The sequence below is a fragment of the Lytechinus pictus genome, chromosome 5 (genome assembly GCF_037042905.1).
Source record: "Lytechinus pictus isolate F3 Inbred chromosome 5, Lp3.0, whole genome shotgun sequence".
Classification (NCBI taxonomy): domain Eukaryota; kingdom Metazoa; phylum Echinodermata; class Echinoidea; order Temnopleuroida; family Toxopneustidae; genus Lytechinus; species Lytechinus pictus.
Window position 1 is genome coordinate 26,457,883 of NC_087249.1, and position 144,179 is coordinate 26,602,061.

The window sequence follows — 144,179 nt, forward strand, 5'->3', positions numbered from 1 at the left end:
TTTACCCCCCATCTCTCCCACTCCCAATACAGTACTAACTCAGTCTAGGGGATCCCACATCTTGAATAAGTTTACAAATGAAATTACATGATTTATAAATATCTTCAACAATTTTGTGTATTAAACAGAAGATTGGTTTCTATTATTATCTTCCTTGATTATCATGTTTGTTTTGTTATTTCATCCGAAGGGACAACTGCACCTGGTACATGTAAATCAGGTGGAAATCATTAATACAATTTAAATACTGCTCTATAAACAAAACCTTTTTTTAATCATATTTTTTGTGTTTTCTACAAAAGAAAGGTTTGTCCCATTAAATGATACTTAAATGTGGACTTCCTAGCTATGGGGTGAACCCTGTAATTAGTGATTCCACGCCAGGAGAGGCGCTCTCAAAGAGTTCCCAAGTCAAGCTCTGCTTCATCTCAATGGTGCATCACTCCTGGAGCATACACCGCACACATGCAAAATCTATATGGACTAGCTGGTTGCCATCATAAAAACAATTGCAAAGTAATTTTTGAATATCAACCTGATCACATTGTGAATGACAATGGATGACTATTCATCCATGACTGGGAAATTTGTAACAGAGGGGTGGGGAAGTTTGAGTACAAACATAGATTGATGAAATAATAGGCTGGTTTATTGAATTGGTTTGGATGATCAATATACATGTAGCAGCTCTGATTGAATTGGATAATGTTGGTTAACCCCAAACGGATGTTAAAAGTAAGCCTAAATTTAATGCATTAAACTGTATAAAACTCCTTTGAGGCCAACTCTCAACAATTTATTAATGAAAATTTATAGGTTTATCTATAAGACAATAATTGAAAATTGGAACATATTTGTATATCAAACCCACACATGTACATGTAGCTCTGCACATGTACATGGTCATTACTACATGTATACACAATTAAATGCGTCTTTATGACAGTGTACATGGTGTTTCTTCACAAAGGTTCTTATTTTGTGTCTAACAGTTTTCAAAAAATCAAAACGAACCCGGGATCATTGCATCGTAATATGTTCATACAATGCATAAAGGAGGTTCTTTATCCTGTACTTGCCAGGTACTGTTTATATCTAATCATCAAATTCTTCCTTCCTCTACCAACTTCCGTAATGTTTTTTTTTTCACATGGTAAGCATACCATTTCCAGTCTTAATTTTGGAGGTGCATAGACCTACATGTATGTGGACAGAGTTTTGGTGTAATAATGCACCAGCAAACATACATGTAATACTTTCATTTTGGAGGTTTCTCACTTTTGTTTTACTTTACCCCCATAAAACTACTATTTTCTTGGTAAAATTTTTTTTTCATAACTTGCATACATGTATTTAACAGATGGCCAAGAAAGGAGGAATGTTTCATTTTAAACAAGTGGAATGCCTCTGGCCGTCTCACCTGCATCACGCGATTCAATATAGCAGCAGTGCTGATTTTGAAAACTACTATAACTCGCACAAGATGTTCAGTGATACTTGGTTACTCTTATTTCCACGTTTTATGAACTAGACCAATACACTTATAGAGATATGATGGCAATTCAACAAATACCCCCAACGTGGCCAAAGTTCTTTGACCTTACATGACCTTTGACCTTGATCATGTGACCTGAAACTCGCACAGGATGTTCAGTGATACTTGATTACTATTATGTCCAAGTTTTATGAACTAGACCAACACACTTTCAAATTTATGGCTGTAATTCAACAAATACCCCAATTTGGCCAAAGTTCATTGACCCTAAATGACCTTTGACCTTGATCATGTGACCTGAAACTTGCACAGGATGTTCAGTAATACTTGATAACTATTATGTCCAAGTTTCATGAATCAGATCCATAAACTTTCAAAGTTATGATGGTAATTCAACAGATACCCCCAATTCGGCCAAAGTTCATTGACCCTAAATGACCTTTGACCTTGGTCATGTGACGTGAAACTCATGCAGGATGTTTAGTGATACTTGATTAACCTTATGTATAAGTTTCATGAACTAGGTCCATATATTTTCTAAGTTATGATGACATTTCAAAAACTTAACCTTAGGTTAAGATTTTGATGTTGATTCCCCCAACATGGTCTAAGTTCATTGACCCTAAATGACCTTTGACCTTGGTCATGTGACATGAAACTCAGGCAGGATGTTCAGTAATACTTGATTAACCTTATGGCCAAGTTTCATGAACTAGGTCCATATACTTTCTAAGTTATGCTGTCATTTCAAAAACTTAACCTCAGGTTAAGATTTGGTGTTGACGCCGCCGTCGCCGTCGCCGTCGGAAAAGCGGCGCCTATAGTCTCACTCTGCTATGCAGGTGAGACAAAAATGTTCATAAATGTTAACATCAATGGTATAAAGACATAAGATTTGGTGGCTAGCGTTCCAGCTCCATGTATTCAAACCATCCCTCTCCATTTCCACCTTGATATGAAGTTGGCTAAAGGCCAGCTTTTCATACTTTACTGTTTCATACCCTATAAATCAGAGTCCGTCCACGAAGATTGTATAAATTTCATGAAAAAGAAAATAAACAAATGGAAGTGAACAAAAAGCAAGTAGAGGAGGGCGCAATGAGGATTTGTGTTCAGATTAGATCATCAGAGATTTATGATAATATACCAACAGTTGTGTGGTACATAATCGCAATCTATGAAAAAGAAGTACTATAAAGGGCAGTTCACACAAAACCATTTTAGCTCTACAAGCTGAGGGAAATTTCATATTGTATAAACCCTACCCTCATACAACCCTATTACAGTTATAAATCACGCACTTGGCTTTATACGAACACCCTCTCAGACCACGTCTGATTCGTTTCTTTGGGGTTTCTTTTAGTTCAAAACTGAGAAACATCCAAGACACTGAGCCTGTGGTCTCCAATTTTAGAACCCCATGATAATTTTGATGATTACAGTTACAACCACAATCTCAACTCAAAATGGACAAACTCTCACATGAACCTACTTCTGGAACTCTAGATCCAACCCCAGATCTTCGAAGATCTTTCCCATGATGCATCCTCAAGGGTTGACTCTTTTCATGGGTATTGTCCCTGTTCTCATCAAATTTTGATCAATTTGTTACAGCTACGGGCTATATAATATGTTCTATGGCAGAAAAACTACCAACAGATTGCCAAAACTGATTGAAAAGGCTGACTTTCCACTAACCTTGTGACCCACCAAGGTGTGTTCAACTCGAAAGCAGTTGCTGAACTTTATCAATACACTTTGAAAAAGATCAGATTGTAGGATATTACAAATGGGGCTTTCAATGCATGTCAACTAGAGTGATGGATCAGTGCTGTAAACACAACTTAAGAGAGATTAATAACTGCAGAATTTGGCAGCTGATATAAATCTATCTCTCATATTTTCAAATGATATATGGCTTGAGGAACTATGATTTTGCATTGTATTTTTATTTCATATTGACATGAGGTACAGGCCTACATGTACATGCTTCTCAGAAAATAATGAATTTCATGATTTCATTTCAATGAAATCATGAAAAATTCTTTGATGAATACTTTGATGAAGAGTCTCATTACATTACTTGAAACTAGGTCAGCAATTAAGCACTGAGCTCCAATATGTACACTAATCAGGGAAGTGATCAAGCCTTCTACAAAAACATGTAAGAGAGAATCATCATCCTCAAACTAAATAATTCCATTGCCACAAAACCTCATCTTCTTGCGGAAACCGCCCCAGTCTACGTTAACTCAGGAGCATCTACCGTGAGCACGTGCGTCACGATTCAGAGGGCAATTACAGGATTAAAGTCATGAAACGGGGCAGAAGAGGTGAGTGGATGCGATACCGCTAATTATGCGGCCCTCGTCCAATTTCATCTGCGGCCAATGCGCAGAATGGTTCATCGGTAAGCTTTGGGACATGGATACTGGAGGTGATGGATAAGTGTTATCATAGTACTTTGACTGAGGAGTGGCATTGCAGTATCATTACAGTTTCTCTGTCTCTTTAGTCTAGACAAATAGCACATCTCATACAGGAAGAAACCTCTGGCTTGAGATCTGTCAATGATTTCAATAATTCTCCAGAGTTTGAATAAAATTAATCGTCATGCTAGGAACTCCTCCATCAAGCCATGAGTAGGTCCATGATCAACCATTCACCATCTGATCATTCATCACTCCTTTGCAAAAGAAAATATTGCTTTCCACTATTAAAACGCTGAACACAGCCACAATTCAGAATTAAGAACCAAACATTTCTGTTCATAAGAATCTTTTAGTCAATTCTTCTTTACATTGGTGTACCAGATAAAAATAAGAAAAGCAGACCAAATCAACCACTTCCATATTTCCTTTTTGGATTAAGGCAAGAAAAATACATGTATGTATGATAACATAATATTTTCAATGACTAGCCCCAGGTAATCCAACAATCATACTTGGAAGCATTAATAATGCCTGACATCCACAATCGACAAAGAAAATTCAGCCCGTTTCCTATTAAGAAGTTGATTTAATGCTGTGAGAGAAGATCCCTTTTTTCTCCTTTTCAATTGAACATTGAAAATGAGTACAATAAAAATAGGAATGGAAAACCCAATTACCTTTCTTCTTTTTTTCCTCCATGAGAACTCATTTCATATTCCATTTGTGAGATCACAATAGCAGTATGAGTCATAAGAAGAAGCTAGCTCAATATGCAATGGACCTTTCCAACATGGACATTCACAAAGAATTTGCAACCTTGGTATAGAATTCAAATTATGGCAATTTGGTACCTTACGAATATAAAATGACTTTAATAATACTTGATGAAATAAAATATCTCAATGGTTTATTCAATCAATTTTAAGGGAAAATAAGATGAACTTAATATCCTATATTCAATGATTAATAATCATGCAGACAATAAATCATCCTTTCAATTGCAGTTTAATTCAGCTTTTTACTTTTAACTTTAATTTTACAATGTGCATTTAATAGTACTCTTGTTTTGGGTTTGGGCCCCCCCCCCCTTATTTTTTTTTGCTTGATTCAATATTTGTGTACTGTATTTATGCATTCCGAGTATGTATGTTTATGACTTGGGTCATATAAAAAATGGCAATAATAAGAGGGTTTCCGGTTTGAATTTTCAGCTCAAGGTAAAGGCTTACAGAACGTCATATTTGAACAAGGGTACACACCACATTTGAACTTGGAATGACAGATAAGAGAAAACATTTCTAACATGAAAATATGTGGACATAGGTTTTATTTATTTATTTAGACACTAAGCCTAGAGTCTGAATATGTTTTTGTTTTAATGTGGTTTATAAAACTCTAAAAACCCAGCTGTTTTCATGAATAATAAAGGCTGTTGTCCCCCTTCAAACCTGAGGCAAATAGATGGTAGAACCCAAATTACGAAGGAAATTGAATAGCCCAAAATAATAACGGAGAGGATGGTAATTTGATACCATATTTATCAATACCAGACAAAGAAGAATACAGAAAGCCACTAGAATGAGGTCCCTCAAACATGATACTGATCTCCTCAAAAACATGTCATTTGGAGCAGAAAAAAATGGTGCCCCGAAGCCAGTTTGCATCAGGCAAAAGCCGATTTTACATGTAGAACATCTTGGAGATGAGATAATCTCAGTCTGCCAACACTGTCGCATCGCACTCGTCGTTTTCTCTCCCTCACTGACTCATGTGTATGTGTGAATTTGACTAGTTCCAGATATATGTTTTTATATTCCGTCGTGGGCTACCGCATCTCTCATGCGTAAACAGAATACAATTTGCCGACCGGGCATGACTTTCATTAAAAAGCAGGGGCAGTTGCTGGTGGGCACAATTTTTATTTGTGCTATAAAAGCTCCATGCTTTTATGAGTAATCATATTCCTGGTAGCAAATTTTTGCCTCCCTTGCTTCACGAGAAAAAGAAAATTAATTTTATTATTGTCGCAGGACAGATCATCTGTTCATCCCGTTTGTTACAAATTTCAGGATGTATACATGTAGTTCCCACATGTACATCCTTGACCATTGGAAACCAAAAAGTGACATTTACTTTCTTAATGACCGCTAATAATTACCTAAATTGGCAATATGGAAATCCGTAATTCTTCGCTGCATGAGTTTTTAATGAATTATGGGAAAATGTGTAAAGTTTATGAGTTGAGGTTTTTTTTTTTCTTTATTCTAATATCAAAATATCACTCACACCATTGATTTTATGGATATCATAAAATAAATTTAATACACTTTTATTCATGAACTGCATTCTAACAAATAGCATATTAGATTGTTGTCAATCCATAGGCAACTTGCAAGTACAATGACTTTTTATAATACAAAGTAATGTTCCATGCCTTTCCAAAAATAAACTTGGCAATACCTTGCAGAAAAGGCCCTACAGTGTATAATTTACATCAACAATTGATTTATTTAATTAGAATATAGGCCATTTCAGACATTTACAATCTAAAACATATAATTATTTGTGAACTTCTTGGCAAGATTGGTAATATTTTTTCTGGCATTTTCCACTGGTCATCTGATATTCTTGGGGTACTTGTTCATGATGCAACAGCTGTTTCAATTTGTATATTCTACAAACAAGATTAAATAGGAATCAGATTGGAGTTTATCTGTACTTGAACTGTAAATGTCTGATAAAGACATACATGTATACCAAAGGCACAGGAAGAGTAGAGATCTATTCAGTATTATTACCTCAGTCACATTTCCCCAATGGCAGCCATACTGCGAGTCGAAAAGGCCATTATAACATTTGTTTGTACCAGATGCATTATATACATGTAGGTGGTTTGAATGAAAATTAATTAAATGACTGTTTTTAACTCGCCATAAGGCCACCGTAGGCGGAATGTGACTGAGGTATTAATGCCAAATGTTCAGGACAGGTACATGTGTTAGAGTACAGTAATGAAGAACATGTGTACTGTATGAAGGTATTATGTGCGCATATTAAGAGTAAGGAATACTAAGGATGGTGTTGTGGGGTACAAGTATGCAACAGTCATCAATTAATTAATTTCAATGAATAAAAATAAATTATAATAACAATAATAACAGTAATAATAATAATGACAATAAATAATTTTAATAACAATAACAATGCTAAATGCATCTATCAAAATAGTTATTATTGAGTACTGAGCTCTTCATAGGTCTAGATCTAATAAAAAAATACAAAGTCTTCTGTATTAGAGGACATGTGAGGTTTGGGAACTGAGCACAGTGGGATTAACAAAGGGAGTTGATCACTGAAAAATATACCGGTACATCATGTAGTTCTTTTTTTACAGTTTCAGTACTTCCACTGTACCTCAATAACAAAGAATTTGAAAATAAGAATTATTCTCATCAGACAAATATTTTGTCTGCTATAATGATAGCAAAAATGAATTTAAAAGCTAACCTACTGAGTTTCATTACTGAAGTGGTTGCTGCACCAAGTTTTGAAACTGTGCACAAACTATATAAAAAAATGTCTTAATCATTCAGACCAAAAATTGAAAGTCTTACTACTGTAATAGGAGCATGGGGTAATTTGAAAGCAAGCCTACTGGGATAAAGAATTGATGCCATCAATGGGACCTGGTTTCGGAACTATTTTTGGTCCTGAGGTTCTAGCTTATTACGCAGCAGGCAGTCTTTTCATGGCTTGATGAGGCTTGGTGAATGGCATAAAGCATTAGGTTACCACGAGGTGTGATACCAAAAAAGACAGGTGTTTCTTGTTGGAAGCATTGGTATGGTAGAGGTTACAGAGTTAAGGTCAATATCATCTGACCATATCTTAAAGGAACCACAACAGAGCAGGACAATTTGGAGCTTTAATTTAATCATGAAGTACCAAAGATTGCACAGAATATACATGTAAAAAATACAAATGATGGAGGCAGTTTTGTTTTGTCTAATTTCACTGTCATTTAATGTGATCAATGGTGCATTTTTAGTTCCTACATATATTGTACAGGTACATGAAGAACAACAGCATCACTGACTAGCAGACGGTTTTCTTTATGTGCACACTTAAACATGCTTAGAAAACGTGCAAGGAATAAAAGAAATCAAGATGTTATTTTCTGTCTGGTACACTGTTTACATTTTCTGATGACTCTATCCTGGTTTTATGCCAATGGGGTCAACTTTGTTTATTAGCAGATTTCTGAGCCTCCAGTAGTCAAGAGCTAACCATGCGTAAATGTACATGTAATATGTACACGTATTAGAGTCATTCCCATTTACTTGGACAATATCTGGCCTATGTGTAGAAAACTTAAAATTCACCCATTAATATTAATAGTGCACATGTGCAAGATTTTACATGAACATATATTATGCTATGATGATTTGTATGGAAATGTGCAAACAAATTGAGCAAAATAATGCAATGGTAATCCATTGCTGCCAACTGACATAGCTCAAAATTATGGGGTCCTTTCCTTTCCTCTACTCCACCCAGGGTTTAACAAAATATCAACACAGACTTTCCATGACACAGGCCTAAAAGATAGTCCAAACCTCATTACAAAAGAGGAAAATATTGCTGTTCCATTTTATCAAAAGCATTGACATTCAGAAATCAAGATGAAGTTCATACAGTGTACTTGAACTCCATCAATCTATAGACGAAAGCTTAACGAGTGAGGAGGTGTAACACCCTTTAATCACAATCACGGCAATGATGGCTATCAATTTGCAAAAGGTTATTAAATCCCATGATGACCTACGCCTTTCTTGCACTTAAAGGTCAAGTCCACCCCAGAAAAATGTTGATTTGAATAAATAGAGAAAAATATAACACGCACAACACTGAAAACTTCATCAAAATCGGATGTAAAATAAGAAAGTTATGACATTTTAAAGTTTTGCATATTTTTCTCAAAACAGTTATATGCACAATACAGTGATATGCAAATGCGAGAGTCTATGATGTCCATCACTCACTATTTCTTTTGTTTTTTATTGTTTGAATTATACAATATTTCAATTTATACAGAATTGACAATAATGTAAAACTTGACTGAACTACATAATGTTAAACAATGTTAATTCCACAAGTTCAGGGAGGAATAAAGCTCGATTTCAAATGACATGGGTGAGAAAATCAGAATATTTCATATTTCAGATAATAAAATACAAAAGAAATAGTGAGTGCGTGATGTCATTAGTCCCCTCATTTGCATACCGACCAGGATGTGCATATAACTGTTTTGTGAAATTAAGCGAAACTTTAAAAATCCATAACTTTCTTATTTTACATCCGATTTTGATGAAATTTTCAGCATTATGCTAGTTTGATTTTTCTCTATTTATTCAAATCAACTTTTTCCTGGGGTGGACTTGACCTTTAAGGCTCGAAAGCAAGCTGTGCCTGTACTGGGTCAATTTCACCAGGTGCCTCCGGCCACTTTCATCTCAAACGTAATAGATACGGGCCTACTAGTATTTTCGCTATACAACGATGAAAGCTTTTTGAAAATCACAATGAATCTCCATTTTCATTGGTCAATCTTGATTTGTTGGAGGGGTCACAGGAGGGAAGTAAATTTCTCACAGTGATAATTTGACATTCAGACAGACAAGGCCTTCTTGGGCTAGATGGAATGCTTGGTAAAATTCACAGAATACACAAACCAAAGTGAAGTTCGAAATGATTCTCATTAATATAATTCAAGAAAAAAACATTAATCAATTCAAAGAAAAAATGAGCCTACAGTGTATGTATTCATCCAATGATTTATTCTAAAAACAAATTGTTTCATACAAAATTTTATAAAACGTGTACGATTTGAACCTATACAGTGCACACAATCACAGAACTTGCAAGAGATGACAAATCTGACTTTTAAACAATGAATGTGGTTGCCATGGATATGATGTTGACATGAAGGCTCTGTATAATGTCAACAGCATGAAATTGCTGGTGGAGACAACAACGTAATCCAACAAATATGCACATGGAATTAATGAGATGGTGAGAGGCAATGGTCTACACCTACATTACTTGTAGTTGTAGGAATACACATATGGATATGAATGAAGAATTCCTATGGATGTTGACATTATTTACAATTTGGACTCAAAGAAGATCATTGCTCTTGACTAGTATGCAGGCACAGAACTTAGACCCTTGGTTTTCACAATTCACACAGTGCAAAAACAAAGTATTGTCTGTAGGAGTGAGACTACACTTACATGTAGATGCACTATATACTGTGTATGGCTCTCATTTGACACAGAGTCTTCGGCATCTAGTCTTAACTCCAGACCTTTTATTGGCTAAAGTGTAAAATACGAATCTTCCTCAAAAGGATGGTCTATATTATTTCACTTTCATACTTGACCAACTTTTATCACTAGAAGTTAGATGAAACTGAAGTATTGTGAGCAAATTGACTACCAGTATTGTTTTTACATGTAGACAAAGTATAGGCCTACTTCTAAATTGATTCATTATTATTTTCCAGTCCCTATATGATCCAGTGCATCCAAATACATCGACATGACTACAACATGTACATCATCAATATACTGAAGAAAAAAATATTACTTTCACCGAAAGGATCAATCTGCTGTCATCAAACTCTTTAAAAAATATTTGCCTCCCTACAGAAAAATTAATTGGTCAAGTACAAGAACATGTACATATGTACATGTAGGCTACATGTACAGTTATCTGGGTCTATATTATTAAAATCAATAAGACACAATGGTCATGTACATGTAGGTCTACCAGTGACTGTAAATTATAATTGACCATCACTGATAACATGAGTCATGTAGGCACATTAATCAACATATTTTCAGTGCAATCCATCTAATTGCAAGGATGATCCATCTAATTATACGGCCAAGAGTATAGGCATGCTGGGTGGATGAAGATCTTTACTCACACCACCAACACACCATCCAAGTGATACACCATTTTGTGTAAATAATACCAAAGGTTAGACAAATGGACCCAATGAGTCACTGATTAACCACTTGGGAGATGGGGGAGAGTTGATCACAGAATATCTCCTTGTACAGCATTTGTTTGATTAACAATGTCCAGCACTGGACTGCTAATCTATAGTAACTACATGTGTTCAGTAGGCTTCAAAGTATGGCGTGGGTTGCATTGGTCATTAGATCACTGTCAGCCTACATACAGGCCTACATTGTACATGTACATGTTGAGAAACAGAAAAGAAGGCACAGAATATCTGTACAATCTAGACCAAGATTATTGACGCTTGGGTGATAAAAGCTAGGCCTTCAAGTAAACGTACAAGCATAAGATAAGGAAATTTTAAATAAATTTAGATTTCACACTTTTGTTCAGCTTTAAAAATTAACTACTTTTATAATCAAATATTGATTCTTAAAAAGGCAGCCTTTGAGTTGACTATCAATTGACTACATGGGTACTTTCAATAAAGAAGATCTTGTCACACTAATCCTTCCTTTATCTCATAATAAGCGTCCTTTTCAATATGCTGGTACTTGTATGTTAACTTTTTACATACTGCCTTTAAAGCAATGATAGGCCTACATGTGATATAGTTGAGGAAATGATTTTTTTTTTCATTTCATTCACTGGTCTTTCTTCTTTTTTTTTGTTTTGGAGCATGTACTGTATCCTGCAGGCGCAGAAATTGTGGTGAACCAAAGTGCTCACAAGCACCCGCAATAATAATTATCATGCGGAATTATGACCTGGGTTTTAAAAGGATGCTCTGTTAAAGGGGAATCCAGCCTTGGCCATAAAATGTTATGTTGGGAAGGAGAAAAATAAATTGAACAGAATGGTGAAAGTTTGAAAGAAATCGGACAAGCAATAAGAAAGTTATAGCTGCTTTAAAATTGAGATCACTAATACTATGTAGATTTCAAATTGGCAACTGAGTAAGTAAATTATGACAAGGGGCAAGGACAACTTTCCCATAGGCCATGTACTTTATTATCAGGGATTTGTGGTTTTCTCCTAAGTACCCATTCCCCTGGGGCAGTAATCTAAATAAAACCCAGGTAGTATATTGTTTTATGTCCTCATGAAAGAAAAAAATAATTTGAAATAAAACTTTTGGGAAAAGTGACATTTTAGCCATAATATGTAGTGGAGTACATGGAAGAGTAGTCCATGCCTTACATCACTATGACATCCCAAATGCGGCCAATTTGAAGTCTCAATGGGTATAGTGATTACTAATATTTACAACTTTAAAAATTCATAACTTTCTTGTTGTTTGTCCAATATTGTTCAAACTTTCGCCCATCAACTTGTCTGATTTATCTTTTCCTTTTAAAAACAAGTTTTTATTTGGGTTGGATTCCCCTTTAAAGGACAAGTCCACCCCAATAAAAAGTTGATTTGAATAAAAAGAGAAAAATCCAACAAGCATAACACTGAAAATTTCATCAAAATCGGATGAAAAATAAGAAAGTTATGACATTTTAAAGTTTCGCTTAAGTTCACAAAACAGTTATATGCACATCCTGATTGGTATGCAAATGAGGAGACTATGACGTCATCCACTCACTATTTCTTTTGTATTTTATTATATGAAATATACTAATTTTCTCCTCATTGTCAAGTAATACAACAATTAATCCCTCCCTGAACATGTGGAATTAGCATTGTTTAATACTATATGGTTCAGTCAAGTTGGTCCTTATTGTCAAATCTATAAAAAAATGAAATATTTTATAATTCAAACAATAAAAAACAAAAGAAATAGTGAGTGATGGACATCATCGACTGACTCACCTAGTCGTGCATATCACTGTTTTGTGAAAAATAAGCGAAACTTTAAAATGTCATAACTTTCTTATTTTACATCCCATTTTGATGAAATTTTCAGCACTGTGCTAGTTTGATTTTTCTTTATTTATTCAAGTCAGCATTTTTCTGGGGTGGACTTGACCTTTAAACATACAAAAGAAGGTATTTCCTATATATACTCCACATTGATGAGATTTGATTGCCATTGGAGTAGCACAGGAGAATGAAAGTGAAGTGGGTCCTTTTTCACAAAACCAACCATCAGTCCACAAGCTACTCGTATTGAAGTTCCATTTCATACAAACACACATTTCCTTGGATTATCTTTATATTGAGAGTTGAGAGGGACCTAATGTGTTGGAAATATTTTTCGAAGTGTATGTATGTGAAAGAAGGGTAACCAACCAAGCAAATCATCCCTATATCAATCATGTTATTGAGAAACCAGTATGGATTAATATATTTTGTCCTTACTCATACAGTATGCCTTAATAAAGAAGTGATTCTCAGAATTTGACACCCCCCAAATCCTCTTTTTATCACACTCAAATTTATAGTTTGCAGGTAACTAGGCTACATAAATATAGGCCTTTATTCAGTTTTACAGGAAGTTTGCTTGAGTGGAGATTATACCCCCAAAAAAAAATATGTGTATATATATATATATATATATATATATATATATATACCAACCAAAAAATTACTTTTTTTCTTTCCAGGGCTCTTTTGGGAGAAACTTAAAAATTTTCCAGGGCTACTTTTTCATTTTCCAGGGCTCTTTTTCCACTTTCCAGGGCTACAATTTCTGGAGCTATTTCGCGGCTTTTTTGCGTTTGTGTGTGTGTATGGGTGTGTGTGTATATATATACACGGTAGTTGGCATATACGGTGTAATCATACGCGTGTACTGTACATGCGATCGCGACGAAGCTTCGAAGCAGCGCGGCGCGAGCTAGCGAGAAGTGCGTAACGGTACCATCTCGAATTCATAGGCACATGTACCACATGCACTATTCACGCCCGTAAACAGAGATTCACAGGTAAGTTCTCTTAGCTGACACGATCCTATGATGGACTCGCGTGCGCTGAAATGAGCAATGTTATTGTGCCACTGTATCTTGTATTTGCTTGTGTGACTCTGCGGGCAGCTCCGCGGTGATTTACGTACATATATACGTGATGTTCGCAACTGCAGTCGGGCAATGAGTTTGGGATTTTGTAGCACAATTGGTGTGCGCGTAGGAAACAGCTCAAGATTGTAATATAAGCGGTCACACGCAAATGCAAACAAGTACACATTTAAATGCAATATAATGTATAATGTATAATTTAAATGCAATCACGTACGTATGCATGAAATGCTACATAAATATACAGTGTTGACGGGGGCGATTATGAGTTTTGCAGTCGCCCTCGTGTGAATGTTTTTAGCCCTTTTCCGGGGCTCTTTTTGGACTTTCCGGGGCGAATTCGCCCGCCGCCCCCGTGTAATTTTTTGGTTGATATATACATGTATATCTGTATCCATAAATGTAAATGTAGATCGTCAACAAAAACTCTTTGATGTGTTTATATTGAGAATAAAGTTGTAAGACTCAAAGTGACAGAGGCACTTACTGTTTTTTTTCCTATTATTTAAATGTTAATCTAAGTGTTCAAAAATCATGCGATGTAATGAAAGTCTTGTGGAATGTCATGTCATGAATATGGCATCAAATATATTTTCAGTGTTGTACTGTACATACGTCAATTCAGTATTGGAAATGAAACCGGATCCATTTTTCTCCTTGTAACTATCACAACAACAGACCTCACATAAAACTTAATGTTTCTAGATCAAAATAATAAGTTATTGGATTGAAGGTTAACATGATAACAATTTACTTAAAGGAGAATGAAACCCTTGAAACCAGCTGAATCCATATCAAAGAGAAAAATCAAAGAAACATATTGTTGAAAGTTTGAGGAAGATTGAATGAATAATAAGAAAGTTATGAGCATTCGAATATTGAGATCACTAGTGCCATGTAGATCCTCCCAACGGCAATGCGACCAAGATCTGTGATATCACACACGTACAACTCCCTCATTACTTTAGTACTTATTTCACTTATATTCTCACTTTTATAGAGTCTATCACAAGGTGAGGTGTTTTCTTTATGAGATGACAAGTACAGAGGTTTCACAACATTATATCATTGATGAATCGTTTGTCATATGATTAGAATGAGCAAAAAGAGATGTTTTGGGGTATATTTTCAGTGTCCAAATGGGAGAGTTGTACGTGTGTGACATCACAGATCTTGGTCGCATTGCCAATGGGAGGATCTCCATAGCATTAGTGATCTCGACATTCAAATGCTCATAACTCTTTTATTGCTAGTCGTATTTTACTCAAAGTTTTGTAGATCTTATTCTTTGATTTTGCTGCTTTCACAAAAGCTAACTTGCTCCAAGAGTTTCATTCTCCTTTAAGAGCCTTTTTTACCCCCCCCCCTCTCTCTCTCTCTCTCTTTCTCTTTCTCCCTCTCTCTCTCTTTCTCATCCACATTGATAATCAATTTTTAATGAAACATTGTTTGGTACATGTACATGACAGCAGTACCATGTCTCTACCTGCATGTTTATTTTAAAGCATATTGTTTTACAAAGATAAAATCAAGCACTTGTTTATTTCCCTTTAATAGTTTATGTAATGTAGGAAAGTGAAAGGAAACACATGCACACACAACATACAGTACCTGAATGTCAATAAATGGAAAAGGTAGAGTACATGTATAGCCCACTTTCAAAAAGCAACAATCGTAATATTTTCCTGATTTGGCAAGCAGGGATGCCATTAAAAAGATGATTTACAAACCACTAGGCCTATAGAATGAATAAAATATGATCTTAATTAATACTTTTAAAATGGAATCATTGGTTCTGTAAACATCAAATGTCAACAAAGCGCAAAACATCTTACCTCGCTATCCTGTAAGTCATCACATGAGAAACCCACAGCATACTTTGGAACCACAATTTCTCTGATCTGTAAATGAGAAATAAAGTACAAGTATGTACATGTACATTGCAAACCTATGGATGTCAATATATCGCATTAAATCACAAATTACAAAACAAACAAGTGGAATGCCTCTCGCGGTCTCATCTGCATCACGCGATTCAATATAGCAGCAGTGCTGACTTTGAAAACTACTATAAAATAATTATTCACAAAAAAACATCATTCATATAATGATACAATACTACATTCATTGACATTTGACCTTGATCATGTGACCTAAAACTTGTCAGTGATACTTGATTACCCCTATATCCACATTTTATGCACTATAAACTTTGAAAGTTATGACAGCAATCTAATAATTACCTCTAAAATGGCCAAAGTTAATTGACCTTACATGACCTTTGACCTTGATCATGTGAACTGAAACTCGCACAGTATGTTCAGTGATACTTGATTACTCTTATGTCCAAGTTTCACGAGTCAGATCCATAAACTTTCAAAGTTATGATGGTAATTCTACAGATACCCCCATTATGGCCAAAGTTCATTGACCTTTGACCTTGGTCATGTGACCTGAAATGCGCACATGATGTTCAGTGATACTTGATTACTCTTATGTCCCACGTTTTATGAACTAGACCAATATACTTTCAAAGTTATGATGGTAATTCAACAAATACGCCCAATTTGGCCAAAGTTCATTGACCCTAAATGACCTTTGACCTTAATCATGTGACCTGAAACTTGCACAGGATGTTCAGTGATACTGTACTTGATTACTATTATGTTTAAGTTTCATGAATCAGATCCATAAACTTTCAAAGTTATGATGGTACTTCAACAGATACCCCCAATTTGGCCAAAGTTCATTGACCCTAAATGACCTTGGTCATGTGACGTGAAACTCATGCAGGATCAGTCAGACGGCAGGTCCCAAGAAAGTGGCTTCTTTCATCCAAGTGATATTCATGACTTGAGATGTTTTGCATATTTAATGAGCCTGATGCGGACCAAAACACCTCTTTTCATTCGGTCATTGCTGCTCTAATTGTGCATCGAATTTCATGAATTTGGTGTCATTGTAAAGAAGAAGAATCATTCTTTCAGGTCATGTGTTTGAATTTATTCAAAGATTTTGTAATATAGGTTAAAATTTTGATCTAAAATATGCTACAAAATAATTATTTTCACCTGACAAAAGCTGCTATTTTCACACTTTATTTTTGTTTGAGCCCAAATGATTTTTAGATCATGATAAAGCTGAATATGTATGCTTTAAAATGATATAGGTTTCAAAATAAGAATTGGTTTAATCGGGTCAAGATCACACTTTTCATTTGCCAAGTACATAAAGCAGCTTGAAAACAAGAATACTGCACTCTGATTGGTCAAAGAGACCACACAGTGGCAAATTCCAACGGTTCCAGTGCCTGTGTTCATGGGAAGGTCACACTTCCCATGTGGTAATCTCCTCAAATACTCCGCGCCTGTTGTTCTGTGAACCTTATCCAGCCAATCAGAACTCTAGATTTCATGCAAGTACAAAATTTCAGAAATCTCGTCTTGTACCTTGGTGGGAAAAGTGTGATCTTGACCCGATTAAAAGGTGCCGCATATCAAGAGTGGCATTGTGAGAAAGTACAGAAGTTCAGCTTTATGGTGATATAGATATCATTGAGGCTCAAAATAAAAAGTTTTGCACAATTTGCAAAAGAAAACAGAGGAAGAAAATTCAGTTTTGAGGCACATTTTCAGGCCAGAAATTTACTTATTTAACGAAATATTGTATACAAAATAAATGACCAATATGAAAGAGTAACATTTACTCTATCTGATGGTGCAATAATATTTCATTTAACTTGAGGTTAAAACAGGTAAATTCTTAGAGAAAGAAAATCTCACGAATCGCGAGATTTTGCAAGGAGGAGGATTCAGCCACGAGATGATTTGGATGAATCTGGCCTTTTTGCTCATTAGCATAGGGACCTGCGGTCTGACTGGGATGTTCAGTGATACTTGATTAACCTTATGTCCAAGTTTCATGAACTAGGTCCATATACTTTCTAAGTTATGATGACATTTCCAAAACTTAACCTTAGGTTTAGATGTTGATGTTGATTCCCCCAACATGGTCTAAGTTCATTGACCCTAAATGACCTTTGACCTTGGTCATGTGACATGGAACTCAGGCAGGATGTTCAGTAATACTTGATTAACCTTATGGCCAAGTTTCATGAACTAGGTCCATATACTTTCTAAGTTATGCTGTCATTTCAAAAACTTAACCTTAGGTTTAGATTTTGATGTTGATTCCCCAACATGGTCTAAGTTCATTGACCCTAAATGAACTTTGACCTTGGTCATGTGACATGGAACTCAGGCAGGATGTTCAATAATACTTGATTAACTTTATGGCCAAGTTTCATGAACTAGGTCCATATACATTCTAAGTTATGCTGTCATTTCAAAAACTTAACCTTCGGTTAAGATTTGGTGTTGACACCGCCGCCGCCGTCGGAAAAGCGGCGCCTACTGTATAGTCTCACTCTGCTATGCAGGTGAGACAAAAAATGGTAGTTCTGTCTGTCTAGGGGAAAAGGACAGTGCCTAAAAGGTGCAAATATATTTAAACATTTCATACACTTTGCAGAACAAAAAAATCTTCTATGGCCATCTAATTTCATTATGATATTCAATTCAATTTGCAATAAAAATAAAAATGGTTCATCAAAACATGCATTGATGAACCAACAAGTGCAACAAATGACATTTCTAATGAACTGCCAATTCGTATTAAAGAGAGATGGGGGGGGGGGGTATTAGGACATAAGAAAATCAGACCAAAAAAAACATCACCTGCTCAGTCTACCCATCACAACAAAACACCCCCTTGAGACATTAATCAATAGTGCGCAATGCAATAAAGTGTCTGCCACAGAAAACATACTATTCCGGTCTGCGAGCATTTGAGGGATCGCACCTCTGACATATTCCATGCCGGCAGGGCAAAATAGGTTTTCTAAAAGGTCACTGATTATTGCAGCTGCAGACAGACAATCATGAAGTTATTGAAAACGATAAAAACTTCAGCTTATCTTGGAGCAAAATGTTTTTCATTATATCTATCAAAAGGGCATACACGTATGTGAACGAGCTCAATCTTCAATTATTTGCCTTCTGAACCTTAAATCCAAGGATGGGAAGTTTATTTTGCCTTTTTTTATAAAACATGATCAGAAGTGATTTTTGTTGCTGTTCAGTATTATTTTTTCCAGCCAAATATGCATTACCTGGGAAATGCAGTGAAAAAAAGAAGACTTTGCCTCCAAAGTAAAATCAAATTGTTACTTTTGTACATGGTTCGCTATAAAATAATGTGCAATTCTAATTTTAATTCTGAATTCTAAATTTTTCATGTAACAGGGCCCTAAAGTTATCACTATGCAGAATGTTTTGTTAAAGGAGAATGAAACTCTTGGAGCAAGTTAGCTTTTGTGAAAGCAGAAAAATCAAAGAATAAGATCAACAAAAGTTTGAGTAAAATAGGACTAGCAATAGAAGAGTTATGAGCATTTGAATGTCAAGATCACTAATGCTATGGAGATCCTCCCATTGGCAATGCGACCAAGATCTATGATGTCACAGATGAACAACTCTCCCCTTTTGGACACTGAAAATATACCCCAAAACATCTCTTTTTGCTCATTCTAATCATATGACAAACGATTCATCAATGATATAATGTTGTGAAACCTCTGTACTTGTCCTCTCATAAAGAGAACACCTCACCTTGTGATAGACTCTATAAAAGTGAAAATATAAGTGAAATAAGTACTAATGTAATGAGGGAGTTGTACGTGTGTGACATCACAGATCTTGGTCGCATTGCCAATGGGAGGAACTACATGGCATTGGTGATCTCAATATTCAAATGCTCATAACTCTCTTATTATTCATTCAATCTTCCTCAAACTTTCAACAATATGTTTCTTTGATATGGATTCAGCTGGTTTCAAGGGTTTCATTCTCCTTTAACTTTAATACATACAATGGAGCTGAATAATTAAACACTATTAAAAGAGTAACACTTTTTTTTATAAAGAAAGCAACTTACCAGTGAAAGAGAGTCTAGGCGGAGTTCCAAAAGAACATTTTTACCCCCAACAAACATGTGACTCCCGTTTCCTCGATTATCATGAAACTCTAGTAATCTATAGAAGGACGGTGTGACTGCTGCCCCCGAACCAGGATAGAATTTACTATTTGGCACATCTGTAAATAAAGAAAGACACGCATATTTAAGAGACATGGGAGTGGATGGAAAATGACATGATTAAAGGTCAGGTCCATCCAAGCAACAAGCTATTTGAATGAATTTCATAAAAATCTCTGCGACTCATGATTACCTAGAATACTGTATTATGCAGCAAATGATGTAACTTACATGTACATACTATATCCATCCTACATTTACACATACATCATGTAGACCTACATGTACATCAAGAAAATAACATTTTCATTATTCTTGGAATACAATTTTCCAATTATAATGTACACTCTACGATTTTACCAATGTTTAATGGCAGGCGCAGATCTACTACGTACATGTACATGTTGAGTCGGAGTTTCATAGGGTGTGACCTTGTCTGAAAAATTTGACAAGCGAAAAAAAAGTGCCTATTAAAAAAGTTAAAATGAAGGGCATTGCCCATTTTACGGGGTGCGCAATGAAGGCTATGGGGTGCACCTCTATATGTTTTTAATTTTACATCTTTGTAACTGGTGTTCCCAGTCTTGATATCATGTCCTTAAAGTGCTCAGTGTTGCTGTAAAGTATAGGAACATACATGTGTATTATATGTACATGTAAGCTTTTTTTGTTACCAATTACGGTGATCCCTCTCACCCAAACACCATTTACAAGTCATTACTTATGCAAACCTGAGCAATCTGTGTATAAAGGACAACAAAGACCCCTCTCCTGGCATTGGCTGAGTAGAAACCCCTTTATAGAGGACTGCTAAAATTTACCCTACATGTGTCCAGCATAATAGCATCTCCCTTGGCAGGTCTATTGTGGGAGTAATCTTGAGGACAAAAAAGGCCACAACCCTTATTCAATTAGTCCCAACCCTGGGCACTATTGAAAGGAGAATTCCTTTGAATTCAGCCATTCAGGCCCTGGTCCTTGTGTCTTTGTGGGTCTTTCTTTCAAGAGGCCAAAGCAACACAAACATGATCAATTTCCTTTTAAAATGGCTTCTCAAATTTATATGCTGATGTTGGCAAACATGTCTGCATGTTGATTCTAAAGACCTGCATCAGTACAGAGGTACAGGTACCGGTACATAAATTTCTCTTCATCCTTATCTCATCAAGTGAAGCCCCTCTTGGCAAAGAAACCCTTCTTTGACAAAAAATATCACCAAGTTTATGATGTACATCTACTGTACATAGCTCAATACTGAAATCTGACAGACTACATGTATCTACATGTACATGTACTGTACAGATGTATCAGTTGCCAGGCCTACCTCACTACTGGTTGAAAAATAAGCCAACTCACTTTTTTATGTGTAAGTGCACAAACTTGAGTCTTAGTTTCTAAAAAAATAATCAGAGCTACATGTAAATTTTTAAGAAAGAAAAGTTGTCTACATTGTTAATTTTAACCTTCTTTATTAATGTGTAATTTATAATAATGATAATCACTTTAACATCAGAACGTGTCTATTCGCTTTACAGATATACATTTATTACCCCAGCCATTGGATTCAATCAGTCATTCCCGCACACAATGTACGCACACCCTCCACTCCCTGGGGAGTATTCCATTCAGTCGCCGTTGAAGCGCACACAGTACTGATACAAGCTATAATGACTTTCACGTCCTACCGGATACCATTTGCTATACAGTTTTGGACAAGGATAAACTACGATGTGCAGCAATATCTAGTAGGCCTGTGTACCAGTATGCCTACAGGTAAATGCATATGTAACTGGTGTGAGAGTAGTAATTCTCGAATTAGGCTACAATTCCAGATGAAATAAAGGGGCAAGGATGGAGACAAGAGCAAAAGATGACATGTTGATCTCCTAAACAAAAACAGATATCCTTGAATTGTCCTTGAAAGACAAACACTTCAGAATATCAGTTCTTCTATTGTACTCAACTCTATTGAGTTGTTCTATTGCAACTGAATATGGATTCACGGATAGCTCAATAGTTGGGAATGGACATCTGGAACCACTTTATAAAGCTACATGTACATCGGTAAAAATAATCAAAATTTGGTAGTAGTTGATTTTTAAGCATTTTTCTAAGACCAGCAAAATAAAAATCAGAGATACATGTACATGTAGGAGGAATCAAAAAGGCCTTATTGATCAATGATCATTTGAGGAAAAAAAGAATGATAGCACTTTCACTTCAATGAAGTTCAATCACAAAAAACATTTACAGAACTGATGGCCACATGTAGCAAATTATAAAAAAAAGCAAAAAAAAAAAAAAATATTAACACCCACCATGATTTAACATGATGTAGGCCTCTACATTTGGGCATGTTTCAAAATTGGTAACCATCAGGCTCAATTTTTAAACTTTTCATGCACATGTAGGCCTTGTAAGTTTCAATATTCCACAATGTTTCAGCCTCATCAACTGCATCATATTAGACTTGACTACGATACAATTAACCTTGATTTTAAGCTCTCTCCAAATTATATGTAGGCCAGGCTGTAGTTCAAATTGAGTGTGTAACATGAGTTTCGCCTTTAAAGTAGGCATACATGTATGTAAGTATGAGCTGTACATGTACATGTACATACATGTAAAACAACTTCAAGAGCCAAGTTTCTTCAAAATTTTCTTTTCGAGATGTGCCTGGTTTCCCTGAAAACCCCATAAATCACAGCTGTGCTACAGTACACATTGTGGAGCTCACAAATCATGATTCTTGATGGGGGTCAAAACCATAATCCATGGAGCTTCATGGAGTTGTCAGCAAACCAAACATCTGCTGTCTGTCAGCAAAGAGTATAAATCAGAACGCACCTTGACACCATTATAACTCAAGATGTTTGAAGGATGTAGATGAATATGGAAAATATACATGTTCACTGAATGAAACATAAATGTTCTTATTTGCAAGGGGAAAATCTAATAATTTGCAGGTACATTTATCAGATTTTTTTTTCTTCACTGGGACAGTGGAAAAAGGGATGCATACTAGGAGAAAAATGATAGAGGCAAATCTACAAAATCTTTTGGTGAGGTTTTCAAATTTATGAATGTTTGATTATGATTGTTGAATGTGTAATGACAGTGACTTTCGTGTATCAATACTCAATGACATGTGTTTATTAAAAGTGTATAAAGTTGGCATCAACAAGAAAAGAACCTAATTGTGGAAAGCTACAAGCAAAGAGGGAAACTGGATACCCTTGAACAAAATTATGCCATGAATACATATTCTATTTACATTTTGAAAGTAAAGCATGATCCATGTATGATGTGTGTACTAAAACTGTGTACTCTGCACATTTGAATAAACACTGTTTTTTTTTCAACAACCTCCCATATCAATAAGAGTGTACTTTGGTCACTGACCTAGAATACAATGGGATTCATCACAATTCAAAGACACATACACATAGATATCAATTTAGGCCTACTATGTAAACATTAAAACCAAACACAGTCAGCGTCATTTTTATTGTACTGAAGCTTCATGCAAAATTTCTGATTTACCTGAAATCTATCCATTGATCTTTTATGCTGTAGGATTGTACACTGTTGGTCATGTACATGTACATGTAGTACTCTAAAAATTTTACAACAGAAGAATGGAGGATCCCCCACAAAAAATAATTCATCTGAAGCTTTCACATGAATAGAAATGGCAGTCTAAACACATTTGGTCAATTGGTATCTGATTATGATATGAATTAAGCTCCTACATGTACATGTACATAGTACAATTGTGGTTGTCATAATGTATTGTATCTTAATAATAATTGTACATTTATGTTGCGCAATTTCTACATGTGTACATGTATATACTCAACTGCGCATTACAATAATATTATTACCCCCGCTATTATAGCTGTGCTGCCTACAGGCGCTCTGGCATTCGAGGAATTTCTTCCTGCCGGGTACCCATTCACCTCACCTGGGTTGAGAGCAGCACAATGTGGGTAAATTTCTTGCTGAAGGAAAACACACCATGGCTGGGAATCAAACCCACGTCCCTCAGATTGAAAGACGAGAGTCATGACTACTCGACCACAACGCCCCTCTATCTTCGATAGAGTACAGTGTACACTGTACATGTACACATGTTTCCTTGACACTATTGTAATGCAGATCATGAGGTATTCAAAAGAATAAAAGAGCTAATATCCAGCAAGATGAAAGTTTAATAGTGCAGTTGGGCTATTGGGATCGTTGAGTTGTCACCCTGAATTTGTGCATCTAGGCCTATTGAATCTTAGATTAGTTGAGCTCAGGGGTAAAGTTAAAGACTTAAATACTGATTACACTCATGCCGAAATCCTTGTTCTGAGCATGGACCTATTCTGAGCATCCCTTGATTTAGAACTTAGAGATCAATGACCTTTAGTTTTTGGCCTTGCACATAGGCCAATGTACTTTTTGGCCATGCACATAGGCCAATGTAAATCGATTAAAACAAATGCTTAGACATATTTTCATATAATTTTCATATAAACAAAGCCATGTCCAGATACACATGGGAACAATTATTGTCAACAAATGTTTAAAAAAAATATTTTTAAAACAACATTGTACATTCTACATTTAGGCTATGCACATCGGCTTTAACTTTCCTTATTTTTTTTCTAAACATTAGGCCATTTCTTAGAGAAAAAAATTGAGAACATCCATTCTCAATAAATGCAAATCAATATCTATTCATAATGTTGTTTGTGTTATAACTTTAAATTTTTCAGTTTTTTATGTATCAGATAATAATAATTTAACATTTACAGTATAGCACAGGTAAAGGAGATATTTTCTGCAAGAAAGAAGGAGAGAGAAAATTATAAGGCCATATCAAATTATCAACTGCAAAAATTTTACTTTTGGGTGTGTATTTTTTATTTATCTGAATAATATATTCAGAACCAGGGAATAATTTTTCTTTACAAATTTGGATTTAGCATTTTTTGGTCATAAGAGAAAAGCTCTCAACTAAGTAATGTACAGTCCTATGTAAAAATATGCTATACAAAAGACTTAATGCATAGCAGTCTTTCAAAAATGTGGAGCAAATTGTGATGCGATACAGGAAAATCATTCCCTGAGAACTAAATAAATTCATACCTTCAAGCATCCATTTAAAGTATTTCACATGGCACCTACTGTGACTGATACAAAAAAAAACATACAACACGAACTTGCATGTACATGTATAGCACATTTTTCTGTCAAGTTGAAACAGATATCCTGTACAACTGAAACAACGAAAAGTCAATGCATCATAGACCTAATTAAATGTTGATATTACACAAACCTACCTGCAACACTCAAACTCCTTTCCCGAACAATAACTGTCTCTCTTGCCAAGCTAATATGATCCACTAACAGCAAAGTCACTATAATGCAAATTGCAGCAATTCGATGTAGTCGGAAGCTCCTCATGACTTTGGTATTCCTGGTGATTTTGTCCTTTGAAGATGCCATTGTCATAAGCTCCAGTACAAATTCATCTGCTACAGAGGAATTTCAGAAGGTACAGGTACTGATAAACTGTGGTGCAGTCAGATAAATCCTGAAAAGTACATAAAAGTGAAAATTCAAAAGGGAAACTTGATCACTAAAATAACATGATTAATAATAACAATGGGGTCTGGGGATATGATACAATGAAATTTGTAAATAGATTTTATGAGATTTTCTCATTTATTGATTTTTAATCACAAAAATATTAGAGTTCAACATTGAATAGAGGGGTTTGAGACTCCCTTAGAATATTAGATTTCTTTTTCAACTTTGAGGGTGTTCCCTCAAGCCCAATTAATGAATTATGTTAAATGCCTGAAATTTTATGAGAAGAACCCCCCCCCTTCAATTGATCAAGAATGTATGGAAATTATCTCTGAATGAAAGTGATCCCTCCAATACAATGGAGCCCGCAAGAACTAGCAATTAGCATTGAGTATTGTAATTATTTTCATCAATACAACACTCCATTTCATTTCATAGATTTTAACACATTCAATCATTCCAAAGGGAAGGGTATACTAGTATTAGTAAGGACAGTTTCGACATGCATGATCTATTCCCCTTTCTGAGTACATACATCACAGGCAAGTTTTATCGGGATTTAAGTCTTGAAGAGTGGAATTCATTGCACTCACTGACTGACTCCAGAGGCCGAGGCAGAGCGCGACCGATAATACACCGAGGCCAAACAATAAATAAACGACCGAGGTACAACGGGCGCGTTTCTCACCACCACCACCACGACACCACTCACCAGCAAGCGAAGCCACTCTCATTTAATGATGATTCCGATCTTACTATAGAGAAAAAAAAATAATGGGAAGAGACGGGAACTTACCTGAGTAGCCTAATTTTTGCAGATACTACTTGTGTGAACAGTGGTACCAATGAAAATCCTGATTACTCCAGTGTTTAGAAATAAATGAGGATTTTTGACGTGACGAGAGAGCCGCAAATTAAAGATACAGCGTTTCAATTTCAAACATATTGCATTGGGGGCGCTCTATCCAAAGTAAGAAAAGTCGTCACAGATTATTGATTCTATGTACCGGTACTTTACTTTCACTTTACTCCACGTCCACCGACATGGAGGAAAGCCTGTTAAAAGTAGACATGTCCATTGCTGCTCTCCTTCAGACAAAATTGAAAAATTGTACCCTGAACCAATCTTTGTTCACAAGGATCTTTTTATGAAGGAGAGAGTTAATGAGAGATCTGGTAGAAATCAACAAAACTCCATACAAACTAAATTAAAAGTGAGTATTGAGTATGAAAAAAACATATTGAAATCTAAAATCTAAAGTTTGATGGGCCAGTCCACGTTTCACACACATTCAAGATCTTTGACGCGTTTCATTTGGGTGTTAAAAACGCAATAAAACTAAAGAAAAGAAGTTGCCCTACATATATATGTTTCTGAACATTGAAGAAAAAACGTTCAATTATTTTTTAAAGTATCACATTGCGATCCCCCCCCAAAAAAAAAAATTGAATGTTCGTGTGACTATAAAAAAAAATATAGGATTAGCAAAGAATCTAAACCAAAATTTAAACAGCAAGGCGAGCAGAAAGACTGCCCTTCCCCCTATCTGTGCATGGCGCCAGAACAGGGGATGGGGGGAGAGAAAATTAGACGTAGAGAAGCCGCATATAAAGGAAAGGAGGAGCAAGAAAAATATAAAAGGATAAAGATAAGTGAAGAAAATACGGGGAAGGGAAAATTTTCGAATAGCAGATATTCCAAGCCTCTAAAAAGAAATAATGCTTAGTGAAATTCGTATCATACGATCATTTATTTTTAAAGAAATTCATGTCTTAATATAAAAAAAATGTTTAGTGATATCCTTTTCATGCCTAAAAACATGCCGTTAAAATACAAATACAAAATAATTTCAGCTCGCTTGTCGTGAAGTTGGAGCGAAGTTGAAAGTGGGGAGGGGACACAGGGAAAAGGGGTATTTTTTCTTTCGAAAACAAAGGGGAAAATTATTTATCTACCCCACTCACATATTCTTACAAGTTTTTCTTTCATAAGTAGTAACATAGGCCTATAAAAATGAGAATATTGTTTTCTTGTTTCTTACCAATGATGATGTTTCTTTATAAGAATTTGTCAAGTATTCATTGCTAACGCTGGCCGTTTATGTGAAATTCATCAATTTGAAATATTTGTCCGGAATCATATAATAGAAACACTGGTTCTAAAGGAAAATGGACGCCATCAGAACATTAACAGACTAAACATTTTGAACAAACTTGAAAAGAAAAGGGGAATTTATCAAAATTAAATAATGGCATATTAAAATAGGGCATTTAATCAGAGGGTAAAGGGATGAATTTTATAATCAAAAGAAAATGAATTAGCGAAAGGGGCAAATCATATTTTGAAAGGGATTATGCGATTAAAGGATGCACTTGCAGAAGGAAGCAGAACGCTATAAAAAGAAACCGGGCGCTCACCGGGCACGAAAAGAGTGGGTTTTAAGGGAAATTTATCTGGTATAAAGATCAGGCACCTATAAGAAGGCAAGGGACACTTTCTTATGGCATAAAACGGGTCCTTCTCAGGTATGAAAGGGGCACAAAGCACTTTTCTTGGGTAAAAGGGGGCACTTGCTAAAAAATAAAACGGGTCCTTCTTAGGTGAAAGGGGCATGCACAGAAAACATTCGAGAGGGGGCATTTTTTGTAAAATTGGCACTTTAAGTGCTTCAAAAAGTGGGTGTGGCATGCACTGTGCCCCCCTCCCAGGATTGCCGCCCCTGATTCTTTAGTTAGAAAGACATAATATTCAGGGCCATACCTATCATGTTCCTGATTACAAAAAGTGCTTAGAACTATCGTTTTCAGATCTAAATATAACAAAGATAGCAGCTCGTGCTTCGTGCTCGAAAATATTTGTTTTTATGAGGTATATATTTATTCATGAATTGCATTATGAGGGATAATGTTGATGACAATTTTTTTTTTCAGTCCTAATATTTTGGCTGGGTTCGGCCCTGTAGCTCCTTATGTCAAAGATTTCAAGACCGTTCCGACCCTCTATAACCCCCATCCCTTGACAACCTAATCCAACCTTCAGACTGGAGTTTGGTGTAGATACGAAGTCGGATCCCATGATCCGTCGGGTGTTGTGTTCGAATATCCGCGGGTTTAATCGTTGCTCAATAGTAATCAATACTGATCAATTCCACAGGCTGTATGATGTAGAGCATATTCATGTTTCAAACTTCTTAGTTCGATATAACTGGCAATATTTACCCCCCCCCCCCTAATTTCTGTCTCTCCCTCTTTTTTCTGAAGGGAAACTTTGAGACAATACAGTAATAAAACAATCGATTAAGTCACCAGTCCAAAGTACATAATAACAAAGTACACTTTTTAACAAACACATTGGTTGTTTTGTCATTAGGCTGATTGCATTGATTCCCATGTAATTCATCCAAGTTTGACTGTTTTTTTTCTACTGCATGTAGACTTAAATTTAGGGGGAAAATCCCAACGTGTAATTTTCATTGCGAATGAATGTAATTTTCATCGTTTTCAGTGCAGTTGTGATTTTTTTTCTGTGGACAATAGAAAAGGTGAGTTGTTATCTTTTATCTATATCGTTGCACAATATAGTGGACAAAAACGAGGAATATTATCATTGTCATAATAATTATGTGAACACCCTCATCCCCATGGTTGCACGACAGGGACGTATCAAATAATGGTCAATAAGAAATATGGATTTCAATCTCCCGTATTTTAAACAATTTAAATGCAAAGAACATGCACCCAAACAAGAAATTCATTTCATTTTTTTTCCAAAATAGTCAAAATCGGATAAGAAATTTGTGACATTTCTAAGATTTGCTTATTGTCACAAAAGAGTTATAATATATAGAAGTCCTTGACTGATAAACTTAATGGTGATGACTATAGTTTCATAACCAAACCTAGTTATTTTAATATTTGATGAAACTTTGAAATATTATTCAAGATTTCAAATAATAAAATACCAAGATGTGTGACTCGACTCCAACCTACCGCCAAATATGATGCATAATTGTTTTTTTTTATTCACTTCCAAAATGAGATCAAATCTCTTCCAAAAGAGGGATGTGACTCTCGTCTATGCGTCTATAGCATAAAACCCAATTTCCAGTGGGTGCTGAAGCAAACCAGCACATCCACTTCCTATAGGACCACGCTATTATTGTATTTGATAACAATTTATTGTACTTTATCAAAGTTAACTGAAACAAAGTTATCGTTACAATGATGATATACAGTAGATGGCACTCGACAACACATTCATTATTGACATTGACAACAAACTGATTCCTGGGTATCACATGCATTGAGAAAATGTGTTGAGTTTTTCCTTTACTGTGCATTTAATTTCGTATTTTTTGGTTCATGAAATTTGATTTACAAACTTAAAAAAAAATACTAGTAGCTGTTTATTTCTCCCTATTCGATATCACATTCTGTACCCCTCCTCTGTCCCTTCTACCAAGTTCAAGTTCAGGTTAAATTTTATTGTTACTCATTGCTACTCATTCCCACCAATACAGGCCAACGTTTTTCGTCAATTCATCTGTGTGAAAAAAGGAGAAGAAAAAGAACAAAAAAGACTCAGTTACATCATCAAAGAAACCTCTGAATAATGAGGTGTGTATCTTGAATGCCATTGAAACGCATCTTGTTATTACTCTGGACAGCATAAGATGAAAATGGCATCCAAAAATCCAAAAATTACAGGGCATACTGACAGTCTAGAAATCTACTCTAATGGACTTGTTCTGGCATTCCTCTCGGGCTTTGCAGTGTCAATCTCATCACTCATGACAAAGCTAGCAAGAGACTCTACATTTCTACAAATAACTTTTCTACGCACGAGTCTGATTTGTTGCTCCACCCTAATGATGGGAATACTGAGCGGTAATTGGTCAAAGTTTCGTGACGCAATACTTGAATCACCAATAGGAACAATCGGATGGCTCCTTGTTCGATCTTTTTCATCTTTCATGGCGATGACAACGGCCTATTCAGTTTATCAGCGGATACCTATGGGTACGGGTATGAATATTTGGGATTATTTTTATTTAGGTAATTTTGTTGATTTGAAGTAATTAAACTCCCTATAAAACGTATTATTAAGAAATACAGTCATCGTCGGGTGATGATGATGCCATATTGTCGATGATCTGCGGTGTAACCTAATTTAATGGGGCTACAGTGTTGGATGAGATCATACACGATTCCGAAGGGAGGAATGGCAATCGAAGAAAACGGACCAAAATGTAATTAAAAAAACACATTCATTTCTTAATGACCGATTATTTCTGAAGTCATTTATTTAGCTATTCTATTCTTTCTTATTAAAGAACAAAGCTGACACCAGTAAGATTAATAAAAGTACCCAATACGTGAAATAATTATTAAAGGAAGAGTATCAGCAAAATGACAACGAAAGGAGCTTTTAAAAGGAGCTTCACATTCGTCTAATTAATAAAGCATTATAAGAAATGAAATTCAAGAAGATACCAACAATATTTCCGTATATCCATTCACGTTGGACTATACTAAAAAAAATGTGACAACTATTCCCGGGCACCAATTTAAAAATCAAATTATTACATGACTCTCTACCAATTTCCACTGGAATATGCAGGTGACGCCTCAGCTATCTTCGGAGTCACCCCGGTATTCACTGGTATAATGGGCGTGGTCTTGCTAGGAGAGGCGTGGCAACAGAAACACGTGTACCTCACCTTCCTCGCGTGGACTGGTGTGGCTCTCATCTACAAGCCGACCTTCCTTTCCCGCGTCATCCCATCCCACTACAGGGATAATTTGAAAATAGGAGTTCACTCCGATGAAAAGTTTTACCTGGGCGTGGCTATTCTTGTACCACTTGCTGCTTCGCTCTCGTTTGTTTTGTCGAGGAAACTCTCCAAGACAATACCCCCAACGTCGATTGTCTGCATCACGAGTTTTGGGATTATGGTGTACTCTTGCGTTGCCATGGCAATCATTGAAACAGTGCGACTCCCTCCTTTAGCTGACTGGAAATATTTGATTCCAGAAGTCATTGCTGGTAATAACCTCTTGACTCCAACATTTTCGTATTGCAATTTTTAAAGGAGGTTCCAAATACCCATAAACACTATAAAAAAAAAAACATTAAAAAAAACACCGTTTGATATAATTACATTTTATACAAGAAAATTTTCCCTTTTTCATATAAATTATACGAAGTTCTCTTTTGATAAAACAATATATATTTGTATTTGAATAGATTGTTTTATAGAGTTTAATGGTCCGTAAAGAAGATGAACAAAAGTAGGCATACGAAAATTGGGAACCACCCATTCACATACCCTTATCGATGTATAGCTAATTTTAATTTGATTTCAAAGATAAAATAGTCTATTCATAACATTTTATTTAAACCAAAACGGAACATGACGAATATGGGAGGGGTTTAAGAAGGCATAAACAAGCAACTGTGACCAGTGATAAACGTTTTTTAAGGAAATTTCTGAAACTAAGATAGTGAATAATATCAGTTCCGCCAACCTATATACTTAGTATAGGCGTATCCTATATAAGAATGTAAATGCATTATTGAATTCAATTTTCATACACGGCGTCACCACATTGATTTTCATTATGTTAACTCTCCTTTTATGCTATGTTTATTATTACAGGACTGACATCACAAACACTGTTTGGCAAGGCTCTACAACTTGAGCGTGCAGCTCCCGTTACACTAATGAGAAACTCATCTATCTTCTTCTCTTTCGTCTTTCAATTTATCCTTTTCGGCACAATACCGAGCTGGGTCAGTGTCCTGGGGGCTTCCTTGGTCATCGTCTCAACGGCCATACTCGGAACATTAAGATAGACTGATTTATGTATTTTAATTTTAACAGGGTGACCATTTCATTTAAGAAAACTCCTTGATTAAGGTGCCGTATGTAAACAACAATCAAATATAATCAACATCGATACGTAAATTACATTTACCAATTATCATACGCGTAGTATGATACTGAAACTATAGAGTGAGAAAAAAAGAAAATGTGTTTTAATGACTCAAGTGAATTTAAGCAAAGAAAAGGGGATAATGCATCCAAATACAGTAGCCTTTATAGCAGAACCACTCTTATAAAGTATTTGGTTTGGATTTTATTTTCAATAAAGAGATGACAGGTTTCTATATCTAGCATGAAAGTCTGATGGCTAACAATATCCTGAAATTTAGGATGTAAAAACCGCCGAACAATAAAACATCGAATACTCGGAACCATAAGTGTTTTGTTTTTAGGAGCCGATCCGCCAGGATTTTCCAAGGGGGGCACATTTTCCGAGATTTTTTTTGGGTTAACCAAATATTAAGGAAATTTCGTCCACAAAAAAGTTTGACAAGCAAAAAAAAAGGTCTTCACTTTCAAGGGGGGGGCAGTGGCGTACCTAGGATTTTCCACAGGGGGGGCAAAATCGGCCGCCAAAAAATTTGACAAGCAAAAAAAAAAAAAAAAAAAAAAAAAAGGTCTTCAAGCTCATCAAGGGGGGCAATAAAGGTCTTAAAGCTCGTCAGGGGGGGGGCAATAAATGTCTTCAAGCTCGTCAGGGGGGGCAAAAAAGGGGCAGGTATATGTCTTTTGTATGGGTTGTGGCTCGTCAGGGGAGTGCCCCCCTGCCCCCCCCCCCCGTAGGGACGCTAGTGGGGGGGGGGGCACACATCTATTTAAACAGCATTTTTACATTTAACTTTTTTTATTGTGCCTCTCAAATGGGGGGGGGGGGGGTGGGCACTGGCCGGCTTTGCCCCCCCCCCCCCTGGATCCGCCAGTGCCTGTTGTTCATTAACTTTTTTGAATCCATATTCTCAATTCGTTCTGTACCATATATACTCCCCGGATATACTCTTTCTCCACGCAGGATCGTTTTTAGATTTTGTCATTCATCCAGATTATATTATATTAGATTATATTAGATTATATCACATTATATTATATTAGAAACACCCCAGTCACAAGATATTTAGCAAATCGTTGAAACTAATGCTATTGAAAGATCATAATTAATTTGGTATGGTAAATACTGCCTGAAAACAAATTATTCTGTACAAAGATTTTGTGAATAATTAAGATATTTTTTCTTGTAAATAGTGTAAATATGTTCACTAAAAATGATTGCAATTTTCTGCAACAGTAATAAGTAGAACCAGTACTGAATTTGATGTACAATATTGAGATTTAGTTAAAATTATTGTTTAAACTATGATAATGACATTATTTAGGGCTAACCTCGATTAGCATCTTGCTATTATGTTAGCTCCAATTACCAAATGTTTTGTTTGTATGTGATGTACTATTACATAAATTGTACCTGACAATGATATTTGGTAATAAATTCAATATTTTATTGAACAGCCCTACAAAGGATCCGATCACAGGCCTAGACAATACGCGATAACATTAAACTCTCACAGAACGCATTTCAAAATTCTTTTTGGCAATTAACCCCCTTCCCCAAACAGCAAACTGAAAACTAAGGTTAGTCTGATTTCTGCCATTGACTTTAACCCCGGGGGGGCCACTTCCATTCACGAGTGGATACCATGCGCGACCATGGGGTCTCGAAAAGCACCCTAAACACGTAATTTCCATATTCTGAAAATGCACCCCTTAACAAGTATTGGCGTGTGAAACTCTACCCATAACAAGTATTGGAAACAAAACGATACTCTTGGCAAATATTCCCTGAAATGAACCCCTAAACAAGTACAGGAATGTTTTATTGTTACTATAAATGTTACGGCCATACGGGTCCTTCGGTCGTCGTCTTTACTTTATTTGGTTTAGTACGACCCCACCTTCTACACCTCGCGCAAATCGGACTCTAAACACGAAGTGTAGGGGCAAAATGGACACCCTTTATAAAACATTTTTATTTTGTTTTATCATTCCCGCAAATTCGACCCTAAACACGTAATTTTCCAAGCGAAATAGACACCCTTTTTTCATTATTTTTGTGTTTTTGACACCCTTATCACGTTACGTACGTAACGTGCCCTATCGTGAAAAGGACATCCTTTTTACGTGTTTTTTTGGTCGCGCATGGTATCCACTCGTCAATGTAAGTGGCCCCCCCGGGACTTTAACACAGGGCAAAAACTCCGGTAAAAACAACCTGAGTTTTCTCAGTAAAAAGTTTTAATGCAACGGGCCAAACGTGAAAAGAAGCACGATATGAATAAGTCATGGTTGGCCGGCTAAAAAAAGAAAGAAAGAAATCAAAGAATGAACAGATGGTCTAGGATAGATGCATGTGCCGCGGAACTGGGGGGGGGGGGTGGGGCGCTAGGGGAGCTTCAGTCCTCCTTTTTTCGATACAAAAACGGAAAAAATGCAAGGTACCCCTCCCCAAGCCCATTTCGAAAACCGTTCCGCGGCCCCTGGGATGAATGAGTGAGTGAATGAATGAATGAAGCAAGCCCGCCCGGGCCCGGATCTTCGAAGCTATGTTATTCGGATTTTCAACAGCGCCATCTGGATTTGTTGTCAGTGACTCCCAACGACGCCAATCAGCTCATATCGATCTCATTTTCGGTTTGCCAAAATAATGAAAACATGACTGAATCACCATCGCCATTTAACAAAGAGCTCCTCAACAGACTCACGACGGGTATAAGCAAAAGTTTAGGTAATTATTGTTTAATTTTTTGTGTAATTTTAATGCCAACTATAATGGAGAATATTTTTAGCAAAAAAGTTAAATCTTCAGTCCCGTTCGTTAGTTTTGATGTCTGTTATTTTTTAACCCTCATTTGTGCTTGGTGCATGGTGCTTAGTAACCCAGGGAGCTCCTAGCCAGGCGGCTTCTAGAGAGTAAAAATCATTTACTAACGTAAGGTTACTAACGTAAGGTCTTATTGTACTTCCCCAACGTTATGCGACGCTCGCGTCCGTAACGTTGGGGAAGTACAATAAGAAACAAGATGGCGGCGTAAACATCAGGCAAGTCTCTTCCGTCTTTTCACAATATCTTTTCATTTTTTTGATGAATTCTTGTTTTAAAAATAACAACGAGAGCGTAGAAATGTCGGAAATGAAGTTTTATCCCATGTACATGATTGAGAGCTAGATCTTTTAGAAGGAAAGTAGAAATCTCGGGGGTGAAAGTTTCAGGTTTTGGCTTCCTTTGTGTGGGTCTATGATAGTATGAGATAGAAGGCCTGGCTTCGTATGAGAGTAACCTTACGTTAGTAAATTATTTTTACTCTCTAGAAGCCGCCTGGCTACTCCCGCCCGCGCAGCGGGTGGGAGCCCAGGGGCTTACCGTGTATTTTACCATACTCACGGGACTAGCACTCATTCAATGAACAAGGTTATGATATAACCTTGTTCTCAGTTATATCTCCATGTGTGGCAAAATAAGGATGGCAATGTTTGGCTTATTTTCTCTTTTTCTTTGGGACAAATGCTTGATTTTTTTACGCTGACAGTTTCCATTACACCTATACGTCATAAAAATTGGCCCGTAAGTAAATTTTATTCTTTCAATTATTTTTTCTTAAGTAAAAATAGGGATTAAAAAAAAGAAAATTTTCTTGCCATATTATTTTCCACCAATAGAGGGCGTACACAAAAGTATGCCCAAAATTCAAGTTTTTGAGCGCTCTAGTAAATAAAAAAATTATTCCCAACTTACTAAAGAAAATAAATTGCAACGGTACGGAAATTAGTAATTTTGGTCACAAAAGTGATATTTTAATCATTTTTTAAAGTGTGTGCTCTGTACAGCATTTTCGTTTTTTTGAGGTTCCAGTTTGTGCCCAGATGTCAGGAAACTGCCACTCGTTAGACCTTCATCCATATAATTGTGGTAAGTGCATAATTTCTGTTTTCACAATTCATTTGGAGAAATATTTAGACCATAAATCACCCTAGTCCCGTGAGTATGGTAAAATACACGGTAAGCCCCTGGGCGGGAGCTCCCTGGGTTAGGTGCTTAGCAGTAGCACTCACACGTATTGCGAGGTTAGTATTAGTATGGGTGCTTAGTTATGCTTCAATAATATGCCCACTCCTTTTCCGATTATAGCAAGACTTCCATATGTACCTCCCACTAAAATTGAAAAAAAAAAATATGGAGAAGGTTAAAAATAATGATGGGAGAGTGGAATGCATACCGGGGGGGGGGGGGGGGGGGGGGTAGCCAGGCGGCTTCTTGAGAGTAAAAATAATTTACTAATGTAGGCTTACTCTCAATGAAGCCAGGGAGTCCTTCCTATTCATCTACGTGTACCGCAAAAAAACCTGAAACTTTCGCCCCCGAGATTTCTACTTTCCTTCTAAAACATCTAGCCATAAATCATGTACGTTACGGACGCGAGCGTCGCGTAACGTTGGGGAAGTACAATAAGAAACAAGATGGCAGCGTAAACATTGGGCAAGTCTCTTCCGTCTTTTCACAATATTTTTTCATTTTTTTGATGAATTCTTGTTTAAAAATAACAACGAGAGCGTAGAAATGTCGGAAATGAAGTTTTATCCCATGTACATGATTTAGAGCTAGATCTTTTAGAAGGAAAGTAGAAATCTCGGGGGTGAAAGTTTCAGGTTATGGGGTCCTTCGTGTAGGTGAATAGGAAGGACTCCCTGGCTTCATTGAGAGTAAGCCTACGTTAGTAAATGATTTTTACTCTGAAGAAGCCGCCTGGCTAGGGGGGGGGGGGGGTACTCGACCAAAAAAGTGGTGGGTATGTGCAATTTTCTTGCAACTTTACTTTCCACCAATAGAGGGCGTGCATAAATATATGCCCAAAATTTAAGTTTTTGAGCGCTCTGGTGAATACAAAAATTTAATATGAAAAATAAATTGCAACTGTATGGAAATGAGTATTTTGGTCACAAAAGTGATATTTTAATGAAATTCTTAAATGTGTGCTGTGTACTGCATGGGCATACCATAGTCCTCAGGGAATAATTTTGCTTTACAAATTTGAAAAGCATTTTTGGTCATAAGAGAAAAGCTCTCAACTAAGTAATGTACCTGTAGTCGTATGTAAAAATATGCTATACAAAAGAATTTATGCATAGCAGTCTTTCAAAAATGTGGAGCAGATTGTGATGCAATACCAGGAAAATTATTCCCTGGTGCTACATGTAGTTTCCCTACATGCAGGGTGGTTGCAGCGAGCAAGTGGACTTTGCCTTGGGTTTGCTTGGCTTTACCGCTGCAATGAAGTTAGCGACCAAAATATCTGCCTGTGGCAGGGTACATTGCCAATTCGTCTACTGCCAACTCGTCCACTCACCACATGGTCTACTTTCATTTAGTCTAATGTCAATAACCATTTGGTCCAATCATTTCGTCTAATCACCATTTCGTCTATGACCATTTTGTCTCATAACCAGCAGAAATCTAGGATACCGTAGTTCATTCATCTGTCAAGTGCTGACACCAATTAAGCGCGCTAGTCAATGTAAACATATCAGGTTTCATAACAAGATTATTGGAAGACGGCAAGTCGTGATAAATAGACTGTGAACTAGGGGGAATTGAGGTCACTGAATCTATTTTAGCACTCTCAATCCCCGAAATTGCTGTCTCTGTCCCGCAGGGGTAAGTGAAAAATAAATGTCCACATAAACAAGGACAGTCTCAATTTATCAAGACATGGTTTGTCTTGGTTTACGAGGATATCCTTGTTTTCTGGGACAATCCCAATTTTTAGACCAGCACCGCTATCGATAACCAGTTGGTCGAATATCCATTTAATTTTCATTCATTATGCACAATTAACACTTAGTCTAATTAGACCAAATGATATATGGACTAATTAGCTATTGGACCAACTGGTTATTAGATGAAATGGTGAGTGGACGAATTGGCAATTAGACCATGTGGATAGTGGATGAACTGATGGTAGACGAGTTGGCAATTGGATGAATTGGCATTAGACCAATTGGAAATAAACCCTCACCCGTTTGTTTGCCGCATGTTCACATAATATCGGTCACTATAACATCAGCATTTTGACTTAACTATTAATTACTGGTATTACCATATTCCTTTTTTTTGTTAGAACTAAAGTTAGTCCTATTATAAGATTTGATGTTATTCAATGGTTACCCTATTATCTTTTATTCATGTTTGTAGAAAAGAGGCCAGGAGTATGTGACATCATACTAACTGAGAAACCACAAGCCCATCGTCATCAACTCACATCTTGGGAACAACGGAATTCCTGCCTCTTGCCAGAAGACTTTAAAAATCTCTATCAGATGACAGATGGCTTGCTGCTGCAGTGGAGTGTTAAATTAGATGGTAATAACTGTGTGAAATAATGAGAATTAGCAGAGAAACACAAATTCTCAGCTGAAAGCTAAGCTGCATTGAATCATTTCATTGAATTTACGAATTCTGTAACCCTGACTTTGTAGAACTGTGGCTGGCATGAAAATCAGATACGAAAAAACTCAAGATGAGACATTTTCTCCATAAAAATCTTGGTATTACTTTTCTCAAGATAACTTTAACAGTTATGTATTTTCAGTGTTTCCTTTAATCAGGAATTTGCACAGTGATTTGGTATTGTATCTCATTGAATTGAAAAAAAATTAGATGAAGAATAATGATCAGCAAAGAAGTAAAATGTTGGTAGTACAACTGATTGACATCTTGATCTTTGTAATGTTTGTTTCACAAGACTTTGTCTTCAGACATTCATAAATTGTGTGAAGGTTTAATTCAGAATTGATCCTATTTCACTCATTACTAATTAGTATAAATGAAATGAATTTGTATTCTGCTTGATAACTCTTTTATTATTACTGTTTCCCTGTAATCTGTTTTCATTTATTGAATAGAATTTTCATACTTTAGATATTAGTTTTAACAATGCATAACAAGAGTTGATCAATTACCTAAACTTTAAAATATCTTGATTTTCAGGGGACAATGTTGAGCCTCTTGGGAGGATGGAGCTCAACTCAATCTCTGATGTAACAAAGATTGCCGGTGAAAAGATAACGAGAAGAAATAATCCTACCATTGCTGATCTTGAGGAGGACTCTGATGGAGAACACGAGATGGGTAAAGCCCTTGAACACTTTTCATAATTAAATTTGATTGCAGCTTAACTTGCTGTTTGAAATGGCATGGATGAAATTCTCTTTTATTGTTGCACTGTGAGAATAATTGGCAGTGAGACAGTTTATTTTTTAATTATTTAATTCCAATGAGATTGAGATTAAGAAATTAGCCCCTATTTGGTCAGGGCTGGAGTATTCTTAATATTTGGCTATTGGATAATCTTGTTATGGCAAGAGATCATCCCTTATGAATAATTGTCAAATTTATGCATTCTATGTTTTGTTCAGCTTAGACCAGTTTACTGACCTGTATCTGCTGCACAGAAACATTAGCGCTAACAGAGCACTAACGGTAGGCCCAGTCACATCTATCGGATTGCGATGTCAAACGTTGATCCAAGATGTAAATAACAAGCTGCTGTTACATTAGGCATCGCTGCAACATTACCAGTTGTAACAATGCCTCTGGCACATTGTTAATGCTAACAATGTTTCTGTGCAGCCGTTACCGATGTATTGTATTGAGAATAGTTTGTTGTATATTGTTGATGCCATTATTACTCATTTACCATGTTAAAGTGAATAAGAGTAAATGGGATAATGTCTGGGCTGTATGACACTTCCAGTGATTTATTACAGATTGGGACAGGTTTTGTTTTCTGAAACATATTATCCTTTGCTTTTATATGATTCTCATGAGTGATCAATAATATGAAGTTTTTGAAAATATAATTTTTTTTCTCAGTCTAATCATTATCAGCGTTGAATTATTTATTCTGTGAATTTATGAAGAGTTTATTGCACTATGCGTGTATTTATATCAATACCCATCTACAACTTTTTTGGGGGGTTTATCATTGATTTGTATTTCTTTATTTCTGATGTTGAAAATTGAAACAGAAAATGAAATAAACCAATAAATTCAAATAAATACTTTTGTAAGTAAAAACAGTCATAAATAAGAATAACAATAGTGTCAGTAATTTATTCGTCTCAACTCGTATTCATTCTAAAACTTTTCAGATGAGACACCAAGCTTTGGACCAAGCAGTAGGGTCTTTGAGTTGGATCCTTGCCAAGGTTGTGGGAAGGTGTGCCTTGTCTACAGGAATACAAAACCAGGTAAAGTAGATGATCTTAACCTGAACTGTGGTTTTGTTGAACCTTAAAAATGATTGAATTTTTGTAGTCGATTATGTTTGATTGTTTAGTCAATTATGTTTTGTGCATGGATCTCGGGAATACTACCCGATTTGATTGACTTTATTGATTGATATTTCAATGTAATTTTGATGTTTGTGACTCCCTTGAACATTTTATGTGGTTATTTATAAAATATAGTTACTAAAGAAATATGATGAATATAATAGCTGAGGTCAGTCTGCTCATCCATGTAAAAAAAAGGGACATACTGTACAAAGCAAATGCTGAAAGTTTGTTACAGGGTTGAATACAAGATATAGTTTGGAATGGACAGCTCTAGCAGGACAAATATCCCCGGTCTCATTTTCCCTGAAGAGAATGATTTAATTTCTTTCTCTCTTTATTTAAGGCACACCAGCTGAAGTTGCAGAAATCTGGTTTCTAGACACTGCCCTCCGGTGGCACTTCCTCACCAGTACCTTCGCTCAGTACTTCCGTCTCATGATGGTTCATTTAGGGCTCCCTCAGTGGCAGTATGCTTTCACGGATGTTGGCCTCAGTCCTTCTGCTCGGGTAAGAAAAAGCATTTAAAAGAAAGGTATTCCTGATTCTTCTTGGAGATGTAGCAAAGAAGTATGCTTAATTATAATTATGTACATATGATCGTGTAATGAATGCTGCTTTTGTGTATTGATGATATATTATGTGAACAAATAAGTAAGTTTGATTATAATATGCTTCATGGTCATAATTTAATCAGAATTTTAAATTTCAGGTACCAGATTGAGTACATCCATTGTAAAAGAGGGAAGCAATATATCTGCATAAGGGTCATTCCATCTGGATTCACCCAGTGGTTGCACCCGACCGTCTCAGAATTCGTTGTAATTTGGTACACATAAAATTCACCATGGCCCACGTACAAAACAAAAAAAATAAGTCCAATTGGTCCATCGGTTCTTGCGCTACGGCCCGCCCTTTTCTCCTTGTTTTGACAAAAATGGGCGTGACCTTCAACTTTCAATGGCCACTGCGTCGTAATGTGTTGACCAATTTTCATGAAACTGGTACCATTTATTAGGAAATTCAGAGAGGAATCCAAAACATGCATCAAATAATGTATTGGAGCGATTTATAAGGTCGTGACCTTTGATCTTTACTTTGACCTTGAATTTGACCCCCGGACAAATAATTTTTTAACTTGATTTTCGTGTATGTTAATTATTTGTATGATATTGACAAAATATGTTAAAACCAATGATGATATTTTATTTCTTCACCTTTAAAAACTCTTCCAAAGATACCATGAAATTTCACTCTAGTCCCACATACTAATATTCATGTTAGTAAAAGTGTTTACCAGTTACATGATTTCTTCCAATCTTAAGTTACAGTATGCAAACACATGAAAAGAAATTAAGCTCATCAGTTCACAAATGAAACATTAAACATTTATGCTCATGAATAGGTATCTGTTTAGGCATTTTGATGTTCAGCAATATATATCATATATATATATTCTTGTTAGTAAAGTGTTTACTTTTATCATCAAATTGTTGAGTATATGCCTATTTACTAACAAGAAGATATATATATATATATATATATATATATATTATATGTGATATATATTGCTGAACATCAAAATGCCTAAACAGATACCTATTCATGAGCATAAATGTTTAATGTTTCATTTGTGAACTGATGAGCTTGATTTCTTTTCATGTGCATACATACTGTAACTTAAGATTGGAAGAAATCATGTAACTGGTAAACACTTTACTAACATGAATATTAGTGTGTAGGACTAGAGTGAAATTTCATGGTATCTTTGGAAGAGTTTTAAAAGGTGAAGAAATAAAATATCATCATTGATTTTAACATATTTTGTCAATATCATACTAATGATTAACATACACGAAAATCAAGTTAAAAACTTATTTGTCCGGTGGTCAAATTCAAGGTCAAAGTAAAGGTAAAAGGTCATGACCTTATAAATCGCTCCAATACATCATTTGATGCATGTTTTGGATTCCTCTCTGAATTTCCTAATAAATGGTACAAATTTCATGGAAATTGGTCAACACGTTATGACGCAGTGGCCATTGAAAGTTGAAGGTCACGCCCATTTTTGTCAAAACAAGGAGAAAAGGGCGGGCCGTAGCACGAGAACCGACGGACCAATTGGACTTATCTTTTTTGTTTTGTGCGTGGGCTATGGTGAATTTTATGTGTACCAATTTACAACGAATTCCGAGAGGGTCGGGTGCAAAATTGCACATCCATTGGGTGAATTGGCATGGAATGACCCATAAGCCAATTTTTTTTCTGACTGCAATTTTAGCAGTCATCTATTCATTGATATATAAGTGCGTGTACTGGAGACGAAATGTTTCTAATTATATCTAGTAATGCTCATTCAAAGATTCTTTGATATTTTGACCACTTGTCAGGGCAGAGAAAGTGAGAAAATGACTTTACCACAAGGCAATTGGTAAAATTTTCAGTGGCATTGCATCAACATCTGCTGGTCATAAATGTTGTCCCACTTTGGGTTTATTCAGATCAGCTTCTACGGGTTAAGCATCTGAATCGTGTCAAAATCCCCTTGAGAACTTATGACAATGTGCATTTAAAGAATCTTCTCTCTGTTTGGTTGGCATAAATTTTTGTTTCGTACCTTAAGTTTTACCTGCCTGATATTTCTTTTCCTTTTACAGCAATGGTTTAATCTGTATGGTCCTTACCGGCTGCAAGTTGACTCTATACTGACTGAGATGTTTGGGCCTGAGGAGAAAGAGGTAGATGAAACCATACCTGAAGGTGTATCGATACAGAAGCTTGATGTTACCAAAGTATTCAAAGGGAAATCAGATAAGAAGTAAGTCATCTGGTCTCCATAATATAAACATTTGCAATGAGTCACTAAATGCCAATGATCAATCAAAATCATCGTCGCATGCACACTTTGTTCAAAACACTGACCACTGTCCAGTCAGAGGGATTCTTTCATATTTGCATTTCATGACAAAACTTTAAGTTACAGGGCTCCTGTCTTTGGCCTGGAAGTGTAAAACTTAATATTTAATAGATATTTGCCATGGTAACAATACTCAATAGCCAACACGCAACTGCCAATAAAATAAAATTTTCCTATGGAGTTACCAGAATACTGAGTTTTCAATTTTCAGGGCCCAGTATGTAGCCATTGATAGTTGTCATTAAATTGATTTTGAAAATAGTTGCTTTCATCAGTTTATTAGTCTTTATTTATGCAGTCTATGTAATTATAAAGGTGAAATAGATGGGGGTGGGTGTGGGGATAATGTCAACGTTCAGAAAAAGAGGAATAAGGAGAAATAGATGAAAGAATAAGAGAGAGGGAGAGAGAAGGAAGATTGCACCAGAACAGATGGATGAAAAGTGGAGAATAGGACCTACTTTCTAGGATCATATTTGATGTAGAAGATAATATGATATGTCATAAGCTGTGGTCATACATGGAGCCCCATACATCTTATGAAGAATAGTAGATCAAGTAATTATATTATGTCATCAGTCAAATATGATATGATGTTACAGCTTGTCATCTCCTAGCCTTTTATGACTGTTTAAACACATTTCATTCGTGTAAGTACATGTTTTCTTTAAATGCATTACCATCTCTTATTCATCTCTTATTATCTTTACAGAAGTAAAACATCCTCTGGTCAACAGAAAAAGAAGACATCAGTTCACAAGTAAGCATCCAATGGACAACTGAAGTTTATACTTTTCCTTTTCAATTGTTAAAAGTTTCTACTTTTCCTTTTCAAGTGTAAAATGCAAATTTTGTGCTCTATTATGGTTTTAAACTCCATATACCTTGTTTTTTGAGGACTTAGATCACACTAATAAAGCAATTATGAAAGATAAAATGGATGTCTGCAATGAATGAATTCAGATGTCCATGAAGCCATAATCCTGCATGAATGGCTGTAAACTTCATTGCAAAATACCTTCTCAATTTAATTAAAATGACAATTGATGCTGATAAGTGTTTATTTCAATTGGGAAGCTATTTTTGCAATGAATTTACCACAACTTTGTAGGTAATGGATTAATTGCATTAATTCATCAAATTGGAGACAGACCTTATTTGGCTTAGATCAAAACTTACACAACACCAAAAAGTTCCTCCTTATTTATTGAAGAGTAAACACATCCCTTGTGAAAATGGCAGTGAATCGTTTGGGAGATAATCTTAAGTAATAATTATGTTTTCTAATAAATTTTCATTAAGTTAACAATTTTTTGAGGTGTAAAGTTTTTTCTGACTCACTCAGTGTGATTGCTTGAAAAGTATTTTTGAAAATTTTATACTATTACTTAATGAATTCTTTCATCAACTACAGGCCAATGTCTGGTGGGCTGAGTGGAAGATCAACACAATTTCAGGGCAACAGTCGATTTAGATGATTCTTGTTCTTGAAGGTGTCATTTCCTTCCAAGGCCTTTCTGGATGTCTTGAAAAATTGATTGGGCACTTACTCATGAAAGACAAGAACAGACTTATTATAGAGCCCAATGGCTGGACGCCGGTGGACTGATTGGGATGTTCTACATACTTTAAGGGCAGCAGTTGATTTAGATGATCCTAGTTCTTAAAGATGTCAATTTCTTCAAGGCCTTGACTGTTCATGACTGAGGGATGTCTTTCGAGAATCATTAAACACTTCAAGAAAAAAATCTGTGCATGGACGATATGAGTGCCACTCTGTAGTGATCCAAGTGGACAGAGGTTTGAAGGCAACAGTTACTATCCTGGGGAAGCCTTAACCATTCCAGACTGAGTTGTGCCTTTGATGATATCAGCAAGGTACTTCTTGATGAAAGACTTTGCTTTTGCACTACAGTAAGGAGCAGGGGTGTCGATCCATATTTCGGATTGGGGGGGCTAAATCATGAATCAACGTTCCAAAGGCACTCGATCGTACAAAACACCCCCCCCCACACACACACACACATAGGCATATTATATATATGTATATATATATATATATATATATATACATATGTATATATGACTCATGAGATACAGACATGTATCTCACCAACAAATTAATGCGAGCGCGAAGCGCGAGCTGAAATTTGTTGGTATACTGACCTTAAAACAGGAAAAGCGTACCTGTTTAGGACTGTTTGTAAAGTAACTCATGAGGAGGATACATATCTCACTACACAGATAATGCGAGTGCCGAGAGCGAGCTTTAATTTCTTTATATTCTGACCTGAAAGCTTGATATTCTAAGCATTTTTGGTACCAATGATTAAGATTGGTATCTAAAAGAACAAATCTCTCTCTCTAAAAGCTCGCATATTTCGATCTAAAAAAAATGACAGATTAATGGACTTTTTTTTATAAAGAACAAGATATATATCCAACAAAATATTATTGCAAATCGAAGCGGGAGTTATTTTGAGGGTTAGAACTGAAAACGGGACATTCTATTCACCTATTTAATCATGAAAAGTATGGGTTTTTGCTACAGAAATGATGCGAGCGCGAAGCGCGAGCTGAAAATTTTTGTATTCCAATCTGAAAAGCGGACATTTTGAGCATGATTTGCAATAGAGAACGAGTTGTGTATCTCAATCTCGCTTGCTGAACATTACACCCTTTTTTTTTTTTTTGCACAACTGGAATTATTGGGGGGGGGGGGGCAAAACGATATGTTTGCCCCCCCCAATATTTTCATTGGTGGGGCGATCGCCCCCCCAGGATCGACGCCTCTGGTAAGGAGGGCTAATCCGGTGAAAAAACAAGATATTTGATCAGATTACTTGAACCTGAATTGATGTTTTCTGAACAATTTCATTTGCAACAAGGAGGCAGCTTTCTTTGGTAATGCTATAAATATTAAGTATTTATTTGCTCATTCCTATAGCTTTTAATTTCCTCTGAATAGTAAATTTAACATTTTCCTGCTTGCTGTAATGATACCAGGGCATGCTGTAACAATTTTTTTTAATCTATCGCAAATTTAGGACCATGATGTTGATTGGATTATGGCCATAATAACGATTGATCATTGTTACTTTTAAGTCAAAATTTCATGTTATAGCTCCAAATTTGCAGTTATCAGAAAACCACTTTCATATCATAAAATGTTGTTCTCATGAATTCTGTTCATGTCTATACCCACTGCAAGCATTATTTTTTCTATCTTTTGTCTGTTACGGTCTTGTTTTGGTTATTATGATGATAATAATTAATACATGACTTGGGTCATGTATGCTTAAAAGAGTGATGATGAATTGATTACTAGTAGATTTTTAGTATCAAGGTTAAAGGTGCACACAGGTCATTATGCCTCTTAAGCTCTCTCTCGTTCTTCCAAGAACTAAAGAACCATCTGGGGTATCCACTTCATTAATAGGCTCATATTTGCACATTCGTGTGACAATGATCTGGTTAAGTTTTGTGGAAAGATGATATTGACTGTGCACGCAAATGTTCGCAATCAGTTATTATTTTCATCAAAGGACAATAACTTGTGTTTCATGATGTTTGTACATATAATGGACATATGCATACTCTTGAATAATGATAGACTTGTATTCCTATTGGATTTTGATTGTGCAATAAAGATTTCACCCTTTATCTTACATGAACAATGTTTTAGAACTCTTCTTTCTTTTTTTTACCTATTCTAAGTATTTTTATTTTTTTACAGCATGAAATAAATGCTAATAATGTTTTCCCAAATGGAGGGGGAAGGGAAGATCAGTGGTGGAAACACTACTATTGATTCTGCCACTGATTCAATATATCCAGAAGCTATATGAATATTTTCATTGGGAGGAGCAGTACTAAATGCTCAAATATTTGACCACCATAACATAAATCAACATCTGCAAGAATCTTAAGAAGGGAAGGAGGCAGTTTATAGAGAAGAAGATGAAGAGGGGGGGGGGGGGGGCGGGAAATGAATGAAACGTATATGATCAGTAAGGAAAAGATAAGATGCATAGTAAGGATGATGGTGATGATAATGCTTTACTCTTATTTGGGTGTTCAGAAATGTGCCGCTCTAATTTGCATGACTTTTTTTAAAGAAAAAAACCTGAACAGGGGGTGTGGTTTTGTAAGATTAAATGTGAAAGTAGATATTTCTTTCCTAGATTAAGTATGCCAAAAGAGTAATTTTTCCAATGAGAACTGATTATGATCATTACAAAGAGGATCTCCATTAATATGATGCAGGTAATAATGTTGCCGTGCATATCACTGTTTTGTGCAGTAGGCCTATGCCTAACCTCAAATGGTCATGAATTTCTAATCTCATATTGGATTACAAAAAGTAAACAATTTTTGTGAGTTGATGTGATTTTCCGAAGTTAGTTGTATTTGGTTGCCCTAGGAACGCCCTCCCAGCTATGATAACAACCAAATCTAATAACAATGGTACAAATCATGATACACAATTGCAATTGCATGGTGCATTGGTAACACATGGATATTCATGAGACATAGTAAATATGAAGATAACTGTATAAGAGCGACAAAATACACAATTTAAGAAAAATACAGTCATTCCTCTGAGAGAGAGATACAAGGAAAAGAGATATATGTGTGTGTTTGTGAGAAAAAAAAAGCGTCATACTGCATAAGAATTAGACAAAAGGAAGGAAAAAAGTCGAGTGGAGGGGGGGGGGCGGGGGGTGCCTACATTATATGCCCTCAAATTCAGTTTTAAATACACAGCTATAGGGTACCCGGTGACACGTTTTCCTTCTGTTGTGTTCTCTTCTCTTCCCCCCCCCCCCCCCATTTGATGGTACGTTTTCAAGCCCCCATCTGTATGCAAGGGGCCGATTGCACGAAAGGGTCTTTGCAAGGACCATCTTTCGTGTCGCCCATTTTTTATGATGCGCCATGTGAAACGCATTTCAAATAAATTATCTGCAAACATATTGGGTGATTTCAAGTACGGTGTTCGGAGTTGGTGTTGGTGTTGAGAGCGTGAAAAGGCTGCTGAACCGAGCTCCAACACCGAGCTGAGTTCAGAGGAGCGATACCGATCGCGTTATCGATAACCTATGACGTCACGCTTCTGTGTTGCGCTGCTGATCATCTCAACTTTACGCAAGAAATTCTCGACGACGATAGTGAAATCGGGAATAAACTGCAATAAAATCTTATCGTACAGAATGCAAAGGTTAAAATCACTGCAATAATCAGAAAGCATAAATATTATCTTTCACTTAAATGTGTAAAACTCTAATGATTTTCGCTCATCTTATCTGTAAAAGATAATTTTACGGAGATGTTTCATCGTGTTCGCTGCCTGTTCGTGAGCTACAGTTCATCAACACCAACACCAACACCGAACTTAAAATCACGATTTTCCCAATCCCTGGGGGTTGGTGTTGGTGAATGGGGAAATTGCACGTAGATCGTCAACACCAGCCGCAGTGCTTGGTTCAGCAGACGACATTCAACACCAGCCTTCAACACGAACTGCCGGAAATACGTCATATTTTCCGAGGTCAATCCCCGGGGGGGCCACTTCCATTGACGAGTGGATACCATGCGCGACCACGGGGTCTTGAAAAGCACCCTAAACACGTATTTTCCATATTCTGAAAATGCACCCCTTAACAAGTATTGGCGTGTGAAACCTTACCCTTAACAAGTATTGGAAACAAATACTATTGGCAGGTATTCCCAGAAAAGAACCCCTAAACAAGTACAGAGATATTTTACTGTTATGTCACGCGTCCGTCGGTTTTACCTTTAGACACAGTATTTTGGTTTAGTACGGCCCCACCTTCCACACCTCGTGCAAATCGGACTCTAAACACGTAGTGTTGGGGCAAAAAGGACATCCTTTATAAAACATTTTGTTTTTGTTTGATCATCCCCGCATATAGTTTTACCCTAAACACGTATATTTTTCCGAGCGAAATAGATACCCTTTTTTCAATATTTTTGTGTTTTTGACACCCTTATCACGTTACGTACGTATTTGCCCTATCTTGAAAAAGACATCCTTTTTACGTGTTTTTTTGGTCGCGCATGGTATCCACTCGTCAATGTAAGTGGCCCCCCCGGGGGTCAATCCCAACACCAGCCTGATTTCAAGTACGGTGTTGTGGCTGGTGTTGGTGTTGTCACAACACCAACACCAGATTTCAACACCGTACTTGAAATCACCGATTGTATTCGTCAGTTAAAATAAACAAAATATTTATTTATTAAATGATGTGATATCTCATGAAATTGTATAAAATTTGATTTAAAAGCAAGCTTACGAATTTTATTTGTTTATCATAAATTTCAGAAACACACCGCTTATAGCGCATCATAAAAGACGGGCGACACGAAAGACGGTCCTTGGAAAGACCCTTTCGTGCAATCGGCCCCAGGGCTTTAGGGGGTGAGAAAATCACTGTTTACCAAAATTGCTGTTCAAAAAGCTGGGGATGAGATGCTGTATAGACTGAAGTTTAAGTACCTTTTTTTTTTACAAACAAAATAATAAGGTGTATCTCATGAGACCTTGATAATGCAAGCGCGAAGCCCGAGCTTAAAATTTTGCACGTCATGGCTTTTACCTAAATTTTTTTAAATATCTGAACCATATAACTTTTTTAATATTCATTATAATCTATAATTTTCCTTGGATTTTATCCCGATTTCCTTGAATATTCTTAAATATCTTTTGATTTTGTTTTCATTTTCTTTGTAATTCCTTGATTTTTCAAAATTCGTTGAAAAATTCCTTCTTTCGTCAAAAATTCCTTAAAATTCCACAAAACAAGGAAAATTCCTTGAATGTGGAATTAGCGTTTAGCTTTCCATACATCTAAAGCAACGCTACTGCAACAGCATGGCGTCAAAAGATGGTCATTTAAATGGTGCTTTACACAAGTTCGAAAAATCTACGAAGAATCCAGAAAGATATATTAGGTTTGTATAGTGATTTTGTAGTGATATTTATAGTTTCATTTAATTTGAATTCCTTATTGTGCTTTAATTTGCAGCTTATCTTTACGATATTTTGTGTTCAGTCCCACCCATGTAGTTTTGAGTTTGTTGAGAAGATTTTAGCTAACTCAACCAGGCCAGGTACACGAACGGGGAAAAATCAAATTAGATTTGTCTTCCTATTGTGTTTATTGAATTGTTTGTCTATTTTGTGTGTGTGTGTGTTATTGAGTTTTACAGACATCAATTTGCCATAATAATCACTTTGATTTTGGCTTTTGGGCAGCCAACGCACGCCCGGAATTCGGAAAGAGAAACCACTCTGGGGCTACACCGCTATTCCAACGCGTGTTGGAAAAGTCGACGCCAGACGGGTACGTTTTGGCCTTGAATTTCCAGCAAATTAATCAAAATTACGGCCTAAATTTAGGTCTATGTTATCAATTATATACTAATTTCATAATTATAATGTAAAACGGGTACTCACGGGTTCTTTTCTTTCCAAATTTTGTGTTTTCATCGCCTCTTCTGGCCAACTCTTGCGATGGATTTTGTCGCCATAGGATCCTGTACGTGCAAATCCAGGGCGAGTTGTCACATGACGCTCGCGAGTCTCTAGGGGTAATGGCCTTTAATCAAGGCGTTCTTTTTGCTATAATTTTATAATGACGCTTAAATATCGAAATCAATGTAGACGAGTCTGTGCAGGGGCATAACAGGGGTATATAAGAGGGGGCATAGTACATGTCGCATGTGGAAGATAAAAGTTACGTAATGTAAGTCCCGAGCACTAGCGTACCTAGGGGGGGGGGCAGTCTGCCCCCCCCCCCCCCCCGATGAGTCACAAACCCATGCAAATTACATATCTCTGCCCCCCGGCCCCCCTGACGAGCTTGAAAACCTATTTTGCCCCCCCCCCCCGACGAGCTTGAATACCTATTTTGCCCCCCCCCTGGCGAGCTTGAAGACTTTTTTTTTTGCTTGTCAAATTTTTTCTGGTACGATTGAAGACCTTTTTCATTGAAGAGCCTTTTTTTCCTTTTTTTTTGCTTGTCAAATTTTTTGGCGGCCGATTTTGCCCCCCTGTGGAAAATCCTAGGTACGCCATGCACTGCCCGCGCTACATGTATGTTGGTAGCCCTGGGACCTCTGGATATTAACTAATCCAATTTAATTACAGATGGCAGATTTTTTTATTATCTGAGTAGCCCCCCCCCCCCCGGATTATTTGTTCTCACATTACTTTCCTTTTTAAATTTCCTTTCGTTCTTTCTTTCATTTTTCTTTCTTTCTTCCTTCCGTTGCTCCTATGTTTTTTTTTCAGGTGAAATCCACTCGGGGGATGGCCAGCCATGCCCCCATCTGTTTATGCCTCTGAGATGTAGGCTATACTCATGATCTTAATCTTCGATTTTCCAAAGTAGGGGGGTGCAATTTCTCAAGTAAAATTTGACAACCCCCCCAAAAAGGTTATCACAGAAAAATTGTCATTTTGTCTCGCGTAAGATTTGACAAGTAAAAAGAAAAGATGGTTACTAAAAATAAAAGACTCATTTTGTCCGTGTAATATTTGGCAAGCCTCCCCCCCCCCCCCCAAGTTTAACATATCGGAGGCGCGATGGCTCAGTCGGTAGAGCAGGGGTTTCGGATTCCGGTGACCCGGGTTCGATTCCCAAGTGGTGCGCTAGTGCCCTTAAGGCTTATCCTCATTACCAGGTCCCTCGGAGAGGACCTTAAGCCGTTGGTCCCCTGGTTGCTTGCTCACAGGCATTCGTGCTTTTTTAGCAGTCAGGTAAAAAATCTCGATATAACATAACATTTAAAAAAAGTGAAGGTCATTTTGTCCTGCGTGAAATTTTAAAAGTAATAAAAAGATGGTCACTAAAATTGAAGTTCATTTTGTTTGTGAAATATTTGGCAAGCCCCCCTCCCAAAAAAAGGTTTTAACTAAAAATGATTGAAGGCCATTTTGTTCCTCTTAAAATTTGTCAAGTATAAAAAAAAAAATCACTAAAAAATGAAGGTCATTTGTCCCACGTAAAATTTGACAAGCCCCCCCCCCCTAAAAAAAAATGAAAGGTAGCTGATAATGATTGAAGATCATTTTTTCTTGCATAACATTTTACAAAAAAAAGTGTGTCACTATTTGGCGAGCCCCCTACCCTCCAAAAAAAAGGTTTAATTAATAATGATCGAAGGTCATTTTGTCTCTCGTAAAATTTGACAAATAAAAAAAAAGTTGTCACTAAAAAAAGAAGGTCATCTTGTCGCGCGTTATATTTGGCAAGCCCCCACCCCCCTAAAAAAGTTTGTCATTAAATATAGAAAGTCATATGTTCAAAGTAAAATAAATTTGGGAAGCAAAAAAGAAAAGGACAAAAAAGAGCAAAGAATATGAACAAAATATCCCCATTACAAATATTGCTGTGATTCTCATAAGGAGGTGGGGGGGGGGGGGGGACTTAACTTTGTACGAACGACATTTTTTTTTTACATCCAAAATATTGACTATGAATCTCAAAAGGTGGAACGGGCCAGAAATGCTCAACCCCCCCCCCCCCCCGATCTGCCATTGATTCCAATCGATAATGACTTTTCCCTGCAATACTGATGCTTGAAATCAAGATACTGAAGATTGATATATTGTAATATAAATTATGAACGTCTGACAAAAAGATAACCAACCGATCACCTGACCGATCAGCTGACCAGTACGTGAATCACATCGTAGTTGATCAGTCCCCACAGCGTTTGGAACGCTCACCAAGAATTCAAGAAAAAAGACTGAAAATGTAAGTTTAACCTCAATCCATTAAATTTCAAATGTCGTAGAAGTTTCCTAAATTGTTACCATCCACTATGTATTAAGGCGTACATTTGCCAAAGTTCTTGGGTGCAAATAGAAACGGCAATGTCTAACCGGTTTTATCACTGATGTCGCCTATGAGGTCCATACATGTAATGTTTGGACCTCATTGGTACTAGGAGTGAGAGAAACTAAATTCAAGTTAACATGGAAAACTAATTTCACAAGCCAGCGCTGCACCACTGACACTAATACGAGGTTAGTATATATACTAACCTCGTACAAGGGACCGTGTTTGACCCTGGATTTCGAAGTAGTTGGCAAACATCGCTTCATTGCTGAAGTAATATTTGCCGAAACTCCTTCTCGCTAGACGCTACGCACCGGGGCTCTTTCCGGTAAGTAGCAATAGGCCTAGGCCCTACATAAAAAATTGATTTGTAAATAATTTCATTACAAAAAGAGCAAATTTCGCTTACCTCGGCCAGCAAGTGACTTCGTTTGTCTACGGAAATACAAGGAAGCCCGTTGGTGGCGCTAATAAATTTCACAACCTTAGGCTTGATTCAGCTCCTCGGTAATTTTATAACTGTGTCTAAATTCTTTGAATGCGCAATTCTTATGATTAATTTACTAATTATGGGCACCAATAAATGAAATACCTTCAAAAACATAATTCAAGATTACTATTGGCGATGATAACACTTTTTTGCAATTAATTTAAAACGATGACTAATAAAAAAAAAATTGAAAAAAATACACATGCCTGGAACGAAACCAGCAGTACAAGCTTTAACGAAATTCAATAATACGGTATACCAAAGTCTATACAATGAAAAGATTGGACACTTCACAGACTTTGCGTAATGCCTTGCGTCGATTTGCGTGTAAAATAGTGTAGGTGCCTAGTCTTTCCCTTGTCGTGTCTTTGACATGAATATAAATCGTGTGCCCTCTTTAGGCAAAAATTGATATCCACGCTGACCAATTTTTGTCTCCGTGAAATCTTCACTAATGATCAAGAAAATATACATATTTTTAAAAAGAAACTTCAAGGAGAAGTCACGGAAGAATCTAAATGATTCGGTAAGTGTCATAGCAGAATGTGAAATACCAGATTATGCGTGATATTTTATGTGGGCAAAAGCCCAGTATATTTTGGATGTGTCGTGTGTGTCGCGTGCATATGACCGATATTCCTTCGCCCGCGAGACGATATGAACCCATGGGTGGCGCTGCACTGCAGTTGTCAATCACCACAACACACAGCAAACACATAACTTATATACACAGGCACTATCACTTACCACATGGTAACCCCGATTTCAACTCCAAAATCCCTAGGGCCTAGGCTTAGTATAGTAAGGCCTTACTTAGATAAAGTAAAATTTTGCCCTTAAAATGCGAAATATTCACCATAAATTTCAGAGCACGCGGCAGCCTTAGGCTTAGCTCCTTAGCTCAGCTTTAAGAAGCGGGGTAGTCGAAACATGCGCTTAAAAAGTTAAAATGAACAAATCTGTGGTTTTGTTCCCAGTTCGCAAACTTAAGATCGTATCTTCAAAATGGCACATCAAAAAGAAAAATCTGAAAAACTCTACTGCATTGAATTTGCACAGAAAGCAAGTCAACGGCATGCTAAAGGCAGGCTTTCATTCTACATGGGGCCAGGGTCCGAGCGTAATACGGGAGCAAATGACGGCTGCAACTTCCAGGTTGCATGCGGTGTGCAATTCAGTGGCGTTTGCACGCATTGACTTTTGAAGGCGCGTTGTGCCGAACAAAAGGCAGGGGCTGTTGAACTGTGGTCACAATATACGGTGATGCATTTCAAGATTTTATGAAAATTTGAGATAGAAGTTAAAAATAAACATTGCAATTAAAAATAAACAAATATATTTAACAAACATTGATTCAAATTTCATTTTGTGAAAAAACATTTTAGAACAAAAAATATTACAGAAAATCTTAACATGTAAAATTTCGGGCAGGCTGCTCTAACGCCAATATGGCCAATGGTTAATGTAGGCACTTACTGCAATTTCAGGAACTGAGAGTGCTAAAAATAGATTCTGTAACCTCAATTCCTCCCAGTTTACCATTTTATGACTTACCGTCTTCTAACAATTGTGTTATGAACCTGATATATTTACATTAACTAGCACACTGATTGGTGTTGGCCAACTGCACTTGACAGGTGAATGAACTTTCCTAGATTTCTTGTGTAGAGAATTTATTATAAATGAAGATAATCCCAATACAGGGATGATCCTAATTTTCAGTCTGATGTCTCTACTGACAAGACAAGAAAATAATAATGGCATCCAGTATGTCTAATGGTGATACAAAAAGTAAATTGAAAATGGCGACATTGTTGATGTTTTTGACAGAGCACACACATGAGTTGAACCCAACATGGTGTTTCTTGTTTGTATTTTATGAATATGCATGAAAAAGCTAGGATTCCACATCTCATATTCAGCACCCTGAGCTAATGAAATGATTTTCTTATGTTTTTGTGTGTCACTGAACTTGCAGTGATTTAAGATTTGGTTAACTCAAGGGGTTCCACCAGCAAACCTCCCTTGTGAACATGGTGCAGACTGTAAGGGGTAACCATCCCTAAGTTTTATCTTAAAATATCTTCAGTACCAGACATCCTTTCTTTATTCCTTCATTGTGAAAACTTGACCCATTAATTCTTTGTAGTTTCATGATGGTGTTGTATTGGTTGCCAGGAACTAATTACTTAAATTTATTTCTTACATTACAGTTCCCAACCAGCTCATGTAAATGCTCTGACATCATGCACCCAGACTTTGTTTGGACTGGCAGCGAGTCATGCAGAGGCAAATCTCAACTCTTCAAATCCGCTATCGGAGCTTATCACTGAAGGATTCGATGAGGAACAGATATGGCAGGAGCTCGAACTGCAGAATCAGCCTGGTCTTCGCACCCTTGTGAAGCATGTTTCTAAAGCAATTGCTGTAAGAAATAGATTTCATCTCCAAGTCCCCAATGTAAAAAACACTCTTGGAGATGAGGATGGAGATCAAGATGAGGAGAGTTCTGATGGTGACGATGAGCAAGATGATGAAGAAGATGATGAAGGTGAAGAAGATGAAGGGGATGCAGATGAGATGATTGATAGTGAGGATGAGGAAGAAAAGCTTAGTTTATCAAGAACAAGAAAACCAAAGAAAGCTAGCAAAGATTCTGATGACAGTGAAGAGTCTGATACAAATTTTGACATTGACGAGTTGCACTCCAGAACTAAACCAAGAAAGAAAACTTCCAAGGCAAATGTTTTGATGGAGGACAAAGGTAAGAAGGCTAAAGTATCAGTCGTTGATGATCAGTTTTTCAGACTTGAAGATATGGAGAAGTTTTTAGAGATGGAGGATGCAAAGGAAGCAAAGCGTGTGAGACGAATGGAAAGAAAAGATGGAAGTGATGATGAAGACAATGAAGAAGATGAGGAGGAGGATGATGATGAGGAACCGGTGGACTTCTTTGAAGATGCTTCATCTGATGATGGGGGATTTGACAATGAGGATGATGAAGATGATGATGAAGATGACAACATTACACACAAACAGGTAACTGAATGAAACCTTTGCAGCAAGTTGACTTGTGTGAATTGAAAAAAAATCAAAGAACAATATCAATGAAAGTTTGAAAGAACTGGACAAACAAGAAATTAAGCTTTGGTTTCAAGGGTTTTGTTGTACTTTGATCAAAGGGTGGAGGTCAAATGTGATTTTTGTTATAATTAGAAAAAATGTAACACCTGTAAATATTGTTTAGAAGTCTATAGAAATCTTACATTTTTTTACTTAGACAAGAATGTATTACAAATACATTTAGGCCTGTTCATCGATGATTCAAGGAAAATAGCTAGTGATAGGCAAGAAAGGGCAGTTACCAATTTTAAAATTCATTTTGCCCCATATAGTCTCCCTAATTTTATGCACAAAAAAGTAAAGTCATTTTTTTATCTATGATGCATATTTTTTCTCATGGAAGTGCAATATCTGCATGACTTATCTTCTCTTCATTTTAATGTGAGATACGTCTATCGGATAAGGGCTTACCAATCTTGATGGTATCTCATCAAAGTAGATTGAAGATCAGATGGATCTTTATTTTTACTCATTATTTGGATGAATTGTTACCCATCCATCAAAATAATCAGTATACAGAAAGTGATATCAGTGATCAATCGCATAATTGGTACGATCATGAACAGTTCTTTAGCAAACCAAATATTCCTGATTTTTGTGTTTCTTGAATCTTAAGCAGTTTTTATTTCTTCTTTTTGGATAGGATAAGAAGAGCACACGTGACATGATGTATGGGGACTTCTTTCCTGAGCCTGGCACAGAGATGGCAACAAAATTCTCTAAGAAGAGGAAAGTACATTTTGAAAGGGAAGATGAAGAAGAAGAAGAGATTGAAGAAGATGGGAATGGAAAGAACTTTGAAGAAGAGAGGTAAGTGTTGAGGCATGGTGCTTAAGAAATTCTTGAAAGACAGCATTTTCTTTTTTATCTGTTGAGCAACAAATTCTTCAGTGAAGATAAGACTTTAAACAACCTACTCAAGGTTAGTATACTTAACTTCAGTTCGTTTACGAAAGTGCTACACCAGATATTTTATCTCATTTGCATTATGAACACTTAATCACAGATATATATTAAATATTTTGCGACATAATTTTGCAATAATTGCATGCACTGGTTTACGGTCAAGAAATTCTGATTGCCTAAGCAATTGAAATTTAATTGGTCGGGAAATCTATCATTAGTAATTTCATCCACTTGATCATTATGTCGTGTTTGTTGATTCCTATAAACTTCAGTTTTGAAGAGGCAGACTTTGAAGACGCCGATGATGAGCTGCTTGCTGACCTCCGGAAGGCATCAGGAACCAGGAATAAGGATGATCTACTCCTGAGCGGCAGTGAGAGTGAAGGAGAGGATATCTCGGACATCCTTGGTGGTCAGAGAAAGAAGGGAGAGGACAAGTCGTCTTTCGAGAAGCGCCAGGAAAAGGTGACAGTTTGGATTTATCCATTCATATTTGATAAATATGGAAGGATAAAATATGTCTGAATTAACTGGAAGGAACTGGGCATCTGGGAGGATGATTTGAATAGTAATGTCTTCTGACTTCATCTTAATGTTTACGCTGTGCCTTGAAAGAGCAGAAATTAAGGTCAGAAATACTGCTAAAATTAGAAAATTCTATACATGATGTAAAGAATATATTTTCCTTCCAGATTCAGAAGAGGTGGTCTTGTGGAAAATCACAAAATTTGAACCAATTATTTTTTATCAATCCCTGTATATCCCATTCCATGATACACAAATGGAAGATTGCATAGAATGTATTAGGCCTACTTATTTGATATTGACTATAAGGCCCATTTACAAATGATTCATTATCTGCTTACTTTCAAAGTTAAATGTTGTAGGTGACAACCTGAAAGCCTACCGATATGTTTGACAGATGTAGCAAAAAGCGATGTATGCAAAATGGATTCTGTGTATTAAGACCGTTCTTTGATAATAATGGTGATGTATATACTTGGACACTTTGTTCCCCAGGAAGGAAACTTCCATGATTTGAATAATATAGTAAAATGTTTTATAGGACAGCATGAGTTGTCTTTGTATTCCATTCATATTTGAATGATGCAAAATAATATTATGATAATGTCTTTTCAATTAATTTACAGCTCCGTAGCAAGATTAAGGACTTGGAACAGTCTAATTTGGCAAAGAAATCTTGGCAGCTGACTGGAGAGGTTGCTGGGATCAAACGACCTGAGAACAGTCTCCTTGAAGAAAACCTGGAATTTGACGTCAGAACAAGACCAGGTATGCATTTATTCATGTTAACGCTAACTTCAAGGTGGATTGGCAGAGGCTATAGAAAATTGCAAGGGCATTCATCAGCTCTCACAATAGCATTAGCACGAGTATGTGATATGGTTGCAATATTTTTGTAATGCTTTCTCAAACAAGGTATTGTGTTTATTAGACTAATATACCAAGGGAGACTAGAAGTGAAATTTTAATTGCATATGGTCTTGATATTTGTCCACATTTAAGCATCTCTGTTCAGATTAATTCCTGTCCCATCATACCACTAACCCTGTTCACAAATGACTCCCTCCCCAGCTCCTGTAATCACCGAGGAGACCACTAAGAATTTAGAGTCTTTGATCCAGCAACGCATCCTAGACCAGGCCTGGGATGATGTCCAGAGGAAGGCCAAGCCTAAAGAGGAGGTCAAGGAATTCAAGAAGAGGGTGACCTTAGACCAGGAGAAGAGCAAGATGAGCCTCGGAGAGATCTATGAACAGGAATACATCAAACAGACTCAGGTATTTTGGTTTTTCTATTATTATTACAAGTTCATGGGGGTGGGAGGGATAAGAATGGGAAAGATATTAAGTATGGCTCGATTCCTAGAGATACAAAGTGCAGTAGCAGTGGAGATATTACAACCTCCATCTTCAATTAACTTCCTTCTCCTCTTCTCCACTCTCATATTCCTTTCCACCTCTTTATTCTTCATCTCTCTTTTTCCTGACCCATCCTCTTGGTTTCCTCCCCACCCCGTCTCCTTTCCTTTCTTCTCTACTCCCCTATCTTTGTTCCCTCTCGCCTTTCATTTCTCCTTCCATTCTCATCTCTATTTTCTAATTATAGCCTTCTCTACCTCCTGCTCCTCTTCCTCCTTCTCATTACACCTTCTTCGTATGTTACCATGAAAGATGTGAAAGTGAATTGATAATCCTTGTTAATATGTAATATCTCTTAATTCAATTTAAATATATTTGACCCATTTACCACAATTCATCTTTCTTGTGTCTAATTTTTCAATAATTAGCAAGAAGCTGAAGAGGAAAAGGAAGATCCATTGCACAAGGAGATCAAGGAATCCATGGATTCACTCTTCATCAAGCTAGATGCCCTTTCAAACTTCCACTTTGCTCCTAAACCAATCGGTCCTGAGGTCAAGATCATCTCCAACACTCCAGCCATCTCCATGGAGGAGGTCGCACCAATCAGTGTCGCTGATTCATCCATGCTGGCTCCAGAAGAGATCAAGGTTAGTTGTCGATAGACCACTGAACCCTTGTATCTCAAAATTTACTAAAACAAAAGCTCAGAACAAGCTCTTATGTAAAGTTATGACATAAATGGCAACCTTATTTGCCTGGAGAGATCTCTACTGGAATTAAGAGACCATTTTCAAATGATATGAGGTTGCCACTATTGCCATTATTCTAAATACAGGTTTTCCATGCTTTCCTTTTTCTAAATTTTGAGATGTGAGGTTTTAACAGTCCACCAATGTTACATGTATGTGTGTAATTACATAGGCTCATTAATGTTTTTTTGCATTATGTGTATCCATAATGAGGGTACAATCAGTTGGAGCAATTACAAAACAAAAGATGAAATTCTTGGGAGATCTTCCACCTATCTCCACCACTGTAATTAAACGTAAATATGGTTTGCTGGTCACCGTTTCCGTAGTGAGAAAGAAGTTATTTCTGATGTACTTTTGTTTGCGCCCCCTCATAAAACCAGAGGATGGAAACCTTTAAATTTTGTTGATTTCATATGTAGGAATACAAACAATTTGTTACATGATTTACCAACCTTCATGTGAGATCGCAAAGCCTGGCGTAGCATTTGTTGATTCATTCTCGGATGTGTCAATAGTAGCAATATCCATATGTGTACATGATTTTTAAAGTATGTGGGTGGGGCTAAAGAGATTAGATTGGTGGTTAGCTGATGATCTACCATTTTTTGCTTTTCAAGTAAAACTAATACATGACGGCGAATTGATGATAAGTTTTATCTTTACATATCATAGGACAAGGAGAAGGGCGAGTTGAAGGGTAAGACAGAGAGAACCACAGAGGATCGGAACAGAGATCTACGTAAGAAGAAGCAGAGGCAGCGAGCCAGGGCCAAGGACAAGGAAAGGAAGGAGAAGCTGGTTGAGAAATTAAATCCAGGGCTTGGTAACAAGTACAGCAAGAAGGCTGCAATGGAAAGATTGGAAAAGAGTAGCAAAGCACCATCTAGTACCACTACAATTGTAAAGGTCTGTATTTCTCCTTATCATGAACATTAAATAGCATTGATTTACTTTTAGGCTTATGATTTTTCGGAAAATTGTACAAAATCGACAGTGATTGAAAAATGTATATTTGGAAAGAGGATAGCGTCATGTTCATTCATGCAATTTTACTCTGACAAGTGCATGTTGAAAAGCTTCAGATTTTAATGCCATTTTCCAATGATTATTGATTGTTGGTAAGAAATACAGGTAGAAATCTCAGAGTCCTGAAATCAATTATCACAATATACAGTCCGACCTCTCTTATACGGACACGTTGGGACCAGCACCAATCCGGATAAGGGATTTATCCGGATCTGGGAGACCCAATATTAAATACACGCAGCTGCCTCTCCAACGGCGGTGGCTACACGTAATCTATTGTAGTGGGCATACAGACAGTATTCACTGCAGTGTCAGTGCAAATTATAGGCAGTATTTTTACGGAAATGAAATCGATCGATGGCCAATACTGTTGGATAATTTACCTGCTAAAATGATTGAGGTATACATCGAGCATACCTCGACAGAAAGAGAATGACTCGATGAAACTAAGTTTTACAATTAGATCATCGCGGCGGGTATCGCAGCTTTGCAATGTCAGCCATCGTTATACTGACTGTAGGCTCAAACATGATAGATGGCGCTGTCCGTATTAAGGCCTAGTGTTGGCTAGCGAGGTATGTGTTGTTTTTCCCGGGAAACAAAAAGAGAACGTGATGAAATGTTTGCGCTGCGCCCTGATTTCCTGGAAAATCATCCTAAGTTCGCTAAGTTCTTTCTATGATTTGTGTGAGAGATTTTCATAAAATTGAGAAATGTTGTTGGAGGTAGACTATATTGGAAAATATCAAAGTGAATTTGCGTATATAGGATTGAGTTTAGATTGAAATCTCATTTCCTCACGTACTAGATTGAATTGAAAAAAAAAATGTATCGGCAAGTGTGCGTCCGGATAATAGAGAGATCCGTATAAGGGGAGGTCGGACAGTATTTGGTCATTTCTGTATTCGAAATCTACTAAGCATGTACCATCAAATAACCTTTTTCTTTCATTGAGTTTCATCTGTATGTTACAAGATTTATCAGCAGGACATCACAATGCCAAATGCCATTTCATAATAGGTGCATGAATTGGGAATCCTCTCTTATTAACCCACAAATCTCAAGTTCCGAGACTGTAAGACTTAGGCATGTCGTCAAGACTCGGGATTATGCAAACTCACAAAGTAAAGAGAGCAGGAGAAAATGAATCGGTCATTACTCATTGGTAATCATTTTATTAATGGATTAGCATTGCACTAAATTTGTTTGTCTTTTTTTCTTTCTTTTCTTCAGGATATGGAGAATACTAAAGGCAATCTCAAATCTTCCAAGGCATTCTTCAGTAAGCTCCAAGAAGAAGTGGTCTCCGAGGTCCATGGATTCAAGACCAAGAAAAAGAAAAAGAAGGTCATGTCAGGAACACAACTCAAATTGTAGATTGTGAAACTTATTTTGGACACTCAATTGTACTGAATATCCAAATATCAACGGTGCCTACAGTACCTCGCGCATTTTGTGAATCTGTCAGAATCCGGTAAACCTCGCATCTTGCAAGCAGGAAGTTTTTTCATAAAAATTCTGGTTACATTCAAAGTGGAATTCAAGAGTGACCTTTGTTGTTACTGCTTTGTGAGAGTACTTCCATTGACCAGATGACTATTTGATACTAATCAACCTTCCAGTGAACCGGGATCAGATTGATTTGAATATGATGGGAATGCCATACTAAACTATTGAAGGGTGTCTGGATGCAGTAAGAATGTACTGCAAATGCCAATCAATAGTTCCTCAAAAAATTCCATTTAAGTTTTCTTCCTCAAAAGCAGAAGGCATGCCTCACAAATTATTTTGAAATTTTTTGACAATGTATGAAATCTTCCATGAGAAGGAAAATCTGTCAAGAATCATAGTCCGTGTAAAAAAATGGAGGAAAAAGGCAATGTATGCGACAGACGAGAGGAATAGTGAAGGAACGGGGGGAGAGGAGGGAGTATCATATAATTCTCACAATTTCCCATGAATAAAGCAAACATGTTCAAGTTAACTCAGCTTATGAAACACAAAATTCCTTGTGCAGAAATTAATAGAAGATTAACACATATCCCCCAAACCATGTGAAATTTATTAAATTAAAATAATATTTTATCATTAATGTAAAAAGTACACTGTGCTTGTTTCCATCTCTTGTTTGCCTTTATGGTGTAATTATTAGTAATCCTTTGTAAGGAATGGATCTTCAGCATGAAGCTTGTTTAAACTTTTATGATTCACTCAAATTCATTGGGCTTGACATTAATGTTATAACATTCACATTTCTCTCATATGGAAACAATGAAAGTCCAAATGATGGTTTACACTTCTATCTTTTTATCTCTTCCAATTATCCACTGATTTGCAGCAAGGTTTATAATCAGTGTTTAATTTCTCTTCTCCCACATACACAAGATAAAATGATTCAAAGAAAAATGACTTACGAAATAAATGTACACCAAGGTTTATATTTTCATATTTATTAATGAAATATAGCTTTCTTTGCGAATATACAGTCGAGGCCAAAAGTTTACATACATCCATAGAATTCAGTGAAATTTTTTCGCTTGCCAAACATTGTGAAATTTACTATATCTTCAGAAATATAAATACTACCATGACGAATTGGGTATCAAATGAAAGAGTGTATTAAGCTCTTTCCCATGATTGGGATGCCGTGAGGCTTAAAGTATAGTTCAGGTGGAATTATCTTTGAAGAAAATGTTCGTGCCAAATGTATTCTATTGTTCATTCAATTTTCAAAAATCGTTTCATAGAAATATATAAATGTCAAATCTATGATTTATATTACATTTTCTGTCATGATATTTCACCACTGAACAAAAAAGTGTAATATGAAATGTTTGTGTTGAGAAGTAACTAGCACAAATATGAAATGTTTTTGTCAATTTTTAAAAATAATTTTTCTAAAATATGAAGATTTTTTGGGAAAAAATGACAACTAAATATCATTCAGCTCCTGATGACAAAGCAATGCAATGAAAGGGCATGACGTACTCGTTTGTTTGATGTCACATTCGTCACGATATCACAAATATTTTATAAGATACAGTAAATTTTATGATGTTTGGCAAGTGTCAACTTTTCTTTGAATTTCCTGGGTGTATGTAAATTTCTTGCCCCAACTGTAGGTACAAGTTTTTATTCTCATAGAAGTCCTTGAACATCATATCCCATTTTTAACTCATCTGGCCATATTTATTTTGTCATCTATCATCGGACAATGAGTGTGTAGTTATAGGCCACCAACATGGAGAGGTTTCCATAACATAGCTCATATATTGAGGCATAACTTCACAACTAAACCATTGAGATATGGCAAGATACATCAGGGTGTTCAAACATGATCTCCAGTATGAATTAAATCATTTGAATTCAGTCAAACTTTGTTCAAATATCAGGAAAACATAAGGACTTCCATTTTGATTTCATATTCCGATAATTCAGAAAGTATTACCATGTTTCTGATAAATTAAGGTAGTATATTTCTGCCTCTTATTTACACCATATATACTGAGTTTCCTGCTCTAACAATGCTTCTCCAATAGGCCCATTTATCTTGACAATTGGACCAAATAGATTAAGAAAGTTGCTGTTTCACTGTTCAATTAAAACAAATCTTTTGGACAATTACACTGACACCAAGTCTTAGCAATGACATCTTGAATTTGGAGGACTTAAAGTTACATAATCAGAGATTAAATTTGCTTTCCTCCTTTCACCGTAAATAATGATTGTCCAATTTACCAGACTGATATATATGTTCAAAATTTGGTCTAAAAAAGGCTTTCGCTGCCATAGCTCAGCATCCCACCACCCTAAAAATGAAGTCTTAAAATAATTTTTTTTCTTGAATTGTAAGTTCAGCTATCAAAGTATCATGTTATGGTTGCCATAACTACAATTATAGTGCTGAAACCATTGTCTGTAGTCTTGTACTGAAGGGATCCTGTTTCTCCAAGGCTTCATTCACAAGTGCCTGTAAAAGGAAAACAAATAACCAAATGAATTGTTCAGGATACTCATTATTCTCAACATTCATGACTGATGCATCTTGCAAAATATTCAAAAGAAAATAAATCTCCAATTGTCCAATTTAATATTTGACTTTCCTGAAATTCTTTGAATATTTAATAACCTTTTTCGTGCAAACAAAAGTAAATATGTATAGATATGTACTGGTGGGGTGTGCCCAACACTTATAAAGAAAATGACATGATTTTTTTTAAATGACTGAGCCCTGAAAACCAACTAGGTTTTTTTCCCACCTATACACTAGTGGCAAAGGTGTGGTATGATAAAATTTCCACCACTAAAAAAGTCCCTGGTGACAACTAAGATGTATTTGCATATCAAGGTTTGTGATCCTTATAAAGTGTTCTGATATTCATTAAATGTCTTTGGACACTTCATCATCTAAACATCTCTTTCAAATAAGGGTGCAAACACTTTGATACCATTTTATTCTATCGGCAAGGAAACAGCAAAAACAAAGAAAAACGATTAAACAAAAAAAAATAATAAAATAACAAAATACAAAGGCTGAAAATGACAGTTACCTGTGCAGCTTCCTTATCCTTCTTCATCAAAGCCTCTACTAATTGAACTCTTATTACAGAGCGGGTGTAGTCTTCTCCCCCAGGCTCCCCTTCGCTCTCCATGCCATGCTGAAATTCCCTTCTTGATTGCCTACACAGTGATCACAAAAGAAAGAGACTGTAAAATAAGCCTAAGATACTTTACTCTAAGGAAGGAATACATGAAGTCAAAATTCTTAATACGTTTAGCTAATTATGAGTTACAATTATTGGGTATGTTTATATGAAGCAAACAGCAGTTATTGAGCGGTAACTGGTGCTTATGATAAGAGGGAGGTGATGAAATTAAGATAATGATGATGAGGATGATTTTCATTGTAATGATGATGATAATAATCATGATTATGATGTTCATGATAATGATGATAATGTTAAATATATTGATGATGATTCAGAAAATGAGGATGATTTTTCATTGTAATGATGATGATAATGATGTTCACGATAATGATGTTCATGATAATGATGTAATGATGATGTTGATAATGATGACGGTGGTGACTATTATGATGACGATAATGGTTATAATAATGATGACAAAGGGGAAGATGATAATGATGACATTAACTACAAGAGAGAATACACTAATCGTGCTTACCTGTCTTGATTACCTCGATGTTTATAAAGTAATCCCTTCAGTAAGTGACTCATAGCTTCCTTAGGAGCCTGTCTGTTGAGTTCATCAATCATTTGATGACCAAGCTCACCCCATGAACCACTATCATTTCCTGTCTGTAGTAAGATAAACAACAATCAGCACCAATCATTGTTAGAACATCGATTATAGACATATTATGAAGTAAAATAATTCTGATCGAGGAAAAGACAAAGTAAGCACTGGCTGGACAGACTGGAGAAACAGCACCACAGAGACGGGCTATTCCGTACAAAGATTTTTTTTCTGTACTCTGAATTGTTCCAACTAATATTTGTATTGAATTCAATACCTGTGAGTCTGCCCATGTTCAAATATCTTGGGACCCAATAAACCTCTTCAACTTGGGAGAAATTCGAATTATAAGAGGTAAATCCCGCGTTTTGCACAACCTGGATCCCGTAACACAGAGGTTAGTGATTAATCATATGGGCTATTCCACGGTTACCCACGTTACATTTGGAGACACCTTGACTCATACTTGGAGCTGTAACTCCATTATTATTGATAGTATTAACTAAACATCTCTTTATCGCACCATAGTACGCAGTCTGACTATCCTTTGTATAAAAACAAAACTTGGGAAATTTCATTATGCTCCTGGCAAATCTTTGAAATGTGTCGGTTACTCATGTTACATGATTTGGACATGCATAAAATGAAAAGTGGACATAAGTGAAAAGTGTCCTCATACAAGGCTTTTATGAATGTTGATTATATCCATTTCAAAGAGGTATATTAGGGAGACAAATTTGTATATAATTAAAAAATAAAGAACACATGGTTTTCACTAGGGGTGCAGATAAAGTGGTTACTCACGTTACGGTTCAGATGGGCTATACAGTACAAAGACACATTGAGCTCATGTCCACCAACCTATGGAATTGCCCCTATGCTTGATTTTCATGATTAATTGTACAATGCAATCAATTGTAGAAATGTGTTCTATGATGATTGCTACGCTTTGTGTTACGCGCTCCTGATCTGAAAAATTATTTCATCTTTAGCGATTATTTGACTTACAGAAGGTCAACTCGGGCAGAATCAACTGAAGCAATTTATAGAAGCTCTTTTGCAACTTACAAGGGCTATTTTTGATATAATTGGGGACAAACGCTTTTCTCTAATGTGTGATCTGCACGTCATCCTATTGACAGGAATGAAGAAGATAATGGAAAATATGAGAGGGAAGTGAAAAGATTAAATATATAATTATCTCACCTTCAGACCTAAGATAGCAAGGTATGCTAACTGATGTAATATAGTGATCTGCTTTCTACCACTGGTGAGGGATAGACAATGCTTATAGCAGGCTTCTGCTGCAGTCATCATCATGGATTCAGTGTAGATCTTACCTAATGTCTTCATTCCACAAAAGAAAGAGAACAATTTTATATGAAATTTTATCAATTTTATTCAATAGATTTTATTTTTCATTTAAACATCTCATGCTTTAAATTTGAAATAAAATTCATTCCAATTTGCCATGATTTTTCTTCAAATCCTAATTAATCTTTCATGCTGAGATCATAATTAATGGGTGTTTGACCTAAATGCAGTAAATCAAATTAGAAAATCTTATAGATTTGAATTGATTTATTAATTTCTTCAAAATCTTTTCAAATTTACTTGAAATAACAAATAATACATCAAAACATGAAATACTTGCCTGCAATCAACCATATAATTATCTGATTTTTGTATTAAAAGTATCAATTTGAAACTAAACAATAACATGAAATTTTGTGCAAATTTTCTAGTACATCGTGGCAAACTTAATGTGTTTTTTTAAATTCAAAACCTTCATTTCACATTTCATAAAATCATAATAAAGTTAATTTGAGAGTCAGGTGGAGAGATATGTACCTTGAAGTGGTGAATTGATCTACATGTATATTTTTGTTTTGTTGAAAAACGAAGGCCTGAGGTGGAATTGAATCAGTGGTTTGAAACCATGCTTTATGCAGATTTCATCCTCAATTACGCTTAATTTGTATATTTAACAAGCGTCCAATAATGAATGCGCACTATTGATTATTGCCACAAGGAGCTATGATGATGCTCGTTTCTAAGCTTACTGTATTAGCGAGTCCTCTTTTTATGTAAATTAATCAAAACAAATGCTGTAACTTCGTAACAAGCATTAATATCGCGCTGTGATAAAAACACACAATCGTTACTGGACGCTTTCTCAAAGTGGAGCGTTGTGGCCCAGTGGATTAGTCTTCGGACTTTGAAACAGAGGGTCGTGGGTTCGAATCCCAGCCATGGCGTAATTTCCTTCAGCAAGAAATTGATCCACAGTGTGCTGCACTCAACCCAGGTGAGGTAAATGGGTACCGGTAGGAAGTAATTCCTTAAAAAGCTGTGTGCGCTATGAACGCCTAGCTTAGCCGGGTAATATAGGAGCGCCTTGAGCACCTAACAAGGTGGATATGTGCGCAATATAAATACCCTATATTATTATATACGCACTGAATTAAGCGTAATCACACCCCCTAAATCTGCATAAACCATGGTTCAAAAGCACCTGTGTGAATGCAGGCCTAGGGGTTTGTAATCTGTACCTGCCATGCCAGTGGTGACTGAGAAGCCGTGATTGCTTCTCTGAGTGATTTGAGATTAGACTTCTTTCCTGTCGCCATCCAGTCACTCAGGTTATGTAGTAACATAAGGTCATCACTGGTCTCCTTACCATAGTTACACCATTCAAGGAACTGATTGTGATGAAAGACAAGGTAGGGAATTCGGGAGAGGATGAAAATGCTGTAGTTAAAGTCTGAACAATGAAATCGTTAATTTGAAACCATGAACAAAGTGAAACAGAGGGAACATGGTATAACTGAAACATTATTTCAAACCATTTGATATTGAAAAATTAATCTGAAAAAGTAAACAACAGATGTCACAAAATATCGTTCTATAAAAGGAAGAAAATTAATTGGAAAAGTCCTGATACATGTACTGTATGTCGCAACGTCTGAATTAAGTTAAAGTTGAATTAAGAAGGGGGTGAGTTTCCATAAATATAGGTTCTACATACAATATATAGTATATATAAGTTGTTCAAACACATAGCATGTCACAATAATCCTCTGCCTTCTCGATATTTTGCTTTGAAAGTCTATGAAATTAGCCACCTGTCAGAGCCCGAGAGACGAGTGTACAGAAAAGTCACTCGGAGTGTGACGTCACCGGGGGGAATTTAGTATAAGAGGTGCCTGAATGTCATACAGAAATGCTATGCAGAGAGAGAAAGATATTTTACAATTTTTTTTCAAAGCAACTCAAATCAAACAAATAGGACTGATATGTACAAATCTTTACTTTCCCTGTATAAAAAACAGTATGAATAACCACCATGAACTCTTCAATCATGATGTAAGATAGCAAACAGTGAGTTATTGAATGATATTTTCACTATTTCTCATTTATTTTATCACGATGTTCAATCAAGTGAGTAGCTGGAAAGTAATTCCGGCGGCTAGCTCAGCGCGCGCTGAACGCATAATACTAGTACACACAACACCCAGGCATTGAGTGTACTGTTATGGTCTGGTATGTCGACTTAGTTCATGGCCGTGCAGCGATCTCCTGGCGTTTTTTCTTCTTTTCTTTTGTCTTTGACTCCACTTTTATATCCTCTGGATCATTTCCACTCATAGCTCATTCCACAGAACAATCTTGAACCAAACGTATAGTATTCTTTCTCGGCCTTCTGAGTTGTTTTCTATATTTAATTACGCTAGGGGTCACCGTCACACATACAAACGCAATTCGGAAGTGAGTTGAAGACAGAAAGATATATAGTAATTAGTATACATCTCTATGGTTGAAGACAACAAGAACGGTACGGTAGCTCGACAGCTAGCTGCGCCGGAGCGGGCGGCCGGTCGGCACATGCACAAAGCAATTCCGCAACCAACTGTGTTTTTTTGCAAGAGCCGCGTCACACGCGGATAAATATGTGATAATAACACGTCTGCTACGTTATCGACTGGTGAGAAGATCTCGATCAAATTTCATATTATTCACCTTGAAATTATTCCTTTAGGGTCTATGGTATCATTCTGAGGGAATTCACATATTTGGAATAATAGTACGGCCACAAATATTTTAATCATTTCCTCTTTGCAAGTTCTATGGCTCGCAGATACAACTTCAACTGCAGTCATTCCATATGAAGGAGTACGTGCATAGTACACAAAACGGCACTGCCTTGTTTACTACACCGGGACCGAATACCCCCCGGTGACGTCACACTCAAAGAACACCCGTCTCGGTAGGCATTGCAGGAGCGAACTCAGGGAAAATGGGTAGGGATAAATCGTTCAAATTCACTATTTTGAAAAAAGAAAATGGGGGGGGTCGAATCACCTATTAGTGTTTGGGGGGTTGTAAGGTTGATATTAATGTAAATATCTCAATTTTTGGAATCGTCTTCTTAATTCAACTTTAAACAAAAGTATTTAAAAAGTAGGAATTTGCATTAGGGAAATGAAGCTGAATGCCGTCAAACTCAAAGTTTGCAGTTGAAATGTGATGTCCCTGCTCTTGTCAGATCTATAATACACGTACATCTCATATTCATAATTATGTAATGAAATTTACCTGAGCTTCATGAAATAACCTTCAAAAGATTTAAAAAACAATTGAAAGTTGTCAAACTATGCTCAAGACATCAACTAAATGCTTATACCCATAACATAGAAATGGCTGATTCTGAATATCAACCTAGAAAAATTAAGATGATGTAAAAAATTTACTTTACACAATGGAACTGTAAAGATGAATGGAGGTTTGAACTGTCATGGTTTGTCCAGCTGTCTTGAATTATTTCTTACTCGATTTCATACTTTAATGCTCCATAGAATAGTTTCACTAGATTCACTAGTGGTTATCGTCATCATAAACTACATGTACCAAAACCTTTAAATAGCCAATGAATTACCCTCTGTGAGAGATCCTTTGCTTCCTTCCATTGTTGCCTCTGTAACAAGCAGAATACATTGTGAAGAGACACCCACGCAGCTAGCTTAGAATCTGCTTGACCTAAAAACAGATAAATGTGTAATAAATCTCATTAACTCCTTGATGTATGGAGTTTTCATAATCATTCACAGAAATTACCATTCATGGGAGACATGAAATAATTCAAGCTCTCTTTAAAGTGAAGAGTATAAATACATTCTTGACCATTTCTAATTTCTTATTCAGCTTTCTAAACTTACACTACCTAGTTTATCAAGCAACAACATACTATCATTGGTGTTTTAGATATAATTGGATTAAGTGCATTTAATCTTGGGCATAAGTTCACTTTTATCAAGCTAGCTAAATTAATGCTTATTGCCACGGTTTGATACTATAATAATTTATGTCAATATCAATCATTGGGTTCATTTAAATAAACCATGGTCCAAAACCACTGCTAGTTTTGGCCAAAAGAGCCCTTGCATTATTTGACCACTCAATAAACATGCCAAATTAATCACTTATTATACAAAATCTGCACAAACTATTGTTTTACTTCAACGTCTTTGTGAATATGTTTAATACATTCAAAAATTACATTCTCATTATTGAAATATAACAATATTCAGCGGCTGAATCAAATAATTCTTTTCAGATACTTGACAAAAAAACAATACAAAAATTATCAATTACTAATATACAGGGTTCTCTTCTTTTTCCCATTTTACTCACTTGTTTGCAAGAGGAATTTGGCCACTTGAAGATTTACATCTAGTAGATTCCATTCATCTTGGTGGACATGTTGGTATGTTGCCTGAGCAGAACAAGCAGCTCCAAGAAGGGCCCAGTTATTCATATCACCTTAAAAAAAAAAAAAAAATGAAGAGACTGAGAGTCAAAATTTTCTGAACAGGTTATTTTTATTTACTTTGTTCACATTTTATACGTCTAACAGCAAAAGTGTGGTTTATTTTGGGCCGAGGTATAGACTCCATGATATGAAACTTTTGTATTGCCTCCATTTTTGCCTATTTTGACAGATCATTTGAATCAAAGATAATTTCTTTTAACCCTTTGAACCCGATAGGCTGGAATACCATGCAGTGAACTCGCCCGCTAAAACCCAATAGGCAGGAATACTGGCCTGAAGCCATGTGACTTGAAAAACATGGGTTCTAAATGTCAGGTGATCTTTTAAAAATGACGTCATCTTTCTAGTACGTGTAGGAATATTCAGTTGATAATTTCAGTCAAGATTGACATTGATTTTGGTAGGTTTAGGCATAAAATATGGCCAAAATATACTACTCTACTGCAGAAGCTTGTGTGCCATGTGTGGTTATACATGGCGAGTCACGCGCTTACTATGGGGAAGCTATTGATAAATCTCACTTCAGTTGAAACAGTGATTTTGAGCCTAAAATAGACACTATAGGTGATATTTATGTCTGTATAGACTAGGTCTACAAGAAGCTAAACAACGTCAGCCGGGCCGGGCCAGGTACCAGCAGGGGGAAGATGCCGCTTGGGGCTCGAATCATGGGAGTTTGCCAATGTGGTCGATTAGTGCAAATAATTCATGGTATGGTTCACCGACAGCCAAAAATAATTCAGGGTTCAAAGGGTTAAACAATATTCTGAATGTACCTGGCATGGCATGGACAGCCTTCTGTGCTGCAATCAAGCTGGGAGAAAGACGACCTCTGGAAGGACTACCATGGCAACCAGAGCAAAGTTTTGCAGCAGCATTGACTTGAAGAACATTCTACAAGAAGGCAGTATAGACAGTGATTACACACAAATATCTACACAACGAATACAAGAACTATCATATGTTCAATGATTGAAAACAGACAAAAAAAAAAACCAATGGAAATAACTGATTTTATTACATTGTACACTGGCACTTATACAAATTTCTTCCTTTGTTTTGAACAAAAAGATTTTCTTCAGCTAAACTTTTATCAAAGTTAAATGATGGCATGTTGTGTACAGATATTATGAGCTTTTTGTTGAAAATAAACTAATTTGTATATTTTTGCATCTCACCTTGTGGGTAGGTACTAGAAGTCTTGCCTTTTCTGAACAGGTCAATGTAAACTGCAATAAAATAGAAATGGAAGACAGTTACGCTTCATAAAGCTGCTTTTGAAGTTACACATGATTATAATTTTTGGGATGCTCAAGGTCTATTTTAAAGCCTGCTCACACTATGCAATTCGTTGCGATTCGATTTTCAAAGAAATCATTATAATATTGACATAAGCATTCCAACCAGGTCAGAATAGAACTACTGAAATCAAAATTCATTGTAGTTCGAGCCTCAATGTAGGAATAAAAGCAAATCCAATTTCAAATCGTAATGACGTCATCATCAGCTGCGACTTGAAGCCGATTTGGATTTTAATCCGACAACAGGGCTTGCCGCAAAGCAAAATTATGATTTCTTTATTCCTAACATTATGCTGAACTTCAAATAAAGTAATTTTTCTTTTTGAAACTTTCATATTTAATGCAAAATGTGATTTATTAGAAAATAATGTCATATCAGATCACACAGTGTGAGACGGGCTTAACATACATATAAATAAGCATGACTTCATTTTCCATCATTCAATTAGAAAATGTGCCTTATTACAGTGTATATGGGCCCTGATAGCACAAAGTTTGGCAATCAATCATTATATGACATTTGCCATTCAATGTTGTTGAATTCATATTTTGTGTGGAATTTCTCTTGCCTTCGATCACAAAACCTTGACCATAATATTTTTGGTACGTGGTAAAGCTTGAAATCTTGAGAAAAATATCTATTGGAAATTAAAGATCGGATATTCATTATTTAATCTTCACTATTCTTGAATCATGAAAACTGCAAAGGTGAAATAGAAATTAAACAATAAAAAAAAAAACACATGTACAAGTATGTGCCTCATATTCATATAGAGTTTTCTTTTTGGACAAAGGGATGATTAACAAAGAGGCCTCTGTCTGAGATCTGATTCTTTCAACAACAAAAAATGATAAATACCTCCACATTTGTAGCATCAAGCAGTAGCATCAGTTCTGCTGCCAGATTCCATAAATGATTGTCATTGGGATAGCTGAATTAGAAAAAAAAAAACATTATTTTGATGAAAATTAACTATCAAATCATTAAAATACTACAATTATGGTCAATACAGAGTTCAGAAGTCAACAGGATCAGTAATTCATCAGATGAAAGCTTGAATACACTTCACTATACTCTGTATTACTTCAATGTGTGACATAACATCATTCTGACTGCAAAGGTTCATGATAGTTGATGTACTTACTCTTTAACTGCTGTCATGAGGTGCTTAGACATTGCTGGTAAATCACCCTGATATATGAGGAAAACAAAGAGAAATCATGACTAAACATGTAAGACAATTCACCATTTTCAGTTAAACTTCATACATTTTGTGAGCTTAGTGTCTTTTTATATTGGTACCTCAAAAGTCATATGTCTTCATGCTGAAACTGGACATCTGTTTAAATTGTTTAGGTGTAAGAATTTAGTATAATATATTCTGAAAGAATGATTCAGTTATTCACATAGATTCACAAAAACTTGGTGAGGGTATCATTAAATCTAATTTGTAATATCTAAAACCACTGCGGTGGCTTCTGCTATACAAAATAACACTCCTAGAAATTCATCTGTGAGTGAGCTGATACCTGGAAAAAACTGCCATATAATCCAATGGAGAACTAACTTTGATGCATTATTCAAAATATGTAGAAACTATCTTTGTAAAAGAGATTTTATATTTTCTAACTAATTGGCATATGATTAAACAAGTGGAATGCCTCTGGCGGTCTCACCTGCACAATATAGCAGCAGTGCTGACTTTGAAAACTACTATAACTCGCACAAGATGTTCAGTGATACTTGGTTACTCTTATGTCCACGTTTTATGAACTAGACCAATACACTTACAGAGATATGATGGTAATTCAACAAATACCCCCAATTTGGCCAAAGTTCATTGACCCTAAATGACCTTTGACCTTCATCATGTGACCTGACACTTGCACACAGGATGTTCAGTGATACTTGATTACTATTATGTCCAAGTTTCATGAATCAGATCCATAAACTTTCAAAGTTATGATGGTAATTCAACAGATACCCCCAATTCGGCCATGGTTCATTGACCCTAAATGACCTTTGACCTTGGTCATGTGATGTGAAACTCATGCAGAATGTTCAGTGATACTTGATTAACCTTATGTCCAAGTTTCATGAATTAGGTCCATATATTTTCTAAGTTATGATGACATTTCAAAAACTTAACCTTAGGTTAAGATTTTGATGTTGATTCCCCCAACATGGTCTAAGTTCATTGACCCTAAATGACCTTTGACCTTGGTCATGTGACATGAAACTCAGGCAGGATGTTCAGTAATACTTGATTAACCTTATGGCTAAGTTTCATGAACTAGGTCCATATACTTTGTAAGTTATGCTGTCATTTCAAAAACTTAACCTTCGGTTAAGATTTGGTGTTGACGCCGCCGTCGTCGGAAAAGCGGCGCCTATATTCTCACTCTGCTATGCAGGTGAGACAAAAAACTATGTTCAAAATATTCAACCCTTTGAACCTCAGTTTTCTCCAATTTCATTTCAATCCATGAACTACTCTAGCCATAATTAAACAGCAAATGAATAAGAAAAAAAAAATCATCTCATGGAGGTACATGTACCACATATTCCGGGTAGGACTAACATCTTTTTAAACTGCCCATAGGATAATTTCTTATTACCTGCAAGTAGTGAGCTGCAGAGGCCAGGACCGTTGTTTGGTGGACCAAGTCCTGTTGGTTAGGCTGCTTGGCAAGCTCAGCCAGGGCTGCATTGGTGAGGACCATATCCTGGGTCTGTAGTCCTAAGGCACTCAGTGCTACTAACCCTTCAAGACATGGTGATGACAGCTGGGAACTACAAGGAGATCATAATAATAATAATGATTGCATTTAATCTATAGAGTGCAGAAACTATAATAAGTACATGTACATGTATGTATTCTAGTGTGCTATATCAGATCTCCTGATATGCTTTGTTATTCATTCAATAGATATAAGTTTTGACTTAAACTTGCTACGTACTGATGGGTTGATTGGGTTGACAAGTCTACAATTCTATGGTGTAGCTGGGAGCTTGACCAAGAAGTGCCTTACATACAATTAGTTATATACTGAATGTTATTCTCTACGTAGATAGAAAACAGAGTAATGTCATAGGCAGACCTGGAACAAGATACAGAACAGGGACGTGTTACAGGTAAAAAGTAAGCCACATTTAAACAGATCCATGATCTTGTTTAGAAGACAGTTGAAAACTTGGCACAAAATTACAATGTTGAAGATAGCTATTTGATTAGGACCAAATTATCTACCAATATCTACGGTCTCTAAACTTAAACACCGAAGGACCATAGCCCCTAATGATGTGCAGGTACTTTAATATAGTTGACATTGCATATATATGTAGAATATGCAATTTAGGTAAAGAATAAAAAAAATGCCTCTGAGAGCCATGACCTACAAATTGCCATATTTCTTTAACAGATAAAATGATACATGTATTTGAATTTCATTTCACATTGAAGCAAATCCTGTCAAAAATGTAATGTTCAGAAATGTGTAAAAAAATCAAAAGATTGGTGGTGAATAAGATTTCAAAATTGTGAGTTTCACCTTTGAAAGAGCAAGGTTTTAGCAGTGGCAAGATCTCCAGATTGGCAGGACACCATGGCGAGAGCTGTCAGGATCTGAGATCTCTCAACATCAGAAGAAACTAACTGCAATGCTTGCTCGTAAGCTAATTGAGTAAAAAAAATATAGAAATATAAAACATAAACAAAATAATAATAAAAAAATATGAGCTAAATTACAATGGTAAATTACATACATGTATTGAGGCAAATTGTACAGAAGGGAAATCAGGAACAGACAAGTGGAACGCCTCTGGCAGTCTCGCCTGCATTACGTGATTCGATATAGCAACAGTGCTGACTTTGAAAACAGCTATTGAATAATTATTCACAAAAGAAAACATTCATATGATAATAAAATACTATGTTCATTGACCCAAAATGACCATTGACCATGATCATGTGATCTAAGATGTGTGCAAAACAATATATACATTTACTTGATCACCCTTATGTCTATGTTTCATGAAGTAGATCCATAAACTTCTTAAGTTATGATGCCAATTCAACAAATACCCCAAACATGACCAAAGTTCAATGACCCTGACCTTTGACCTTGGTCATGTGACCTGGAAATCGCACAGGATGTTCAGTGATACTATATTACTCTTATGTCTACATGTAAGTTTTATGAACTAGATCCATAAACTTTCAAAGTTACGATGGTAATTCAACAAATACCGCCAACATGGCCAAAGTTCATTGACCCTAAATGACATTTGACCTTGGTCATGTGACCTGAAACCAAGGCAGGATGTTCAGTAATACTTGATTACCCGTATGTCCAAGTTTCATGAACTACATGTAGGTCCATATACTTTCTTAGTTATGATGTCATTAAAAAAAATTAAGCTTAGGTTAAGATTTGATGTTGTCGCCACCTATAGTCTCGCTCTGCTATGCAGGCGAGACAAAAACTGTATCTTTTTTGCATAGTATAGAAACTTGAGATAGTATGGTGATATTAAGTTTATATTATTGTCTTTTTACAAACTTACTCTCATCTTATACACTATACAACAATACACAATGTTTAATGTAAAGATCCGAAATTTGGCCATTTGCATAATAACTTCCTTTTGGTTGAACAAATATTGACAAAAAAAAAATCACGATCAAAACAAGTTTAAGTGGTAATGACACCATTTTGAATTATTTTTCCATAATACTCCATCACACAGGCCCTTTATTTCAGGATAATACTCTTATGAATCACATTACAAATTACTAGTACTGTAAAAGAAAATCAAAATCACGGTATGCAGTAACAAGAGCACATAATACGCCCGTCTGTAACGCGGAAAATTGAGTTATTGGTCAAGCAAGAAAAGTGGAAGGTGGCGACTTCACCTTTGACCTTATGGCCTCGAAATCAATAGAATTGCTAGGATCTATGCTACATGTAGTATCATACACACCCAATTATATGAGCCTAGGTTAGGTTAAACTGAAGTTATCGTGTTTACAAGGACTGCAGAAGGGTAAGATGAAAATATGTCACTGTGGCCTTGACCTTTGACCTTTTGACCTCAAAATCAATAGGCTTCCCGGCATTCATGCTAGTATCATACATACCAAATAAATATGAGACTAGGTTAAGTTAAATTAAAGTTATCACGTTTACAAGGACTGCAGAAGGGTAAGATGAAAACATGTCACTGTGACCTTGACCTTTGACCTTTTGACCTCAAAATCAATTGGCTTCCTGGGATCTATGCTAGTATTATACACAGCAAATTATATGAGCCTAAGTTAAGTTAAACTGAAGTTAACGCGTTTACAAGGACTGCAGAATAAGATGAAAATATGTCACTCTGACCTTGACCTTTGGACCTCAAAATCAAAAGGCTTCCTGGGACCCATGCTAGTATCATACACACCAAATTATATGAGCCTAGGTTAAGTTAAACTGAAGTTATCGTATTTACAAGGACTGCAGAAGGGTAAGATGAAAATATGTCACTGTGACCTTGACCTTTGACATTTTGACCTCAAAATGAATAGGCTTCCTAGGATCTATGCTAGTATCGTATACACCAAATTATATGAGCCTAGGTTAAGTTGAACTGAAGTTATCGCATTTACAAGGACCGCAGAAGGGTAAGATGAAAATATGTCACTGTGACCTTGACCTTTGACCTTTTGACCTCAAAATCAATAGGCTCCTGGGATCCATGCTAGTATCATACACACCAAATTATATGAGCCAAGGTTAAGTCAAACTGAAGTTATCGCGTTTACAAGGAAAAGTTAACGGACAGATGGACAACGAGCGTGATACCATAATACGTCCCGTCCTAGGACGGGCGTATAAAAAAGAGTTCTATGTTACACATTCAAAGATTCATTGCCACAAGGACATAAAATGCTTGAGTCAGACTAAGTAGTTAATTGCAACTACTAAAAAGCAAGAAAGAAGCTAATGATAGTGAGAAAATCTGCTAATTACCCATGTAGGCTTCCTGCCATTCCTTGTTCCGATAGAGGGCCAGAGCAAGCTGAAGGATGTCTTGAATATCAACCAGAGGACTGATAGAACGTAAGGTATCTCTGGCTTCCTCTGCTTTACCAATGGAGCTGGAGTAAAGATGGAAGGATAGAATCATTTTTAACCATAAAACAAAACATTTAGGATAAAACTGCTTACTAACATACTATATTTTAGGCATAGTGACTGATTTCTCAGATTTGGGAATAAGTGGGGAGATTCAACTTTTTAAAATGAGTGAATAATCTATCATCTTTATGTATGCCTTTTATACAAAACCTGAGAGATTGAAAGAGCTTGTTGGAAATAGCCACAATTAATGTACTGTATGCAAAATGCATGCTATATATTGTAATTCTTTTATTACTAACAAGTGAAATGTATACCTTGTAACTAGGTTCTCCGGTGGGTGGTTCATAAAGCTTTTCATGTATTGTAGGGATTGACCTTTGAAAGGTCTGGAGGCCTATTGTCAATCCCACCACTATCTGATATTGTTGTATTTATAATGTACCCCTTTGTATATCAATGTATTTTGGTGTTTGAATGTATTTCTGAATGTTTTTATACTATTGTACTTGTATTTTTATCAGATTGTGGAAGATAAATTAATTGATACTGAACAGAAATAAAGATACGCATGACTTTATGTCAGACTAGAACACAATCTTAGGTGCTAATTCAGCTACATAGGGATATGACATTTAGCACAAGAAAAGGTCACCAGTTCTGCATAAAGTCATTTGTATCCTATGAACAGCTTTATGAAATACTCAACAGGAAAGAAACATCCATAAATACATGGATACATCGTACGGGGGGCTAGTGGACTGGAGGTGGGCTGTGTCTCCCTCAAAAGCCGCTGCCCACCTCGGAGGGGATGAGCGAGTGGCTGGCCTCGACATACGGGGCCCTGGCCGTCTGCTGTTGGGCTGTGTCTTTCTCAAAAGCCCCTGCCCACCTCGGAGGGGATGAGCGAGTGGCTGGCCTCGACATACGGGGCCCTGGCCGTCTGCTATTGGGCTGTGTCTTTCTCAAAAGCCCCTGCCCACCTCGGAGGGGATGAGCGAGTGGCTGGCCTCGACCTACGGGGGCCTGGCCGACCGCTGTTGGGCTGGCCGTCGCTCAACAGCCCCTGCCGACATCTGAAGTGAAGAGCGAGTGCCTGGCCTCGACCTACGGGGGCCTATCGGACTGGAAGTGGGCTGTGTGCCGCTCAACAGCCCCTGCCCACCTCGGAGTTGACGAGCGAGTGCCCGGCCTCGACATACGGGGGGGCTGGCCGTCTGCTGTTTGGCTGTGTGCCGCCCAGGAGCCCCCTTGCCGACGTCTGAAGTGAAGAGCGGGTGCCTGGTCTCGACCTACGGGGGCCTGGCCCTCTGGTGTTTGGCTGGCTGTCGCTCAAATGCCCCTGAAAAGGTCAAGGAGGTAGAGCGGGTGCCTGGCCTCTACCTACGTCTGGCTGTCGGACTGGAGGTGGGCAGGCTGCCGCTCAGGAGTCCCTGCCCACCTCTGAGTTCGAGTGCGGGTGCCTGCCTTCGACATACGGGGCCCTGGCCGTCTGCTGTTGGGCTGTGTCTTTCTCAAAAGCCCCTGCCCACCTCGGAGGGGATGAGCGAGTGGCTGGCCTCGACATACGGGGCCCTGGCCCTCTGCTGTTGGGAGGTGTCTCCCTCAAAAGCCCCTGCCCACCTCGGAGTTCGAGTGCGGGTGCCTGCCTTCGACGTACGGGGGGCTAGTGGACTGGAGGTGGCCTGTGTCCCGCTATAGAGCCGCTGCCGACGTCGGAGAGGAAGAGCGGGTGCCTAACCTCCAAGTACGGGGGGCTGCCGGACTGGAGGAGGGCAGGCTCTCGCTCAGGAGCCCCTGCCAACCTCGGAGTGGAAAAGCGAGTGACTGGCTTCGACGTACGGGGGGCTAGTGGACTGGAGGTGGCCTGTGTCCCGCTATAGAGCCGCTGCCGACGTCGGAGAGGAAGAGCGGGTGCCTAACCTCCAAGTACGGTGGGCTGCCGGACTGGAGGAGGGCAGGCTCTCGCTCAGGAGCCCCTGCCAACCTCGGAGTGGAAGAGCGAGTGACTGGCTTCGACGTACGGGGGGCTAGTGGACTGGAGGTGGCCTGTGTCCCGCTATAGAGCCGCTGCCGACGTCGGAGAGGAAGAGCGGGTGCCTAACCTCCAAGTACGGGGGGCTGCCGGACTGGAGGAGGGCAGGCTCTCGCTCAGGAGCCCCTGCCAACCTCGGAGTGGAAGAGCGAGTGACTGGCTTCGACGTACGGGGGGCTAGTGGACTGGAGGTGGCCTGTGTCCCGCTATAGAGCCGCTGCCGACGTCGGAGAGGAAGAGCGGGTGCCTAACCTCCAAGTACGGTGGGCTGCCGGACTGGAGGAGGGCAGGCTCTCGCTCAGGAGCCCCTGCCCACCTCGGAGTGTAAGGGCGAGTGACTGGCTTCGACGTACGGGGGGCTAGTGGACTGGAGGTGGCCTGTGTCCCGCTATAGAGCCGCTGCCGACGTCGGAGAGGAAGAGCGGGTGCCTAACCTCCAAGTACGGGGGGCTGCCGGACTGGAGGAGGGCAGGCTCTCGCTCAGGAGCCCCTGCCAACCTCGGAGTGGAAGAGCGAGTGACTGGCTTCGACGTACGGGGGGCTAGTGGACTGGAGGTGGCCTCCAGTCCACTGGCTGTCTGGAGTTGGCCAGGGTGTCGATGCCGAGTCGGAGAGGTAGAGCGAGTGCCTGGCCTCGACCTACGGGGGCCTGGCTGACTGGTGTTGGGCTGTGTGTCGCTCAAGAGCCCCTGCCGACGTCTGAAGTGAAGAGCGGGTGCCCGGCCTCGACATACGGGGGGCTGGCCATCTGCTGTTTGGCTGTGTGCCGCTCAGGAGCCCCCTGTCGACGTCTGAAGTGAAGAGCGGGTGCCTGGTCTCGACCTACGGGGGCCTGGCCCTTTGGTGTTTGGCTGGCTGTCGCTCGAGAGCCCCTGCCAACCTCGGGGTTGATGAGGGGGTTGATGAGCGGGTGCCTGGCGTCGACCTGAGGGGGGCCTGTCGGCCTCCTTGTGGGCTGTGTCTCCCTCAAAAGCCGATGCCCACCTCGGAGAGGATGACCGAGTGGCTGGCCTCGACATACGGGGCCCTGGCCGACTGCTGTTGGGCTGTGTCTCGCTCAAAAGCCCCTGCCCACCTTTGACTTCGGGTGCGGGTGCCTGCCTTCGACGTACGGGGCCCTGGCCGTCTGCTGTTGGGCTGGTGTCTCCCTCAAAAGCCCCTGCCCACCTCGGAGAGGTTTTGCGGGTGACTGGCCTCGACGTACGGGGGGCTGTCGGCCCGGCAGGTGGCTGGCCTCTCGCTCGAAGCCCCAGCCTTCCTCCGAGGGCAAGTCCGGCACCCTGGAAACATCCATAAAACATCCATAAATTTGCATCACTTAGTAAAAAGGCCTATGAGTCACAAACATACACAGATTTGAGGAAAAAAATTCAAAAGTGCAGACAATCCATATTCTAACTTATATAGACATATCAATGCAGCATGTAACTTCTTTACAAGGTGTGTGTCAACTTGCTTATCTGTCTGTCTTTCTATTTAGGCACTGAAACGAAAGAATGATTGATTTCCACTTACTTCAAAGCTCTACCATGATTAGACAAGGCGATGTTGATCTGCTTCGCATCTCCCTGAGTCTTTACCACCTCTCGTGCTCTGGGAAAACAGTGTAAAGAATTATCTTGGCAGTTAGCAAGTATGGACATGCATAACAATGATGAGAAATTTTTGAAATAATTATTGTTAAGTTCTTGCCCCCTTCCTTTTGAAAGGAACCTAAATTGGGATCTGCAAGTGGAGCAGCTCATCCGACGTGCTTCGAAACGTCTGTATATCTTGTGCAAGCTGAAACGGAATGGAGTTCCAGCAAGTGAAGTATTAAGTTTGATAGTTTGTACTTGATTATAAGGTGGAAGACAATTTTGTATTTATGCCCTAATTTTTATGATTGTAAATAGCGCCATGCCTGACGGATGTGTCCGCTTCAAAAGAATCCACCATTATTATTATAAGCCAATCTTTGCTACTTATATCTTACATCTATGTTTCATTTAAAGAGAAGCTATTATCTTATGCTCAACTTTTCAATGGTTTTTCCCTTCATATTTAACCATTCTTTTCGTTATTACCACTATATCACTTCTATGGAATTTTTAAGTTGTATTTTAATCATCAGTGTTTGTCCTACCTCATCAAATGTTATATCATACTACATTTTGTGAGACGTTCACAAATAAACCAAACTGAAGTTGACTTTGAGTGGAGAATATTTCTACATTTATTAAGACTCACTGTTTATAGGACACTTCTGCAGCTCGATGTAGACCTTGTCTTTCTTGTAATATTCCATGTAAAGTGTGAGCTTCTCCACTAATTTGGAGACGATCTGTGATAAAGTTGATGATTAAAAAGGAGGGAAGGAGAAAAGAGGGAGAAAGGGCTTTATAAGTTAATAAGGTGAAAGTTCATAATAATAAATGCAAGATAAAAATAGATTTAGAAAGGAAGATGTGTAAGAATTATTTACAACAGGCAAGTCAATCTTGGAACCTTCTTTACCATTACACAAATATTTACTAATCTTGTTTTTTTCTTCTACCCTTATATCATAAATCTTTATGAACCACCAGCTAATCTTGTTTTTGCTGAACCATTTATGATCATAATATGTATAGTTATTACCATGTAATGGATCTAATCGAGCTGCCAGTTTTAAATCCAAACTGAATTGTATCTCACTGTCTCTCTGTTTCTTTTTTTTTCATTTTATCTCTTTCTAAATTAGTTGCTGTTTGTCAATTCAGCATCTTCACTTCAGTGTCATACCCAAACCCCAACTTATAGATCATTCACTGTACGTGTGCACACCTGCAACTTTGCCTATTGCTGCTTCAGCAGCAGGAATGGCAGCCATCTGAATCACATTGTATCTGTACACCTCAGAATCCTTGTTGAGTGACGGGTCTAGGAGTGCACTGCACACCAAATCAGCATAGCCAAGGCCGCTTTCAATCTATCAAAGAATGAAACAAGACAAGCAAACATGCTCAGAAGGATGTAGGTCAAGGTCAACATCAAGGTCGTATATTACCAGGCTTGCCTTGGTCTGTGTCACGTGTGTGAAGTTTGCCGATCCGACTTTAGTAGAGCTGGACTTCGGGCAAAAAATTTAATTTTTCATTTTCCAGGGCTTCTTTTCACAATCTACGGCCTAAGCTGCCTAAATCTGCAATGGGGGTCTTTTTTTTTTTTTTTGCAGGGCTCTTTTGAGCATTTTGGGGCAAGGGGCAAAATTGCCCCAAGCCCCCATATAACTTTTTTCCCCTGCCAGACTAGACTATATATAAACACTTAGGTACACATTACAGCACACATTAAAGTTAAATGTAAAAATGAATAAGTCATAATTAGAAAGGTTCCTTTCTCAAAGCATTTGTAAACTACCATTATTTTTAAGTACCATGAAAAAAAAAAAAAAAATTATTTTCATTAGGTATCTTAGCATTGTAGATCTTACATGTGTAGTTAACTCTGTGGTATGTCTGTAGAGGTCCATGGCTTCTTGGCTCCCTACCGTCTCAGCCAGTATACTCTGAATGATAGAGATTCAGGATAAATGTTTTTAGAAACTACATGTAAACCCAAAACAGAACAAATCAGTATTTACATGACATACTTCATTATCTTAATGTACAAATACAATAATACAAGCAACAACCAGAAATGGGCTTAAGCGATACTTGAGGACACAGAACAAAAATACTCTGTTAATTGTTGTATGGTGGATCTGAAATTCACTAAGAAATTTATCCATACTGTGCTGCCTTCAACCCAGGTGATACGGATAGATACCTGGCAGGATTAAAGGTATTGTTTAACTTTGTGAGCAGCCAATTTAAAATATTCTCAAACCAATATGAAACATGTGTACAAGTGCATGTATTAGAACTAATAAACCCTGAAAACAACCATTATTGAGAATGAAAAGCTAAAACTACAAGGCAAACCCCGATTTTGTAAATAGGCGTCTTATAGATGCCTAAATAGTACACATAAGTGTATGGGATGAAATTAAGATGGTGTTTTCGGTCACTTTATATTTCAATTTTTGAAGCACTAAATAATTATTTTCGAACGCAATTTTTTCTGGGCTTCATTTTTGTAACATATCACAGACACAGGTGACAAGTGTGACCTTCTAGCTCAGATTTTTTAAAGTCAAACCGATGTTAACCAATCACTTTTATTCCTTGAATGCATTAAGTGCCAGAATTATTTTTTTGACAAAACACAAATGATTTCTACCTGTCCAATCCAGCATTGCACATAGTTTGGTTCCAAAGACTGGGCAACAGCGAAGGCTTCATTAGCAAGCTTTAGGTTCCCATGGGAAAGGTATAGGGTTCCTAGGTTGGTCCATGCTACAACATTCTGTAGGGAAAATAAACACAATTAACATTAAATTCTGTTGCATTTTATTGACTCACATTCCAGAAATGTTCACCTCACAAAGACAACCATTTGTTGGCGAAGTGGTTCATTGACAGGAATTTGCCGATTCTATCATTGGTCAGGTCATACTTCAGAACTTTTGATAAAAGAAGATCCTTTGTCCTTTTGTAAATGGACTTAAATTCATGTTAGTGTTATTATAATAGTTATAATTATATAAACAGTGAGCAAAAAACAAAATATTAATGAGGGCTGAAGCATAGCAACGAGCATATCAACTAGTGCAAATACAGGATCCATTGCCAAAAGTGCACATTTATTACGGGACCTTCAACGTGTCTGTGTTAAATCAAGTATATTGTTACAAGAAACTTTCATAACTGTGGCATACTATTAAATACATTAATTCTTAAACACTATAAATACAGATTATAAGATATAAAATGTCTACCTTTGATTCTAATTGAATTGATTTGATGAAGGCATGTTGTGCAAGTTTTGGGTCATCAACATCTGTAAATAAGAAGGCATAATACAGTACGTTTCATACTAAAAACATCAATACTTCATGTAATTACTCCCATCCATATGTTTTACTCGCATTCAAAAATTAGCAAAAGTATTAAAAATAAAGAAGTTAATTGGTTTAAACTATTTGTTTATCCAGTAAGTGCTAAAGCTTTGCAAAGGTTATTTGATGATGAATCCATAAATTTGCTTGAGAACTGACCTGAAATTTTATTATTTTTACATATGAACCCATGTCATTTTAACCAATGAATAAAATATGCTTTGTACAATTTGCATGGAAAGATGAAAATGTCAAATTAATTCCATACTTTAGGTCACATTACCAATTAATAATTTTTGTGTGACAAGCATATCATCAAATTCCTTTAGCAAATGTACTAAGATTCATGTTAGTGTTATTATAATGCCAAGATCTTAGAAACTCTTGCAGCCTCCCAGTTACAAACTTACACATGTATCTTCAAGAAAATAGTTTGTATGCAAAATTTCAGTCAGGTTATCGTCAGTTCTATGGTGTCGAAACTGCTCTGCTTAGAGTCACAAATGATATGCATTGGTGTCTTTGGACAAAGGTGAGGAAGTTATCCTTATATTGTTAGATTTTTCAGCTGCTTTCGACACCATAAGACATGACATTCTTTTAAATCGCTTAGAACACACATTTGGAATCTCTGACCTTGCTTTGAAGTGGTTCCAATCATATCTTCTTGACCGTAGTTACCGTGTGGTTATTGGGAATGAACGATCATCCACCCACCCTTTCAATCAAAGCGTTCCGCAAGGATCAGTATTAGGACCGACCTTGTTTAAACTTTATATTTCTCCATTGGAATCCATAATTGATAGATATCCTATCCAAAATATGTTTTATGCGGATGATATACAACTCTATGTTTCTTTCATGAGATCAAGTAATTCTGACCCTACCACTGAAATTTTGCATTGTATACAAGCAATCAAACAATGGTCTAAAAAGAATAGTCTTAAACTGAACAGTAGTAAAACAGAATTCCTTCAAATTATATCACGTTTTCGAGAAACAACCCCAATACAGAGTTTAGATCTTGATGAAACATCAATTACTAGTAGCAAATCATGTAGAAACCTAGGGGCAATCTTTGACACACGGATGACATTTGAGAACTTTATATCACATAAATCTCGCACTGCATCATACGCTCTTTGTCGATTAGGAAAAACTAAAAATTATTTGGATAAACCTACAACTGAAAAACTAATACATGCATCTGTTCTCTGTCATATTGATTTCTGTAACAGCCTAATTTTCGCTTTACCACAGCGACAAATAAAGAAACTACAGACTATCCAAAACTCTGCTGCAAGATTGGTTACTCAAACTCGAAAATATGAATCAATCGCCCCTGTACTACGAAACTTACATTGGCTTCCTGTTCATTCTCGTATTTCTTTCAAATTATTAGTTTTTGCATATGAATGCATCCATGAGATAGCTCCACCATATTTAACCGAACTATTAACTTTACATCAGACTACTCGTACTTTAAGATCAAGCACAAAGCGGCTGTTTGCTATTCCTCTCATTGTTACCAAAACATATGGTGAGCACTCATTTGCACATGCCACTTCCGTCTTATGGAATGCACTTCCTAATTATATGAGAAATATACATGATTTAGATAGGTTTAAGACTTCCCTAAAAAAGTATCTGTTTAACTTGTAATGAATTCAGTGCCCAACACTCTTTACTTACTTTCTAATTTCTTTCCTTAATTTTATCCAAGTGCATAGGGACATGCGTTGCTAAGTGTTATGCGCTATAAAAGAACTGAATATTATTATTATTATCAAATTGTCCATTTACACACAAAAAATGTTTAGCTTTGGAGATAGAGATTCAAAAAGTATACATGAGTGAGATGAGTACATCTAGTAAGAAATTATTTCCACAAATATTTGCACTGATCAATGAGACTATGTTTGGTTATCAATTTATAATGGTCCATTTAAATAGGTCAATAAGCAATGTGTGAATATACTGACCTATCATCAGTAGCAAAGAAATGGAAATTTAACTCATTATTTAGATGACCACTACAATGTATGTATCGTGTCCTGCTGATAGGCCTACAATTGTATTCAAGATCTCACACTTGTACACATTGAGTGAGACTGTGATATGCACTAACCTTTTGATGCTGCAACAACACCCAACGCAGTCCAGTGTATGTGATTAGATTCATCTAGCTTGATGGCTTTGCGGATAAACTGTACACCAGTATAAAAAAAAAGAACAAATGACATGTTGGTTCAAAGTAAGATATTATCAAGATACGTTTTCAAAGATATGAGAAAAATTGACTTTCTGCTTTACTAATACTGAGAACCTGGTGGTTTTAGCAGGTCAAATGGTGGTCTTATCAATAACTCACCAGAACTAAACATAACAAAACACTAAAATCAACACATGGAAGAAAATATATAAGATAGATCAAATTACGTGGTAATTTTTTAACTAAAGCATTGAATACCCATACCTTTCTTTAATCTAATACGGAAATGTCTGCTTTTCTATTCCATGTCAATTTGATGAGATTTCATTTAGGAATATGGTTGACTCTAAGATGTGTTGCATATGATTCTGTTTTAATTCTTTAATTCCCTACATGTTGCGTAGGCCTTAAACCTTTGGTTAAGAAGCCTGGTATAAACCTTTGAGTTAATACATTTATGTGATCCTATAGAATATAGACTTGTGCTGAAAATTTTGGGGAAATGTGAGAATTTGATGATCAAAACAAACCTGCAATGCTTTATTTGCCATTTTCACATCCTGAGTGTACTGGTACTGATGATAGAAGTTGATGCCTAAATCATGCCACAAGCTAGCACACTCCTTCTGACGCTCCACAGCCCGACCATAACACCTGTTTGATAGATAAAATATCAAGTGAATAATCTTTGAAATATAGATCTAATATATACGACTGGCAGTTGACATGACATGAAATGCATGACCTATCAGCTTTGACAGTTATCCCATCATCTCCTAGAACAGGTCAATAAGAATTCAATGTTCAGTGGGTCAATGTCAGTTGAGAATAATATAATGGTTATCACATATATGATTTGAGTCTAGGCAGAGTGTATAACTCGACAATTGTATAGAATTTACAAGCAATATCCAGGAAAATATTTATGATGGTTGGTAGTGCTTGGATATTTTTTTTAATTTTTAATTTTATTTAGATTTCATGTTTGTTATACACCCCCCCCTAAAAAAACATATATATAATAAAATAAGTAAAATAAATAAGTAAATAAATAAATAAATAAAACCACATTCTCAGTACAGAAAGCAGATGACATAATGCTATCACTGTTACCGTTAACGTCATATTGAACACTTTTTGTCTTGTAATAAGTTTTTTTTTTCTTGTACCATATTTGTTGTTTTATTGTATTATGTTTTTGTTGTTATATGCCACACTTTGCTTATTCCTTATAATTTCAATCTTTTATGTTGTAAAAACTTTTTGTAATTCGGCTCTGTGCTGTGATTGAAGTTTTTTATCTGAATAAACCATTTTGAATTGAATTGAATTGAATACATTGCAACCAATGGCAGATGTAAACAACCTGCATATTGATATTCTAACATTGTGCACGGTGACTAACCTCCCACCTAGAGCCAGCAGTTCTCCTTTGTCTAATGTTTCAATTTTCTTCTCATCTCCACAGGTAAAAGCCCCGTTCACTGAAATCCTGAAGAAAAAAAAATGACAAAGAGTGACGATGGAAATTACAAATGTATAATGAAGCAATACACAGTGTCTTTCATAGTATCATACACAGAACTTACTAACATGCATCTTTATGCTAAAAGAAAATTCCTATTAAAACAGGAAAATCTTGATATAAACAGATGTAACATAGTTGATAAGTGATATCTATGCTTGTTAGTGAAATCTTTGATTTAAGATGCACAATATTCATGTTGGTAGAGCAATGGTCTCACAATACATCGACCTTGGTAGATTCTCTAGTTACCTACAGTAAGGCATTTAGTCTCTTTACCAAGTCCCTCAAAGAGGACAGTAAGATTTTTTTGTCCTCTAGTTGCTTATTGAAAATATTTGTGCTTTATAAGCAGTCAAATAATTTGACCACCACTACACTAAATGAACAATGCTGCATTGAAATCTATGCTTTCCTGAATGGAAAAAATTTGAGAGCTTTAATTTATGATGATGGCCTATATTCTGAGGTCAGGTTAAAATCAAACTATAATATAAGCCACGGACAAAATTATGGGAAGATAAAAATGTAGAAAGTTTGTTTACAATGTATCGCTTCTTGTATATACCTAGACCTGTCCCCATATTTTAATGGCAAAGAAAACTATTGTAATTATAGTTTTGAAACAATTTTCGGTGATTTCAATGCCAAATGTGATAATGAATTAATAATGTAAATAGAGAAATTGATGTCGCATTTGGTGACCCATAGTTGAAATACTACTGTAGACCACGTTGTAAGTCAGACCTGACTTCAGAATAAGGGCAGATTTGTCTCCTTACCTGATGAGATTGTCGTGTAGTGGAGCTAACACAGTGCAGGCATCTCCCAACAGTTTCCACAAGCCACAGATATCAGAACGAAGTAGTACAGCTCTTTTGGAAGGAAACATGAAAACAATTCATGGGCGATTCAATGAATGTAACAGGTACAGGTACAGTTTAGGAAGAGGAATATTTTTCTGGAGGTAGTATATAGAAAGTAAGTATAGGCTAGTCAATGGTTACAGTTTGGGATGAACAGAATAGCTGTTAAAACAGAGAAAATCAGTAGACAGAAACAACTGTGTGGGATATTGTATAGATGCATAGGTTCTGTCCAGAACGGAGTGCAGCTGTTAAAAGGATAATAGGACATTCACATAATGTTCATGGGAAATTATTGCTGAATTAAGACATTTTCTCCTGTGCTATTTATAATATTCATCAATATCATCATCATCATCACCATCATCATCATCATCATCATCATAATTGTTATCACCACCATCACCACCCCACTTCCACAGATATCCATCATCATCTTCTTCATCATTTTCATGATCATGATGATCATCAACATCATCATGATCATGATCATCATGATCATCATCATCACCATCATCACCATCATTATCATCATCATCACCATCACCAGCAGTTGCTATGACCATCATCATCATCATCATCGTCATCAACATCCTACCCTTCCTCATCATCATATTATCCTCAAACAGCATGCTGAAGTGTATACCTTGTCAAGACAGTGATCGCCTCCTGGATGTAAGAAACACCTCTGGCATTGAAGAACTCATGAAGAGCAGCCTTGGCCATTAAGATGTATGTCTCACCTTGGCCTAAGAATAAAATGCAATATACACCGATGTACATTATTTTCTAAAATTCTGTTATTATACATGTACCTTACAAATATAGGGAAGGTAAATCCCTCATGCTTAGCTCAAGTTAAATTTAGCATCTTTATTCTACAACAAATAACTGGTTGAAATGTAAATATACTATATATGTTGAGATATATAAAAATATATTAACATAAAGAGTCTGTTTATTTTTTTCAAATGAGGATCTACTTTTCCAATGTCATATAATCATCCTTTTCTGTTTTGATTCCAACTTTTCCCCCACATTACTGAAGTATGTTCTTTGAAACATGTCAATTCAATGAGAATATATGATGGCAAAATTTGTCCTTGATTATCATACATAAATGTTCAACCTACCACTCAGCGCTGGGACATAGTCAGGTGTTGTGCTGAGGACCGCCTGATAGTCCGACACTGCCTCAGAGTAAAGACCAACAGTCTGCTTGATGTGACCAATCCTAGTTAATAATTAAAGGGGAAAAGGGCATTACTTTATTTGCAGCGTTCAAACCATCCATATACTTAACTATAATCAACACTCATTTATAAGATTGTGTATGTTTATCTAATTTCCAGGAACACAAACTTATTACAACATGATTGCAATCTTTACATGCATAAAGAGTTTGTATTTTCATAAGGAATAATAACTTACTTGAATAAAGCATATGTTGAATTTGGTTCCACCTACATGAATACAAAAAAAATGAAATGTACATTATACACTGATTTATTACTAATTTTATTCAACCAATCGATATCTCAATCAATCTGTATTTAATGTTGAAAACAAGAGCATTGTATTAAAAATGCTAACTCATGGATATAGGTGCCGGAGTAGGGATTGAACCCACAGTACTCTCCTATATAGACAAGTACAATAACAACTCGGCTATAGCAATTGCATAGCATCATTTATGACAGGAGGCAAAGTATAATTTTCATTCAATTTCAATAACTTTCCTATTCCAATTCATCAATGCAACAAAAAAAAGCAGGATAAATACAAATATGGCAAAAAGCATGGTAGAAAAAATGTCCAAAGTTCAATAATGCCTAAAGATACAAAATGGAGGGATTACCAAAAGCAAAAGAAGCTTAGCAAGGGAAATCCCAGGATCCAGAATATGATAGCTGGTCTATTTAGAATGGTAGACTTACCTCTACAATGCGAGAGAAAGTTTTCAATGCTGCCGTGTGGCTGCCTCGGCTCAAATAAGCTTCTGCAAGGCATTCCTGACAGTGTCTGCAGAATATCAATGTAAACAAATGATCATGGTAATAACATCATAGTGATTCATAATGCGTACAATTTCCAAGTTTTGATGAATCATACACTGTGTGGTCCAGCAAAGGTATATATTCACATACTTCTCTGCGCACTTGTTCTTGTTATGTAAATCAAGCACAAAAATCAATTACATCTTCAAGATTGCCATCCTAAAAGACTAATAAGAAAAACATATCTGTGTAACCAACCAATCTTTGACTTGAAATCAATCAAGAGGATCAAATAAGGCTGTTATAAAATTATGTGTCACAATAGGAAAACAGGGGCAGCATTACAACATATAATTTACAAATCAACATTCGTAATGTTAGTTATTCTGGTTCTTATATTCAAAAGTACTGCATAATTTCAAATCACTTTATTTCCTCAGGTTTTACTTACATATCGTCAGGATCAGCTCTCAGAACTGCTTGAAAGCTGGAAAGAAGAAATAATAGAACCAAAGAGACAAAGATTGATAACAGGAGTCCCACTCTTGAGTAAATATACTTTGCAAATCAATTATAGATTTTCAAATTATTAAAAATAAATGCATGATTATGTTATACATCTTTCTAGAGAAATGAAAAACTTGTAATTCAAAAACCATTTACTCCTAAAATCAAAAGGGAGGACAGTAAAAGTCTGTTAGTGACGCCTATCTCCATGTATGTGGCTAAAAATGTAAAACTTGGTCATAAACATTTAGCAAACTCTTCATTTCTGGTATAATTATAAGATGAAATGATAAGTTCATCACAATCTTCTTAACACGATATCCTTGTGATCTACTAGGTAAAAGAAGTCCACATTGTCACAACAAGCAAATGATTCCATTTTTAAGCATCTAACATTAGAGAATGCAATAGTCAATTTATTATGGATATGGATTATGGATTATAACTGAAGGGCAGTAGTCACAATGGATTATGACTGAACCACAGTTACCTACCTTTCTACAGCTTCTGTTGCGTTGCCTGCTTTAAGCTGAACGAGACCTAATCTTAGCCACGCCCATTTTGCCTCACCCAGAGCAGCCCGACTGGTCACTTTTGTGTAGACAGAAATAGCTTCATCCTGTTACATTTGAAGTTTTAAAACAAGAGCAAAATAAAAAGGACTACATTTTGTAGAAAAAGAAATAGGATGTTCTTAATATATTAAAGGAAATTTCACTGCTTGATATCCAATATACATGTAGAATTAAAATGTAGTCAGACAATGAACTATGAGCATATATCTCTTTATAAAACATAATAATCATACCAACTCAACCTCAGATCTAAATGTCATCACTCGATGTTTTGTACTATACAAAATACCAATCCTCAAAGGAAATGGTCTAGAGTGTTTCTGATTAGAGATTAATGCTCCATGTCAACTTCTTCAACCATTGTATAACATTGCTTATGAAAATAACCCGTAATAACAATGTGAGCAGGGTGAATAAGATTGATATATGTACATGTATGTTTGAAATGAGTGAAACAATTTTATTGGCAAAAGCAATTAAAAACGCCATAACAGATTATCTTATCAAATTTCTTAATTCCTTAATATTTACATTAGAAAATACATGTATTACGTAATGCTAGGCAAGAAAAATAGTCAATGAATTTCATAATTTATAGAAATCAAAGTCTGTGTACAAAAGAGTAACAATAGATGTTCTTTTTGTTGCAGAGAACATAGCTAATTTCCCGTCTACTTCATCTGGTAAAGCATCACTCATAATCATGAAAACACCAATGTCACTATAGGAGAAAAAGGACTGTGCACGAGGGGTGGAGTTGAGGCCGTATGTTCTCAGGCATGAAGCCGCTGGATAGGAGTCACTCAAATAGACTTTGTGTACGACATACAGATCAAGACAAAGAAAACATGGCCTTGATATTGGCCTGAGCTCCAACCCTACTAAGAAGCAAGTATTACCTTTTCATCAAGTACGTCACACACATCACCCAGGGATTTAGCTGCAGCTTCATTAGCGGAATTCAAATCATAGGCTTTTTTGTAACAACGTTTCGCTCTCCTGAAAATATAGAAACAAACATCAGAAGTGTATTCCTGCTGATTTACTATCATCATTATCATTATTTATTTGGACATTTAAAAAAAACAATTTTTAATAGACAAAAACTAGAATGAAAGTATCTTACCAGAAATAATATTTACAAAAATGAGAATGAAAGTATCTAAACAGAAATAATCTTTAACAAAACATAAATAAGAAAAAATTGAAGTAACTTGGCCCCGTCTTACAAAAAGTTGCGATAGAGCCGATCAATTACAACTATGGACGGCCAGCAACGTCAACATCTATTATGCATGTTTGTTCAAAATATTTTCTAGCTATGATGTATATTCATGCATTCATCGTTTTCTTGAAAATTCACCGTGTTTCTCATTTATTACATAAGACATTGTGCCAATTTCCTGTAGAAAAAATCATGACCGTGGTGGATTTCCAAAGAGTTACGGTTGATTGGATCAATTGTAACTCTTTGTAAGACGGGGCCCAGGAGGGAAACAGGAAAGGCAATAAAGGAAGAGAAAATGCTTACTCTGTATCTTTGCCTATCTGCATGTAGTAATGTCCAATGTAAAGGAAGGAATCTGAGTAGTTGGGGTCAAGTTTGGCAGCCTAAGGAATAAAATAAAATCATTTATAGTTTTTAAATTAATCTAAATGCACTTATTACGGCCATCACAACCATTGGTGTATTGAACATACACAAAGACATACACAGGTAACTTGCTCCATAAAGCTGTCCTTCTACGAATCAAATATTTGCCCATTTTAGTCCAGATTAAGCGAAGCATGTTATATACATGTACCTCATGTAAGTCAAATTTCTCCTAAGAGAAACAGATTTCTGTGATCCAGAAAGACCACAGGACGAGTTACCTGTACATCATCTACTCATATCTTGTCCAGAAGTAAATGAAGTTAAGAATTAAAAAAGTAACCAGTAAAATAGTAAGATTTATTGATTTTGGGGTGGTTTACTTGAATGCCATGAAAGGATGAATACAGGTAAATATGCAAGAACATGAAATCTTAGAGGGACCTGTTCAAGAGGATTAATACCTGATCACAGGGTGTTATTACATCAATTTAGAATTGATGCTGCGTTACAGGAGATATTCAATGAAGTTTTAAGCCTCCTGGATTACCCATCAATATAGATGTCTTAGATTCTTTTATGACACACACAAAAATTAAATCAAATCAATTAGTAAAATCAAATCAATAATCATTATGTATAAACATGTACCTTGAGTAGGGATGAATTGCATTTAGATTTATCTAGTTGTGCTTGACCACCCATAGCCCAGTACACTCTACCAAGCCAGTAATGGTAGACTGCCTTCTCTTCCTGGGCTAGAGCCACTAGTAATCTATAAAACAGGATTAAAAAGAACAGAATGTAATTAAATAAAAGAAAAAAAATTGACCTCGCATGGTTCCAAAGTCAATTTAGAGATATGCCAGGGGAGTGATTTTCACAAACTAACTTATATCAAATTAAAACTCATTTCTTTGCAATTAATATATCCCTTTTTTGATAATTAGTCTTTCCACTATTTTCACATTAAAAAAATGAGAATATCTGATGAGCTTACATTACAGCAATACAATAATTCCCAGCAATAAAACTGCACTACAGAATATAACAAGTGGAATGCCTCTGGCTGTCTCGCCTGCATTACGCGATTCAATATAGCAGCAGTGCTGACTTGGAAAACAGCTATTGAATAATTATTCACAACAGAAAACACTCATACCCATGTGTATGATAATAAAATACTATGTCCATTGACCCAACATGACCTTTAACTATAATCATGTGACCTTAGACGTGTGCAAAACAATAATTTATACTTGATTACCCTTATATCTGTTTCATGAACTACATGTACATGTGTAGATCCATAAACTTTTTAAGTTTTGATGCCAATTAAACAAATACCTCCAACACAGCCAAAGTTCATTGACCTTAAATGACCTTTGATCTTGGTCATGTGACCTGAAACACACACAGGATATTCAGGGATACATGGTTACTCTTATGTCCAAGTTTCATGAACTAGATCTATAAATCCACAAATACCCCCAACATTATCAAAGTTTGTTGACCCTAAATGACCTTTGACCTTGGTCATGTGACCTAAAACTCAGGCAAAATCTTCAATGATACACTATCACCCTTATGTCCAAGTTTCATGAACTACTGTAGGTCCACATACTTTTTAAGTTATGACATTTCAAAAACATAACCTTGGTTAAGATTTCAATATTGATTTCCCCAACATGGTCTAAGTTCATTGACCCTAAATGACCTTTGACCTTGGTCATGTGACCTGAAACACAGGCAGGATGTTCAGTAATACTTGATTACTCTTATGTTCAAGTTTCATGAACTAAGTCTATATACTTTATAAGTTATGATGACATTTCAAAAACTTAACCTTGGTTAAGATTTCAATGTTGACGACGCTGCCATCGGAAAAGCGGCGCCTATACATGTAGTCTCGCTCTGCTATGGAGGCGGGACAAAAGTTACTCATTTAAAACAATTTCATAGGTCACATGATTAGAGTTTTCATAAATAAAACTTTTGTATTTCTTACTTCTCCTGGGCATCAGAAAATTCCCCTTGATAAAACTTTAACCAGCCACCTAAAGCTATAGTATCACTTTCATCTTGATCAGAAGATATCATCTCAAAGCTCTGGAAATAAAAAAAATATGTTTGATAACAACCTCTAATAAAAGCAACACAATGTATACATTTTATTGACAAAGAATACTTAATTTCTTCAGTATTTTTTTAAAGCTCAAAAGCTGACCAATACAATAGCAATAATCTATTTAAAATACAGATTAATCAATATGTCCACTTATATGAAATAAGCATACTTATTAGAATTGGGATATATTGCAGTAAACAGAAAAAGACGTGCTGATGTGACTGTTCAAATAGAGATGCTCTTGCATGTCAATGTGTCTAACAACCATACATACATGTAAATACATGATTTCATTAAAAATTTAGCTTAAATACCTTTTACCCAACAGGCCCTGAAGTTACAACTATCAAAAAGATTACTATGTAGCAATCTTTATGGAACGGTATTGTGGATTGCAGATAAACATTAGAGTCAGGCAGATATGCGAGCCCTAAAATACTATAATTGAGAGACAGAGTAGTGAATATTGTAGCACAACACATCAAAATTCTGACAATTTGAAACATATTGTATGACCACAGGCTTTAGGTCAGGTGACTACATGTCTTTGGTCAGGTGATCACAGGCCCATCATGCATTGCACTATCAATGGTGCTGAAGAGTCATGGTCCATGTTACATGGAAGCCAAAACTCCCACGAAAGACAAGATAAACAGGAATACAAATCAACATTGTAGTGTATAAAATTCATTGATGTGTGTTAGCTAGATCATGAAATTGAAACAAACCTGCTGTGCACTTGCAAAGTCCCCTACAAGAAGATGTGCCAAGGTTAACAGCTTGTATATGGAGTCCTTATCGATAGCCTCAGGTAGCAGCTGATCAATGAGAAAGAAACATGCCAAGAGGAAACTCAACTGATTTAACAACAATTTGTGGCATCACTACATCATACAGGAAGAGGATTGTTTTCCTAAGTGATTGAAATTCTTGAGATAGGGGTGGTCAATAGAGACTTCCCTGGAGGACACCAGCAAGGAGGTTCCTGATGAATAAAAATATCTTGATACTAGTAATGGTGTAAGATTGCTGATGTAAATCATACAACCTTAATCCTAGTTGTATCAAAAATAGCTACATCATGAAAAAATAAATTAATAACACCCACCTTTCCTGAATACACCCAGGAGATTTGATTTAAAAAGATACATTTCTTGGTTTATTTCACACGTTCATTTTATATGATAGATAATGATGTGGATAGGATAGAGGGTAATTATGCAAACGGTAGTTATTGAAACAATTATTATTACATTAAAAACATACCTAAAGCTATCAAGTTTTTGAATATTCTGTGATAGAGTTAATTTTGTTCAGTTTGAACAAATAAGACACATATTTTGACATACTTATTACATGTGAACTCCAATTTATATATCACATGTACATTTAAAAAAAATCAATTATTTCTAGCAAATGTGAAAAAAAGCTAACTCTACTGTACCTTTTTAAATATTTCCACAGCCCTTAGGCCCTCTGTCATAAGGCCTGAGTCGATGCAAGCTTTTCCCTGGAGAATTCTAAATGCTTCATGCAATCTTACTGCCTCACTGAGTGCTGGATGGTTGAAGGTCTTCAGGACTCTTCTACCTATGAAGTGCCAGTAGAGGGAATGCAATAACACATATTTCATAACTACCTCTCTACTTCTGTTTTTTAATGAGAAGTTTACTACAGAATCTGCAAAAATTTAAGTGCTTATTTTTCTTTGAATCATTGGAGACATTTCTATCTGCAACAGCAGGCATGCCAAAACACTTTTAGTTTGGGGAGCACAATCTAGAATGGGCACAATTTTGTCACAGTGTGTGATCCTCAACACGAAAGCGAATCAACCGAGAAGTGGAGGGAGGATGAGGGAAGGGACTTTGTATAAAAATGGAGTATAAGAGATGTGATTATAGAGCATTCATTCCTTGGGAAAACAAAGTTGCCTTCAAATAATTTTTTTTTTAATGTATGCAATACACCATTGCTTTTGTCCTGAACATACTGTATTGGACAGAGGCCCTAGATGTACATCACCCATTTTAGTTTTCAAAAGACAAATAATTCCATACAAAGAGAATATTTAAGTGCACAATGTATTATTCAATTGTTATCTACATAATTATATCAATACATTCATGAATATTCATAGCCTGTTGAGATTGTATGATTATACTTTCATCTATTTACATATACATGAATATTCATACCCTGTTGAAATTGTATCATTATACTGTCATCTATTTACATATACATGAATATTCATACCCTGTTGAGATTGTTTCATGATACTGTCATCTATTTACATGAATATTCATAGCCTGTTGAGTTTGTATCATTATACTGTCATCTATTTAAATATACATTAATATTCACAGCCTGTTGAGATTGTATCATTATACTGTCATTTATTTACATATGCATGAATATTCATAGCCTGTTGAGATTGTATCATTATACTGTCATCTATTTACATATACATGAATATTCATACCCTGTTCAGCTGAATGTTTGGCTGCTTGGTAATCATGGAGACTGAGTTGGCACTGAGCCAAGAATAACCAACTGAGTGGAAAGCCAGGTAGCTTCTGTGATGCTAGGATGAGAGAAAAAATAGTTTGCAAACAACAGCATCTTGACATCAAATTTGTAAAGAAAAAAACCACAATTTAATCACATATTGAAAGTTTCTAAATGTATGATATACAGTACACCAGGGTAAAATTTCATGTGGTTATGTACATCAAATTTGATTTTATATATCATGGCATATTTTGAAGAAAATTATGATATCCATACTGTATTCAATAAAAGAAATATTATTTTTCATGCCCATTATCACTTTTATAAACTTTTATCAGGATATTTGTAGTGTAATTAGCAAGATGAAAAATGTCTCTGAACATGCTTGGAATTTCAGTTTCCTCTGAATAATTCTTGCTATTTCTTCTGTGTAAAGACATTGTGGTTTATGTTTAATATGTCTCCTGCAAAATATACGTAGCAATTTTAATTGTTCTTCCACAAAAGGTTACAATGAACTCTGATTCAATTCTATACATAAACATCGGAATATTTGTAAAGAAAATAAATAACATACATGTACTCTTGAAACTCATTTTTATCACACACAGTACATGTATATACCAAATATCTATCTCGGAAATAAACCACATGTTGCATGAAACAATGATCATACTTGCACTATTGTAAATATTCACCTTTTGTGAGATACTCCTTAGCTGCCTTGTAATCTCGACTGGTCAGTTTAAGTTGACCTTGACCAATAACTGCCCATACATTGTCCTTATCCAGATCAAGTAACTGACCATAGACTGACCAGTCATCAGATGTCTTCAATGCTGGGAGAAAAGAAAACACCAAAATGTACAAGAATAAGTTATTCTCAGTAATTTATAGATGATATATAAATGTAGTAATTGTTTTACCATGATAAGCAATAAAAAGAGAACTTAATTTAAAAGCAAAGATAAGAAGACTAACAATTCATGACCTCAAACATGTTTGATGTCCAATGCTAAGCATTTAGGATATAACTCTTCAAACTCTTACAAATGTATACATTATACCGGTAGTCAAATTAAATATACAAAGAAAACTGAAACTCACCAAATGTTTCAATCAGAATCATTTCCGTCATTTTCTCCAGGGGATAAATCTCCGATGGAAACTTTTCATACATCTTAGAACATGTTGCCTTTAGCACACCTACATCAACTTCCCTGTCCTAAAGAGAGTAAAACATAATGTGGGTTTAACTTCATTAGGAAATCATCCAAAGATTAGTCAAAGTGATATGTTTTAAGGCGACCGCACACCTAACGATTGGTCTGCGACCCGATTTCAGAATAAATTGTAGTATAATTTGATGCTAACATTGAGACTTAGAATATCTGACTGTGTAATGTTCGAAATCATCGTAAGAATACCAATGTTCAAATCTGTAACTATACTATCATCCTTCTTAGAATAAAAGCGAATTTAGTATCTAGTCGTAATGACGTCATAGCAGTCGTACGATTGGCTACGATTTGAAACAAATTTGGCCTTTACTCCGAAATAAAGGCTTGCAATATATCAAAATGGTTATATCAGCATTCTTTTGATTAACTTAAACATCAAATAAAATGATATGTTCCATTCACATTTTCAGAAAATGAGCAAAATGCGATTTGTTCCAAAATCGGATCGCGAACAGTCGTAAGGTGTGCGGTAGCCTTTATACATGCATGATCAAAGAGTGGAAAGATTACCAAAAAACTTCATGGGAACTTGATTGCACACAAAGATATCAATCAAGTGAAAATTGGCCGATTCTGTGGGCTGAATAGAGCAACTTGCAATCATGATCAATAAAACCTTGCCGAAGTACGGTAATACATGTAGATGACATGAAAAGTGCTTTTAAAAATCCTACATGGAGTCTTCAAATATAGTTGTGAGTAGGAAATATCAGTAAATGGTATGAAAGGTGGTTGAAACTAATTGTTAAAATTATTAAAATGTCACAAGTATTGATATAAAAAAAAGACTAATCTAATAACTTTTAAATACAAATAAACACAATATCAATATTGTCATGTGTAAACAATCAAACATAAAGTGCAAATGGATGAGCAATGAAAGAGCCGTGGTGCACTGGTTTTGACTCTCGCCTTGTAATTAGAAGGTCATATGTTTGAATCCCACCCCGGCCTTTAACAAGGTGTGAATCCCATTCCGCACTGTGCCACTCTCCACCCAGGTGGTAAATGGGTACATGGTAGGATGTGACAATCATCGTAGCTTGTCCAGCACTGTGTGCACCTTTAAAGGCAATTGGCTGGAATACTACCCAGAAGTAGAGGATGTGCATACATTCTGTTAGGGAATGACTAATTGAATCTGATATAAGCACATTATGAATAATCAGATTATTACTAATACTTTTAGGAAAAATGATATAATCATAGTATTCCACTAAGTAGAATACAGGAACAACCAAATACTACCTTAAATTGTAAGTCAATGTATCCCTTGTAGAGTTCTCTCAGTGATTCATTTTCAATGTTGCCTGACTCCATGACCACAGTATATGCTTCCTTTAGCTGAAGGAAAAACAATTATCAAGGTAATTTGGGTAGAAGGAAAGCATCCCTGAATTCATTTCAATAAGAAAATATACATAGCAGGGAAAACTGAACAATTGTAATCCTCACATAGAGATGCCATGGTTTAATGGAGGAATTTCTCGACCACTGATGAAACAGTAAAGGGTTTCAATCCACCCGTTTCTAAACATGCTACCATACCTCTTTGCAAGACATTGACTTTAATCTGCTACACTAGACATACATACAGTGAGTGGGTATCTGGGGGCCTTTTCATAAAGCTGTTCTTAAGTTAAGAGCGACTTTAAGAACGACTGGTGAACCTTTCTTACGTGCTACATAATCACCAATGAACATTTAATGGCGAATATCATTTATCACAAGAAATGTTCACCAGTCGTTCTTAAAGTCACACTTAACTTACAAACAGCTTTATGAAACACCCACCTGGTAGGCAGGGATGGCCCTAGGGACATTTTAATAGCAGATATTTCATTAACAGGCACCTTGCCACAGGAAATCAGGGGACAACGCAACATTTTCTTTAATTAGATGATAAGTTGGAGCGTTGTGGCCCAGTGGATGATCAATTGACCCTCACATTTTGCGTTTAAATCATTAAAATGTCCTTGAAACATTATATGATATTTTCTTCACTATTAAAAAATGGGAAGGGTCCCAGTAAACACAAGAAGCATTACAATTTAATTATAACAAACTTTTTGACACTCATGGCTTTCCATAATATTAGCCCAGACTTAGACCATGGTTTAAACTAAACCAGAGTTCAGAAAGCTGACCATAGGGTTTAAGATCCATTACTCACCAGGTTGGTATTGCTCTCGTCAAGTGATGACTGTTTTGATAGGAGTTGTATTATCTTGCTCCACTTCTCAATCTTGTATTCAATGTCTTCAGCTTTCAGGATCAAGGAATGGAGGACTTCACATGCCTGATAGAAAGTGAACACATTTATTTATATGGTCGATCAGGAACATGTTAATGAGTGTGAATTACAAGCAAACAATGAGCTTAAAAGGTCAATTTTCATTGAAATCAATTCTATACTACTAGAATTTGACCGAGTTTATAACTGTATAATTAATTCCAAATGTATATTAACATCTAATTTTACTTTGCATCTGTATTCATAGCAGTTCATAGTTGCATCTGCATTCATAACAGTTCTAGTTATGATATAACATCTACACAGCAAAGGGGGCAGAATGCCCCACCTAGACACATTTTCTTTTCCAACAATTTATTGAAAAGAATATTTTTAAAGGACAAGTCCACCCCAACTAAAAGTTGATTTGAATAAAAAGAGAAAAAAATCCAACAAGCATAACACTGAAGTTTTCATCAAAATCGGATGTAAGATAAGAAAGTTATGACATTTTAAAGTTTCGCTTAATTTCACAAAACAGTTATATGCACATCCTGGCTGGTATGCAAATGAGGAGACTATGATGTCATCTACTCAGTATTTCTTTTGTATTTCATTATATGAAATATGAAATATTCTAATTTTCTCCTCATTGTCAAGTGATACAACGATTAATTCATCCCTGAACATGTGGAATTAGCATTGATTAATACTATATGGTTCAGTCAAGTTCGTCCTTATTGTCAAATCTATAAAAAATGAAATATTGTGTAATTCAAACAATAAAAAACAAAAGAAATAGTGAGTGATGGACATCATCGACTGACTCACCTAGTTGTGCATATCACTGTTTTGTGAAAAATAAACTTTAAAATGTCATAACTTTCTTATTTTACATCCGATTTTGATGAAATTTTCAGCACTATGCTAGTTTGATTTTCCTCTATTTATTCAAGTCAGCATTTTCCGGGGGTGGACTTGACCTTTAACTATTTCATTATCGGTGTGTTATCTGACAAAAACGTCAACACAAATTGAAGAATGATAATCATATTTTAAGAAGCCTACATTGTGACAGGCATGTCATTACCTGCAAAGGTTTGCTACGTTTTTGATAGATGTCTGCTAGCTTTTCAGCAATCTGAGTTTCTTTTGTCTTATCATCTGATAATTTCATTAGCTCCTGATACACATCCACAAGGCTTTCTGAGTTCTGGGGGGTATCGATCTTCTCATAGAGGGCAGCCAGTCCCTGTGACACACAATAGACAAGAGAGAAAAATACACTGAGTGAATAAAACAAAATACAGAGTGTCACACACAATTAGACAAAACACTGCACTTAAAAATAAATTTATAATTCTGCAGGGAAGAAAGATTGTAAACTCACACATTACACAAATCAAAACTGACAAAATGTTATTCTTTTTTACTTAAAGGGGAATCCAGCCTTGGCCATAAAATGTTGTGTTGAGAAGGAGAAAAATAATCTAAACAGAATGGTGAAAGTTTGAAAGAAATTGGACAAGCAATAAGAAAGTTATAGCTGCTTTAAAATTGAGATCACTAATAGTATGTAGATTTCAAATTGGCAACTGGGTAAGTAAATTATGACAAGGGGCAAGGACAACTTTCCCATAGGCCATGTACTTTATTATCAGGGATTTGTGGTACCCATTCCCCCTGGGGCAGTAATCTAAATATAATTCAGGTAGTATATTGTTTTATGTCCTCATGAAATAAAAATATAACTTGAAATAAAACCTTTGGAAAAAAATGACATTTTAGCCATAATATGTATTGGAGTACATGGAAGAGTAGTCCTTGCCTTACATCAATATGACATCCCATATGCGGACAATTTGAAGTCTCCATGGGTATAGTGATTACCAATATTTACAACTTTTAAAAATTCATAACTTTCTTGTTGTTTGTCCAATATCGTTCAAACTTTCACCTATCAACTTGTCTGATTTTTCTTTTTCTTATAAAAACAAGTTTTTATTTGGGTTGGATTCCCCTTTAATTCATTGGTTGGAGTCCCATCCAGAGACGGTGCTCTTATGACGGAGGTGAGTCATTCCAACCCTTTCACAACAGCAGGTTTTATGCTGCAAAAATTCTTGTACATTTGAGAAAATCTTTTTCAGAAAGGGTATTGATGAATAGCATATTGTAGAAATCTTTTCAATTCCCTTCATTATCATAAGACAGCAAAATTCTAAGCAAAGTATTGCTTGCATCTAGATGTATATTTAATACAGGTTTTCTTCAACCTTGCACTCACTGACTTATAAAGGACCTGTCACATCATTCCATGCAAGCGTTGCATGTGACTTTCGGGTGACTATTCTTGCTACCAACAGGTCGCTGGCATTGATAGTGAGCACTTTTAGAAATGTACGTCCACATAGTGGACTGGTACGATATGACGTCATTTTTTGGCCTGCCATATGCCTCAGGTCCTCACACACGTCCACTATCAAAATCGAGAACCTCGCCACATCCATTTTGCGGTTCTCCTAAATCATAGACGACGTGCACGTGAGTGACGTCATTTTAACCGTTCAAACCCAGCATGAAGATCAACCTTTCCCTTTTAAAAGACAGTTTTCAGTGACTTTTCACAAAATTAATGTAAGTTGTACGATGCATTATGTTTATCATATTTGAAATTGCTTTCTGATCTCGAAAATATACATCGATATATATCCTAACTCGCGTAAAAAGGAATCAAAGCAAGTGAAAGGGCACATGTGCACAAGTTGCACCTTCTCATCACCCGACCGGGTCGCCGGTCGATGGTGCGCCAGATCTTCCGGGTCGGGCAGCGTGTCATGACCCGCTGGTTATCGCGCTGTTTCAAGTGGACGTACGTACACGTACAAGTCGAGTGAAATCTAAAGTATTCGCATCTGTAGTGAACGAGGGCAGACGACGACGTTGACTCGAACGATCAGAGGACTGCTACGTCGTTCACGTTCACTGCTCCTAAAAGCCCTTAGTATCTTGCATGTCTCTCACAGGCAGTTGCCCATAGAAGTGCACGCAGGACAGCTCAAAACTTTGTTGCAAGTGAGTTGCGGGCAATCACCCACAACTCGTACACGAGGGTTGCACAGAACAATGTGACAAGGGCATTAACAATTATAGTTAGTGCAGATGGGTGCCTATATGCTTACCTGCCATGCTAGAATCTGCTTGGGATCTAGGTCTGTTGCTTTCCTATATGCTTTCTCTGCTTCATCTCCCTGTCCAAGCTCAGTGGTAGACTTACCAAGAAATATCAAGGCATTGTAATGCTTAGGATCCACGCTCAAAGCATGCTGACAGTGTCAGTTATGGGAAAAAAACAAATGGAAAGGAATACTTCATACCTTTGGATATTTCATAGGCAACAAATTGACAACTATAGAGCTGATGCGGTCATCTAAGTATTTCATATTCCATGTTTAGAAAGTCAAATCTCTCGGTCCATGATCAAGGTAACGTATTGTAATAAGGAAAAAAAAAACACATTTGTCTTATATTGGAATGTATCAGCATATGCAAGCTTTCACTGTTATCACTCTTTTATTTGACATATTTCTATTTCGAACAATAAAAGTATGGATTTTCATTGTATATCCATTCATATGAAGCAAATTAGAAACTTACCTGACTTTGAATGTCATACAGATTTAAGTAAATGGTGATATTTGAAACTATTTGTAAGTATTCACTGTTTAGTCAGGAGGGGAAAAACAATAGGAGTACAATAAAGTAATTTAACCATGAAAAAGTGGTTGCTCAACAAAAGTAAACAAATACTGGTCAAGTCAAGTTAAGCAACTATATTACTTTGGCCATGAAACATATGAAATAGACTCCATCAGTGTATGAATTGTTTTTGTGATTAGTTATGTAGATAAAATTGGCATTTGGGTTGGATTTGAATTGAATTGAAATGAATTGACTTACTTTCGAATGTTCTAAAGCCTGATGATAATCCTTTACTTTGATGGCTTCTTTAGCTTTCTTGATAGCAGCTTTAAGTTCCTTGCTTCCACCTCCTGCTGCCATTCTTCAGTTTGCTTCTAAACTCATTTACATCTGGTTATAATAGTTGGTATAAGAAAGAAATTAGTAGGCCTATACATATTGATACACTTTGTATTGAGAACAAAGAATTATAAGTAACAGTAAAAAAATTCAATTGCAGACCATGCTTCTTATGCATTTATTGCGCTACCTCTCGCATATCTTGCAAATAAGTATAAAGTCCATAACGTTGTCCATAATGCACAAGATATAAGCAAACTGAGTGCTTTATGCAGAGTCTAATATTATTAAAGCCAAACTGATCTTCTTTTATTAATGCAACTTAACAAATAGACAATGTCCTAATATCTGCTAACAACCATTGCTAGCTTCATTTTAGCCTGCCAGATGTGATTTCTGAACAACTATTCTCAAGGCATAGACAACTTATTTTTTTTACCTTTTTTTTGGTTTCTCCTCCTACACAGATGGCTAGCCATCTCGCACACAGTGCGAGGGACCTATGCCCCATAAACTCAATGTATTATTCCCCTAAAAACCAGGGTTCATGGGAGCTTTTCAACAACATTTTGTCTGACAAGATGTCAGATCTGACAACTTTCCTTGAATTTGATTCAAGAAGCAATGTTACTACAATAACATTCAGATAAAACAGGACTTGTTGGATAAAATGTCTGACAAATACTTTCGTGAAAAGCTCCCCTGATTTTCAGTGATTATTATTTTGTTAGAAAATTGCACCATTATGTTGTTGATAACAAGATTTTTATTATCTTAAAGGGGAATCCAACCCAAATGAAAACGTGTTTTTATAAGGAAAAGAAAAATCAGACAAGTTGATAGGTGAAAGTTTGAACAATATTGGACAAACAACAAGAAAGTTATGAATTTTCAAAAGTTGTAAATATTGGTAATCACTATACCCATGGACACTTCAAATTGGCCGCATATGGGATGTCATAGTGATGTAAGGCAAGGACTACTCTTCCATGTACTCCAATACATATTATGGCTAAAATGTCATTTTTCCCAAAAGTTTTATTTCAAATTATAATTTTCTTTCATGAGGACATAAAACAATATACTATCTGGGCTATATTTAGATTACTGCCCCAGGGGAATGAGTACTTAGGAGAAAACCACAAATCCCTGATAATAAAGTACATGGCCTATGGGAAAGTTGTCCTTGCCCCTTGTCATAATTTACTTACCCAGTTGCCAATTTGAAATCTACATAGTATTAGTGATCTCAATTTTAAAGCAGCTATAACTTTCTTATTGCTTGTCCGATTTCTTTCAAACTTTCACCATTCTGTTTAATTTATTTTTCTCCTGCCCAACACAACATTTTATGGCCAAGGCTGGATTCCCCTTTAAGGACTTTAATCATTCATAAATTTATATTTTGATGAAAAAATGTTGTATTCACAGTAAAAAAAATCAATAATTAATTTTTGGGTACATATATAGGTCTCAGTACAGAGTGCAAGAATGACTTCAGTCTAAGGAGAAGTTGTAGTGAGTAAGATGTAGTCCATTGGAACAACCAGGGAAATAGAGACTGAAACTTTTGGTCTGTTTCTGAAATTACTCTTAAACAATTTATAAAATGTTGCTCACAAAGTTCTTGAAAATGCTGTCTTTTCCAGGCAAAGGACCCGTCAGGTGTTTAAAGGGGAAGTTCACCCTGACAAAAAGTTTGTTGTAAAAATACCAGAAAAATAACAAAAAACTAAGTGAAGGTTTTTAGGAAAGCACATTACAGATTAAGAAAGTTATCAGAAATTTAAGTTTTTGATTTGTGACACCATATACGAGCAGCTGACTCACATGTTAGGTAATATAATATAATATGTATAAATTTCAATTTTTTAATGGTTCAGGACCCTGTTGCTTGAATTTATGGTAACTCTTCTATCCAAGGGTAACTACCATAGTAATGGTGATCATTAGCCAAACAAATTCATGGATTCTATGCAAGTGCAAATTACCATTGCATCGCAAAGTTACCATAACAGTAACTTGTATGAGACGGGCCCTGGATTACTAAAAAAAAATTTGTTTCTTCTTTCCTTATATCCTTATGTGTGTGTGTGTCAAAATATCATAAAAATCTTGAATAGATTATTTTCTTGGAAGAGATTAAACAAACAAATGGTGCCCCATGTCTGCAGTGCGCACCTATTCACTGTATACATGATTCAGGGATTTTGAAGAAATAAGCTGAATTTTGAAACTGTCACATTTTCCACCGTTTTTTTTTAAGGACAAGTCCACTCCAACAAAAAGTGGATTTGAATGAAAAGAGAAAAATCCAACAAGCACAACAGTGAAAATTTTATCAAAATCGGATGTAAAATAAGAAAGGTGTGACATTTTTAAGTTTCGCTTAATTTCACAAAATAGTTATTCACATCCTTGTCAGTATGCAAATGAGGAAACTGATGACATCACTCACTCACTATTTCTTTTGTATTTTATTATATGAAATATTCCAATTTTCTCTTCATCGTCCTGTGAAACAAAGTTTTATTTCGGCTTGAACATGTGGAATTACCATTGTTTAACATTTTTATGTTACAGTCAAGTTGGTCTTTATTGTCAAATCTGCAAAAAATTGATACATTGTATAATTCAAACAGTAAAACAACAGAAATAGTGAGTGAGGGACATCATCGATTCTCTCATTTGCATGTGACTAATATAACTATTTTGTGAACAATAAGCGAAACTTTAAAATGTCATAACTTACTTATTTTACATCCAATTTTGATGAAATTTTCAGCATTTATGCTTGTCTGATTTTTCTCTATTGATTCAAATCAACATTTTTCTGAGATGGACTTGACCTTTAATCAATATAGGTCTAGATCTATGTATTGCTGGTGTAATAGTTTATAGTTTGTGATCATCTTCTTTTATTAGAATCGCGCAGATATGCGTATGCACAGATTTGGGGGTAACTTTAATACCATATGATACTACCCATTTTTTTAAAAACCCAGGTTTGTTGATTGAACCTGTGAACTTTGAATAGGCATAATCCCCTGTAATCCCCCCAGTCCTAACCCTGTGCTTGGCCGTCCATAGGCCTACCATGCGAGCAGTGCCTCCGTTTTGCCTTCCCTGATGTCCGCCCCACAAAGAAAATTTGCGCTTAAATGTCACAAAAGCTCATGATTGGATCAAAACAATGCTGAATTACGCCGCTTTAGAGCTAGATTTATGATCAGAAAATACAATTTTGTTGCTGAAATATTAATTAAAACAATTCACAGATGGGAAGGAAGTGACACTGTGATTATGAAGTGTACAGCGCAAATTCAAGAACCCGTGAATATGTTTTGAAGCAGCCAAGCGCGAAAAAAAATTAATCCCTCGAAAAAAAAAATCAGTTTTTTTCGCGGTACATGCACATAAATAAGACGCAATCCCTGGCTCTGTGGAGAGTAAGCATATGTTAGTGAATGATTTTTACTCTCTAGCCTAGGTCCTCCCGGGCCCAGGCCCTGGTCTTTCCACTTACACGTATTGCGAGGTTAGTATGCTATACTAACCTTGCACTACGAATGTGATTACACAATTGATTTTTCAGTTGTCGGTTAACATCGCTTTATAACAGGAATAATGTTTGCCGAAACTCGTTCTGCTACTCACCAGGGCTCTTTCCGGTGAGCCTTGCCGGTGAGCATCTATCAGTTTTTATTTTTGTAATTATTTTTTATATAAAAAGCACATAAAAAAGAGCAAGGCCTGGAAAGGTGCTTTGCTTGTCTCTTCCACGGAAATAAAAGAAAGCTCGATGGTGGTGCTAATACAATTCACAACCTGAATTCAGCTCGTCTGTATTTTATGATTATGTCTAAATTCATTAAATGCGCAATTCCTATGATTGTGTGATAAAATGCAATAACTTAAAAATCGTACTTTAATATAATTATTGCTGACGATAACACTTTTTGGAAAACATTCGAAGCAATGAAACAGAAAATAGAAAATTCTACGCGCCTTGAACAAAGCCAGCAGTGCAAGCTTTTGTTCGTGTACATGTGTCAACAAACTTTCCATCAAAGTCTAAACAATAAAAAGATTGGATACTTTGCCGACTTCGGGTAAACTTAACGCTTTGCGTCGATTTATGTGTAAAATTTTAGTGCCTAGTCTTTCCCTTGTAGTGTCTTTGATATGATTTATGTGTAAAATTTTAGTGCCTAGTCTTTCCCTTGTAGTGTCTTTGATATGAATACAAATCACGTGCCCTCTTCAGGCTAAAAATTGCTGGCTCAAGGGTGTGAGTCACCAACGACAAGATCAAGATAAATTTCGAACAGAATGCTCAGAAGCTAACGGAAGGAACTATATATCTTTTGGTATTATATCACAATTTGAACATAGTGTCTTTTTATTTTGCCAAATCCGAAAATTGCCCAACATCCCATGAAAGTATTGCATGCGCTGTGCCTCCCACCTTCCTTGCACGACGGCAAGTGCATCCATGCCATGGATGCACTCAAGGATCCAACCCGGGTGTCGTGCACAGAACAGTACAAGGCACAACACCCGCAAAACTTCCATGGAATTTTTTATTATTTAGACACTAGATTACGAACTGTTATAAACTTTAATGTTTCCTATGAAACTTACCGAAAGATATGAAGCCACAATTTCCCTGGTGTTGGTCTTTCTATAAAAATAGTATTTAGTTTTATCTTGATGCCGAAGAAGATTTGAAACACATATGTGGCGTCCGATGTCATATCCGGATTTATCGCGTATGATCAGGTAGAGCTGAGCTGTGGGAGGGCGCGCGATGTTATTTATACGCTTGTTTTTTTACATCGGAAGCTTGTATTGCTGGTTGATTCTAGGCGCTCAGCATTTTTTTTCCTCTTGCCCTTTCATAATCTTGTCAAAAGATGGCATACTTCATCTATAAGTTGTTACATAAGGTACAACCTGTTGAGTTTTTGTACAATTTCATATTATACGCTGTTGACTTGAATCGAGACTGTTAGAGTTATTCACATTTTGATTGTTGTTTGCGTGATTTTGACCATAGTAGGAAAGGATCGTCGGAGCAGCTTGTTTTTAAGTATGTTTTTGAAGTTTTTGCATTTATTGGTAACTAGATCTATATTTTATCAAACAATCATTGGAATCGCGCATAGGGTCTACGATGAATCAGAATCTAGTTTAAAAATTTGTGTTAGCGCCACCAACACCTTTCTTTTATTTCCGTGGAAGAGACATACGAAGCCACTTTCCAGGCCGAGGTAAGCGATTTTGCTATTTTTTAAGTGCTTTTTATATTTAAAAAGAAAATTGAAAATGGAACGCCCGTCACCAGAAAAATCCCTGGTGAGTAGCGGAATGAGTTTCGGCTAACAATGAACATTATTCCTGTTATGAAGCGATGTTAACTGACAACTCAAAAATCCATTGCGTAAACACGTTCATAGTGCGAGGTTAGTATACAATGTAGTATACTAACCTCGCAATACGTGTGAGTGGCTTGGATGTTTCTCTCATTCTAAACGACATTTTGTAGGTATGTTAAAAAAGCGCCCTCTAGGTGCATTCTGAATGAGGCATTGAGTGTGCTGCCTATAATTATGATATTTATCGACCGAAACAAGTATTTTACGATTCGTGATATTTATCGGCCAATGCAAGTATTTTTTAAAATATAAGTTGGCAGCTCTACACGCGTGTGGTATCTAGGTATCGATAACAAAAGAATGCAAAATGGCGACGTAAAAAGACTGGGTAAGTAAACGCTCGTGCTCTTAATTTTTTTCAAATTTACTACTATTTATTGAATAAATATAAGGAACTTTATTAAAAACTGGGGGTAAATATTGTTTTGGCCCATGTACGTTAGTTTGAGCGAAAAACCAAACGTAAAATTGGTGATTTAGGTCTAGTTTCACCGTGGGAAAACCTAGCCTCTACAGGGAGATATGCCTATCCGTCCCAGGCTTCATAGGGAGTAAGCCTACGTATAGTAGAAATAGTTTTACTCCCCAGAAGCCTCCAGGCTAACTGTGGGGGCATTGCTTTGTATTGTGTTTGCATGTGCAAGCACTCACACGTATTGCGATGTTAGTATATATACTAACCTCGCACCACCAACGTGTTTACGCAATGGATTTTAGAGTTGTCGTTAACATCGCTTCATAACGTGAATGATGTTAGCCGAAACCCGTTCCGCTACTCACCAGGGCTTTTTCTGGTGAAAAGCGTTCCATTTTCAATTTTTAACATATGTTTTGATTTAAAAAGGACACAAAAAAGAGCAAAATCGCTTACCTCGGCCTGGAAAGTGGCTTCGCACGTCTCTTCCACGGAAATAAAAGGAAGGTCGTTGGTGGCGCTAATACAGTTCACCTTAATTCAGCTTGTCGGTATTTAAAAAACTAGATTCTTGATTCATTGTATGCGCAATTCCAATGATTGTTTGATAAAATAGAGACACCAATAAATGCAATAACTTAAAAAAACATACTTTTTATAATTTTTGCTGACGATAATACTTTTTGGAAAATATTCAAAGCGATGACAAATTAAACAAAAAATATAGAAAATTCTATGTACCTTGAACGAAGCCCCGCAAGTGCTACCGTTCGTTTGTCAATTAACGTTCTACCAAAGTCTTTACAGTAAAAAGATTGGACATTTCGCCGACTTCGCGTAACGCTTTGCATCGATTTACGTGTCAAGATAGTTTTTGTGTCTAGTCTTTCCCTTGTAGTGTCTTTGATATGAAGATAAATCGCGCGCCCTCTTTTGCTCACTAAACAAAAAAATTTGAGAACTCGCAAGGTTGGTGCGTATTTTGTCAACAAGAAGAAAAATCAACGCTTAAATGACGCTATTTGAGGGATATTCATCATATTATTAGGAGGAATTGACTTCACATCGTTTGGTAAGTTTCATAGGAGGACTTCATTCTGTAAATCCTTGTTTTAAATTTGCGGGAATTTGTGCAATTGTTGAATGCGCCGTGCCTTCAATTTTCCTGTACACGGCGGCAGAGATGCACCCATGGGTGTGTGCAAGGAAAGTTTATTCCCCATGACATCATTGTTTTTACGTAGTTGAATGTTTATGGCAGCTGTCTAGACTTGAAAAAAATATCACTCGGTGATCTTGCGACTCTGTGTGCTACTGGAACTTTGGCCTTGCTTTCAACCTCTTGCTATTCATATTTACACTTTACAGTCAGTACTATCAATTTTATCATAAATATATCATCCCAACATGCCCAAGAGTCAATTTGTACGAACTTAAAACTACCATAAGCAGGGTGCTACATAACTTTTTTGAAGCACTTGCCCAGTCGAGCAAGTAAATTTTCAAATAGTTGGAAAATACTTGCCCGAATATAGATTACACTTGCCCAAAAAAATCCTTCAAAACAAAGTTTTATTGCTTCAAAACAAGTTATAGCCTTATAGTTTTACATACCATACCATTGACGGCTTTAAAAATACATTTTTCAACATGACTACTGATGTACCTTGTAGTTGTATTTCTTTTTTTTTAATGATTTTTATCTTGAACATCATGAAAAAATATATGGTAAATATGCTCTTTAATTAATTTCCTAATCTCATATATTTTCCATATATTTTTGGAGGGGACTAGGACACATAATAAAAAAGGGGGAAATCAATTCAATTCAATTCAATTCAATTCAAGTTTATTTTGCTCTCTGCATAAAAATGAACACAAGTGTGGTAAAATACATAGGAACAAAGTTTACATAACATCAAAGACATAAAAAAGCATTGAGAGGGAAGCAGCCAAAAAGGAAAAGAATATCCTTATAAAAAGGCCGACCCAACTTACTTTAAAAAGAATAATAATTATTGACAATATCAAAAGTAAAAAAAAAAAAAAATTAGAAGACAATACAAAGGCATAGATACACAAATGGTAAGATTTAGATTATATATATATATAAATATTTACAAACAGGTTTAATTATCAAATATAAAGTTTCTGAAGTTATGTTTGAAAATATTAAATGAACAAGATGTTTTCAAATTAACCGGCAAAGAATTCCAAAGTAGTGGGCCACGAAAGAAAATAGATTTATGAGAAAGGCAAGTTCTTATTTTAGGAAGGTGGAAGTTTGCAGCATTTCTAGTAGGGTATTCATGAATATTATAATTTAATTTAAAACAGTTCAATAAAAAAGAAGGTAAAAGTCCTTTAGAACATAGATACATAAAAAGTCCCATTTCATACTTGTACATATCATAAATATTTAAAATTTTAAGTGAATGAAAAATAGGATAAGAATGGGCGTAAAAAGGGGAGTTGTTTATAATTCTGACTGCACGTTTTTGAAGTTTATGTAATCTGTCTAAATAAATATTCGCAGCACTTCCCCAGGCAAGAATGCCATAATTTAAAAATGGTGAAATAATAGCATAATACAGCATCTTTAAAATATTTGGTGGAAAATTATGCAATTTGTACATTATGCCTATGTTCTTAGATATCTTATTGCAGATGGCATCAATATGATTTAACCACGTTAATTTATTATCGATTATGACACCAAGAAATTTTAAAGATGAAACTTCTTTTATCATTGAACCACACAATTTTATATCAATTTCATTGGAGTTTATTTTATTATTTGTAAATATCATAGAAGGTCGTTGGTGGCGCTAATACAGTTCACCTTAATTCAGCTTGTCGGTATTTAAAAAACTAGATTCTTGATTCATTGTATGCGCAATTCCAATGATTGTTTGATAAAATAGAGACACCAATAAATGCAATAACTTAAAAAAACATACTTTTTATAATTTTTGCTGACGATAATACTTTTTGGAAAATATTCAAAGCGATGACAAATTAAACAAAAAATATAGAAAATTCTATGTACCTTGAACGAAGCCCCGCAAGTGCTACCGTTCGTTTGTCAATTAACGTTCTACCAAAGTCTTTACAGTAAAAAGATTGGACATTTCGCCGACTTCGCGTAACGCTTTGCATCGATTTACGTGTCAAGATAGTTTTTGTGTCTAGTCTTTCCCTTGTAGTGTCTTTGATATGAAGATAAATCGCGCGCCCTCTTTTGCTCACTAAACAAAAAAATTTGAGAACTCGCAAGGTTGGTGCGTATTTTGTCAACAAGAAGAAAAATCAACGCTTAAATGACGCTATTTGAGGGATATTCATCATATTATTAGGAGGAATTGACTTCACATCGTTTGGTAAGTTTCATAGGAGGACTTCATTCTGTAAATCCTTGTTTTAAATTTGCGGGAATTTGTGCAATTGTTGAATGCGCCGTGCCTTCAATTTTCCTGTACACGGCGGCAGAGATGCACCCATGGGTGTGTGCAAGGAAAGTTTATTCCCCATGACATCATTGTTTTTACGTAGTTGAATGTTTATGGCAGCTGTCTAGACTTGAAAAAAATATCACTCGGTGATCTTGCGACTCTGTGTGCTACTGGAACTTTGGCCTTGCTTTCAACCTCTTGCTATTCATATTTACACTTTACAGTCAGTACTATCAATTTTATCATAAATATATCATCCCAACATGCCCAAGAGTCAATTTGTACGAACTTAAAACTACCATAAGCAGGGTGCTACATAACTTTTTTGAAGCACTTGCCCAGTCGAGCAAGTAAATTTTCAAATAGTTGGAAAATACTTGCCCGAATATAGATTACACTTGCCCAAAAAAATCCTTCAAAACAAAGTTTTATTGCTTCAAAACAAGTTATAGCCTTATAGTTTTACATACCATACCATTGACGGCTTTAAAAATACATTTTTCAACATGACTACTGATGTACCTTGTAGTTGTATTTCTTTTTTTTTAATGATTTTTATCTTGAACATCATGAAAAAATATATGGTAAATATGCTCTTTAATTAATTTCCTAATCTCATATATTTTCCATATATTTTTGGAGGGGACTAGGACACATAATAAAAAAGGGGGAAATCAATTCAATTCAATTCAATTCAATTCAAGTTTATTTTGCTCTCTGCATAAAAATGAACACAAGTGTGGTAAAATACATAGGAACAAAGTTTACATAACATCAAAGACATAAAAAAGCATTGAGAGGGAAGCAGCCAAAAAGGAAAAGAATATCCTTATAAAAAGGCCGACCCAACTTACTTTAAAAAGAATAATAATTATTGACAATATCAAAAGTAAAAAAAAAAAACAATTAGAAGACAATACAAAGGCATAGATACACAAATGGTAAGATTTAGATTATATATATATATAAATATTTACAAACAGGTTTAATTATCAAATATAAAGTTTCTGAAGTTACGTTTGAAAATATTAAATGAACAAGATGTTTTCAAATTAACCGGCAAAGAATTCCAAAGTAGTGGGCCACGAAAGAAAATAGATTTATGAGAAAGGCAAGTTCTTATTTTAGGAAGGTGGAAGTTTGCAGCATTTCTAGTAGGGTATTCATGAATATTATAATTTAATTTAAAACAGTTCAATAAAAAAGAAGGTAAAAGTCCTTTAGAACATAGATACATAAAAAGTCCCATTTCATACTTGTACATATCATAAATATTTAAAATTTTAAGTGAATGAAAAATAGGATAAGAATGGGCGTAAAAAGGGGAGTTGTTTATAATTCTGACTGCACGTTTTTGAAGTTTATGTAATCTGTCTAAATAAATATTCGCAGCACTTCCCCAGGCAAGAATGCCATAATTTAAAAATGGTGAAATAATAGCATAATACAGCATCTTTAAAATATTTGGTGGAAAATTATGCAATTTGTACATTATGCCTATGTTCTTAGATATCTTATTGCAGATGGCATCAATATGATTTAACCACGTTAATTTATTATCGATTATGACACCAAGAAATTTTAAAGATGAAACTTCTTTTATCATTGAACCACACAATTTTATATCAATTTCATTGGAGTTTATTTTATTATTTGTAAATATCATAAAGTTAGTTTTAGAAACATTGAGGGATAACTTGTTCAAGTATAACCAATCGGTAACCTTCTGTAATTCCTCATTAAATTCTGTTTGTAACGTCTGTAAATCTTTGTGGGACATGAATATACTGGTGTCATCTGCGAATAAGATAAATTTAAGTTTACTGGATACATTGCACATGTCATTAATATATAAAAGGAATAAAAGAGGTCCAAGTATCGAACCTTGGGGCACTCCACATCTTATAGATTTCAATTCTGATTTAATTCCATTACATAATACATATTGTTTGCGATTAGATAGATAATCTTTTAATAAGTCTAAAGTAATTCCTCTTATTCCATATGCATATAGTCTGAAAATAACCAGAGAAAAAAAAATAAGAGAGGGGGAGAGAATGAAAGAAAAAAAAGTAAGAAGAAAGACGGAAAGGACAAAGAAATAAAGGAAGGATGAAAGAAAAAAAAGAAATAAATAAAGAAAGAGAGAGAATGGCTGCGGGGAAGAGAAAGGTGGAAAGAAAGAAAGGAAAAAGGGAAGGGAAAGGAGGATGGAAAAAAAAGAAAGAAAAAAAAATAGGAAAAAATGAGAAGAGAAAGGAAGGAAAGAATAAAAGGAAAAAAAGACAGAAAAAAGGTAAACAGAAAGGAAGGAAAAGGGAAAGAAAGAAAACGAGAGAAAGGAAAGAAGGAAGAAAGGAAGGAAGAAAAGGTATAAGGATGGAAGGAAGGAAAAAAAAAGAAAAGATAGATACAACGAAAGACAGAAAGAAATGAAGGAATGAAGGAAAGATATGAAGGAAGGCAGAAAGAAAAAATAAGGAAGAAAAGAAAGGATGGATGAAAAAAAAAAGAAAGATCAGAAGAACAAAAGACAAAAAAAAAGAAAATCAGAAAGAAAGAAGGAAAGAAAGAAAGAAAGAAGGAAAGAAAAAAAATAGAAAAAAACTGAGGGGAAGAGAAAGGAAGGAAAGAAATGAACGAATAAAAAAAGAAAAAGAAAGAAAAAAGGTAAAAAGAAAGAAAGGAAGAAAGAAAAGGTAAAGGATTGATGGAAGGAAATGAGAAAGAAAGAAAACGAGAGAAAGGAAAGAAGGAAGATAGGAAGAAAGAAAAGGTATAAGGATAGATGGAAGGAAGGAAAAAAAGATAGAACGATAGACAGAAAGAAATGAAGGAAGGCAGAAAGAAAAATAAGTAAGAAAAGAAAGGATGGATGGAAAAAAAAGATCAAAAGAACGAAAGACAGAAATAAAGAAAAACAGAAAGAAAGAAAGAAGGAAAGAAAGAAAGAATGAAAGACAAAAAGAAAGTATGAAAGGGATGAAGAAAGTAAGGAAGAAAAAAAGACAGGAAGAAAAGGTAAAGAATGGATGGACGGAAGGAAGACAGTAAGAAAGAATGAAAGGAAGGGGAAAAAGAAGGAAGGATTAAAGAAATAGGTAAACAAAGGGCGGATGGAAGGAAGAAAGATAAAAAGATAGAAAGAAAAGAAAGACAGCTATAGTAACAAAAAAAATTAACAAAAGAAGGTAGGAAATTTAAAGAAATAAATAGAGATTCAAAAGAAGGAAAGATAGGCAGAAAGAAAGAAAATAGAGAGGAAGAAAGCTCAAACTATCCAGTCATAAATAAAGAAGAAAATTTATCATTTCCTTGGCTAAAAAAATAGTTACGAAAGAAACCACGTTTATCAACATACACACAAATGCATATGTGGGACTGTCAAACAATGTACTTCAGTGTGCGATACAGACGATCATTCGAAACCCGATCTTTTTTAAGCATAACAGAAGGGAAAATTTCTCCTTTTACTGCTTACAAATGACAGAGCTACCTCCAATTTTTAGGAAATATGGACACTACAAGAATTTTCATTGGTAAGAAATGTGAATTTTGACAGTTCTGTGGGAGATTTCTTCCAGAGCACACTTCGTTCGTGCAGCACGGTACTCGTACAAACTTAACTACATGCTTATCGGCTGCGTGGACTAGGCGCTAGCTAGCTAGGTATGCTAGACTGCCAGTGATTCTGTGTGTGTGTGTACGTCTCTGAGCTGTGTGTTTATTGCAAAAAATGGCGCACATTGCGCAAATTTTGCAATTCGAAAGAAGAAATTAAGGATATTGCTTTTTTTGGTCTCTTTTTCTTTTCTATATTTTGATGGTGAAATATGGGTAATCTTTCTAAAATATAATTTCCATAGCCATAGGAGAATTTTGCTTGCCCGATTCGGGCAAGCAGTTTTTGTCTTTGCTTAAAAACACTTGCCCGACTCTAACTTTTACTTGCCCCGGGCAATCGGGCAAGCGCTTATGTCGCACCCTGCATAAGGCCATGAGAAGTAAGGTATTAGATTTGCGTCCGAAAATTTTTCAAATGACATGAGGCTTTTTTTCATTATTCATTATTCATTATTTAGTAGGCGTGTACATTTTTGCTTATTACATGACGTCATCCAGCCACTGCCGAGAGCCAATTTATGAATGAAAATATAGTAAGCATGCGCATTGCATAGCCCCACACAGTATTCCACCAAAACAAGTGTGCAATTCTCTATCACCTCGTACCAAAATCGACCTAGAATTTCACTTTCCTATATTTTATATGAATTATGAAAGGTATTCTCGGAGGATCTATTTTCTCACCGATAGTGGATACCGCACAGGTAAGTGAATTTCGATTACTTCTTGCTTTTCGGTCAAAATCTTACAAATTAGCGTCGATATGGCATCGTGTTCGTTGGAGTTTGTAGAGTCTATCGCAACGTGTACAAAGTCAATTGATTTCCGGGTTTCGGAGCGTCGCGTGAACATGCATGAAAATGCCGAGTCTCGATAATTTTTGATCGATACTGGAGCGATCCGATCACGAACCAAGACCATCTCTCGCATAGACAATGTGACCGGTTATCGTTATCGCTATCGATACTTTCGCACACAGTCCGAAGGAATTATTTTGGCGACCACGTTGTCATGATGTGATCTGCGCGATTGGCCAATCAGCGATCTCCGATTCGCTGAGCCGAGACGGTCTATCCGTTGTACACAGACCACAGTACAGTCTATTTACTGCCCTGCGATGATTTGGAACTTGTAATTTCGTGATAGAGAGTAAATAAATGAATTGTTTTTTAAATAATGACATTTTCATGCGGGAGGTTTTGAAGCATGCGGGCGGTGGACGCAAATCTAAAACTTTCATTCTCTTGCTTACTAGTCTTGGCCTAAGCTAAGTAAGGCTTAGGCCAAGAGTAGGGTCACTCTAGGCGACACCCCAATACTTACCCGTGCTAATAAACTGGGACTCCACTCACGCGCGTTTGGGCCTCCCTAGCTTAGAACTAAGCACTAATATCACCTTAAAAACTAAATCTACAAGGTATGTATAATCTATTTACAAATTTAATAATGTTTAATCGGTACTCACCGGTTCTTTTGTTGCATTTTCAGACCATTTCTCACAATTCTTCGTAAATATTTGCGGCAAATTTTGTCGCCATAGACAGCTTAGCGTCCATCTTTATTGATAAATGGAGCGCCCTTTCCGATAGTTGTTAATGCCGCGGAGAAATCGTTAGGCATTTTGGCCTGTGTTCAAGGTGTTCTTTCTGTTTTATTTTTATATTGAAGATTGTGCATTTGTTGAATAGCGCCGTCTACGTCAGGTATGAGATCGAGTGTATAAATACACTCTTCCAAAATAATTATGATTCCGACCTGGCGCTGTTTAACTTCAATCTCTTTCACCTAAATTAGCGATGAATGCTAGCATTATAAAATATATATTATTAACGTCTGACAAAAAGAATAACCAACCGATCAGCTGACGAGAACGCGAATCACGTGATCTTCATATCAGCTTCGATCGCGAGTCAGAAGAGAAGAGCAGCTGCCCAGAAAATCAGGAAAAAGCCGTGAAAATGTAAGTTCCCCTTCATTTCTTTCATTTTTTGTTGTTGCTAACGATGCATTTACACTATAAAATTATAATATAAATAAGAGAAAGGAATTATAGCTTGTACTTGTGATATAATGTTTAAATATCCTGTTCTCAGAGATTTCTAACCAAAAATACTACTGATGTCGCCTATGAGGTCCATACATGTAATGTTGGACCTCATTGGTACTAGGAGTGAGTAGGGTGTCTGGAGAAAAAAATTATTTAGCATAACTTTCTTGTTACTGGGGCTATTGAAATGAATGAGGTATTAAATGAAAGGTCTTGATGAGCTCTAAATGATGCTATGAAGCAAACACCTCATTTCTCAAATTTTGTTGTTGTAACATGCATAGGCCTACCTATATTTTGCCGACTCAACTATTCAGATTCAGACTTCACGCAAACAAACGGGTGGGACTACACACAATCTTTACGAATCATCTAACCTGAGGCAATTGTCTAACGATTAACACAAACATCCGATTCCAAAAAGAAAAACCTGGCATCTGATTACATCAACAGTTACATAGAATACGTATTTATTGTTCATCTGGTACACGTACTCACATTTTTATAAGCCAAACTTGAAACTTCTCTAAAATAAATCTAGGTTAGAACCCGAAATGAAATCTGAACGTGGAAACTTCTATGTCAAGCCAAAATACACCTAGCTGAAGTATGGGTAGCCGCATGACTCGTCAGGGTATGTGGAATGATATTGGGCATCATGGGGCCCGTTTCTCAACACCGTCATAAGTCTAACTTCTTGACTAAATCAGAGATAGTGAGCTACTTGTCCGCTAACCGTTTCACGAAGCCCTCTTTACCAAGATCGGGTACAACAACCTCACTAAATATTTATGACACCTCCGAACCTGTCATAACTTCTTTCATAATGACGTAGTGGCATCACGTGGGTAGACTATGACATGCAAAAGTGCCTAGAAATTTTAAAATTATAATCTTACGTAATCAATCATAGAGGTTGAAATTACATCACAAAACAAGTGGGATAATGCATTCAATGATAATTGTAATACAAAGAAACTATAAAACTGTTGGTAAAACGCCACAAAACCATTCATTTTGAAATAGTAAAATAATTTAATCGATAAAGATTCTACCACGTCAGGCCATCCATAACTGGACTCCTATTTGTCGTTTTCAGACCCCTATTAACACTTGGATAAATTATATCTCTAATTTATGCATAGAATTTGTCAAATCGTAAGTTTCGGTATCAAAGATTTTTTTTTTAATTGTTAAACTATATTTTGATGATGTTTGGAATCGTAAAATACCGTATAATTATCATCAGTTTACAAAGAAAACCGTAATGGTTTACTTTCGTAAACTATTAAAATTGGATATCCCGGGGGTACCCATCTCAACGTCCACATGTGATTTTTTAGTCATGAAATAAATTATTCATAATTCCATTTTCTCAGTAATTGAATGCTCTAGCCTTCATGGTCTAAGTATGTATGATGCATGATTTACCTGTGTTATTATTTTTTAAAGATGTAATTCCCAATTCATCACAATATTTGTAATTTTGTCATAATTTTTCTTTTTGAAAAGTATGCTATGTTGTGACTAAGGCTACGTCTCGTCTGCTCTTTTTACCGATAGTATCGATATCAAGGTATTCTAGTTAGGAAGCCTTTCGTGAAACAGGCTTAGTATGATTGGAACTAACTCCGTGGTTGGTGGATAAAGATATGACTAACTTGTTCAGTTGTTGAGAAACGGGCCCCTGGTTCGTACATGGAAAATTATATTAAATTTGATTCATTTGAAGGGAGAAATCAAGACTTTAAAGAATGCAATGTTATAGTGTTACATTTCAGAAAATTGTTTATGAAACACTGATTGTTTTTATGAAATTACCCTGCCCGTACCACTGAGGGGAGATCAGTGGCCCATGTGAATTAGCCCCAAATAAGTCTCTTACGTAGCCCCCGAGGTGAAATTACTTTTTTCTTCCTTTAGCTAGTTCCCACGAGTTTACTCGTTCTCTTGACTTACATAACTCGTTCCGACGACTTATATAACTCTTTCAGTCGACTTATTGAACTCAATATTCCCTCGAAAACTCGTTCCCATGACTTGTCATAACTGTAATTCGAGGGAACGAGTTAGAAAAAAAAACATGTCCCGCATCATGATGCATTGTGACCTTAGGCCTAAGGGCTCCGTAGACTAACTTAATGCTCTCGATAGAGCTCTCCAAGTCTATTTTCTCGTCCTGAGTTTCTGCATGACCCCTCCCTTCCCATTTATAAGGCGCCCGGGGAGGGCCGAGGGGTTAATGTTTGACAGTTCCCCCCCCCCCCTCAGGTGGTCATCAATAATGGGCCTATTACCATTCTTTGATGGTTTCCTTTCCAAAAAGCCCGTAATAGGTTATCAAAAACCTAACCCACTTCCATCCTTATTTCTAAGAACAGCATAATTAGAGCAGCATACGTGCTTGGCCCGGTGTATGGTCGACTTAGATTTAGATTAACCGGGGGGGGCTGGGGGGGCTTCAGCCCCCCCACTTTTTTCCAAAACAGTGTACAAAAACGTAAAAATGACCATATGATTGTGATTTTTAGCATGGTCAGCCCCCCCCCACTTTCAAAACCGTTCCGCGGCCCCTGAGATAGACTGAGTGGGGTGGGGCGTCCACCCTCCCATCCCCTGATCCGTCCTACTTCTCGTTCTTTTGACTTTTTTAATTCTCAAAACTGCGTTTTGTTACATGCTTTACATGACATTCATACGTCTCCGCTGATTGACTGATTGAAGTTATTTGTCTGCTCCTGAAAGTGGCTTGACCTCTGCATAACACCGAGGAGTATTTGAACAAAAATGGCCGACCAAAATGTCAAGAGATCTCGAGCAAGATCAAATAATTCTTTAATTTAAACAACCTCTGCCTTTTCCCGAGCTCCTTCCCTTGTTCTTCTTCTCCCCATCTCTCCTGACTCTCTGATTTCTATTTGATCATTTGCATGGCCTTCAACTTTTTTGAAAAGATACGATTGGTGAGGGAGATCGTGTTCTCGCCTGGCACAACTCTCATATTTCATTTTTGGAGAGGAAAATGCGCGGTCTTTTTATCGAGAAAACGTTAAGGTATAGAGAGGAGAGGAAAGGGGTTGCGTATTTTATAGGCGTGTTTGCCAAAGCTGACGTTCTCGCCAGGCAAACTCTCGGGTTTCAAAGTATCGTGATTAATGGCATTTTGTGGGCCGCCTTGCCAGATTTTTGTGCAATATTTTCGAGCTTTGCTCATATTTTCCATTTTCTTCTTCATCTACCTGCATGGTGGTGGTTTCAAGACATATCCAATAGCACTTGGGTAATAATACTGAAAGCTTTCACACTCCTTGTCCCTTTAGTCGATGGCGAATGGTAAAGACCTTTATGATTCCAGACCTTGTAATAATGTAGGACATTGATGAAGAGTCACAGCGCACATTATTAGACATGACACACATTTTCACATGGGTTATAAAATCCATTACAGCTTCTTTGGAAATGCAACTTAAGTGATTTTGATGCCATAATGACCTTTTCATAAGTTGTGATTTTCAAAACAAGTCTCGGCAAATGTCATTTTCAGCTAAGAGCATGTCCACAAAAAAATAACCGGAGATTCAAATGACGTGAATAATGTCATGATTTATATTTTTTCTTTATACATCCAATTACAAATATCGATTATTTTTACCTTTAATTTTACAGTGCATGCTACTTACATTTTCTTTCGTCAACAAATTTCAAATAGAAATTGTATCAATGTGTTATAGAGGTGGTATGAAAAACAGTTAATCGGTAGAATCAGCTTGCCATGCAGTTTAAATCAAAGCATTACTTTCTTTAAAGGAGAATGAAACCCTTGAAACCAGCTGAATCCATATCAAAGAGAAAAATCAAAGAAACATATTGTTGGAAGTTTGAGGAAGATTGAATTAATAATAAGAAAGTTATGAGCATTTGAATGTCGAGATCACTAATGCTATGGAGATCCTCCCATTGGCAATGCGACCAAGATCTATGATGTCACAGATGAACAACTCTCCCCTTTTGGACACTGAAAATATACCCCAAAACATCTCTTTTTGCTCATTCCAATCATATGACAAACGATTCATCAATGATATAACGTTGTGAAACCTCTGTACTTGTCCTCTCATAAAGAGAACACCTCACCAGGCTTGTGATAGACTCTATAAAAGTGAGAATATAAGTGAAATAAGTACTAAAGTAATGAGGGAGTTGTACGTGTGTGACATCACAGATCTTGGTCGCATTGCCAATTGGAGGAACTACATGGCATTAGTGATCTCAATATTCAAATGCTCATAACTTTCTTATTATTCATTCAATCTTCCTCAAACTTTCAACAACATGTTTCTTTGATTTTTCTCTTTGATATGGATTCAGCTGGTTTCAAGGGTTTCATTCTCCTTTAATATGTTTTTTCGTCATTCTATATATGGGTGTCTTTTAGATAAGTTTATGACTTTTAGTAACACAAAAAATGAAAACATTTTAAATCATTTTAAAAGTTATTAACCATTATAATCATCTGTTATACTAAAAAATAATTATCAAGTACCAATTGTTTTCTTTTGTTCCCTTTTTATCACAATAAATTCTATGTTTCGATAACCTACAAGTTCATGTATACAATTAAAATATATTTGGTCAAATGTTTAAGTCTTAAAATAAAAATAAAATCAAATCAAATCACAAAATGTACATATTTTATAATTGGCGATCATTTTAAAAAAATGAAGAAAAAAAGTGACAAGAACCAATTCAAGTACCAATACACATCATACAAATTCCTAAATAATATAGGCTAATTGGTTGATGCGTAGGCATATCATCTTCATGCATAATAATCAGACAAATTATTTTAACGGTATGGCGTGAGATTTCAATAACAGTATTAAAGTATAGTTTCTTGTCACAGAATAAGAACAAAATGAAATGAAGTATAAGGGGGGAAAAGGAATAAAAAGTACAAGTGAACATTGGAGGCAAGATATCGCATGGCGCAATTGAACAAAATCGTCAAGACTTCAAATCGAGAAATACAGTCTTGACAGGTGCTAAAAAACATAAATAAACAGATAAATCAGACAAAGTGCAAAGGGACACCAAATCTAGTTGGTAAAACTTAGTACTAAAACAGTAGAAATTGTACAATTTTTTAGCGAAAAACAAAACATGAAGACCATCAAAATGCCATTATGGCCAGTAAAAATGTTGAACTCATAAATTTGATTTTAAGGAATAGTAATACATCAATTGTATTTGAAACTGCAGTTGAATTGGGGGTGTTTCATTAATTTGTCTATGAACAACAGTACATTCACTTCAGAATATATTAAAGGTTTAGGGGAGGGGGGTTAATAAAAATATCAATGATATTGCTTGTTAGAAATGAGTTAACGTGAAGGGAAATCTAAATTTTACGGAATTAACAAATTGAAGAGATTGATAACAGTACTGTGAAATATTATACGCATTAAAACAATATAACAATTTTCTTTGAGGAAAATGTAAAGAAATGATATCATTTTGAAATGCTCAGGTTAAAATTCTTACAATTTTGGGCAACACCAATATGACATTATCTTCAGGGTCACATCATTCACATAAATCCACGTTCCTGTAGTATTGAGATTAGTTTTTCATGAAATGAAATAGGCAAAATATTTATTCGTCTTTACAATTCTGACATGATGCTCTTTTTTACGATGAATGGACTTGATTTGATGAAAGGAAATGAAATGATTGATGCGTTGAATTTGATACCGTAAGAGAGAAAAGGGGGAAAGCAATCGTTCATACAGTAGGGAAGGATAAAAAGTATTATGTATATGGTTGAGAAGAGCATGAAGCAGATTAGGAAAAGAGTTAAAAGAAGGATAAATGAAAAAGAAATATAACAAATACACCTGTTTAAGGATTTAAAAAAAAAATCCTGTGCAAAGGGCAGTCCGAATTCGAATTCATTTCGAGGCACCATTCGTGGGAAAGGATCGGCGCACTATACACTCTTCCAGTCATTTCCCCTTTCCTCCTATTCCTCGCTCTGTTTACAGAAGCGGGTAAAAGCCGGATATTTTGTGAAGAATTCGACCTTTTTACTCGTAATGTCGGCTGCAAACTGAAAGACGACAGAAGCTCACTCTCTATCTCCATCTCCAAAGTCGGTCTCAAATGAGAGTTTAACACGGGACGTGCACTGTACAAAACAGCCGCCGTTTACTTGATTCAGTCAACACACGCTCAGGAACGATCGAGCCGAGCAAATCAAGAATTGAGAGAGTTTCCCGCGCTGATTCTCTGAGCAAATATCACAATTTTTTGCCATCAAAACTGGAGATTTGTTGGTATGGTGGCAGCGCGATATAGTAATTTGATGGAAATCAGAAATGAATCGCAAGCGAGACCGTGGTTGTGATGCTAATTCTTTAGGGATTCGGGGGAAATGGGGGTAATTTGAAAGGAGGGAGGGAGTAAGGTTGAGTGGTCCACATTATACACTGGCTAAATCAGGTCTAGGCTTCTTTAGATGCAGGTAACATTTCTTCTTCTGCTATACATTTTTTCCTGTAGACAGTTATCACACAATACGAAAGTAGAACCAAATATAAATATATATAAAATTGACTATAATATATTGGGCACAATGGGGGGGGGGGCAGTGGTGTATAGATGGGGTGGCTTTATAGTTCCACGATAAAAGAAACTAAGAAAAAATGAGAAAAAAAGAAAGAAAAGGAAAGGGAAAATGGTAAGATATATATTTGGCTGGATATAATATTCACTCGCTCACAAACGAAAACAAAACAGGACAAGACAAGACAGCGAAAAAAAGATGAAACAAAACACACTACAAACATAGACAAACAGGAAGATCAGAAAAGCAATAGAACTAGACATTAAGGTGATAGGAAGAGAGAGAGAGAGGGATAAAAAATGTGAGAGGAGAGGGAGGGGGAGAAGAAAGAACAAAATAAGAAGGGAAGAAGAACAAAAGAGGTGGTAGCTGCTTACACAGAAACGTTTGAGTTCTGGGGTTTATACCGAAGGATAAGAATTTTCTTTAACCCTCTACTGGAACTTAAATGGGTTGGTTTGTTACGTAATGATTCTATAAGGGAGTTCCAAAGTTTGATACCTGTAAAAATAAATGTTTTATTCAAAAGGATGGTTCTAGCTCTTGGTGGATGAAAGAGCCCGGCGGACCTAGTAGGATAATGATGAATATCAACATTTTTAGTAAACATGGAATAAAAAATATTTGGAGGTTCATTTTTATCTAAACTATACATGAGTTTTCCGAGATTGTATCGATACAAGTCACCAATCTTCAAAATATTGTATTTATAGAAAAGTTCGTCAGTGTGTGAACGAAAATCTGCATGACAAATAATACGAATAGCCTTTTTCTGCAAAAGTAAAATTCTGTTCAGGAGACAGTCAGCACAATTCCCCCATGCTATCATACTGTAGTTTAAATGAGGCAGGATCAAAGTTGAATACAAATTAAATAGTATATGAGTGGGGATTTTTTTTATACTTTGTTTTTTATACCAATATTTCTCGAAATGAATTTACAAATGTGATCTACGTGTTCTTTCCTGGAAGGATTATTATTAATAGTTACCCCCAAGAAATTTAGTACTGCCAACTCTTTGTAAATTAGTCTTTTTGAAAATGATATTACCTGGAAGTTCATCTATGATATTACTAAAGAGCATATAATTATTTTTTGGAGATTCAGTGATAGTTTATTAGCTTTGATCCATTCAAAAACATGTACCAGTTCGTAATGGCAAGCAAATAGCGTGGATCCTTATGAGAGAAAAAAATATTAGAATCGTTAGCAAACAGAATAAAGGATAAAATATTGGAGGACTTGCAAAAATCATTTATGTATATAAGAAAAAGTAGGGGACCCAAAATAGAGCCTTGCGGGACCACACAAGTAACAAATTTTGTGTCGGAGTTAAATTTTCGACAGAGACAAATTGTTTTCTGGGTAGTTCCTGAACCACATTCGCCTGACTTCATAGTAATTAAGTTTGTGTAATAAAATGTCATGATTAATGGTATCAAAAGCCTTGGAGAAGTCCAGGAACATCCCAACACTATGTTGAAATTTGTCGATTCCGCTGGCAATCTTATCAGCTATTGTTAATAATGCATGTGTAGAATTATGATTTTCACGAAAACAAAATTGCAAGGGATAAAATAAATCATGCAAATTAAAAAAATTCGTCGTACAAACAAATATCAATTTTTCAAGTACTTTAGACAAACAGGTCAGCAGTGATATGGGTCGATAATTACCCAACGCAGTACTGTCACCTTTTTTAAATACAGGTATAACTCGAGCTAGTTTCAGTGATGAAGGAACAATCCCAGTAGACATACATAAATTACAGATATATGCCAAGGGTTTAACAATGTTATTACAATTCTTTTTTAACAGAATATCATTTATGCCGTCATGCCCCGAGCTTTGCTTATTTTTTAAGCCATGAATTATATCCGCAATTTCTGTCTCGTCTGTAGGAGAAAAATAAATCGAATTTGGGTTGGGGTCATGAAGAAAATCAGTAAAGTGTGTTGTAGAGTCTGGAATGAGTACAGCAAGATTTGGGCCTATACTGGAAAAATAGTCATTGAAAGTGTTGGCCAAAGTAAGTGGATTTTCTATAATTTCGCCATCAACACTAATAATAATGGTGATGATGATAATAATGTAAACTATAGGTTTTATGTTATATACACAATTTGTTTTTCTTCTACCTTGAAACCTGAGGGACGATTGTACACAGCATTCATTCTACCACATGATAAGTTGGGGATGCACCCCACCCACATTTGTTTACGCCCCTGCATTACGTTGTAAGATGCAGTTTAAGTGATAGCCATATCCTCTATATAGGTTGAAGTAAGTGAACGTTTAATAAGTTTATAAATTATATGGCTTGCTTCCCCCCCCCCCATCAACCCATAATCTCCATACTCAATACTCGTAGCTCGCTGCTTTGATAGGCCTACTACCTTTTAAGCTCTTGACTACTCATGCACACAACATGCTTTACGAATGATGGAAAGGTTCGGAGAAAAAAAAAAGAAAATTGATAATGATGTTATTTATTTTTTGTGGAATAGGCCCCCAAACGATTCCGTTCAAATTAAAACTCAGATAGGTTTATATTATTACCATCGAATTTGATTGCAAATTGTAGCATTATACCCTGTCTGTCCCTGCTTGCAGAGTTTATAGCACAGAAGTAGAAATGTACAGATTCATATTCCTCCACTTTTTTTTTAGAGGTTTGGAACTGCTAAGTAAGCACTGGTTCTTCGATTTATGTATTCCTCAGCTTGAACTCATCATCGTACTTCGCCCACTGTCGAGAGTTTGTTTGTCTTGACCTAAATTCTACCCGATGCCAGAAAACCCCCGTTTAAGCTTCCCAAGTTATGGGGAGTGTACTAAGCAAAATCGGACGAAAATATCGCCTTCTAGTATACAAGCGTTGCAGCACGAGTATTCTGGTTTAATGTCTTGAATTTTCTAATATAATTATGTTTTTTATTGATTTGTTATCATTATGTTGCATACATGCAGACTGGGTAAATGAGCCATATTCTGAACTCCATGCATTCCTCCAGTTGTACAGGCTCTCTAAACTTTGGAAACGGTTCAACGATATGAAGTATTGCAATGTCATCCCCAAATAGTAAACCTTTAACAGATTTTAGCTTTAAGGTATCCTCACCATTCCCCCGTCATTTAAGCATGTTTGTCGGAGAGCATAATAACTGTCGTATAATAGTACTGTAATACTTGGTTAAAATTCTTGTCCAAATAGTTTGTATCTTTATACAACTGTAGTTATTGTATTAATTATAAAATTGGGGATTCGCTTAGCTCGTATTTTTGCGAGGATATGAAAAAAAAAGCAAATTATGATAAAATGAAAATGAAAAACATGTGGCCACTGTTTACAAAGTACGCGTAATTCTACGTTATTTTAAAAACCTTTATCTGTATGTGAAATAATTAAATATAGTAAATGATTACAATTTTTTAATAGCCAGTGATACTGACAACAATTCCCCTTGTTACAGATGCAATAGTATCACTGCTCATCAGTTAAATCAATATAACCCATATGAGGAAATATATAAATCATACTTTGATCAATATGATTTGCTTAGAAAAATAGGTGATTCGAATAATCACCAATTCTTATTTTCGTTTCCAATCGCGACAACGGTTTGCTAAATTGCAAGCGCTTATAAACTTACAAAGCTAACATTGTATTACTTAATATTGAAAAATACATGTTTAGATTACAAACTAAATTATAAAGTTTTGTTAAAATAAAAAAATTCTACAGCAGAAATATAGCCTAGGTAGTTTCTTTACTCATCAGAGGAACAATGTCCATTTTCTCAGGAGGAATTCAAGATAAGCGGATGAGTATTGTACTCTGTAATTATAAAACATTTCACTTTTACAGAATATGCAGATTTTCTCATTTCTATCTATTCCATTTTATTCTATTCTTTTCCTTCATCTTCTTTATCCCACTTCTTTTTTTTTCTTTCAATATTCATTGATCAAAGTATAAATTACGATCCCAGTTCTTACTCTTTGGACGTGTAAGTATGTGTGTGTGAGGGTGTGTGTATGGGTGTATATGTATATTTTTCGTTATATGTGATAAATTGATGTAAAATGGAATTAGGGATGCGATGATAATGTTTTATTTTTGTTTTCTGCAAATCATTCATGAATCTTAATTTTCATATATTATTAGGTTTGCATAGATGGTCGGAGCTGAGTTTAGTTTTCTTAGTATAATAATATATTTTTAGGCATTTCATTCCATCATTATTTGATTCAGTTTTGGTAAATATTTTTGTAGATTCTTGTTAATATATATAAAATAAAGATTTGTAAATTTTGTTGTAATAATTTACCTTGAGGTTATGTAAATTGTTTGTATGAAATCCTTAATAAAATCATGTTGAAACAAAAATGAGTGCGTGGGTGTGTGTGTGTCTAAGTTTGGGTGAGGATGTGTGTGAGTTGGTGTTGTGGTCATATATGTGTGTGAGGGAGTGCTGTGTCGGTCTCAGTATTTCGATATTAATTCGACTTAAAACATTAACGATGAGAGATACTTATGTTCATATCTTTCTTTAATATTTTTATAATTTTCAAATATAAGGCATCGTAAAGAAATAATAAGACACCGAACCCGTGACATGCAAGAATCATGACATTAAGAGAGATCAATCTTTCACTGAACTCTGTAAAGAAAACACTCAATTTTGTTTTCATATTTTCGCTCATATAATTTCATGTATTTGTCGCCCTTGAGTTCGACCGCTGTCCAACCATCCCCGTCTTACTATTGCAACAGTTTTCAGCGAATGGGGGTGTTGTTTCTGCAGGACTAGCAAGACTTAACTGACGTTTCCAGGGGCGAAGCGACAAAGCCTTTTATCGGATTTTCAGATGTGTTTTTACTAGAAATCGTAACCTCCAAAAGTGGGCCAGCTAAGCGCTGCGTTTAAAGCGGAATCATAAACGTTCCCCTTGATCTCCAAGCTCAATTCTACACGACGGATGCACGTTGTACGAACGAAATAAACACGACAAAAGCCGTGTTGAAGTCGAGAGAAATTTCCAAATTGGTCAAAGTCTTCCAGTAAATACGATTTTGCCTCCAGACAATTGTTAACAAAAAATCATAAAGCTACATGTAGGTAGTTAGGTATATCTGTAGTTCAAGGAACTCTCATACAACTTTTATCATACCAATGTTTATAAATGCAACCTTGAATAGAGCCACATTCCATGCATCATTTTTCTGACACATCTCAAAAGAAAAGCGTTTTATCTCATTACAGAACATTTATTTAACCTATATGAATATCACTCTCTCTCTCTCCCTTCTTCTTCTCTCTATATTTATTATCTAAACTCACAATTTTGCTTTATTTAGTTGAAGACAGATTATCGTGATTATGTGTAACCAATCTGATTCACTTCTTCCCCTACGGCTGTATGAAAGATAAGTATTACAATTAACGACTACAGGATTAAATCACAATCTTGTATCATTAGCCAATAACAAATTGCGAAGGAAAACAAATTGCAACGAACTTTATTTGAGAGGAACTATATGTTTATATCCTTTGCCTAAACATCCTTCAACGATCATGACGATGACGATTCTGAAGCTGGAGCCATGTTGCTTTTCATTCCGACAGCAGCATTTTCCGACAAGTTCTCCCGAAACCCGCCTGACGCGGACACGGCCCAGCAGTATCTGTAGCGATAGTTGATATGTCGGCACTCCTTAGACATTTACCAAGATGATGGATCCAGGATGAGAGGGTCAGGGGTCAAGTTCTGGGTGTCATCGGGTAAACATGAGGGAGAGAGGATCCACTCGGGAGAATGACCTCGCAGTTGAGTTATTGCGTTGGGAGCATTGGGGACATACCTTCAGAGAAATGCATCACACTATCCTCAAACACCCCCTCAGTGGCACGTATAATTAGCATAATTAGCGTGTCAGTGTACATAATTTTTATGGTCTTCATTTCTTATTCTGTTGTACCTTTTATCAGGGAAACCAAAACCAGAACAACCCCCCTAAAAAAAAGCCAGGTAGCAAAAATTAATTGAGCAAGTTTGGGGCAAGGACGCCCTTATGGTCACCTATTCCCGGCTTCATTGGGAAGAAGTCTAAACGATTTTCTATTCTAAATAGCAAAAATTACCACCAAACTGATTTTGCTAATAAGAATATATATATATATATATATATATATATATATATATATATATATATATATATATATATATACATACATATATATATATATATACATACATATAAGAAAAGCAAACAAAATGGCCATTGATAAATGTTTAGATAAAGAGAAACAAATGAATAAATTAATGAATAAGGTAAATAGGGTAAAGGAAGACCAGTAAATATAGAAAGAGTCTCCCACTTGACAGAAAATCATTTATGGCTTCAATACCTCTCGGTATTATAGCAAAATATATGAAATGTAAAGAAAAATGTGAATTTCAGCCGTAGCTGTTGATATTAAAACCTTTTTTTTTAATTTTTTAATACAAAAGTCAAAACATGATTGATGATAGGACGATTAAAATTCATTGGCGAAAGGATCAATTCAGATGGTTGAATAAAATGGGCATGAATCCCGGTTTGGATGAAAGCATGACTACCTAGCTTGACAATAGTCTTGAGATACCTCTCATTATCCATTTATAGATAAGATACTGAAGTAATAGATCCTAGCAAGTATAGTAACCAGTGGGTTAGCATCATTGAGAACAATGTCAATCTCCCTGAAAGACATGTGTGTTAAGTTAATTGAGAACTGTAAGCTAATACGATTTACGTTCCAGCTTTATCTTGGAGCATTGCATAACAATCATAATTATGCGAATTTTTGTTATTTTCATATCTAGCGAATAGGCCAGTATTCACTGCGATGCCATAAATTAAAATAAATGTTATGAAAATGAACATAATTCTAGATCCGGGATGTGGATGTTTATATGTGATGACAGTGATGTAGGAAATAATAAAACTAATTAAACTAACGATGTCTGGCCACCATTAGTTATTGGCGGGTAAAGTTTTGCAAATACAATGATATACATTACCGAAAGATGCTGAAATTCAAATTCCCAACCATTTGCTAGAACGGACCACTTTATCGTAATATATCCACGTTAAGAATGTAAAGGCAAAAATACGCCAAACGATATGTTTTTGGGGTGTTCGATTGTATACATGATTATTTAAGACAATAATGATAACGGTAATAATGAAACACATATCGATACAAGTAAAGGTGCATTTTAAAAATCTGGTCATCAATTTCTGATTAATAAATAATGCGAATGAGGTGTTCTCTTCTTACTTAGGTGTGAGTAAAAAAAACTATTTCATTTTAGTACATTGTAGACCACAAGTGTGTCTGTTTATCAAAGACTAAGTATGACTCGATATTGATCGTAATTGACATCGATATCTTCGGGTTGCAAGGGCACGATCTCCCGACTGAAGTCGGTGTCATGGTCGTTACACTACGTGACAACACTACTTCAAAACTGGATTGTTTCTGCCCAATTACAATCCGCTTAGCAGCTCCGATGGGTGCAAGGTACCTTTGAGCATAATACGCGAACAGGAGATCTCTTCATTAGCATGATTAGTGTCAGCAATGTGAAATATCGCGTTAGGGGTGAAGTTTGGGGATAGGTGACATTTGCCAAAATATATACTGTAGATAGGCCTACGTTTTGTTATTTTCATCTCTTTCTTTATTCTCTTATTCGGGTCTTCTATTGTGTAATATTCGTTTGTGTGTGCTTGTGTGTGTGTGTGCGTGGGGGGGGGGGTGGTGAAAAGAAAGTGACACGACATCTCTTGGATTCGAAAACAAGGCCTTTATTACAAGTAACGCTGCCTGCTGATTGGCTCACTTTGTATATCACATGACATTCATTGCTCACAGATGCGATGATCTTTGGAATTTAGGATTAGATAGAACTACAATATTATATGTACAGTTGACTGGAAGATGGGGGAATATTTTTTTTGGTATATTTTAAAGCAATTGTGCATAAGGTTGAAATGATTATTCTTGCAGATAATTCATTGAAATCTAGACTGTTCTGAGATTCAAATGGCAAGATCGAGACATGGTCCACTGCTCATTCAGTGCGTCAGGTAGGTTTAACCACCAGATGGCGTTTGTTTATATATCAAAGTTATTTCATTCATAGCATATGACCAAGAAATACTTGTAAATTTCGGGTGGTCTACATCAAACATTTGCACCCTCAAGACACCATAAGCCAGTTTTATTCTGTCAAAACATAACTAAAACAGATTTCAAAACCAAAAATCTATTTAATTTGGTCCGTATCTGACGTTGGGTAAACTGGGGGCATAGAACCTCTTCGTCCTTTTATTTCTTTTGTGGAAGAGGAATCGAGAAAGACAACACGGGATTTAGGTCAAGTGGGATAAAGATCGAGTGCTCGTGTGCAGCGATCGAAATGTGGCGAGTGTTCTGTTGTGGGCGTGCATGATACGGGACGATTTGGCCTACAGATCGATGAGATAAGTAGTACTACACAATGATTAAAAACGTTTGATTAAGAAAAAAGAAAAGACCATTAAAAAAAATAACACCGACCAATCTGGGCTGAATAGAAGTCATGAGGACACGAAAAAAGAAGAAATTAAAGACAAGTTGTATTTGTCTACAATAGGTTTTATTTTTCAAATCTTATCCATACGCTGTATGCCTTATTATACAGTGTATCCAAAACATTTCAGATTTCCCTTTGTTATTCTTCTATACTTACATTCTTTTTTGTTAGTGAAACTTTGCTTTACTTTTTCATATTTAAATAGTTTTTTAAAGTACATGTATGTACATATACATGTCATCCTGTATCAAGATGTAATGAATGAATAAATGAGGTTATATATGAATTAATGAATCAATCATCAATTCATAAGTAATAATCGATCAATAACACCAAAAAAATGGGAATCGGCAATCGAGAAGGACCTACGGGTAACCCCGCTCACCAGGGGTCGTAATTTGCATATCCACTGCAACATATATGTTCAGAGTTTTAAATAATAAAAAAAAAATCATTCACAATGTTTACCAAGTGTACCATTTAAATGACTTACTGGTTCACAAAAACTAAAGGATAAATAAGGATGACTTTAGTCAGAGAGAGAAAGAGAAAGAGAAAGAGAGAGTGAAGGGGATGGAAGGTGAGAAGGGATAAAGAGGGGTGGACGGGGCAAATACTGATAAAATGTTTAGAGGAAAATTAGGTTACCCCCACTCCCCGAAAAATTACATATGATTATGATGGTGATAATGATAATAATATTAACAACAAAATAATGATAATAATAATAATGAAAATAAATCAAATAAACAAATGAAGATGGAACGTCAGAACAAGAAAATACTCGTGTTACAATCGCAAGCCATCCACGACGGATTTAATTAATGGCGCGAAAACACAGGAGACGAGTGTGATTCGCACAAAAATCGAATGCAAACACAAAAATACCTCCTGACCGATTGGCACGGGTGTAAGCTCTCGCCGAGGTGTAAAATTCTTGAAATAGATATTGAGCACCTGACTAGCAACATCGCCATATGATCGCCTGCACCCCTAGCGATTCTTGACACGAGATAGTAGGCAACATCATGTAGGCAGGTAAGCTTATTTGCCGGAATTTATAACCATTTCTTAATTTCACCGAATTGTTCAAAAGAGATCACCGCTTCTGACTTTGGTTCGCTGACCAACCGAATTCAATGCAGTCATCTATCAGTCTGGCAGGAGGCGACATGAGAGCAAGACTAGAACCACTGCGGAAGGCGAGCGGAAGCCGGCCTCGTATCGATTGGCATTAGACAGGGACGCGACCAAGACCTAGACCTTGGAAAGGGGATCCTCCAGGTCGCCCGTGCCGTGAGCACAAACAAGCGTCATCGATGCACGGGGGAGATTCGGCGAGCGGGATGGGACGAGCTCAGATGTCGGCAAGGCGGCATATCCTCTGCATAAAGCTATATGTTTAGAGTTGGCGAGCCCCAAACGCGAATTTGCCCAGCTCAAATTTACTCCCAGTCGTCCTAAGCCGTCAGGTAAATGATGAAGTTTATAGGGGTCCCCTTGTAGTCGTATTTGTGTGTCTCAAATATGTGACATTAATTATCGCCCGTTTATACTCGAGAATAAAGGTTCACCAGCTTTCTCGTTTTTTCTTCAACCATGGCTTTGAAAAAAGCTCATAATTTGAAATGGATGTGTATTAATCAACGGCCATTTCTCGTGAGAAGTGTCCACAGAGTTCTAACTTCTATGGATTTTTCAATCGCAGTTGCTGTCAATCTTAGTTGTTGATAGGCAAAAATCGGATAAGGAAATGGACGAATAGTTTGACATCAAAGTTTAATCAACTAAGGACTTTAAGCAAGCTAAAAAAAAAAAAAAAAAACCTGGAGCAAACGGTAGCGAGGCTTGAATGTCTTAAGAAAAGTTCGTTTCGGTAAGCATGTTAAGACGTCCAGTTGATTTACAGCCAATCTTTATACCATTTTCAGAAACCAGAATTATTTCCTCATCTAAAACATTCACCTGTCACAACTCGTCTTTAATCACTTTAACTATACAAAAAATAATAAATATACAAATTGTCAATTGCGTGTTTCAATAACATTAACAACTTAATATCAAATCAATCAGCAAGATAAAGGAACCAGCATCCACAACTGGGCGTTGTGGCGTGCGCCTGTAATCCAAGCTGTGGGGAAGTTACAAATTGATGCAGAGGTTCGAGCCCTGGTCACGTCTTCCGGATGGTGACGTTAAAGGTCGGTCCCAGACGTAAATAATCATATCTGATTGATACACGTCTGACAAAACTCAAATACACACACACCCTCACACACACATACTGGATCGCACATCCGTAGTCTATACAAGTTTGTCCATGCACACCCACACAACATATACCCAGTCTGTCTACTGAAGATGATTAAATTAAGGTACAAATTGAAAGGCTGCGATATATCATGGACCTATTACGAATAGGTCCATGGATATATCAACTGTTTTAAAAAAGAAGAAAACAAAATAATGTGGCTGATTACTACATGTATTACATCTAAGGTGTTATCTTACGGAGATCTTAAATCATAATGTTTCCATCAATAATCAAGCCTTGATTACTAGGGAATGGAAAAAGCGACAGAGTTGTATAACTAGGCCTATATACTTCACAAGGGATCGATTCATTGAAAATTGGACTTTAATTCCACGTCTACCACCGTTGTCAGTTAATCCATGTTTGTGTGTGATGATTTCCACATGATTGTACATTTTCAGATTGTCAAAGAGAATCACTTTATATGGACTCTTGGTGGTATGGAAATTTTCCAATGAGATGGATATGATAAAATGAGGTTTTAAAACTAATGCATGGTATGACTGGTATCTTTTCTCTTTTTATCAACTACATCAACGACAATGAAAAATAACTTTTTTTTTACTTTCTGAGAGTGTAAAACGATATAGTTTGATGAATCACACTAAAACAAAATTTTGACATATTATCTAAGAATTTTTTTTCTTCTCAAATTTCACCCTTTTATACCTTTCCTTTCCTTTCTAGTCCTTCTTTTCGCTTGTACGTGAAACTTTTGGGGTGACCACCAAGCCCCCACACCCATGGACTTGTTGCATAAATATCATATTCCAGGGGTTATTTTGGTAGGGGAAGGGGTAAGACAGGCGACCTTAATATAACCTCATTATGAGTGAATTATACAGAGGTAATATAGAGTTACGAGATATCGATCTTTTTAAAGGACAAGTCCACCCCAACAAAAAGCTGCTTTGAATAGAAAGAGAAAAATCAGACAAGCATAACGCAGAAAATTTCATCAAAATCCGATCTAAAATAAGAAAGTAATGACATTTTAAGTTTTGCTTAATTTCACAAAACAGTTATATGCACATCCTGGTCGGTATGCAAATGAGGGGACCGATGACATCACTCACTCACTATTTCTTTTGTATTTTATTATGTGAAATATGAAATATTTTAATTTTCTCCTCATTGCCATGTGAAAAAAAAATCATTCCTCCCTGAACGTGTGGGATTCCATTGTTTTAACATTTTGTGGTTCAAACAAGAGGGTCCTATTTGTCAAATTCGTAAAAATTGAAATATTGTATAATTCAAACAATAAAAAACAAAAGAAATAGTGAGTGAGTGACATCATCGACTCTCTCATTTGCATATCACTGGATTGTGCATATAACTGTTTTGTGAAAAATAAGCGAAACTTTAAAATGTCCTAACTTTCTTATTTTACATCCGATTTTGATGAAGTTTGCAGCATTATTCTTGTTTGATTTTTCTCTATTTATTCAAATAAACTTTTTTCTGGGGTGGACTTGACCACATTTCTTTCGTTCTTCCCTTTGTTTTTTGTTTTTTTTATCCCATCCCGTTTTTCTGTTATTTTCACTATTTCAAAAAATTCATAGGGTCGGTCGACCCCCCCCCGTAGTGCCGCATTTGCCAACTCCTTTGGTTAGACACAGGTACAGCCTCGTTATCTAACATTATAGGGCCGCGCAACCGGGAGGGGGGGGGGGTGGCTTCAGCCAACACTTTTTTTCCCAACATCGTGTACAAAAACGTAAAAATGACCATCTGATTGTGATTTTTTGCATGGTCAGCCCCCAACTTTAAAAACTGTTCCACGGCCCCTGCATTATAAAGCTAAACATGAAATATTTGCAGTTTTGCTTGTATGACTTTGCCTTATTTGAATAATGTTGACCTTAGAATGGAGTGTTTCCGGAAAAAATACGAATCCTTATTACTCTTTTTACCATTTATTATTCCTCGCTGTGGGCGCATGGGCAAAACTTATTTCTTATGTTGCTCCGTCTATAGGACAAAGTGCCATTTCTTTTCTCAGAATTAAAAAAATAGGTTAATGTACTGTTACTGCCTCAATCCCAGATTTATTGAAAATTTGGAAAGGATCAAGGAAATAAATTGGAGGGCGGTTCATCGTAGCTATGGGGAGTCTGATTTCAAGGCTATACACTATCTCGATGTCTGATAGCCATAACATCACGTGCATGAGTCGTCATTCACCTAATCCTCGTTCTTCAAACTGTAATAAAATAAATGAGTGTTCATTATTGTTGCTCGATTAATGTCATCTTGACCTTTGGCGGGAGTTTAATCGCACTTGGATCTTTTTTTCGGGGGAAGGGGGTAGGGAGGGGGTCATCAGGTGAAGATTCTTCACAGTGGAGCACTCCGTGCTCCCCCATGGTCGTTGATATGTCAGCGACAAATTCATACCCGGTGTGTTAGCCATCTTCCCCAGGTTATGTTACAAGTCATGTCAGTATGTGGTAATGTGATTTGCAGTTACCTTGCAAGAAAACCATGGGGGTAAGGTAAAGGTGCTGTGTTAGCCGGGGAGGACGGCATTTTTTTGTTCCTTATTCTTAACGAATAGAAATGAGATAATCTTCAAAGGTTCACACGTAGCAAAAACGAAAATGTTTGTTTGAAATATCCATGATGAGTATGATTTTTCAAAGATCATATTTCTCTATGTAATAATTGGTAATTGTTGGGTGCAATACCAATTCCGCGGCTTAAAATTCTGTTTTAAAATAATGATTTATGGAACGTAATAAATTTAATTATTTACATGTTCAGTGACACGAGCAAAGTACAACAGTGGCGCTTCTTCTTGATAGTAATGAATAAATAAATAAAGTTTTAAGGGCGGGTCACAATCCCCTCTATTTGGCGCAGTTG

The 144,179-nt window shown here is 36.2% G+C and overlaps 4 protein-coding genes and 1 long non-coding RNA gene across 5 annotated transcripts; 3 read left to right on the forward strand and 2 right to left on the reverse strand.

Annotated features, from left to right (window-relative positions):
* Positions 1-13,572: 13,572 nt before the first annotated feature.
* LOC129262202 (uncharacterized) lies at positions 13,573-26,544 on the reverse strand. The gene is made up of 4 exons (XR_010293712.1): positions 26,389-26,544; positions 25,343-25,596; positions 19,914-20,071; positions 13,573-15,820 (listed from the first exon to the last, which is right to left on the reverse strand). It is a non-coding gene; the product is annotated as an uncharacterized LOC129262202 (long non-coding RNA).
* Positions 26,545-28,940: 2,396 nt separating this feature from the next.
* LOC129260360 (solute carrier family 35 member G1-like) lies at positions 28,941-33,068 on the forward strand. The gene is made up of 4 exons (XM_054898352.2): positions 28,941-29,134; positions 30,113-30,611; positions 31,213-31,638; positions 32,252-33,068. Exons 2-4 carry the CDS (start codon positions 30,266-30,268, stop codon positions 32,446-32,448), a joined length of 969 nt encoding a protein of 322 aa, XP_054754327.2. The 5' UTR covers positions 28,941-29,134; positions 30,113-30,265; the 3' UTR covers positions 32,449-33,068.
* A 2,053-nt stretch (positions 33,069-35,121) lies between these two features.
* On the forward strand, positions 35,122-47,458 carry LOC129260361 (tubulin polyglutamylase complex subunit 2-like). Its single transcript, XM_064099400.1, has 8 exons — positions 35,122-35,255; positions 38,718-38,885; positions 39,513-39,653; positions 40,676-40,774; positions 41,205-41,368; positions 43,516-43,676; positions 44,488-44,535; positions 45,190-47,458. The coding sequence occupies exons 1-8, from the start codon at positions 35,183-35,185 to the stop codon at positions 45,251-45,253; spliced, it is 918 nt and encodes a 305-aa protein (XP_063955470.1). The 5' UTR covers positions 35,122-35,182; the 3' UTR covers positions 45,254-47,458.
* A 3,155-nt stretch (positions 47,459-50,613) lies between these two features.
* Positions 50,614-64,290, forward strand: LOC129262200 (U3 small nucleolar ribonucleoprotein protein MPP10-like). Its single transcript, XM_064100125.1, has 9 exons — positions 50,614-50,750; positions 56,348-57,173; positions 57,901-58,067; positions 58,436-58,628; positions 59,315-59,456; positions 59,760-59,965; positions 60,475-60,696; positions 61,474-61,707; positions 63,061-64,290. Exons 1-9 carry the CDS (start codon positions 50,671-50,673, stop codon positions 63,202-63,204), a joined length of 2,214 nt encoding a protein of 737 aa, XP_063956195.1. The 5' UTR covers positions 50,614-50,670; the 3' UTR covers positions 63,205-64,290.
* On the reverse strand, positions 63,848-113,482 carry LOC129262198 (tetratricopeptide repeat protein 37-like). The gene is made up of 45 exons (XM_064100124.1): positions 113,413-113,482; positions 108,688-108,819; positions 107,910-108,053; positions 105,818-105,979; positions 104,668-104,793; positions 103,743-103,838; positions 102,361-102,478; positions 101,952-102,092; positions 101,225-101,326; positions 100,187-100,332; positions 99,471-99,560; positions 98,623-98,723; positions 97,266-97,389; positions 96,552-96,631; positions 95,920-96,019; positions 94,940-95,064; positions 94,390-94,425; positions 93,879-93,963; positions 93,373-93,404; positions 93,075-93,175; positions 92,588-92,690; positions 91,858-91,950; positions 90,956-91,042; positions 90,081-90,204; positions 89,467-89,545; positions 87,219-87,280; positions 86,621-86,746; positions 85,833-85,907; positions 85,184-85,328; positions 84,608-84,701; positions 83,894-83,971; positions 80,236-80,363; positions 77,770-77,893; positions 76,837-77,011; positions 75,363-75,409; positions 75,077-75,149; positions 74,095-74,145; positions 73,693-73,810; positions 72,778-72,906; positions 72,023-72,123; positions 69,639-69,788; positions 68,293-68,433; positions 67,015-67,148; positions 66,378-66,507; positions 63,848-65,797 (listed from the first exon to the last, which is right to left on the reverse strand). Exons 2-45 carry the CDS (start codon positions 108,787-108,789, stop codon positions 65,723-65,725), a joined length of 4,653 nt encoding a protein of 1,550 aa, XP_063956194.1. The 5' UTR covers positions 108,790-108,819; positions 113,413-113,482; the 3' UTR covers positions 63,848-65,722.
* Positions 113,483-144,179: the final 30,697 nt, after the last annotated feature.

What these genes read in the sequence shown, in the direction of transcription:
- LOC129260361 (XM_064099400.1), top strand. Translation starts at nt 35,183, where the DNA reads ATGACTGAATCACCATCGCCATTTAACAAAGAGCTCCTCAACAGACTC. An exon ending in GGGTATAAGCAAAAGTTTAG is followed by an intron (nt 35,256 to 38,717) that starts GTAATTATTGTT and finishes TCATGTTTGTAG; the next exon opens with AAAAGAGGCCAGGAGTATGT. An exon ending in AAGAAGACATCAGTTCACAA is followed by an intron (nt 44,536 to 45,189) that starts GTAAGCATCCAA and finishes CATCAACTACAG; the next exon opens with GCCAATGTCTGGTGGGCTGA.
- LOC129262198 (XM_064100124.1), bottom strand. Translation starts at nt 108,789, where the DNA reads ATGGCAGCAGGAGGTGGAAGCAAGGAACTTAAAGCTGCTATCAAGAAA. An exon ending in AAAACCTTGCTCTTTCAAAG is followed by an intron (nt 77,012 to 77,769) that starts GTGAAACTCACA and finishes ATCTCCTTGTAG; the next exon opens with TTCCCAGCTGTCATCACCAT. An exon ending in AGGATAAGGAAGCTGCACAG is followed by an intron (nt 65,798 to 66,377) that starts GTAACTGTCATT and finishes TTCCTTTTACAG; the next exon opens with GCACTTGTGAATGAAGCCTT.
- LOC129260360 (XM_054898352.2), top strand. Translation starts at nt 30,266, where the DNA reads ATGAAAATGGCATCCAAAAATCCAAAAATTACAGGGCATACTGACAGT. An exon ending in TTATCAGCGGATACCTATGG is followed by an intron (nt 30,612 to 31,212) that starts GTACGGGTATGA and finishes TGGAATATGCAG; the next exon opens with GTGACGCCTCAGCTATCTTC. An exon ending in GATTCCAGAAGTCATTGCTG is followed by an intron (nt 31,639 to 32,251) that starts GTAATAACCTCT and finishes TTATTATTACAG; the next exon opens with GACTGACATCACAAACACTG.
- LOC129262200 (XM_064100125.1), top strand. Translation starts at nt 50,671, where the DNA reads ATGGCGTCAAAAGATGGTCATTTAAATGGTGCTTTACACAAGTTCGAA. An exon ending in TCGAGAAGCGCCAGGAAAAG is followed by an intron (nt 58,629 to 59,314) that starts GTGACAGTTTGG and finishes ATTAATTTACAG; the next exon opens with CTCCGTAGCAAGATTAAGGA. An exon ending in AATACATCAAACAGACTCAG is followed by an intron (nt 59,966 to 60,474) that starts GTATTTTGGTTT and finishes TTCAATAATTAG; the next exon opens with CAAGAAGCTGAAGAGGAAAA.